A 113,251-nucleotide genomic window follows, 5' to 3' on the forward strand; every position below is an offset into this window, starting at 1 on the left:
AACATTTCATATCTCCTAAACTAGAAACCCTCGTAAGGTACATTTTCCGGAACGTCACAAGAGTGCATTACGATACAAGTGCGAAAAGTAGGAAATTCACAACGAGATAAATTGTAACACAACCAAAAGAAGTGTCTTAAATCGACACGAGTTGTGAATTACCTTTTCGCATGTGTATTGTACAACGTTTTAAAATATATTTAGCGCTTTAAATTTTTGACATAAGTACGTATTGCCCTTAATCTCGCCCTAGGGCGGTAAAGTAGCACCATGTGTAGAGTAAAAATATTTACAGTGCATAAATGGTGCTACTTTTCGCACTTGTATCGTAATGTACTATATTTGACAAAATGAGGAACCGAATGATTTAGTCTTGCAACACTAATTTAAGCTTTCGTTCATTCATTCGTCACTAAAGTCAAGTGTCAAAAATGTTGATGGACATGTTATTTTACTGTCAAGCAGTGTGAAACATAAATAAAGCGTATGAGTTTTTATAGAAATCATGACTTAATACTTAGGCCTAAACAGTTAATATGAAATAATTTATTTCAAAATATATCAACTACTTACGTATTCGTTTTAATGACATTATGGATGGATTAATTCACGCGGCATTGGAAGCAGAGGTATATCGCTGCTTTTCACTTCTATTTGCGTTGATATAACCACGAATGTAATTGTTTTTGTCACATTTAGCCGAGTTTATTATTAATAAACGTGTATATTTCAGGTAATATTGAATCGCGCGAAACATGTGAATACCCACTTATCGCCATTTGACAGTGGTGTCCCAGACCATAAAATGACTTGGACACATGATAAAATGCATCTAGCGGAGCCTGTCGATGAATCTAGGACGAAGTTCCAGCGGAATGTTGGTGGTGCGCCGTCTAAAGCTCTAGAGAAATTCGATTTGTTTAAGAAATTACATGAGTTGTACAGTGAGTTGAGTAGGGATGAAGTGCTGCATGGGAACTTTGTAAGTACTGTTTCATTGTATCTTATTGTCAAACATTATCTACTTTAGTTATGTTATAATTTTGCATTAAGACTTGATACTAATTATTGTATTAATAATAATACATTTTTGTTGTATAACCTACTTTATGATAATGGATACACTCTAGATGAAAACCTTTGTTGTTTCTATAAGAGTTCTAAATTGCTGTGGTGTGAATAGTAAATATAAATATATGCTATAAATACAATACATTACAAATACTCTTTATTGCACATCTCAATAAAAGAAAACAATACAAAAGAAAACAAAAATACAAGCAGAGGTAAACAACAGACCTACTCACCTATATTTTATTTGTCTTTCCATGAAAACCAATTGTTTCCATTACTATGTATAAACCATATTTCTTATAATATTTTTTATTTTTTACTAATTTCGATTTCTTTCTATTACAGCAAGGGTTGAAAACATCATCATACTTATTAGAAAAGTTACTAGCAAAATACAATCTTAATACTTTAATTGTAAACCTATATCCAGGGAACAAGGGATATTCCTTATCACTTAAAATCAATGGCAATACACAGCACAACCCTGGAGATCCTAATGTAAGTATCATCATTTTAAGTACTAGGGAATGCAAATTGGTTATGACCATAACCAAAATAATCAGTAATAACCAATTATTTTGACAAAATTTCATAACCAATTATTGGAAACTCAATTGGTAAAGGTTATTTTCACTTATTTATTTGTGACTTAAATTGTACGAATTGATCTTATAACAACTACAAAATCCTGCCTTTTTTGTCTGTGATGCCTGTGATTATAAATTTTGTCATTCATGTATTTTAATAACGAAAATAGATCATCCTTACTTTCCTTATTTATGAAATATTTTGATTGAATATTGTATGACATCCAAGGTCATATTTTCCCATTTACTGTATTCTCTCACATTCCCTAATACTGTACTTTTATTTTCGTATTATGTTTAATTATTGTTATTTAATTGGTGAAAATACTGACCATAAATATTCAACCTTAAATGTTCTAATTTTAATCACTGTCGGCAATAAGTTTTCATTGTATACTAAATAACTCTAATATTATTTCTAGACATCAACAAGCCAAGACGAGACATTAATAGAGACTCCTCGGTGGCCGTATGAGGAGGAGGATTTGCTAAGTTACATAGACAATGAAGAGTTACCTGTGTTGTTGCTGGATTTACTAGAAGCGGAGCATTCCTGTCTGTTCTACTCCGGCTGTATTATAGCACAAATAAGAGACTACAGACAGGCGTATCCAAGTTTCTTGTGTGATACTCACCATGTGCTTTTGAGACCGACCAATCAGGTTTGTTTTGCTTTTAATTTTAGAGTAGTTTTTTGTGTCTTACTGGAATTGGTTAGAGCAGCGGTCGGAAATCTTTTAGCAGCCAAGGGCCACATAGTGGTTAACGAAGTTGATGCGGGCCGCACTTTGGTAATATTTATGACTTTAACACGTTGTTTGTCAATATTAGATACAAAATAGCCAGGGAGGCTCGTGGGCGGCCTGTTGTTAAATTCGGTAATCCTCACCAACTTTTAATATGCAATTGGGTATGGTGCTAGGACACCAAAAGTGCCCTAGGGCGCAAAGCAACCACATGATATTATGTGATAATTAAGTTATGTAAAGATTCAACGATCGCCACATTAGACTCATTATATCACATCTTGAATTGAGATCTAAATGTCCATGAGTAGTTTATGGTTTCTGGCCTATTGTACTATAGGTATCTAAAGTTGGTCAAGCAGATCTGAGCAGTAGAAAAAGGCGGCAAATTTGAAAAATGTAGGCGCGAAGGGACATCGTCTCATAGAAAATTTGAATTTCGCGCCTTTTTCTACTGACAAGATTTGCTCGACCATCTATAAAAATGTATAAATTGGACAGAGTATAATAACGGACGCGTCGTGCATCGGCGGGCGCTGCGGGTGGGCGGGCGAGGAGCGCGGCGCGCTGGAGGCGGTGGAGGCGGCGCTCGTGCACGCGGCCGCGCCGCCGCTGTGCCTCGACCCGCGCCCCGCCGTGGGGCTGCTGGCCGCGCGCCTGCACGCCGCGCCCCGGCTCTTCAACACCCCCCGCATACGGCGCCAGGCCAGGCGGTTCTCGCAGGTTAGATCACCGACCGAACTCTCACCGGCCGCGCCGCCGCTGTGCCTCGACCCGCGCCCCGCCGTGGGGCTGCTGGCCGCGCGCCTGCACGCCGCGCCCCGGCTCTTCAACACCCCCCGCATACGGCGCCAGGCCAGGCGGTTCTCGCAGGTTAGATCACCGACCGAACTCTCACCGGCCGCGCCGCCGCTGTGCCTCGACCCGCGCCCCGCCGTGGGGCTGCTGGCCGCGCGCCTGCACGCCGCGCCCCGGCTCTTCAACACCCCCCGCATACGGCGCCAGGCCAGGCGGTTCTCGCAGGTTAGATCACCGACCGAACTCTCACCGGCCGCGCCGCCGCTGTGCCTCGACCCGCGCCCCGCCGTGGGGCTGCTGGCCGCGCGCCTGCACGCCGCGCCCCGGCTCTTCAACACCCCCCGCATACGGCGCCAGGCCAGGCGGTTCTCGCAGGTTAGATCACCGACCGAACTCTCACCGGCCGCGCCGCCGCTGTGCCTCGACCCGCGCCCCGCCGTGGGGCTGCTGGCCGCGCGCCTGCACGCCGCGCCCCGGCTCTTCAACACCCCCCGCATACGGCGCCAGGCCAGGCGGTTCTCGCAGGTTAGATCACCGACCGAACTCTCACCGGCCGCGCCGCCGCTGTGCCTCGACCCGCGCCCCGCCGTGGGGCTGCTGGCCGCGCGCCTGCACGCCGCGCCCCGGCTCTTCAACACCCCCCGCATACGGCGCCAGGCCAGGCGGTTCTCGCAGGTTAGATCACCGACCGAACTCTCACCGGCCGCGCCGCCGCTGTGCCTCGACCCGCGCCCCGCCGTGGGGCTGCTGGCCGCGCGCCTGCACGCCGCGCCCCGGCTCTTCAACACCCCCCGCATACGGCGCCAGGCCAGGCGGTTCTCGCAGGTTAGATCACCGACCGAACTCTCACCGGCCGCGCCGCCGCTGTGCCTCGACCCGCGCCCCGCCGTGGGGCTGCTGGCCGCGCGCCTGCACGCCGCGCCCCGGCTCTTCAACACCCCCCGCATACGGCGCCAGGCCAGGCGGTTCTCGCAGGTTAGATCACCGACCGAACTCTCACCGGCCGCGCCGCCGCTGTGCCTCGACCCGCGCCCCGCCGTGGGGCTGCTGGCCGCGCGCCTGCACGCCGCGCCCCGGCTCTTCAACACCCCCCGCATACGGCGCCAGGCCAGGCGGTTCTCGCAGGTTAGATCACCGACCGAACTCTCACCGGCCGCGCCGCCGCTGTGCCTCGACCCGCGCCCCGCCGTGGGGCTGCTGGCCGCGCGCCTGCACGCCGCGCCCCGGCTCTTCAACACCCCCCGCATACGGCGCCAGGCCAGGCGGTTCTCGCAGGTTAGATCACCGACCGAACTCTCACCGGCCGCGCCGCCGCTGTGCCTCGACCCGCGCCCCGCCGTGGGGCTGCTGGCCGCGCGCCTGCACGCCGCGCCCCGGCTCTTCAACACCCCCCGCATACGGCGCCAGGCCAGGCGGTTCTCGCAGGTTAGATCACCGACCGAACTCTCACCGGCCGCGCCGCCGCTGTGCCTCGACCCGCGCCCCGCCGTGGGGCTGCTGGCCGCGCGCCTGCACGCCGCGCCCCGGCTCTTCAACACCCCCCGCATACGGCGCCAGGCCAGGCGGTTCTCGCAGGTTAGATCACCGACCGAACTCTCACCGGCCGCGCCGCCGCTGTGCCTCGACCCGCGCCCCGCCGTGGGGCTGCTGGCCGCGCGCCTGCACGCCGCGCCCCGGCTCTTCAACACCCCCCGCATACGGCGCCAGGCCAGGCGGTTCTCGCAGGTTAGATCACCGACCGAACTCTCACCGGCCGCGCCGCCGCTGTGCCTCGACCCGCGCCCCGCCGTGGGGCTGCTGGCCGCGCGCCTGCACGCCGCGCCCCGGCTCTTCAACACCCCCCGCATACGGCGCCAGGCCAGGCGGTTCTCGCAGGTTAGATCACCGACCGAACTCTCACCGGCCGCGCCGCCGCTGTGCCTCGACCCGCGCCCCGCCGTGGGGCTGCTGGCCGCGCGCCTGCACGCCGCGCCCCGGCTCTTCAACACCCCCCGCATACGGCGCCAGGCCAGGCGGTTCTCGCAGGTTAGATCACCGACCGAACTCTCACCGGCCGCGCCGCCGCTGTGCCTCGACCCGCGCCCCGCCGTGGGGCTGCTGGCCGCGCGCCTGCACGCCGCGCCCCGGCTCTTCAACACCCCCCGCATACGGCGCCAGGCCAGGCGGTTCTCGCAGGTTAGATCACCGACCGAACTCTCACCGGCCGCGCCGCCGCTGTGCCTCGACCCGCGCCCCGCCGTGGGGCTGCTGGCCGCGCGCCTGCACGCCGCGCCCCGGCTCTTCAACACCCCCCGCATACGGCGCCAGGCCAGGCGGTTCTCGCAGGTTAGATCACCGACCGAACTCTCACCGGCCGCGCCGCCGCTGTGCCTCGACCCGCGCCCCGCCGTGGGGCTGCTGGCCGCGCGCCTGCACGCCGCGCCCCGGCTCTTCAACACCCCCCGCATACGGCGCCAGGCCAGGCGGTTCTCGCAGGTTAGATCACCGACCGAACTCTCACCGGCCGCGCCGCCGCTGTGCCTCGACCCGCGCCCCGCCGTGGGGCTGCTGGCCGCGCGCCTGCACGCCGCGCCCCGGCTCTTCAACACCCCCCGCATACGGCGCCAGGCCAGGCGGTTCTCGCAGGTTAGATCACCGACCGAACTCTCACCGGCCGCGCCGCCGCTGTGCCTCGACCCGCGCCCCGCCGTGGGGCTGCTGGCCGCGCGCCTGCACGCCGCGCCCCGGCTCTTCAACACCCCCCGCATACGGCGCCAGGCCAGGCGGTTCTCGCAGGTTAGATCACCGACCGAACTCTCACCGGCCGCGCCGCCGCTGTGCCTCGACCCGCGCCCCGCCGTGGGGCTGCTGGCCGCGCGCCTGCACGCCGCGCCCCGGCTCTTCAACACCCCCCGCATACGGCGCCAGGCCAGGCGGTTCTCGCAGGTTAGATCACCGACCGAACTCTCACCGGCCGCGCCGCCGCTGTGCCTCGACCCGCGCCCCGCCGTCGGGCTGCTGGCCGCGCGCCTGCACGCCGCGCCCCGGCTCTTCAACACCCCCCGCATACGGCGCCAGGCCAGGCGGTTCTCGCAGGTTAGATCACCGACCGAACTCTCACCGGCCGCGCCGCCGCTGTGCCTCGACCCGCGCCCCGCCGTGGGGCTGCTGGCCGCGCGCCTGCACGCCGCGCCCCGGCTCTTCAACACCCCCCGCATACGGCGCCAGGCCAGGCGGTTCTCGCAGGTTAGATCACCGACCGAACTCTCACCGGCCGCGCCGCCGCTGTGCCTCGACCCGCGCCCCGCCGTGGGGCTGCTGGCCGCGCGCCTGCACGCCGCGCCCCGGCTCTTCAACACCCCCCGCATACGGCGCCAGGCCAGGCGGTTCTCGCAGGTTAGATCACCGACCGAACTCTCACCGGCCGCGCCGCCGCTGTGCCTCGACCCGCGCCCCGCCGTGGGGCTGCTGGCCGCGCGCCTGCACGCCGCGCCCCGGCTCTTCAACACCCCCCGCATACGGCGCCAGGCCAGGCGGTTCTCGCAGGTTAGATCACCGACCGAACTCTCACCGGCCGCGCCGCCGCTGTGCCTCGACCCGCGCCCCGCCGTGGGGCTGCTGGCCGCGCGCCTGCACGCCGCGCCCCGGCTCTTCAACACCCCCCGCATACGGCGCCAGGCCAGGCGGTTCTCGCAGGTTAGATCACCGACCGAACTCTCACCGGCCGCGCCGCCGCTGTGCCTCGACCCGCGCCCCGCCGTGGGGCTGCTGGCCGCGCGCCTGCACGCCGCGCCCCGGCTCTTCAACACCCCCCGCATACGGCGCCAGGCCAGGCGGTTCTCGCAGGTTAGATCACCGACCGAACTCTCACCGGCCGCGCCGCCGCTGTGCCTCGACCCGCGCCCCGCCGTGGGGCTGCTGGCCGCGCGCCTGCACGCCGCGCCCCGGCTCTTCAACACCCCCCGCATACGGCGCCAGGCCAGGCGGTTCTCGCAGGTTAGATCACCGACCGAACTCTCACCGGCCGCGCCGCCGCTGTGCCTCGACCCGCGCCCCGCCGTGGGGCTGCTGGCCGCGCGCCTGCACGCCGCGCCCCGGCTCTTCAACACCCCCCGCATACGGCGCCAGGCCAGGCGGTTCTCGCAGGTTAGATCACCGACCGAACTCTCACCGGCCGCGCCGCCGCTGTGCCTCGACCCGCGCCCCGCCGTGGGGCTGCTGGCCGCGCGCCTGCACGCCGCGCCCCGGCTCTTCAACACCCCCCGCATACGGCGCCAGGCCAGGCGGTTCTCGCAGGTTAGATCACCGACCGAACTCTCACCGGCCGCGCCGCCGCTGTGCCTCGACCCGCGCCCCGCCGTGGGGCTGCTGGCCGCGCGCCTGCACGCCGCGCCCCGGCTCTTCAACACCCCCCGCATACGGCGCCAGGCCAGGCGGTTCTCGCAGGTTAGATCACCGACCGAACTCTCACCGGCCGCGCCGCCGCTGTGCCTCGACCCGCGCCCCGCCGTGGGGCTGCTGGCCGCGCGCCTGCACGCCGCGCCCCGGCTCTTCAACACCCCCCGCATACGGCGCCAGGCCAGGCGGTTCTCGCAGGTTAGATCACCGACCGAACTCTCACCGGCCGCGCCGCCGCTGTGCCTCGACCCGCGCCCCGCCGTGGGGCTGCTGGCCGCGCGCCTGCACGCCGCGCCCCGGCTCTTCAACACCCCCCGCATACGGCGCCAGGCCAGGCGGTTCTCGCAGGTTAGATCACCGACCGAACTCTCGACGGCCCCGCCACCGCTGCGTCTAGACCCGCGCCCCGTCGTCGGCCTACTAGCGGTTCTCACAGGTTAGATGAACAAAGCGACCCCTTACACGATCGGAACTACCCATCAGTTAAAAAACTGTTTTAGTTTTACTGTTCGAAAACATGTTGATCTTTATTAAATTGCACAAGGGGACTTAATCGCGTATTTAAGTTTTAATATTTACCTCCGACGTTCCGACGTCACGGGGACAACGCCGTCCTCGAAACGTCGGAGGTAAATCTTAAAACAAATACGCGTTTAAGTCCCGTTGTGCAATTTAATAACGTTTGATAATCGTGAAAGTTTAAATCAATGTTGTTGTTTATTTTACATTACGTAATTCGTTTTTTACTTGTCCCTGCCTGGTTTTGAAAGTTTTCAGAGTTACAAAATGTTTGTTCCAGTTGTTTGAGGAAAATTTATTTTAGTAGCCATTTGATACTTGTACCGTCTGTTGTTTAACCCAGTGACCTTATATTGAAACAGTGTTAGACATAACATTTCATAGATTATCAAGTTGTTTTTAATTAAATGTTCTGCTGAACAGGCACTTTGAGCTAATAAAAATCCGAGTTGTTTAATAGGGATCGAAATGTTATCAAAAAAATCAATAACATTATTATTACTGAATATTATATAAAATGAATTACAAACTTTTGCAATATATTTCTATGGTTTTAATTTACTAAAAAAGAACGTAGTTTGATAACTAAATATTATTTTATTCGAAAACAAAGAAAAACGAACGAAAATGTTGTTTCTGTATTGTTCTCCAGAGTAATCAACGAATTAGGTTATATTACTAAACGTGTGGGAGTAAGAATCGTAATTAAGTCTCGCAAAGTAAAATATCTAATAAAGTAAATGTGTAGAAGATCGGCATATAATATCTATTGCTGGGAAGACCGTCATAGGGCAAGCCCTCTCATATATATTTGTATACGTACGTCGCTTCGCTCAGACACTGTTTGCAAGGAACAACTTCATTCCTTCTGCTCTAACGACCTTTTGTAGCATTGTACTATAATTCGTTTTTTTTAGCATTAGGAAAAATCTTGATGTGTCTTTTAATTGAAAAACACGTTTTATAAATGAGTTTCTGCAGATATGTAACAATTATGAATCTAATACGATAATTTATATTCTTCTGCTTTCATAAGTAATAGTTACTGATTTTTCAAAAGCGTTTTTCAATTAAAAGACATGTCAAGATCGCTCATCTTCGTTGTACTTCTTTCTAATGCTAAAAAAAACGAACTTTAACACATACTCTACTTACAAAGCGAGTTTAAAGCGACGAAAAAGCTCCACGGCCACGGTCGGGACGGTCTACCCCACATTCATCTTAGTATTTATTTATAATATATTCCACAGGTGGCTGTAAATAGGAAAAGGAAACTGGACCAATTCACCCATTACCATGGTTTGGAGCTGCTAGAGCTGATCCACAGGCAGAGAGCGAAGAACAGCCGACAGTCCGTTCCCCACACACGGTTGACTTCCAAATTCCCTAAGAAACCACCAGAGGTAAGCAATGGGTAATGAAACGGTATGAAACGGACTAGCAAGCGCAGCGTAGGCCGTCCACCCACAAGATGGACGGACGACCTTGTTAAGGCCGCTGGAAGACGCTGGATGCGGGTCGCTTCGAACCGGTACGAATGGAGGTCCAAGGGGGAGGCCTATGTTCATCATCGGACGTCTTATGGCTGAGAGAATGATGATGAATTTTGAAAGAGTTAATTTGCAAGAACTAATGGCGTTATTCATAAACACGTTACTTTCCTGAATTAGCTTTGAATCGATAGTCTTTATATGTAATTTTGACTTAGGTATGTATTTGTAAGAAAGGGATACAAAATAATTAGTAAGTTCCAATATAATAGGTTTTTTTTTTATTGAGGTCTTATTAATATTATTTGACTTACCGTCGAAAAATGATAATTACCTAACAACAGTCAAAATCATGTATGAAACTGCGCGATTCAAAATTTTTACTACACGAAACAGAGCCGTCTAGCAATAGTAAATTTACAAAGCTCTTTAGAGCATTACAAATGTACATTAAATCTCGTGGTATGTAGTTAATATCCATTATTCGACAGTTCAACGCTTGCAGTTTGAAATTTCCAGTAGCCATATAATTCCTATTGCCGCACGTGTCTGGAAAAAGGTGAAATATAAGCACCTATCTGTGTTGTCTGGAAAAAGGTGATGGCTCCTCTACACGATGGGCCAGCGCCGGCCACTCCAAGGGACGCAGCCATGCGGTAGAATAAGATAGCAATATCACTTGCTCTCTTTAACGCATAAATGTGTCCCTTGGAGTGGCCGGCGCTGGCCTATCGTGTAGAGGAGCCATGAAATACGAGTATATAGTATGAATAATGTCAGGTGATTTTTTCGGGCTCGGACCCTAATCTGTTAAAGAAAATATATTGTTGCCTTTATGCAGTGGTTACAATGCTTACTGCTAATAGCCCCGACGTAAGTAACGGGAACAAACCCATTTAAAAAGCAAATTTACCATTCTAATTATATGGTTCAAATTCTTGAATCAACCCATTCGGAGATAACACGTTTTTGTTATCTCAAAAAACAAGACCACCCTATTTGTTCTCTGAACAAGCTGTCATATGAATTTGAACCTTAATACTATCACGATAGTTGCTTTTTAAACGACATGGTTGCTTTGGCACGAGCTGTAGACCGCTCTTAAAAGAAACAAAGGCCTTTGTTTAACGGATTAGCACCCGAACTCGAAAAAATCATCTGAGATAATTCATACTATCCTCGTGCCGCCCAATGTACATTAGGATGTACAATCAGTTTCGATGGAATGTCAACCATAATAAAAAACAAATTAGGCAGCATTTCATTTGTCTCGTAAAATTTTTGAACAAATGAAATTCAACCCAATTGAAAACACAAAAAGATTCTAATTTCCTTGGCTATAATTTTGTATGGTGGGCGGCACGAGGCTATAACCACCTGTTTATGTGGGCAGGTATTCAAGCCTATAGAGCCCCCTCGGATGGAGCCTGTGCCCTTGGCGCCGCCGTCGTCGCCCACCGCGCCGCTGCGGCTGGCGCGCGCGTACGAGCGGCCGCGCGCCACGCCCGACTGCCAGCCGCAGCTCGTGGAGGAGTACGTGCTGGAGACCGAGAAGACCTCCCCCCACGCCGGCGCCGGCTTCTTCCACATCAAGCTGTCCATCCTGCAGCGGCCCTCCGACCAGGAGTTCCTCGGGGAGCTGTATGTGGACAGGGACCACGTCGAGGGAGAGAGGAATGGGGCGGCGTGCCGGTTCACGTTAGGTATTACGCTCGCTTCATATTTGTTATCTCAGACTTAGGGCCAGTTACACCAACCACATTTATTACAATTAACGATCAACGTCAAGCAGCAGAGAACTATGAAACTTTCCATGGACATGGCGGAAAATTTGAACCCATTCACACTTATTAAAATATTGTAATTAAAAGTAGGCAAGCTCAAGAACCGGGCCATCTTAAGCGCCACCTTACAGCCAAATTACGTCTGCAGGTTCAAGACTACAAGCCAACAAGTACATCCAGCAGTTCACCGAGATCTTCACGGAGGAGGGCCGCAAGTCCGTGCGGATAAAGCACATAGTGCCCGGGCAGCTGCCGAGGGTGTCGTTCACTGGCGGCATGAGGGAGATGGTAAGAAACAACCCACTAAATTAACTATAGAATCCTATATAACACTGACGTCTCAGCAAAATGTCAACGGAGATATACGTAAACCAGCCATTTTCAAAGTGTGTTCCGCGGAACCCTAGGGTTCCGCAAAGCCTCTGTTGGGGTTCCGCGAAAATACTTGAAATAATAAGAAAAAAACCAGCACTTCTATAGGTATATCCACAGTGACGAACGAAAATTTTTAATTTTGGGGTTCCATCAAATATTTTGCTTTCCAAAAGGGTACCGTCACCAAAAAAGTTTGAGAACCGCTGACGTAAACAATACTAAACTACCCGAAATTAGTTTATAAATGTTCGCGGTAAACAAAGAACTTAAATCTACCCGTTTATGTTGAGTGTTTATTGTTTATGCACGACACACAACCCTTACAATATCAGTGGACAGGTCCAAAGATTTTTCTTCTTCGTGGTCGTGACCTCATGTCTGAGGACGTGACTCCTATGGGTTATGCTTCATACCACTGCTCTCCAGGCCTCTCAATCTTCGGCCATTTGCATCGTTGCCTGGAGCGAAGTCTGGGTAATATTTTGGACCACATCTGACCATCTACTGGGTGCACGCCCTCTACTCCTTAATGCGCCTTTCTAGCGTGTCCGTCCGTCCGTAGCGGGTCTAAAGATAGATCCCCCGGTTTCAACATTTGAATCACTGGTCTCCAACTTGACGATAATTTGTACCCTTTTAAGGTAAAATAATAATTATTTTGATAGATGAAACGTATTGTGGTGTCTTTCAAGATTGAAATAGGGATTGCCTGACTCGGCTCTTGCCAGTTAACCTCGCCAGTTCAGTTCGCCAATTCCCCTCTTTCCGTGCCTCCTGTAATGTACTACATATTTGGTGTTATCTTTCACCAGGGCCAGCAATTATTGCAGCAGCGCTCGGCGGCGGCCAGCAATGCTACTGTACACACGCACGCTACTACGGGACCTGTTGGGTAAGTTACTTTAAAAAAAATAAACCGTATTATTTGGATACTACGTCATATTGTAATTAAGGCGAGGCCACACCGGCTGCGTGTTGGAGCCGCGCACGCACACGTCACGCAAGCGGAGTGCCGTCTCTCATATCATCATCATCATCATCATTGGCCACAGCATCTTTGCAGATGATAGTTGCAGCGAGTAAAGAAGGTATTTTGAGGAGGTAGTCTACAGCCTATTACATCGACTGCGATGACTGTATAGAGTTAGACCAATGGCCGATCGGCACTTCTTGCTGCATCGATCACAGACGTGGCTTGACTTCTGGGGTGGTCCAGCAGCTCTCATAATGAACTGTATATTACATAGGTCACTAAATTTATAAGTTTTGCTATAGACAAATATGAAATACAGAGGAGGCCTATCAAATATACTTTTAAAAACTACCATAGACAATGATTGGCCGGAAAACATTTACTTTCTTTTTAAATCTAGTATCTACATATACTGTACTTTAATAACATGGTATTAAGGTCAGTCTCCGCTTGCAGGACGCCGGCGATATCGGCGACTCCTAATACTCATACGAATGCGCGGCAGCTTCCCATATTGGTAAGTTTTGGTGAAAATATCGATTCAATAACACACTATGAAATCATAGATATAGAAAAGGACACCTTAAAAATCAATCGTTTTTTTGTTTACTTATTTATTGCCTCAGGCGGTTGGTAAAGAACTTGTGCGGTGATTTTATAACAGAAGACTGACTTTTGGGACTAAAACTATCTTAAATTATATTCACTTGACAATGACATTAATCAAAACATGTTCAACCAGACCGTAGCTTACCATAATACTTACCTTCTTAGTGAAGAAACCACCTCAGTTACACGGTAGACTTATAGCTAAGCTAGTACAAGCTATAATATCGCAACCTACTTATCACTGTCTTTTACTACTTTCCTAACGATTGTTCACGGGTACAGCAAGCCCAGCTGCAACAAGTCGCGACCGCGAACAACGTGGCAGCGGTCGGCAGTGCGGGCACAGTAGGTGTGGGCAGCGTGGGCGTGGGCACAGTGGGCGTGGGCAGCGTGGGCGTGGGAACCGTCGGCGTGGGCAATGTAGGCGTGGCGGCGGCCGTGGCCGATCCCGCGCTGAAGCAGTTACCGTCACCCAGCACTCCGAGACTATCGCCGCAAGTGCAAAATGCGGTATGAATCTTTGCCTAATATTTTTCAAATAGCTTACCTAGCTTGAGTACGGTAACAGCTGTTATCTCCCTATATATAAGAAGCTATATCGAAAATTAATTTTAAAAATCGCACCAAAGAGCAACAAGTTTATAATTTTTTTTGTCTATTAAATAAGACTGCTCATCTATGATTTACAGACACAGGAGATTGCACATAAGAGGCAGCGCACCAAACATTACTAAATTCCTAATTTATGTTCATATATTTCAGAGCCACGACATTCATTCGACGCAGGCGTCTACGAATCAGTTGCTCGCGCAGCAGCTCACCAACCCGCCGCAGCCGCTCAACCCGCAGAAGATGCAGTCGGCCATCATACACATACAGCACCCGCTCATGTCCACCAGTGGCACCTCACAGGTATTTAACTCGCTAGGGTCGCCATGTAAAGATGCGATTATGCGATACAATGTGCGTGCAGCCGCAGCCGACCCGTCGCAGCAGCTTAACTTATGCAGCACGCGCTCATGTCCACCACTGGCACCTCGCAGGTATTTAACTCGCAATGGCAGGGTCGCCATGTAAAGATGGGATTATGCGATACAATGTGATGGTGCTCATCAAACCGACGCAGCCGCTTAACTCTTACAACAAGCATAGGGTCGCCATGTAAAGATGAAATTATGTGATATAACGTGTAGTCAAATGTAGGCTGCGGTGGGTTGATAGTTCTCACATAAATCACCCGCTCATGACCACCATTGGCACCTCGCAGATATTTAACTCGCTATGGCGGGGCCGCCATGTAAAGATGGGATTATGTGATACAAAGTGTTATGAAGAAGTGCCGTTTATTACTTGCTTTGAAGCGCCATAATGTGTCATATCTATAGCACCGTAAATAAACAAACCGTTAAATAGACAGGGAATTTCGATTGTAGTATTATTTTAACAAAAGGATAATTTAATTGGCAACCGACCTAACGTAATACACATCAATTGACGTCTTATACTGTACTACACCCATTGTGTACCCATGACATTTATATCCCCACCATGATATTTATAGTATGTACGAGCCAAGTCCGCATTCATCCTAAGGGTCGTGAAGTTGGAATCTCGACACAATGTGAATTTAAATTCTTTTGTGCTGAGCGTTCCGACTGAACATCTAGCGACCTTCACCAAGGAGGAGTTTTGGCCGAAGGGTGTCAAGTTCCGGCGGTTCCGCGGCCGGCTCCCTGACACTGCGAACTGCGTCGCAACCATAATTGTGTTTTTAGTTTTAAGACATATTTTGTAATAATATGTATGCTAGTTTTAAGGTATTTATCTATGGGCCAATAGTTGCCTGAAAATAAATGTTTTCATTCATTTATTTATGTAATGGCAGGTGCAGAACATACAGTACTCGACCGCGTCGAGTGCGCAACAGAAGCCCACCATAGCCAAGCCGCGGACGACCAACCCGGCCATCAGCGCGCTCGTCACCAGTCTCATGAACTCCGCACAACAGTTCCAACAAGGTATGCTAGCTACGGCTCCATGGATGGATCTTATTGAAACAATGACAGATACCAGCTTTACGGATTTCACTCGGAATACCTCTAACTACCAGATAGAAAGCAGATATGACTCCGCGATTTCGTCGCTTTGCAACAGGTAGCTACAAGTACATCCGTCTCACACCAATTTTGGTGGCTAGCCATAAGCCGCGCGTGGCGCTGTCGCCTAGCGGTCATATCTGTCCTAATCTTAACGGACGCGTTTTGTTAGAGAGTGAATCTTCTGTACCTAGTACTATTATTTATCCTGTGATATGACCGAGACCGGTACTGTTAGTCATAAGACGTCTTGGAAACTGTCACTTGGAAAAGTAGCAAACATTATTCTGTTAATTGTATTCCAGCCGCGAGCCAGAAGTCAGCCGTCAGCACAGCAAGTACCAGTGCGAACAAGACGATACTGAACCTGCTGAACAGCGCGCCGGCCGCCATGACGCACGTGTCGTCCACCGCCGACAGCGTCGAGCACAAGCTGCTGGGGCGGACCGTGTCCATCGCCGGGGCCAGGCTCATCACTGCCACCACGGCGAGCCACACCATGCCCACCTACACGCAGCAGGTAGGTCTGCAGCCACCACAGACAGTACCGGCGTCAACAAGACGATACTGAACCTGCTGAACAGCGCGCCGGCCGCCATGACGCACGTGTCGTCCACCGCCGACAGCGTCGAGCACAAGCTGCTGGGGCGGACCGTGTCCATCGCCGGGGCCAGGCTCATCACTGCCACCACGGCGAGCCACACCATGCCCACCTACACGCAGCAGGTAGGTCTGCAGCCACCACAGACAGTACCGGCGTCAACAAGACGATACTGAACCTGCTGAACAGCGCGCCGGCCGCCATGACGCACGTGTCGTCCACCGCCGACAGCGTCGAGCACAAGCTGCTGGGGCGGACCGTGTCCATCGCCGGGGCCAGGCTCATCACTGCCACCACGGCGAGCCACACCATGCCCACCTACACGCAGCAGGTAGGTCTGCAGCCACCACAGACAGTACCGGCGTCAACAAGACGATACTGAACCTGCTGAACAGCGCGCCGGCCGCCATGACGCACGTGTCGTCCACCGCCGACAGCGTCGAGCACAAGCTGCTGGGGCGGACCGTGTCCATCGCCGGGGCCAGGCTCATCACTGCCACCACGGCGAGCCACACCATGCCCACCTACACGCAGCAGGTAGGTCTACAGCCACCACAGACAGCGGCGTCAACAAGACGACACTGAACCTGCTGAACAGCGCGTCGGCCGCCATGACGCACGTGTCGTCCACCGCCGACAGCGTCGAGCACAAGCTGCTGGGGCGGACCGTGTCCATCGCCGGGGCCAGGCTCATCACTGCCACCACGGCGAGCCACACCATGCCCACCTACACGCAGCAGGTAGGTCTGCAGCCACCACAGACAGTACCGGCGTCAACAAGACGATACTGAACCTGCTGAACAGCGCGCCGGCCGCCATGACGCACGTGTCGTCCACCGCCGACAGCGTCGAGCACAAGCTGCTGGGGCGGACCGTGTCCATCGCCGGGGCCAGGCTCATCACTGCCACCACGGCGAGCCACACCATGCCCACCTACACGCAGCAGGTAGGTCTACAGCCACCACAGACAGCGGCGTCAACAAGACGATACTGAACCTGCTGAACAGCGCGTCGGCCGCCATGACGCACGTGTCGTCCACCGCCGACAGCGTCGAGCACAAGCTGCTGGGGCGGACCGTGTCCATCGCCGGGGCCAGGCTCATCAGTGCCACCATGGCGAGCCACACCATGCCCACCTACACGCAGCAGGTAGGTCTGCAGCCACCACAGACTGCGGCGTCAACAAGACGATACTGAACCTGACCTGCTGAACAACGCGCCTGGTGTGTACCCACGCAGCAGCTAGATACGATACCCGGCGGTAAATATTGCATAACGGTCTTTGGAAAGAGACTAACTGCTTCGTAGAGCGTTGTCACACACTATAGTTCGTTTTTTTTAGCATTAGAAAGAACTTGCAAGAAGGTAAGCGATCTTACATGTCTTTTAATTGAAAAACGTTTTTTAAAAATCAAAAACTATTACTTATGAAAGCAGAAGAATATAAATGATCGTATTAGATTCATAATTGTTACATATTTGCCGTAACTTATTTTAAAAATGTGTTTTTCAATTAAAAGACACATCAAAATTGTTTACCTTATTTCTAATGCAAAAGAAAAAAATATTATCGGCGCAACGTAAGAACGAATTTTTGACAGTTAAGAAGAAGCCCTTTTATGTGACGTTGTCAATTAAAAGGTACCACATTGTTCGCTGGCGATAAGGTTGATTTCAAATTGAAATAGCGCCTAATTGACTACCGGCAATAAGTACCCTTTTGGTTGAAAAACACAACGAGTATGAGACCTATTGTTTACATGTAAGGTCTTCTACGTTGGTCATAACATTTCACTAGACATTGTCTCAAAGCCTAATAGAATCTTTGACGACCAGTCTGGCCTAGTGGGTAGTGACCCTGTCTATGAAGCCGATGGTCCCGGGTTCGAATCCCGGTAAGGGCATTTATTTGTGTGATGAACATAATATTTGTTCCTGAGTCATGGCTGTTTTCTATGTATATTTTAAGTATGTATTTATCTATATACGTATCTATATCGTCGTCTAGTACCCATAGTACAAGCTTTGCTTAGTTTGGGGTTAGGTCGATTTGTGTAAGATTGTCCCCAAAATATTTATTTATTTATTAAAAAAAAATCTTGTCATTAACAGGTGCTGGGAGGCTACACATGCGAATCGAACGAAACAACGAATGTCTCGAGCAGCGAGAGCGCGCTCCTGGAGCGACTTATGGGGCCCGAACCCGCGCAGTCCGCGCAGCCGCAACCGCAGCCCGTGTGCCATGTGCAGGTCAGTACCATATGACACAACGACAACCGTGAAAGCGGCTCACGGGCCTTTTTTCGAAAAACTGCTTGTGAATTTTTGGGTTATTTCTAAGTACTTAGAATTATAAGAACTATTAGTTTTTTAAATCGATCGATTTAAAAAACTGATAGTTTTGTAACGCATGTTCACATCATTTCGTATGAACCGTCACAAAACTGACTCCCACGTCACATTTGTATGAAAAACCGGGAACCCTTTTTATTTTAATCGATAGCCTTCTTGATTTGAGTTGAAATTACTCAAAAGTTGTTAGCTTTTGGAAAAAAAAGTAGGTAAATGGTTTCTTTTAAACCCTTCATAAAATGAACCTTAAAACATCCCGATAAAGTTTAGTATTACGTGTCGTATAAAGTATAAAACAGTCGGAGCGGTCAAAAGTAAGTCGAATGCCATCAAACGTTTCAGGAATTAAAACCAAAAATATTACTTTGCTAATCCGCGAAAAGATAACGTGCTAGTCAATCAGTGCTAACCCGGTATACTTACTTGTGTATTTTTTTTTTACATGCAATTAATGTTCCCACCCTCCCACCGCATGAATAAATACACAAATAAATATAACAAACCACCACCAAAAGAACAATACTAATGTTGACGGTCTGACGCCCGGCAACGGAATTACCTGTCTGTAATGGTCGGCCATGTATATACCTTGACTACTCCCCCGACTGCGCAAGGGTGAATGAGATGGAAGAATTCGTTATAACGGCGATGACGCAACATTCAATTGTTCATTAAGAATCACCCCCCTATTGTTGTTATTCACTATTTGAAAACGTTTCAGGGTCTAAGCCTAGCGTCGCTGCAGGGTCTGCAGGGCATCCAGGGGCTGCAGAACGTGCAGGTGCAGATCCCGGGGCTGGCGGCGCCCATCTCGCTCTCGCTCAACGTGTCGGGCGCGCCCTCCGGCCTGCTCGTGTCCGTGCCGCCCACCACCTCCGTCGTGCTCAACCAGCCCTCCGTGCTGTCGCTGCCCCTAGGTGAGCCCACACCGGTGGGGAGACACTCCTGAACTCCTCGAACCCTCCTTCGGTCGAACTCGGCTCCATTCGGCTCCATTTTGACGACCGGTCTGGCCTAGTGGGTAGTGACCCTGCCTATGAAGCCGATGGTCCCGGGTTCGAATCCTGGTAAGGGCATTTATTTGTATGATGATACAGATATTTGTTCCTGAGTCATGGTTGTTTTCTATGTATTTAAGTATTTATATATTATATATATCGTTGTCTGGGTAGGTACCCACAACACAAGCCTTCTTGGGCTTACTGTGGGACTTGGTCAATCTGTGTAAGAATGTCCTATAATATTTATTTATTTATTTATTTATTCGGGTCAGCATTGCTCCAATTGCATTAGGGTTGGCACCACTTGACTTCCTTGTGCGTGCACGACCACAGATAAGATAATTATTTGAATTTTGACGACCCTAAATAGCTGAAAGGGATAGTGCTATATATTAGAAAGGGATAGCACGATTCGACCCTGAATCGCTGTCAAACTTCGGGTTTGTAGGAAGTGTCCTTTCTGTACGGTAGTACTATTATTTCTTCTGTGCTCACACTGCCTCACACCTTTGTACTCGGTGGTACATTGATTGGGGGCCACGGAACTCGGAACGCACGCTATACGTTATATTTGTTTTTCTTTCTCATGCTCTGAAAGAGGGTCATTATTGTCTTATTGTTTTTGTGATAAGCAATCGAAATTTGAGTATAAATGGATTTGTTATATAATTTCCAAAATTGTTAATTGAAAGTACACTCAAAAATACTATAAAAAACACTTGATACAGAAATTGAAGGTAAAGTGTTTAACTCGGGTGAAAGGCATCATTTCATCCCTCGGTTAACGATCTGCTATACACACGTAGGACGTAGAGCGTGCCTCCCGAGACTGTGAGTGTCGTATGCGAGCTCACTCCTATGTCAACCTGTCAGGCATGGCTCACTCCGCGATTTCGTCGCATTGCTACAGGTAGCTAATTTCAGGACGCCAATTTTGGGGTTTGCCATAAGCCTCGCGTGGCGCTGTCGCCACCTAGCGGCCATATCTGTGCTGATCGTGACAGACTTGTTTTGTTAGAGAGTGAGTCTTCTGTAGCTAGTAGTATTATTGATTGTGTGCCTATGTCCCCCCCCCGCAGCCCAGCTGGTGGGCGGCGGCGTGAAGGGCGGCGTGCAGGTGGTGCGCGCCGCGCGCCCCGCCCGCCCCGCGCCGCGCGCCGCGCCGCCGCACCTGCCCACCGTCCGGGCCGGTAAGCAAACATACACCTTCTTACTCGGCGCATTCGGTTCATTTTCAGTGTAAATTCAGAATTCGATTGGCAAATTGTCTGATGCGGTCGATACTATAGTTGTTCGATTGGTAGCTGGCCCCGAACGGCTAATCCTTTGTCTATTGTTAATTAAAACCGCACGTGCGCTACCTGCAAAAAAAGGGACGTATTACGAGGGTCGCACTGAAAGATTCGGGAATGGGACACTTAGAAATAACATAATAGAAAGAAGCATATAATTTATAAAAATGTAACTCTTTATAAAACTTTTAAGGTATATTCCATTTGGTTGTCATTTGTATTTAAGAATTACTGGCAATTTGAAAATTGTATGTCGAACATTATTTGAATTTTTGACCAAGTGATTTTTCGGATCATATTTTTAAACGGTTTTCAATATGCCCTCAGCGAACAAATAAAAGTTACAAATGGCTTCTGTTATTTTTTTATGAACTAGAGTTCATCGTACGCTCGTTTGCAGTTAAAATTAAATATGAAAGTCACTTTCATTTTATCCCATGGGTGATCTTAAAGAAGCATGTCATTCCAAAGCGACGTCAAAAATTAAAATCGCATTTGTGCTGTTAATTAAAAAGACTGCCAAAAAAGTTGCATATCGGCAGATTTCGACATTCCTAAATATTCATATAACAGCAGTAAAAAAATCTTTTATATACATATATGTATATGTAAAAAAACTTCAATTCCGTTGGCTACTCCACGAATTTCATACAAAACCACTAAGGCCCAAAATCACCATACAAAAAGGACTTTGGGATTATGAGCCGTGTGCATTACAGAATGATTACTTTCAAAAGAAAATTTATATGCGTGGTCAGTTTGAGTTTAAGTATGCATTAAAATAAAGATTGACTGTCTAGATGCGACAGTTTTCTCTATTCCCGACATTTTCAGTGCAACCCTCGTATTCTAATTTGCATAAGAGCGCGGGCTAGTACTAAAAACTAGTGTAATATTTTTTCTGATAACGCGCCTTTGTTACGCATCTCGATGACACAGATTGGTTCTGTAGCGTTCAATTCGCCGGCAGTCAGTAACCGTAGAGGACAAATGTGGGGGAATGGTAAATTATTTTTACATTTGTTCATTTTGAATCTTTTTGCAATTTCCATAGAAGTTATTACTTTTGGTAATAAGTTAAGTAATTTACTTTCAGTTAAAGTTACCAAACCATTTTTACAATGCATTTTACTTAAGAATAGACAAATAATCAGCCATTCGGGGCCAGCTACAAATCGACAATACCTACCCGGAACGTATTGGCCGGATGCAGAGTCCTTGTAAAAAAACAAAAACAATCGCAGCGCTTAATTGGCTAAAAGTGGCACTCTGGGAATATTGCCTTATTTGGATTGTGTTAGTTTTGTTTTGTTGTACTTCACTCGAGTACAAGATCAACTGATCTAGCGCGGGTAATAAAACTAGTTGCGCTCGGATTTTAAACTAGACCGAGTCCAGTCGCGCGAGTGCACACAGCAGCAAAAAAAAATGCCTAATTTTTTGGTGTAAAAAGAGGTTGGGGACATGAAATTTACAAAAAGCAGGTGTTCACGTGTAATAATTTAGTTACATATCATGAAATGAAATATCAAAAAATCGCAGAAAGATTTGTACGGTAAGATTTCGCTTGGGCCCGTCCCTTCCGGCTTGTCGGAAGCCGGTGTTGCTCGAAGCTTTTTCCCGACCATTGCAACAAACTACGTATCTCAAAATTCCAGGTACGGCTCAGTTCATCACACAAGCACAAGCCCAGGCGCTGACGGCTCAACAGGTGCGGAGAAAATCCAACCCCGACAGCTCCTAGTAGCACACTCACTGCCCGTGCCCGTCTAGTTCAATAATGTACATACATAATATTAGATAATTTATTGTATAACGAGGAGCCGTGCAATTGTGATCCCGGTTACCACGGGATATTGGCCTGACTTGTACTTGATTCGTGTTATTCAGATCAGAAAAAAGTAAGTTTTTGAATTCTATTTCTAATCCAAACTTCCGTCAGACACAGACATATTAAATATACATATTAAAACGGGTCAACGTATTTTTAATCGAAAATCGAACGACATATTTCCGACATGTTATTTAATATGTCTATTTCTAATGTAAACTTTACAATTAAGTTATGTGAAAATGAATTCATCAAATTTTATGCGATGGTTGAATGATAGTTTGAATGGAATGTGCATGAATACTCTTTATTTTTAGCAGCGAAATTACATGTTTTCTTTATTGAGAACTATCAAAACATAAAAATTTTACTGTTGTAAGTAAACTGTTGACGTTCAATTATCTGAATCAATAGTAAAACCATTATTTTTATTTTTATCTCATTGTTTAGTCATCATTTATTACGAAAAAGTTTCCATTAGACCTTTTTTTTTTCATTTTTATTTTTATTTTCATATATATTTTTATTCCAATGAATTTAGTTCAGTTATTAATCATGTATGTCGCACATTTTATTTTGTTTCTTTATATTGTGAATTTAGCAATCATGTATGTTTTAAAACAAGTCACAAAGTTACTTTATGAAATATGTATCGGAACGGAATTTCAATTTTAAATGACATCAGTAAATAAATGAATGATCATGACATATATTGTGACTAAATTTAAGTGTTATACTTGATAATGAAATAAAATGTTAATGAATCCCATTTTAAAATATTGTAAGTAAGTGAAGAATTTATTTGTTGTTGGTCTTGTTGACGGTCTATGTAAATATGTTTTGTTAAGTTGGTTTAGAACGCGTTCGTCTTCAAAATGGCTTTGGGTCGCAAAATAACCGTAGTTAAGATTACTAAATGCTTTACTAAATCATTTACGTCAGTCAAATTAGCACCTTAGGCCTCGTAATGTAGCGTCTTTCGAGCGTCGGCGTCTACAACTCTATGGCCGCTGCTCGACGCAACGTCGACGCAACTGCGCAGTGACGTCATTTTCCAAAGCGCTGACCAGACGTCGACAGACGCCGACGCTCGAAAGACGCTAGATGTTGGGGGGCCCTTAGGACGACGGAAACAGAGTTCACATTAAACAGGCTGCTCGCATGGATTACCTGAATTCGATTCTAACCATTTGCTGTATAATGTATGTTTTGCTTAATCAGTATTAATATAACCCATTTTGTTTCGAAATAACGATAAATTTGTAAGACTTGTATTGATTTGATACTTTTTTGAATGGGATGTAGTGTATGTGAGTAGTAACTTCCGTTAGCATCACATGTTCGTAGAGTGGTACGGGTATAATCAGTAAGAGTTGTGCTTCGTCGTGACTAAGGAATAATCTCTCGGCGACTACTTGATCTTTGTAGCTAAACTACGCTTATGATCGATTTTATTACTAAGAAAAAGCAATAAATAAATTCCTATTATCTTACGGGATCAATGAACTGTCCTCTGAACTGTTGTGTTGGCTTGCTGCGACAATGCAATTTTAATAATATTTATAAGAAGTCTCAAGTACCACAGTGTTCAAACGCCAACGTTCACTGCAGTGAATTCCTAACGCATAATATTGTACGAGTGTTCGAGAGATGAAACTCTGTTTTGTATATTATGTGTTCCGTACTCCACATCGGATATCTTCATTGAGAGAGTAACGCGATCGTTGACCAATGATGCCGCTAGCGTCTATGTAGTCGCTCCGCCCCACGCCGTGACGTAGTTCCGCTTCCACTTCCTGCGAACCGTTGCTCGCTTCCCGCCACTCGCCACCGCCATGTCATTGTTTCGTCGACCGTCTTGACGATGGTCCGCAAATATTTTTTGCGTATATTTTTGCAGCATGGTGCTTTAACATTTCCGATCCAAAGCTCGGTCGATTAAATAGTGAGATATGGCAGAGATCGCCACTATTAGTCTTTTGGCGGTCTCGCGATCGAAGTCATCGAACGGTGCTTTTCGATTCTACCCACTTTTTTCTTGCTAAATTAATTTTCACATTCCATGCTGCTAAAATCGTTACCGTTAACTCGCATTTTCGAGATCGAAGTAGGAAGTGCGTCAGTGGTTTTTGTTAACAAGTGGTAACAAGTCGCTCCGCATCGGAGAGGGAACGTGCGGTCATCGTGCCTGCGGCGGCGGCGGCGGCGCCCGGGCGGCGCGGCGGCGGACGGCCTGCGCGCGCTGCTTTCGGGCGCCGCGCTTCGCTGATAAGGAGGTTTGGATTGTCTCGAACCATCCGGTGAGCCAGTTTAAGATATTCTAATTTTATTGGCGTTCAGAAGTTACTTCGTCACTAAAGGAGGGTTCTCAGGCAGTAGCCTGGGAGTACCTCGTGTTGTTAGTTGCGGCGCGCCCGGGGCGCCCCGTCCCCCGGCGTGGGGGCGCGGGCCCGGCGCCCGCCCCCGCCCGCGCGCGCCGCGTCTTCTGCTGTCGTCCAAGGTGACTCCGAGACACCGCGACGCTGCGGGCCACGGTGGACGCCTCCAGTCCGCAGGACTCGGAGAGACGTCACACGCCCGCTCCTGTTGCTGCAGTCGCGGTGCGGACGCCTCCAGTCCGCGGGACTCCGAGAGACGTCACACGCCCGCTCCTGTTGCTGCAGTCGCGGTGCGGACGCCTCCAGTCCGCGGGACTCCGAGAGACGTCACACGCCCGCTCCTGTTGCTGCAGTCGCGGTGCGGACGCCTCCAGTCCGCGGGACTCCGAGAGACGTCACACGCCCGCTCCTGTTGCTGCAGTCGCGGTGCGGACGCCTCCAGTCCGCGGGACTCCGAGAGACGTCACACGCCCGCTCCTGTTGCTGCAGTCGCGGTGCGGACGCCTCCAGTCCGCGGGACTCCGAGAGACGTCACACGCCCGCTCCTGTTGCTGCAGTCGCGGTGCGGACGCCTCCAGTCCGCGGGACTCCGAGAGGCGTCACACGCCCGCTCCTGCTGCTGCAGTCGCTGTGCGGACGCCTCCAGTCCGTGGGACTCCGAGAGACGTCACACGCCCGCTCCTGTTGCTGCAGTCACGGTGCGTACGCCTCCAGTCCGCGGGACTCCGCGAGACGTTACACGCCCGCTCCTATTGCTGCAGTTGCGGTGCGGACGCTTCCAGTCCAGCGGGACTCCGAGAGATCCGCGTGGCTCTGCGCGTCACACGCCCGCTCCTGCAGCTGCGGGCGCATCGCGGGTGGATCGCGCCAAGGTGAAGGCGGACCGCTTCTGCGTCCCGACTGCTCGAGCGGAAGGAAGGTAAGTTACGTGTAAGCAGTGGAAAGGCTACGAGTACAGCGACGATCGCCGCGTTGGTTGCCGGCCGTCATGACGTCGCTGGTGACCTACGCGCCGGTGGTGGCCACCACGATGGCACCGCCGAGGGCAACAGCGTCGCCGTGATGATGCGTGCAACTACGAGCCTAGCCATCGGCGCCTCCCGTGCCGGTAACGTCCGTCACGCGCACCGGCGCCTGTCGAGCTGGCCGCCACGACGGCGCCTCTCGCACCTGAGCCTGGCGACGGTGGCCGCCATGATGGCGCCGCCCGCTCGATGACACCGCCTGCCCCCCGAGCTGGCCGCCACGATGGCGCCTCTCGCATTACGCATCGACGCGGCGGCGGCGGCTGCCACAATGGCGCTGCCCGCCACGATGATGCCGCCCGCCACGATGGCACCACCACCTGCGCACTGGCGCCTCTCGAGCTGGCCGCCACGATGGCGCCTCTCGCCTCACAGCAGTGCCTCCCAGACCAGCCAGCCAGACGGCGACCGCCTCATGCACCGGTGCCTCCCGAGCTGGCCGCCACGATGGCGCCTCTCGCCGCACGCACCGGCGCCTCCCGAGCCGGTGGCGGCGGCCGCCACGATGGAGCCGCCCGCCTCACGCGACAACGCCTCTAGAGCGGGCCGCCACTATGGGTCCTCGCCTCACGCACCAGCGCTTCCCGAACCAGTGGCGGCCGCCATGAGCCGCCCGGCCTCAGGCACCGGTGCCCCACCCCCCCCCCCCCGAGCCGGCCGCCACGATGGCGCCCCTAGCTTCACGCACCGGCGCCTCCCGAGCGGCGGCGGTTGCCACAATCACGCCGATGCTGTCCACCGATGCTGCAACTACGACGATGTCGTCCCTTGCTCGCTGGGCGCCACAGTATCAGTTTTGTCCTGTCCACATGGTTCCATTGAGGTACGCAGGCGCCTATAGCTATGGTGCAGGTATAGGTATGGTATGGTACAGCACGAACAGACCGCTAAGCTCTTGGTTTCGGTTAAAGAATCCTCCGGCGACGGCAGACGAGGTCGTAAAGAGCCCCGTCCTAGCGCGGCTCGACTGCCCGGAGTTGAAAGCGGTAAGATATGTCGATACTCAGAGGAAAATACGTCGTGTTCCCGGGCTTCATAAAGGTGCTGATCGACTTCGCTGTGTCGCTTCGAAGCTCCTACGACTTCTCGAGGCCATGGAGTGGTCCAACCGGAGAACAGCTAGCGACAAGGCCCTGTGCGACCGCTCGAAACCGAGGTGAAAGGCATCGAAAAGGTCTGCAGATTTCACATAATTATCTCTACTTGCTCGCGCTCTCCAGCTTAAGTTCCGTCTTACAAAGACGAACTCGTGCGAAAAGCCATAATAAACAAAATGGGACAAATAAACCCGCTGCGCCTGAACAAGCTTGAGTTTCCGGTGCTAAGAGAAAGGGGCCAGGAGGACTCCAGCAGTTTCCATCTGTCTGTATTCGACTTTATCGAAACAGTTTTGTTACGCAAAGCGCCAAAATCGATTTTAGACTTGATTTCATCAGTTCGATTTCCTTAAAAGCATGCTACTAACTCGATGCCCTATACTAACTCGATATAGGGTGTCTCTTCGGATAAAGCGAATTAGACCATCACGCTCCTAGACATCACGTGGGACACGCGGCACAACACACCGATTGAAAGTTTTCTTTTTCGCGACATACAGGCCTGCCTTGCTGCAGAGTTTCTCGCAGAAATGAGACTCAATGCCTTCTGTTCAGTCTCAAATTCGCAAACTTTAGTTCATGGAGGAAGGTGAAGCCTTCGCAGTCCCCAGCAACACGGAGCTGCCGAAAGCCTCGCACCACTTTCTTCCTCATCTTATGCAAGCAGTCCGTTACAATCTCCAATATTGGTAGACAATGTACGAGGTAAGGCCCTTTCAGCGAAGAGTAACCGTTAACGGGCCGCATCTGCAGCGCTGACGACAGAAGTGTAAACATACAACCGCACCGGTACAGTATACATAAAACGACGGCGACACTACATCCCTTCCGTTACTACGGCTGTCGCAAAAAACTGCTGATGCCAGCAGATCGTCTACAGGTCGCGCTGGTTGCTTGCTACTTGCCAGGTCGGTACAACCCCCGAGGGCAACGGTTTATCAAGAAGTCACTGCGCGCCCGAGTGGCAGCTGCGCCCAGCAGCCGCCGAGACTGTCTTCACCTGACAGGCGCCTTGTTGGCCGGCCTCCGCTTTCGAGAGCCCTCGCACTGTGCCACGGTATTTCTTAACAGACTCATTGAACTGCTACCACGACCTTTGACAGCTGCCTGTGAGACTTGGCATGGATGTCTCCACCTCCCAGCCTAGTCTGTGTACTGCGACGGCGTGATAAGGAGTCTTAAAGCAGCTGTGGTAAGCTTGCAATTTACTGGCGGTCCTAGTGAACACAACGTCAGACCGCCCTCCCTTACGAGTCAACGACCTTAAGAATGAGGCGTAGCTCCTGTCAGATAGGACGCTCCAACACCGAGCTGGCGGGATCAGGAGTGACGTCCGCTACTGGCGTGACTGGCGCATGCATATAACATGCCAAGGTCTAACGCTACGTAGCGAACGAAACGTAACTGTCACTGTCTCACTAATATGGAAGAACCGGATATTCCCGATTCCGGTACTGTGTTTGTATAGAAAACAGTAACGGGAGCCCCTAGATCGTCCCCTTGTCTAGGCTGCATGTACGGCCACAATGTAGAAACGGTATTTATGGTGCATCAAAAATAAGATCAACTGCCAGGTACCTCTATCCAGTGAAGTAGCGAGCTATCTCAGACGTCTATTTCTATTATCCATGTTAGCTTTCAGAACGATACTCGTTCATAAGCCTCTCACAAGTGCTGTGTATGAACCACTATCGGACACTATGCCTTCTTCCAACGCCATTAATAGCGAGACCAGCGCCTCCCAAAGCACCAGCTTGGGACGCGAGACATCTACTTGCCCTAATTTAAATAGCCCTACAACGTTAGGTACGTTAGAAGAAGTACGATAGAATAGCTGCCGCACTTTTGCTGTTAGCATCAGGCCGCAGGGTCAATGACCTTACTCTACTACACTGTAGCCCGGGCAATTATATAGATAACTTTAACGCTATTATTTTGTGTCCGAAATTCGGCTCTAAACCAGATAACGTGTCTTACCGACTGGACTCTTAGAAGCTCCGGAATAAAGTATAGACCCAGTATAAGTAGGTAGTCGGGGTACGTCACCTTGCGAGAATTACACAAAATGTTAGGGGACACTTCGCTTATTTCTTTCAGCCACAGTCTCATCCAAGCCGGCCTCGCCTACGATTGCTTTTGATCCACGATGTACTTAATAACTAAATTGGCTGGAAAGCTATTCACTTAGCGATATTTTCGCTTATGTTAATTGGGAACATGACTCGCCGAGATTCTGCGGATCGGATGCGATTTCGAATGAGAATTCTCTTAAACCAGTTTAAGTCAGATTCGAACCTGAGATTACAATTTCAATTCTCAATTTCCTGTAATTCACATTATAACGAGTCACTGTGATTTCATGGGTTGCAATATGGTGTATACATATTTATTCGTTCTCTGAGTTCTATGACAGTAGGTGTAGCCCTATCGCTTGCGCGCCCGCTAACTCGCCACCAGGAGATAATAAACAGGTCTCAATGAAGATATCCGATGTGGAGTACGGAACACATAATATAAAAATTTTACCTTCCAATAAAATTATTATTATGTTTCCTATCCACATCGGATATCTGAGTAATGCCTTCCTGGCAGGCTACTAGGCTACTTTTATGCCGACGGTACTTCTCCTCAACAATGACATGGCGGTGGCGAGTGGCGGGAAGCGAGCAACGGTTCGCAGGAAGTGGAAGCGGAACTACGTCACGGCGTGGGGCGGAGCGACTACATAGACGCTAGCGGCATCATTGGTCAACGATCGCGTTACTCTCTCAATGAAGATATCCGATGTGGATAGGAAACATAATAATAATTTTATTGGAAGGTAAAATTTTTATATTTTAAACATGATTTGTTTGTTGAAAATTAACTGCCATACAATCTGGGAAAAACTATACGTTATAAGTTGATCTTCAATGCTGCTGTGCGTAAATAGTGATTACACAAAATCATAAACTACTCAACTACTCAATTCTATCTTGTAGTTCTCGTCGTGCGTGCGTCTGTCTGTGCTTTGGTATGCCACATTAATTTTACTCAATTATTAATTGTTTTCATAATGTAAAACAGTTATATTCTAGTCGAATATCATATCTTGACACTTCCTAACCAGGATTACACGCACAAGTAATCAATTAATTTAATTGTGTTATCCAAATGAATTCTTAGCGACGAAATGTGTGAACGGATCATTATATCTAAAATAGTATATTATATTTACTAAATATGGATGCCTTAATGTGTTCGTGAAGGCATTCTGTGACATGCCTTTTATATGTTCTTAGTGTCGCCGGGCTTATGTTAGATCGTATGAAAGCTACTTTGCAGCTGTTGCCGCAAACTATGACCTTAATACGTAGGCACAGAGTTTGCATTGCTACCGGAAAATCAAAATACTTTTCTAATGATTAGAACCCGAACTAATTAAGATTTTAAAGTTTTATTCCGAATCGCTATTTTACTTAAGCAAACGAAGGAGAACGCATGAATTAATACGATTTTAAGACTTTAGATAAAACCATTCGATGTATTTCGTCAATTATTGAGTATAAAGTTTACAAAACACCATTTCACAGTGTTATTGAAGCAATAATTAGTACTTACATGTTTAAGTGTTAAGTCCAACGATACATTGGTTGTGATAACTCGTTATTCATTTTGACTCCAGCCCAGAGCCCTCAACATGCTGAACCAGTCGATTGCTGTTACAATCCATTAATGTAAATACTAGCTTAGAGTACATTTGTATAGATAAATGAGATACGCCTCGCCTTGTGGCATCTTCGTTTAATTAAAACCACAATATTACTTTGCTAATCCGCGAAAAGATAATGTGCTAATCAATCAGTGCTAACCCGTTATAGATACTTGCGTATTTTTAGTGTTCCGTACAAAACTTTGTTCACGGAACACTTATGGGATCACTTCGGTCTTGTTTTACATACAATTGAAGGGATGTTTACAAAAACAACATAACTGACTACACTGGTTGACACCTGAAACGATTAACAATGTTCTTAAAATAGTGTCAACCGCTCTAAGCAGTTATGTTGTTTTTGTAAACATCCCTTCAATTAAAGTTCCCACCCTCCCACCGCAAAAATAAATACTCAAATAAATTGTATAACAAACTACCACCAAAAGAACAATACTCGACACGTGTTTCGCCTCTCTGTATTCTGCTGCCGGGCGTCAGACTGTCAACATCTCCTGAGGATGCCTCCTAGAGAGGCTATAAGAGGCGAAACACGTGCCGAGTATTGTTCTTTAAGTGGTGGTTTGTTATATTTATTTGCGTACCTATTTATTTTTGTGGTGGGAGGGTGGGAACATTCATTGTGAGTAAGTATAACAGGTTTGCACTGATTGACTAGCACGTTATCTTTTCGCGGATTAACAAAGTAATATTTTGGTTTTAATTAATATGGATTTCCGCAAAGTAACGCCTGATAATATTCGCATCTTCGTTTTCTATCGGGCGAGATTTATGTAGGTCGGAGAATCTACAAATACATTATGACTCATTGGCACAGACCGGACACGCCATAGTACGGAAATCGTTTGGTGTCCTCTCATTTGTCCGCCGGGCACAGATGGGAATAGGTGTTTTTATATAAATCATTCCTATTTGCTCCTTCTCATGTATTGCGGCGGTCACGTGGGGCGGGGACGAATGAGGATATATCAATGATTTGAGTCTCTAACGTTGGTCTAGGCTATCCATTCGGTGCGGAGTATAGCATGTCCGTTATGTATAGTATACTACATATTACTCCCTTACCTGTGTCAGTAATTAAATTCGCTCTATAGAAAACGAATCATAAAATCCATTAATCGGTCAGGCAATACATCTCTTTAGAAATACTAGAGGTTGACGGAACGAATGTTGAAAATATAATGTTATTCTGAAGTGTATTTTTCGGTAGCAGTGCGTGCTCCGTGATATAAGTAGGTACTTTTGTATGTAGGAGTATGAATTGTTGATCTCATTTGTTCTCGGACATGTAGCTCAATTTGTACATACAATGTTATTTAGTAACATAAAGTGAGAACTTTATCCGAAACAATATGTAAATGTATATTTTAAGAGATAATAAAACTGTATATATTTTTTAACGAAGATTTTTATACATAATCCAATTTTATTTAGGCTGCGTGAGTGAACAGTGTCAGCTGTGTATGTAATTTACCATTAACGTACCTACTCTATTGTAAATATTATTTTTAATGTAATGTGATATGCATTCTGACCTTAATTGTATACTAGCGGTGTATCATAAAATGTATATGGTTATGTTGACATGGATTTGTGTATCAAAATGATATTGTAAAAATTAACTTAAGTACCTACGTTGTTCAGAGATTAACGTTCCGAACATAAATAACTTTTACATAATTATCTGTTTTCTTATTATTTTTAAGCAAAGAGTTTTAAGAAGAGGTGTAAAGCCTAAGAAAAAATTGTGGCCCGAGATTGACAGCTGAACTAGATGTCGCTATGGTTTGTGGTAAACCACGTAAATTTTTGACATCTAGAGTTACTGCATAATGTATGGGGCCGTAGAGCGGCACATCGCCATTTAGCAGCTATACTCGTACTTGGTCAAGCAGATCTTGTCAGTAGAAAAAGGTGGCAAATTTGAAAAATGTAGGCGCGAAGGGATATCGTTCCATAGAAAATTTGAATTTCGCGCCTTTTTTAACTGTCAAGATTTGCTTGACCAGCTATATCAAATTCGGGACACAAATTTATCTTACACATATACCTTTTATACTGCAAATAACTCTGTTTTGAAGTAAACCAAGGCCTATTAAATTATGTCGACTGAAATACAGAACCCGCCCTAAGTAACATAACTTTCCCTTGCACTGACGACGAGATCAATAAACGTAGCAGACTGATACTGAAATACAACGCATGCTATATAAGTAAAATTTTAAATGTCTGACCACTAATATAAGATCATTGTCAAGAGGGCGCTGTTATTCTATATGAAGGGTGACAGTTCAGTATAGTATGAAAAAAATAGTTTCAGTGAAATTCCGCAACATGCATGGCGCGTGATCATATATTTCTGGTCAGGCTTTACTTACCACATGAGTCCGCCCGTTCAGCAACAGAGCTAACGTAATGCGACGAAATGTAAATCATTTGGATATTCCTGACAAAATACCAATAACCACCTACGTAATTTAGCCGGGTCCATTATTTGCCCTGGTGAAACTTTTGTAGAACAATACGTCACGCATCTTTTTAACCCTTTAACCGCCAGAGTCTGATATATGTCTTATATAAGACATTACATATCCAGCTCATTTCGCCAAAGTCTGATAAATAAGACAAAGATCTGATGATTTGGTTTTTACAGCACATTTATAACTCCCGTAACTATGCCAACCTTACTCCGCGTGGTACAATTAACAATTGCTTACTGTCGGTGGCGGCACGAGCACGCACGATCAATAATTGCTGGCGGTTAAAATAGGCATAAATGAAAAGTGCGACTATGTCAAGGACAAACAATAATAGCGCTTTTTCTGCTACTCATACTGAATGACCATCTCGTTCGGTTATCTTCCCTTCTCACCTCTATAGTATTGTTCCTTTGAAGAAGCTATCTATCGCCGACTGTTGTTTCATTATTTACCCGGCTAATATTGCTACAACTACATCACGGGCTCCATCAGCAGAAATTAACTTGATTAAGTAGTAGGTTTTTATTTAGGTACGCATTGAATTAAAACTTCAATTGATTTTGGTTAAAAAAGTATGCCTTTTATTCTTTCAAATAGTTTTCATCTAAATTTTATAAGAACATTGGACACAATCGAAGCTTTTTACCGATAAATAAGTATAAATAATTTCATATTCACATAAATTGTCTTATTTATACATACATTACATTTATAATATCAGTCCTCTCAAAAGGTCCATTCTCTCCCTGCAAATTAAAATTTACTATTTACACAGCGATAGGGATTCGCGTCTACCATACGTACATACATACATCAACAATTAACAATTAATAGAGACTATTTACAAAATATATTTATCGACATTCACTCGCGCAGTCATCCATCCTCACTCGCTCCCCGGTCGCATTCACACGATTTGGCATATGGATGGCGGCACGTCACTAGCATAGGTCCTCCCGGAGCCACCACGGCGCGGCGCACTCGCGCTTCCGGCGGCGGCGCTCGGCGCGGTCGGCGCGCTTCTTGACGAAGCGCACGTTGTAGGGGTCCTCGGCCAGCTCGGGGTAGCGCGCCACGTCGTGCACGTACTCGCCGTCGTAGCCGGCCGCCGAGCCCGCCTTCTGGATCTCGTCCAGCTCGGCCGCCGACCAGTCCAGCGAGCCGCCCAGCCCGCCGCGCAGCGCCTCGCGCTCGCGGTGCCACGCCTTGCGCACCGCCGCCGCGCGCGCGTGGTGCAGCAGCCGCGTGCGCTCGCGCTCGGCGCTCGTGCCGTACCGCAGGTTCACCACGCTCGTCTTGCCGTGGATCTTCACGTCCGCGTACGAGCGCCCGCCCTCGGTCACGTCGTGGAACGTCACGTTCAGCTTGCCCTGCATGCGCTTCAGCTGCTGCTTGTCGTCGGCGGCGCGCCACGTCTCCTCCTTCACGAAGTAGAATACGTCCTGCTGATCTCCGTGCACGACCAGCGAGAACGGCAGCAGGTGAGATCGGTTGAACACCGACGTGTACACGTCGCGGTATATGGCGTTCGCGGACGGCACGGCGGTGACCACGGCGCGGCCGCGCGAGTTCCGCGACACGAGGATGCCGCGGCCGAACGGCGGCTCCGAGTCGGATCCGATCCTCTTCGGGGCCAGGTCGAGCGCGTCCGTCTTGAGCTCGGACATGGCGGGGATCGAGAGACTCCTGAAGTCCGCTATCCTCTTGTTGGACATGTGCGAGAGGAAGCCGGACTCGATGGTGACGCTGGGCAGCAGCGCCATGGCGGCGGGCAGGCCGGGCGCGGCGGGCGCGGGCGCGGCGCCCCACACGGGCCCGCGCGGCGCGGCGGGCAGCACCGAGCCGCCCGGCAGCTCGTCGGGGTACAGTTGCGGCGCCAGGCTCTTTGTGTCGTATCCGAGTAAATTCAGCCATGCCAGGTGATCTGAAGTTAACAGAAAAGATAAATGTGAAAAACATTATTCAGTCAATTAAAATTTAATATAAGTTCAACTAAAGATTTGTTGAGTAGGTAATATAAGTAGATAGCGCCGTACGGCTCAGTACATTATGCGGTGTTTCTGGTTGTTTCATGTTTGACAAGTCAGTAACTACGAAACATATGGCACCGTATAGCGCCATCTAGTTAAGCTGTCAAACTAGAGACGCAATTTTTCCTTAAACTAAGCTTTTTCTACAGTCAATAACTCTTTGAATCAAGCGAAATATTTATTTAAGACTCGATTAATACGTAAATGTTTATTGAGCACCCAACGCCCAAATAATCTTGAAAGTGTCTGGTTGTGTAACTTACCCGTTGGCTTCTTATTTTGTGGTCTGACATTGATCGGATCATTCCCGTTGAATCTATAGAGGTGTAGTTGCGTAGGGTTATGAACTCTCTCTATGAGATCCTCCCAAATTGGTGACATCCATTGTCCAATCAGCGGGTCATAGACTTTGCCATTAGCCATGTGAACCAACGACGTGACTTGATCGAGCAGCCCACCGCAGAAATCCACAGGTAGATACAAGTAGGGATTAGAATCGTAGACTATGTGGCCGTATGGAGACCTCATGATTTCTCGGATGCCTTCTCCGTATTGATTAAAAACCATGACGGGTGTGCCGCATTGGTCAGTTGCAATGTAATACTTATGTCGCGCGACCTACAAAACAAAACACAATATAGGTAAGCTCATAATTTCGACTGTTGCACACCTAACACAAATTTTGACGAAGGTTAATATTTACCTGTGTGTAAATAAGATGTCCTCGGTCGTCATAAACCAATGTCATAAACCGGTTTTCACGCGGAGAATAGATATGACTGACTTCGTGAGGTTTATCTTTGTTTGTGTAGAAGAATTGAGTTACGTTTCCGAAATTATCTTTTCGAGTTGAAAGTCTGAAAAAGACAAATAAGCCTTTAGTAAATGAACTAATATAGGAATATTTACAATCATTAAGGTAAGATATCTCAAAAGTCTCCAACATACCTATCAAGATGGTCATAGTAGTATCGGACATCAAATCTGCCTCGCTTTGTTGCCCTAATGAGTAATCCTTTCGAGTTGTACTGGAACCGTTCTTCTCTAGCGTTCTGGGACACTAGACCTCGACTGTCATATCTGTATTGCCCTTCACCGAACTTGATAATTCGGTCCATGTCATTATATTCCATAGGAATAGTGTTCCCTCTATAAGTTAATGAAAGCATATTCCCATTGTCATCGTATCGGAATCCCCACGGTTCTTGAGCTTCAACTCCAGTGAGCTGGCCATCGCAGTCCCAAGTGTAATTCTTGACATTAGTGTACGTATTGACTCCCACATTTCTGGTGTGGGTTCGCGTCTGTGAAATCCTTCCGTGTTTGTCATATGCGAACTCCATTCTGAATACTTCCATCCTGTGGATGTTAACAGTAACTTCCTTTTCGAGGAATTGGTTGTTTAAGACTCGAGTAAACATCGCTATTCCATCGTAGACCGAAGTCTCATTCCATTTTTGCTTAGAGACAGTAAACTGTCCTAAAACTTCCGGAGCTCCGGTTTTAGGGTTGTAGACTATATGGTGAGGAATGAGTGTCTGACCACCGATACGGCCTTGAACAGCAGTTGTTCTGTAGTTGTTGTCATATTCGTAGATTATTTTCGCATTACTAAGGCCGGTTTTAGCGCCGTAATCCAGCCTCTCCTCCATTAGCAGCCCTCCAGCGTAAGTAGACTCCCAGCGGTAGTCGACATCACGGTCCACGTGCAGGATCTCTGACGGCAGCCCGCTGCTTTCAGAATAATGTATCTGCGTTTGACCGTCGCCGTGAACAACTTCCGATACTTTATTGGTGGTGAAGTAACGGTAAACCACTCTAGCGCCATCGCCGGGGTACACCGTCTGGAGAAGCTCTCCAGTATGAGAATAATGTTGCAAATATTTCTTTGTAGAACCAGGAGGAGCATATGTCATTCTTAAGAATCCAATTGAAGGTTGAACGCTGAATGAGTGGTTGGTTCCGGATGGCAAGATGACGTGAGTTAAACCACCGTCATCATCATAAAGGTACTTAAAGCTTCTTTGGCTAGCTAATGTTATCTTGGATACGAGGTTCCCATCATTGTAATAGATGTTCTTAGTGCCGTCTTGAGGACTGGTTATTTCGGATAGCATACCATGCGAATCGTAGTTATACGTTTCTTCGCTGACACCCCACTTCCAACCGTTGATCCTGAAGAATCTGTCGTATGAAATGTTGAGCGGTACTCCAGCGCCATGAGGTATAAATGACAACGGTAATCCTCCTGCATCGTATGCTATTGTGAACAAGGGATTTCTGTCAGCGTTAAAGAAGGTCTCGCGGCTCTTAAATTGATCAAATTCAATAATCAAGACTCTTGAGTCATTAACCCATATTTCTCTATTAAGAGTTTGCTGGGGATTCCTAACGTCGCCTACTAGTGTATACAGAGAGTACATGTTGTTGATGAGATTGTCACCGAATGTTGTAGTTTGATGAGACCACATATGGAGCATTTCGGCCTCGATGGGCAATGCTGCTTCTAGTAGCGGATGTTTAGCAGCCGCGATGCTCTCAAACTTGCCTGTCCACGGTGTTTCAAGGAGCAAAGTGTTGTTAGAATAGATACGTCCCTCTGTCACTTGTTTGCCGTTATTAATTGTGATCTGTTTAAATGACTGGCCATGTAGTACGTATTCGCATTTCTTAGCTACTCCAACAGGTATGCTGCTAGATGGATTGGATACGGTAACCGCTAAGCCATAATTTTTGGCAAGGCCCGAAGTTATGTGGACCGGTTCTCCAGAGGGCATTATTATTTTGGTGACTCGTCCGAGTTCATCGTAGTTATAGATGACGGTATCTCCAGCCTGGAACAAACAAAATAACATAAGAAAACAAGTATTGTTTAAACAGCGTGGCTAATACACATGACAATATTACTTTTATTCAATACACACCCTCGAACGGCTGTTTAGCAATCCTGTGTTAGCATCGTAATCTAATTCAATTTCAGTTGTACCCTTCTCTGTTATCTTCGTTAGGTAACCAATACCCGAGACTTTCAACTCAAGTTTGTGATCTTGAGTGTTTTCAATGGAACTGACCACATTACTATAATCTCTAAGTAGCTGTATTTTATTGCCCGACGCGTCAGTAACTGCAGATAGTTTTCCAAAGCTGGTGTTCTTCGAATATAAGAAAGAATATCTTGTCTTTCCTGAAGTTAAATCTTTCGTAGTAATGTGTTGTCCGTAGCGATTGAACACATAGATTTCCGATGTTGGTGGATTAGGGATTCTGAATTCTCCGTTCTCGTCATGTGTTGGCAGGTAATGTTTCAATGCCAAAATATGCAGGGATCCTGTTAAGAAGATAAAGTATGAGTATTAAGTTTAAAATTAGTGCACCAATATGAAACTATTTGTGATTTATAGAGGTATATTATAATATGTACCTTGATCGACAACGTTGAGCACACCGTCCGGGGTAACGGCAAGAGCAGAAATTGTTTGGAACTTAGCATTGGAGGATAACAAGGTTTCTGTACTGGTCGGAGGTTCATCTCCAGCCGCGACGCTCAGGCGGCACGGGCAACCTGCGCCTTCGTCACGAGCATTCGCCGGCACAGCGGTCACAGGCATTGACGAGTTGCACTCACAACTCAATTCTTTCAAGTTTTCTTGTACTTTTCCAGCGAAATGCATAATTTTTCCAGAAGGATCGATAGATTTAATCGCATTCATTTTCTTGGAATCGGACTCTGCGACATACAACATTCCACTTGGTGCGAATGCTAATGCTTGAATCGTTCCCAGACTGGAGTCTTCTCTGAATTCAGTGTCAGTTTTATTTGTCGCTTTGCTAGTCGGTTTTCCATCACTGCTCAATCGGCAATGTGAAGGCTGACCTGCTACAACCTTAATTTTCATATCGACAGTCAGTTTGAGTATAATTCTGTCATCGATGAAGTAAAGAGAACCGTCTAAAGGTGAGAGAGCTACTCCAGTAGGCCATTGAAGCTGCGCTTCATAAGGAGCAATGGCGCCCCGACAGGGAACTGGTGACCAGTGGTTGTGATGCCCATGATGGCCTACTAACGTATGAATGATTCCATTTGGATCTACGGCTCTTATATTTGTTCCATCTGCGATATACATCGTTCTATCTGCAGCAATGGCAAGGCCCTTGGGATGAGACAGTTTAGCCTTATCAGCTGGTCCTTCATCGCCGCAGTTTGACTCGTCGCCGGGTACGCAACGATCTCCGTTGCCTACGACTGGTTCAGAATTTAAAGATGGATCACGCACTTTCTCTAAAGCGATTACTTTCCTCACTTGATGTCTTTCCGAGTCTGATATGTAAAGATTTCCATCTGCTGGTGATATACACATGTAGTATTGATATGCAACTTGTGTGGTCCTAAAAAGAAAAAAAGGTAGTGAGATTATCATTATCATATTTGCTCCACAACAGATTTTTAATTCCAATTTTGGTTTGTTATTAGTTACTTACTCTAGTCGAAGAACAGTAGTTACGACACCTTCCGTAGTAATTCGGCGCACAAGATTGAAATCTCCAACGTAAAGAGATCCATCAGGTCCAGAAGTTAATGCGGTTGGTGTCAGGAGACGAGCATCGGCTGCCTTGCCATTGCAGTGATCAGGACAATTTAATGGACGCTGGAGGCCAGTTCCCATTACAACCTGAAAAGGTAACATAATTAAGAATACAATTTAACCGCAGTTAAATAAAAATCGATAGCACTTATGTCTTATGTGATAATAAATCATTAAAAGTTAGTCATTACAAACCTGCACGGTCCTAGGATATTGTTTTAAATGAAGCAGCGCTCCATCGCCTTTCTGTAGGATTCCTTCATGGAAATTGTAGTGATGATGAATGTCCAAGCCCCACCCTCCAATGTCAGATATGTCCACATCAAAGCCAGCCAGGGTAGCAGTTTGTGTCTCCCATACGATCGACGAACATGACGAGTACTCGTATCCAATTGAGATCTTAGCTTGAGCTTGGCCATACACCTATAAGTAAAAACTTCCATGAGCCGCTGTTTAATTTAACACCTATATATATTGTGAGTTTCAATAGAAATTAGACTTATTACCTTCTGTTTGTAAACGTTTCTTTTGTTCCATGCGAACACATGTGTCAAATCAGGATCAGCTTCATACGTATGTGTGTGCAGGGATCCTTCGATTTCAACCCTCACATGCACTCGGGCCAGCGCAGCGGGCACGACCTTTCGAGTGAGTTGGACGTGCACACAGGAAAGATAACCAGTGGATTGGGACGACCGGTATGTCAGTTTCACTGCAGAACCGGGGATCCCGATGGTTTCGCTTACAATCTGTAAAAAAATAATTTGGGTGTTAACGATTTTTTTATTAGATACGTTTGTTGTTTATAACTCTGTCAGTCGATTTCCAGGTTTAGATCGGTGTAGGTATTCGTACGTACAATTAAAAAAAATGTTTATGTGACACCGCGTTCGTAATTATTAAGTGGCTAATTAGTGGGTTAATACCTGAGCCTCAGGATAGATGACGGTGGGCGTGGTAGCGGAGGAGGCAGCGGGCGCGGCCAGCGGCGGTACGGCCACGACCTCGGGCCGGAGCCGCTCGTGGTCGTGCGCCGTGCACGGCGGGGCCTGCACCTCCCACCACTGTGGGGACGGCGTCCAGTCCAGGTGCGGCGGTGCTCTGGAGTTCATGAACGAAATTCAGACATGCCATGTTGCCAAAGTTACTTCCTACTCTGACAGATGAAGTTGCCTTTAACTTAGCCGCCTCTGTTATAAGCAATCGCTATTTTTTAAACCTTATAGATCGAGATTTTAAATGACTGCTTGTGAGTTGACAACCATCGTTTTGTTTATTTGATAATCATTGTGATATCACTAGCCTCTGTGTCTGCATAGAGAGTTTAAGTGGACATGTCGTCAATTTTGTGATATCACAAAATAAGGTCTATCAAAAAATCTAATATTTTTACTTCCTAAAGTCGGCATAGTAACAGATGCTAGTAATTGGTTTTTGAATTATAGTATTAGGTAGATAATTCCTTTCGCAATATCGTCTTTAAAAACAAATTAGCTCAAGATAATTACGCCGTTGTACCAAAATAGAAGTTTGATAAACTTCTAGAATATAAAATGATTCGCAATCCGAATAGCAGAATTTTGGGTAAGTAATTGCGCCTTTCAGCGCTGTCGCTACATTTGACAGGTGGCTTGGGAAGTTTAATATTGAGCTAAAACTAGTTAAAATTAAATTCCTTGTTCAATTCAGTACTGTTATTCCATTAGGTTTTGAGGAAGAGTGAGACTCTTGGGGCTCGATTCGGATTTTGAAATAGACATCTATTAGATATCTTTTAGACATCACCAAGATACGATAACGATATGTGTAAGATCTAACCTGTCAAATTTGACATTTGTGCGATTCTGGAGATACTCTTGAACGATTTCCACAGGATATGACTTAGAGATCCAATTCACATCTACAGTCCGTTTTTTTTAGGATTAGAAAGAACTTTGCAGAAGTAAGCTTGTGGTTCCAAATCCGGCACTTTTAGCGGTAATAATTTGAAGTAAATTATATGTATTGACCATGCTACATTAGATAATTCAATAATTATTAACAATTAAAGAGCCTGATAAAAACTGCACGCTTACTTCTGTGGAGTTCTTTCTAATGCTAAAAAAAACGAACTATAATAGATATCTTACTCTATCCAACGGAAAAGTGACATTGGTTGCCCGAATTGCGCTGCAAAAGAGAACTAGTTGATATCTAAACTATAACGTATCTAGAATGGATCTAGTACGTGTCGTCTCTTGTGAATATCTTGAAGTTCGAATACGGCAGTTGAGATCTAAAACGGGATACTTACATTAAACATGCGCAAACATTAAACAATTCAACATGCGCAAAGGATCGGTTTGCATCGTTTTACCAGAAAAACGTACAGGGGGCCGATTTTAGAATTTCGACCGCTCGATTTCGTGTAGGTATTTCGTTCAATAATATCTCCAGTACCCGGCATTTAAATTCTACTAATAGAATTGAAAACGAGTCAATAACACGGTCAATAAGACTCAATTCTATTATATTATTAACTTATTATGTACCTACTATTAAAGGTTAGGATTAGTAGTGGGTACCTACTTTCTTTCTGCGTTTCAAGGAAACCGTAGAGTAAAATTATATCCATGTTAAACAATTACCTCGGTGTCGGCACTTTGACGCTGTCATCGCTGAGTTCCATCTGGACAGGCGGCAGTACTACGATCTGGTTCCAGGGCACGAAGACAGTCTTCCGCAGAGGCTTGAACGGAGAGCGCTGAAACTGCAGGGTCACGGCTCCTCCACCGTTCACCAATACGTCGAACCTGAAGGAAGGCTAGATATACTAAGAGCAGTCGAATGCGAAAAATTATAAAAACAGGCCAGGGGGCCGATTTTTGAATTTAGATCACTCGATTTCGTGTATTTCGTTCAATACTATCTCCACTACTAGGCATTTAAATTATACTAATAGGATTGAAAATGAGTGGTCAATATACATATACCACTCGATTCCAAATTTATATCGCTCGTATATCAAAAATTAGCATTTCGCCGTTTTTCACCGATATTTGAGTGACAAAATCGAGCGATCGAAATTCAAAAATCGCCCCCAGGCATTTTGACAGAGCGAAAGCGAAGGTTTTCGTTTTAGCTTGGATAAAAACGCGTGGGTGTGTCGAGCTGTTCATCTTTATTATTCCTTGGATGTTCATACATTTTTCCTTGGATTGCCAAACCACTCGATTTAGAAGAAACCCATCTTCAATTACAATGTCACCCAGAATCAGAATAGGGAACCCTGAATCGAGCGATCGAAATTCAAAAATCGCCCCCAGGCATTTTGACAGAGCGAAAGCGAAGGTTTTCGTTTTAGCTTGGATAAAAACGCGTGGGTGTGTCGAGCTGTTCATCTTTATTATTCCTTGGATGTTCATACATTTTTCCTTGGATTGCCAAACCACTCGATTTAGAAGAAACCCATCTTCAATTACAATGTCACCCAGAAATAGAATATACCCTGACTCCCAAATCTTATTAAAAATCTGACAAAATAAAACACTATTTAGAGTAAGGGAGAGAGACGAGACCACAGTACAGATTTATAAACATCATCATCATCATATCAGCCCTTTATTGCCTACTACTGAGCATAAGCCTCTCTTCTAGTAGGTACGCCACTTGTCCCGGTCCTGAGCTAATCTCATCCAGAAGTGAAAATAAACAAGTTTATGTAACTATAGTTTCATAAACTTGATTATTTATAAATTTTACAGCTATTAAAATATTATTTATTATTAGTGACTTAATTACGGTTCGCTGAACTCTAAACGGAGTATGTTTATTTTCGAACTTTGATTACTCTCATAAAATAGTTGCCTTAAATATTGTTATTTAATTAAGTACGTGTGTATTAATTTAACCAACCAATGAAGTCAGTGTAGGGTATAACTGAATTAGCTTTAGCTCCCGCCGAATTAAAAAGTTATCAAGGGTATTACATAATGTGGGGTTACTGAAAACATACAGATAATATAATTATGTCTACAACGCTTACGACAAAGTCGCAAAATACTGCAAACAAAATGTAGATGTTTATGTACAGTTAAGTAATTAGGTCTCTAATAAATAAATAGCCAAGTCTGGATAAGGGGTTCCGATTAACTTTTGGCTATTTGAGTTTATATAGCCGAAGGATATTTCCGTACCTTCACATTCACACAATTCCTCAAAATCGCGGCGCAATACACAATTATTTATGTTTAATTTACGAGTAGGTATGTACAGTCAGCATAATTTAGAAAGTGACGGCCAAAGATTTCGGGATCGTGGAGCAAGCGAACAAGACGTCACACAGAATTCAAAGATGAGCCTAATAATCTCCATTCGGTCGTGATTTTAAATTCGCCACTCGTTGCGAATATCCTATTTTTCGTACTTGTATCGTAAATAACTATTGTGCCTGTGACAGCAGTTAGCCAAAGTCCCATTGGACAATGAAGAGGTACGCTGGGTTGTGGAGATTAAAGCTCTGTTTGATTTATTACGCTCTGCCACGATAAAGTATTTCTCGTCTCCAATTTTCTCGTATTAGATTTTTGTGTGAAGTGGCATCATTAAGATTTGTGGAGAACACTTCCTCGGTCGTAATAAAAACTCCACAGATTGTGATCGCACAATTTACGAGTCTCGTAGATTATCGCAGCGCGCTAAGAGAGTAAACATTAATGAGTTTAAAAAGAACACAAAATCCGAGGGATTCGAGACATTTGAGAGCTTTCAAGTAGTAATGGAAAGAAGTCTCGCACGGAGCCGGGTCACGACCGCTCGTAAATTATAATCTCGGAACATCTCAATGACTGGCATGTCTCTGCTGTCGTATTTAACTACACCGATGTGAGACAACTTAATGTTCGATCGTGCTTGAGTTTTCATAAAGTTATCCGTAATCATGTTTGCCGTTTGATTTACTTGTAAGGGCCGATACAGATGGACTGCACCCCGATTGCAATTTGTATGAGAACTGCATGTCGACTGCACGCCGACGTTGCAGTTGCCATACAAGTTGCAGTCGGGTTGCAGTCCGTCTGTACCGGCCCTTACGTAATCGTGTGTTCGTGTTCGTAATTTCAAAATAAACATTAACAGACTATGGTAATCTGGATTATCCGTGTCATTACTTTGTATTCTCGTTCGTATGAGTCTTGTTTCGTTCCGGCGTCGGCCATTCGATTGTACACTAGGCTGTATGGATGCGCGAGTAATTTATAACGACCGTGGATGAAAAATTAATGATTGTGGCACGGACATTACTACAAACATTCTTATTGATTGTGCTTAAATCTTGTATATTTTGATATTTGTCACGCAATTCATTTATTCCGCGTTTAAGAACCGAACAAAATGGAGATCTTAGATCACGTCACGTTCTATTACTTGTTTATTTATACAAAGACGGCTTCAGCTTTTGTTGATATTTCTTGAACGTGATTGAAGTAAATTGAGTTTTGGCATGACTTATGTCATGCCAAAACTTAGGATTGTAGAATTATAGATACACTAAGAGCTTTGCGCAAATGTTACGACAGTTTATATTGAATGTCCTTTGATGCACATAATATTTACTCATTACGTACTGAACCTATTTACCTGCCTCAAATACAACATTTTAAAATATTTTAAAATAATATAGCTTAAGAATTCATGCATCGATTAACAAATATCGCTTGGAAGTAGCTTAATTAGATCCGTCATTAATAGCAATATTAAAAACTCAGTAAGTATGTTCAAAGTAATTAAAGTTTGAAACCATGTTTACCTTAGATTAGAAGTACACTTTTTTAAATAATTTTATTTGCCTAATATAAGATTTTGCCAACTTCTTCAAATCAAAAGGTAATAAGTCATAGTCAGAAAAAGAGCTGTCAATACAGGGTGTTTGGTACGTCGTTTGCCAAATTAAAACGGCAGATAGGTTGAGTCATTTGCTATCTTCTCAGGCGGCATGAGAAGAGTAGCAAATGACTCAAGCTATCTGCCGTTTTAATTTGGCAAACGATGTACCAAAGACCGTGTATACCTCTCATCATCATCAATCAGCACCAATCGCTGTTGTTAAAGTGTTCCAGAATATACTCACCATCCTCCCTGCCTGGTGAGGGTGAAGCCGAAGCGCGCCTCGCGGTCCACCGAGACCCTGACGCCGATGATGCCCAGCCCCTGCGGCGACACCACCTGCCCGCGCATCACGGACACGCGACTGCACAGACCACCTCATGTCAAACCGAGCCACGTGCCAAGCGCAATGCACGTGCCCCAACTAGAGAACTCACCGAGATGCGTCTCCATTATAAAACTATATGAAATATCACTGACGTATTTATGGAAATTTGTAATCTGGATGCATGGAGCACATCTGGAGGTTACTATAGTTAAGCTCCCGGGCAATACCTATCACGCGAATAATTGAAATGTAAATTTTAGGTTAAAATAGTTTGAAAGCTGATTCAAATATTAATTGAACACCTAATCAAGCAGGTTTAATAGCCTATTATTAAAGCCGCACGATAAAAGCTTTAACGTAAAGTAAATTATAGTTTAAATAGGCTCGTGTTTAACGTTTTAAGTAAATTAGATTACATTTAGATGTAAGTTGAATTTTAGAATCTAATTTTGTTCATAATGATTGTGGCTGTAGGTAGGTAATTAAATTTAGGATATTAATTTATAATATTGAAAGTTTTGTAAGTGCATGTTAATCGATCACTAGATTGCTAGAGGGAAGGTATCGCCCAGTAGATCCTTGGTCAATTTAAACCAAAGTTCACGTGCATTGCGCTTTACTGGAAAAATATTTAAATATAAATGCTGTAGGTAAAGTAAAATTTTACAAAACCAATAAATTTAAAATAAAATAAGAAGTCTTCAGCATGGCACATTCTCTTATCAGGATCAGCTAAAGATCTAGGTACAATTTCTGTTTACTAATCGCCAATTGCAAAGTAAATAACTTAAATTAAAAAAAAAATAACCTATTAAGTAGATGCAAAGATGTGCTGTAAACGGAAATCCACCTAGAAGGGTGTGTAATGTAACAACTGCCACATATACCATATTAGTAATAAAATCTTGGCATGTAAACTGTAATTTGTATGTTTATTTAACCATCATCATTGAAACTGGTGCAAGGAAATTTTCATGAAACGCGAAACTAGCGAGGCTTTCCAATTTGAATTAATAAATTAATTGTACGTAGCAAGCATTTAACTAATAAATATTTACTAGGCTACCTAACAAATGAATACTACTAAAATATTTTTATGTGAATTGAGCTTTAAAATTAACTTAACCAAGCTTAAATTGAAGAAAAATAGAAGAGTTATAATATAAGAAGTTACCACATCCCGCTGTCTTCTAAATGCTGCCTTCAATAAAATGACACGCCTACAATTTAAGGTATCTAAATTAAAACCTGTAAATGTAAAATACGAGTACAGAGAACAAAACACCACAAATGTATTTTAAACCTAAAAGTTATATTACTTATATGAGACCTTAAAAGTGTTTTGCGGTTGTACATTTTCATAATGAATGTTACCTATACGTGTTATGTTGTATCTGAAATGTACAATGTACACCTATTTATTTATAAATGTACCTACTATGGACATGAATCACATGAATGTTTATCATCTTATTCGCAATAAGCCATTCCGGTTGTTTTATATACGAGAAGAACAAAACATTTTCATGTGTAATTAAATTATTTGTAATCTTATATGTTTTAAAAACCTTTAAAAATATACGTCGTTAATAGGCGGGGTAGGTAGATGAAGTAGGCTAATTAGCGATTATTTTCAAGTGCTGTAGGTAAAAAGTAAAAATAACTTTTTTAAAATCCCTTTGGTAGGGAGGTACATACTTGATATTTAAGTGGATTGCCTACAAAAACGTTTTACTCTGAAAATTGCAAATAAATATTTGAAACATATACATATAAACATATATATATTATATATGCCTAATTAGGCTTTTAGTCCATATCTTTTGTCACTAAATAAGAAAAACAAATTGGTTAAGTGGGATTCAAACACCGAACGATTAAAAAATAGCAATAACTAAAAATTGTGAAATCAAAATTATTATTACATACTCTTTTATTAGTAAGGATAATTTTTTTGTTCAAGTAGGTACGAACGATAAAAACGGTCATTTTCATAACCGAACATTACAGAAAAAAAATTACTAGGCGTTATAATTTTGATTTTATTCATATTTTTGGACAAACAGGGTGAAGATAGCGACATATTTTTGCGAATTTCACAGCGGGTATTTTCGAAAATATTAAGTCGATTCAAAAACTTATCCACCTCAAAAACATTTTAAAAAAACGATAAAATGATGTGCCACATGATGGTTTGCTAAGGTTTTTTTTAACTTTAGTTGATAATGTTGATATTGCTACATTAGTTTCTAAGTAAAACGCTTGTCAATTATATCATAAGGGTAATTATATTATTTTGTTTTTGTATTTTTAGCCGGGATCCCTGAAAAAATTGTTCTTTACTTAGCTAAGAAGTTTGATTAATGATGTGAACTCAAAATTGATTTTAATTTAAGCTTTTTTTAAGCTTTTAATTATCTTAATTTTCACAGCATAGTTTTTAGTAATAATAAACATACTTTTAAATATACATATTTACTTAAGCTGCTGCGCGCCGAATTATTGATTAATGTAGGAATGAGCATAGAAAAATATTCATTCAATTAAAAAAAATAAAACATTTATGCTATGTTTTCAGCCCGTTGCGCAGGCTTCCTCATGTATCTCAGGTACCTTTAGATCAGTTTCGAGCTTCGTCAAAAACAACGACAAAAAAACCACAACAGGCTTTGTCAATCTTAATTAGGTACTTGCTAATTAAAAACCTGGACGACCGTAGCTGGCTCAAACGTTATCATGGCAGCGTTGCCACGATGAATTTTACTGTAGTACCTACTTATCAATGATTATAAATACCTACCTACGTGCAACAACGGTATTATTTATGTCGTTTTGATTATGATATGAAGCTTAACAATTGTAAAACACACTTGCTCCAACTTTTACAGTGGTATAAAAAATATTTGGACGCAGTTACAAAAAGTTCTGTACTGAGAGAGTTCATGAAGTTGTTTCGCGTGTAACCCTATAGGTACAATATGAAAAACAGTTGCTTGTGTGTAGATCTGTAGGTACATAAAAATAATAATAAAATGTAACAACAGGTAAATTAAGCGCACAATACTGAAGCATACTCGTAAAACGTTTGTGTCGCAAAGAGAGCACAGCAACACTGAAAGTAAACCTTTTGAACATTTTGAAGTCGAGCGATGATTAGATTCATCTAAAATATGCTTGATTGTCTTTACTTTCTGATAATATTTAACATACCTTACAATACTGTAACATTTCAGGATGTCATTAATAAACCGTCAAATAAAAATATAATTTAGAACCTACACAGTATACCAATCCAAGTGCAGTTTAATTATCACTTAAATCAAATTTACGTAGTATACCTATAAATTAACGTAAAAAAATACACATTAAATCTTAAATTAATAGAATTTAAGAAGTTCACCGCTTGGCCACGCCAAATGCACAAGATTCAAATGTTAGTAACAATGCACTTCTTAAGTTCTACAAGGTACTTATTATAGTAATGCCGTCGACAGTTCGGAATTTTCGTTGCACCAATTTCATCAAGTGTTAATTACATCGATGACCGGTTGATGGAAGCAATGGTTGTAATTTACAATGTCAACGAGTGCGATCTCGCCGTGAAGTAGTTCGGAGTACATTCAAATAAGTTGTGTTAGGGTTAGTCACAGGGGTGAGGATCTAAACACATAAAGAGCTTGGGCGAAGGGTAGGGGGTTGGTTAACAGATGAAAGACGCAGACAAAGGGTAAGGAACACATAAAAGGGTAAGTTTATTTGAAGCTCAATTTGCGTGTTCGCCTGGAATTTTGCTCAGTTGACAATATACAATTCGCGTCTCGATCGTATATTTTACAATACCTACACCTAACGAATTGTGTTTTGAACGTTTTGCGTGAAAGCGTAAATGATTTTCCTAAGTTTCATACAGTATAACAAAAGTATACCATAGTATATAAATATGTGAACTATATTATATAAGCACAGAAGACGAGACAAATAAATATTACAAAGAAATACGATTGTGGCTGCGGCAAATCATATTGGGAAAACGAGATACCGCGGGCGCGGACGCTCGCGTGATTTACGGAGGAGTTGTCGCAGCCACACGGAACATTCAAGACAAACATACAGATGTTACATACACATAGAGAATGAAACGAATACAGACAAAGGATTGAACGAAAACTGAAAAAGCGTCAGCGGCACCGTTCGCGTGCCGGGCGGCAGGCGGCGGGCACCGGCATCACACACATATGCAGGAGTTGCAACAAAAGGGAAGAGGTCAACAGATATTGAACACTGAGGGGCGAGGGCGGGCTGACTGACACTTACCATGGTGTAAAGGAATTCCAGAACTCGCTAGGAGTGGCGGACACACGGCGGCACAGGGACACAGAAAGACAGGACAGATTACTACACAGATACCTACATCCCTCAGTGCAACCCCACCCCGGCTCGCAATCGCACCGGCCGATTGCCCGTCTACATTGGTTACCTTGCGTTTAACACTTGCTTTATTAATCGAATTATTTAGGTGCGCACTGTCTCACAGAGACGAAGCCCGTTTGCATTAGAACAACACCACCACTATCAATATTCAAATTGAGGCATAATTTGGAATAACAAACTAGTATAATAACACAGCTGCAGGTTGCACCAAGATAATGTTGCGGAGTAAACAGACATGCTGGATGGTGAATGCACGAAGATACTTCGTGAAGTTTACTCGGGTCTTAGAAACAAATGCCAGAACGCAATATAACCACTCTAGACTCTTGATTCAACTCAAACAAAATAGTCAAGCGGCTTGTGTTTTAATGCAAACAAACTTACAGGCGCTTTGCATATAAAGCGAGGTGGGTTGACTACGATTTTATTCAGTTTGCGATGTCTCGTTTTACTATCAAGATCAGATTAGATCTTTGTTCGATAGTTTCTATTTGTACTTTGTTTTGTCAAGGCAACTAAAACTTTTTGAAAACTTCTCATAAGTAACTCAGATCATGAAAGACGTTCACATAAATAAAATGTCAAAATAATAAAAATGAAGCGATTCATATACTTAATTTACCAATGCTAAGTTTTTTTACGTCGCGTCGAGCAGATTCATATTATTACAGCTATTCCAGTAAAGTTCGGCACTAATGTCTGTCATGATTCGAGTGTTGTGAAAGAGCTTGTTTAACTGGAATATATATGAAAACTGTTCGAAAACCTTTGAACGCTAAATTAGTTTAACTAAATATTTTCTTCTCGTTATTATCAGACGCTTTTTTGTTCAGACAAACAGGTTGGGTTAGACACACACAAGGGATAAACATTAGACAATACACAACACATCGGATCTGGTGTGAAAAATAATAAATACAAAAACTGATAATACGATGAAATCATGGTCAGTGATGAAACTTAACCATGCTAGGATCGCAAATGATAAATCAATATTATACACCGAGAAAACAGGAAAATCAAAAACACTTCCACCAGATGATAAAATAAATTTAAAATCACAAAAGTATCATTATCGGTTAAATTAAAATAACCACACCAAATCCTCGGAGAGGTTAAGGAAGATGACTGGGATCACAAATGGTTTGGGTGCTGGATCCTAATTACGCTATGTAAATATGAATTTTGTTCTTCTCCTCTCATATTTATATTACCTATCCGTCGATGGTCACGGATCTAAAATCATTGTAAAGTGCAAATATATTAATCATGAACGGTGCAAGATATCGATAGGCCAATCCTATGTCGACTTGCAAAAGATACCGTTGCATCCAAGCGATCAAAATGGCCATCGCTTTAAGTACTCTACTGGTACGATATCTTTTACGTGCATGAAGTGATTTGGTGTTTGTTTAAAAAGTTTTTCATTAGGCTTAATTAGTGCACTCACCTTTCCGAGTACTCGTCCATGTGTGCGTAGCTCTGGACGGAGTTTTCCTCGATGAGGAATTTAACACGCTGATAGAAGGACGCGGTGACGGAGGGCGGCTGTTTCCTCAGTAGAACCTCGACGGGATCGTTGGAGGCGAGGCACATGATGTGGTCGGCGCACTCGGGCCGCGTGCAGCACTCAGAGTCCGAGCAGTCGGTCATGCCATCTTCAAAACCATTTGCCATTTATAAGGTTTTATTTTGCTATTATGTTCACTTTGTAAGCGTTTAAGAGGTCATGACCCCCGCTCCGGGTCGTTCCTTATGCAAAGGATGTCCATCGCGGTTCAAAGTGGCAACGCGGCGAGCGTGATGGGCTCCTTTGCATCTGGCGGGACTCGGAACGAATTTTGTGAATAGTTTTTGTTTTATTAGTTGTTAGTTTAGGTTAAGAAACGGATGATTTTTGGATTTGTATTGTTTTGTATTGTAGATTGTAAGATTTGCATTGTATTGTATTGTAAACTTTGACATCGTTTAATACTGTAGTAATGGTAATGATTAAATATTTGCTTTGTAAATGTGGTTTACGGACAATAAAAAAATACTTAAGTGTATTGTGTAAAACTAACTTTTTAAATAAAAATTACAAACTAAACGTGTACATTGCTCTCTGAATGCAATTCCTACCTTCGTCGTTATCTTCGTTATCGGTGCAAGACAATTCGAGTGCGATGGAACAGTCGGTGCCGGCCCATCCGTCGGCGCAGGAGCATCGGTAGACGCCGTCCTCCAGGAGGCACTGGCCGTGCCGCGAGCACGCGTTGGGGCAGCCGGCTGATCAGAATGTCCACGTGAATAAGTTGGTATACATACATCCGTTGAATTATACAGCAATAGGTTTTGTATAAATACAGAATCAATGAGCTTAAAAACAATGTGCACATTTGAATATTTTATAGAGCGAGGAAATCTTGCATTTTTTACAATTTGAGTCCTGTAATTTTTAAGGTCCTAAGGTCCAAAAGAAATTGTGAAGGCAACGACGCCAATGACTGTTTCAAATAAATTGTTTTAACCTAAAAATAACCTACGAAGGGTAAACTGAATCTTATTTTATCCAACGTATATTGATTAAACTATTTTTAGATGTCTTTCCCATCACAGAACAATGGTGTTCCAGACCTTTGGGAGGCGTGCGCGGAGCCGAAGCCAACACGTAGAGGCCCTTTTGACACTTTAATGAAATGTAAGGGGTACACACACAGAGAAACTATTTTTATTATTAACGCATTTACTGCTAGTGCAAGCTACGCGTTATGTTGACTATGGCTAATAAGGCTAATAAACTGAAATAGATGTCATATGAAAAAAGCCTCCAGTATAATTTAATAATTTAACCCATATTTTAACCGGGAGCTAAAGTGGGATCGAATCAGCCGCTTCTATATTTTGGCGCAGACGCCATAACCACTTGGATGCTTGATTAATTTATCTGAATATTGCAAAAAATCTGTTGTATTTATGTACTAAGTATCCAGTTAATCTTCCGCTGTCTTTGACTACTTCTCTCAATTAAAGACTCATCGCCAAGCTGAACTCACGTAACGTGCAATGTCGTCCGTTCCAGCCCTGCGTGCAGACACAGGTCCCGTTCTTGCACTGGCCGTGGTCGTGGCAGCGCTGGTCGCACGGCCGCTGGTCGCAGCGCGAGCCCGTCCAGCCGTCGTCTTTCTCAATTAAAGACTTATCAAGCTCAACTCACGCAACGTGCAATGTCGTCCGTTCCAGCCCTGCGTGCAGACGCAGGTGCCGTTCTTGCACTGGCCGTGGTCGTGGCAGCGCTGGTCGCACGGCCGCTGGTCGCAGCGCGAGCCCGTCCAGCCGTCGTCGCACCGGCACACGCCCTCGGCGCACACGCCGTGCGGCCCACAGTCCAATGAGCATACCACTGCAAATATGTTACCGTGTTAACAGATTGAAATTACAACAGTTATATACGGTGTCCCCAACCCGCATTGAGCTAGCGTGGGGACTATAGCCCAAGTTCCGTACCTCAAAAGGAAAAAACGGAGCCCTTAAGGCCCATTTACATGGTGCGATTTTCTCGCCTCGAACGCACGATTATCGTAGCACGAGAAAAAATATAGTATCATGTAAACTAAACATACGATATCGTACTAGAAGGAGCGATAATCGCCTCGCCTTTGCTGATTGAATGTCTCCGTGTAAACAAAATTTTAATGCGAGAATCGCATTTCGAGATTTTCAAGTTCATATTTGGTGGTGTCCCAATTTTATGCGTTTTTTGGGACATTTAAAATGTTTTATTAGCCAAAACGCACAACAATATTTTTCTTTTGTACTCTGAGGGGTGAATTATGTAGGTCATACTGATTTTCTTTTACTATGGAGTGTGGAGCCAACTCCGAAATCGCGAGAAACAAATGTGCTTGTTCCATAGAAAACATTGACGTAGGTATTATGACTCTTCGAAATTTATGACAACCTACCTACCTACCATGGAGTAGGTAAAAGTTGTTTTGTATGACCTACATATGTATTCACCCCTCAGAGTGTATAGTCAGATATCAGATATCACAGAAACAACGTGTAGGTATACTTATATGTTGTCGTTTCCCGTTTCCCGGCAACTTATTTTTTCTTAAAAGCAACGTCACGTTACTTCAGCCAAGAGCCAATATTAAAATACTCGTAAATGCAACTTAAAATATATTAAAATTAAAAATAATGAGAGAAACAAGAAATATTTACTAGGAATATTGACAATATAGTGAAAAGATTAGTAACTAATCACGTAAGTTGACAGGTAAAACCCGTACGAAAATCGGTTCGCACCGATTCGTGCGATACTCGCACGTACGTGAAAAAATGTCATACGAGAACCAGTTTAGACGAGTCGAGAAATCGTATGCAAATATCTCCCTAGAACGCAGCTCCCCGTGTAAACTATTTCGCCTGGCGATAATCGCCATTCGAGTATCGCATGACATAATCGTAGGCGAGTTTTTATTTCTCGCATGAGTGTAAACATTTTTATTCGATAATCGCCTGACGATTATTGCATACGATAATGTCATACGATTTCTCGCCCCAAAACGTGCGAGAAACTCGCACCATGTAAATGGGCCTTTATACTTACCTTACCTTAACTCGTGCGTCTGTCTGTCCGTCTGTCACAGCCTATTTTCTCCGAAACTACTGGATCAATTAAGTTGAAATTTGGTACACATATGTATGTTTGTGACCCAAAGACGGACATGTAACGTAAATAAATAAATTTTAAACATGGAGGCCGCTTTTGGGGGGAAATGAGATAATTAAAAAATAAAGTTTTTCTATCTATATCGTGTTACATATCAAATAAAAGAACTCAATGTGAGAATTTCAAATATATATTTTTTTATAATTTTAGAATAAACAGTTTAGATGTAATTCAAGAAAATAGGCAATAAATGACCATTCCCCCCCTTTATCTCCGAAACTACTGGGTCTAAAATTTTGAAAAAAATACATAAAATAGGTCTTTACCTATAGATGACAGAAAAATCTATTAGAAACATGTAGTCAAGCGTGAGTCGGACTAATTACTTAGTTTTTGATCCGACCCCTACGGGTTTTTATAAGGCAATCCACTCGCGTTGCACATATAAAAAATACATTGTTAAAAATTGAGTAATGTACGGAACCCTTGGAACGCGAGTCCGACTCGCACTTGTTTTGCTTTTAGTTACCTACATGTATAGACGTGCTCTCAATAGATAATTATATATTTTACAAAATTTTATAAGTACTTATTTAGCGGCTTATAAAATACACCTTAGTTACAAATCTAATTCACATATGACTTAAACATAGTTTCCGAGTAAAATGGCTGTAACATTACGAACAGACGGACATGACGGGTTATGGAACCCTAAAAATGCTTAATACTTTTTTTAGATAGGTAGATATCAAGAGTAACAAGCCTTCATCCTTACTTAGTTCTGCCTAAGACGCCCACACACAAACGATCCATTATCCATTACCCAACTTATTCGCAATATTTCTTTCAGATTTATTTATATCCCCAGGTGTTATTGTAGGTACGTTTATAGATAAAATAGGTCTGGAACCAAAGACTTTCAATCTTGAATTTAGAAGAATTTAACATTTTCCAACCGTCAGTGAGATTATTCTAGTCCAAGATAGGTATAGGTATCTATATTATACATTAGATCAAGATATATGTAAATATAAGCCGAGACATATACCTATCTGGTTCTTGGTTCAAAACCTTGTTTTGTTCAGCTTGTTGTGTATTACTTACCGTACGAGCACCTACGTATGATTTATGCGTATTAAATAAAGTAACAAATAATGGATTAAGATGTTTTTAGGCCAACGATAAACTTTGTACGTTATGTAGGTGGGCATAATTTAATATCTGTTTAATCATAAGCTGGTATATACTTAAATAAAGTGTACAATCAATTGTACTGTAGCCTATGATAGTATTGATACTATCCTTCCAAGTTATCTAACTAGCAGTTTAAAAAATATCTCTTGAAAATAATTTCTTCACTTCAATTATAAGATCGGATATCAATCTCTAAACCACTTCACCATAGTCTTCGCAAAGCACGCGGTACAAAGCGTGATAAGAGAGAGGTACCTAACTGCTATTGATGACCCCTCAGATAACCCCGCATCGAAAAGTATTACCTTCATAACGAAATCAACAACACTAGGTAAACTTGTTATTGTAAGCACCTCGAGCAGCCGTAAGCAGAGCATAAATCACGCGTATTTTTGATTCAAAAGCTATGCTTTCGAATTGTTCGAATCAATTAAATCCTCGAAAATAAATCAATGAAATATAATTTGATATATTAACGAAAAGAAAAACTTCCTGATGATCCTCAACTGACTCTATTGGATTGGATATTCTGATTGATTAGGGATTAGGGAAACTAATCTTCAAGGGAACGTTAGAAGCCCCAATTTTTCGGTTGGCCTGTTCAAGCAAGTCTCTCCAGTCCGATCTGTTTGAGGCCTTCCTTCTCCAACTTTTTGAGTTGTTAAAGTTGAAAAAAATAATGTAAATACCTTTACCTTTAGCGCAATCGTCCCCAGTGTAGAGCGGGTCGCAGACGCACTTGCCAGCGTCGAGGTCGTAGACGCCGCGCTGCGAGCACGCCGGCAGGCAGCGCTGCACGCGCGCGTCGCGCTCGCTGCACGCCGCGCCGCGCCAGCCCGCGCGGCACACGCAGCGCCCGCGCACGCACGACCCGTGCCCACCGCACGTCGGGTCCAAGCAGTCCTCTGTCCAAAAAAATTACAATATAGTCTCACAAACTAATTTTGTCAGAATAAAACAAAATTATACGCATCCCTGTGACACAGTATATTAACCCTGTGAACGTCGCGCACACGCCAATATCATGGACACAAGCGAGCCAATATAAACCTTAGGTACCTACTCGAAAGGCAATGACAGCGTACACTAATAAGCGATGTACGTGTTGTAAGGAATTTCCCGTTTTGAGGAATTATTTCCCAGCAAGCATGAAATTGTTTTAATACCTTAATTTGGTCCTAAATATGTACATACATTTGGATATTAAAAATGGCAGCCATTTTTTACAAAGTTTGACTACGAATTCATATAAATATTAGGTAGGTAACTCAGATATCAATTTTCATTTTGATTACAGCACGTCGGACGTACCGTTTAAGTAGGTACCTACATACAAGCAAAAAACTGAATAGAGCAAAAATGTATGCACACCTCCTGGGATAGCGCAAACTTGGATTACACGAATACAGTGACCAAATGAAGGCATTTAAACGATTACTAGATTGCTGGGAATTAATTCTTCAAAGAAATCGAATTCGATTGGCTAATAAGAAAAACAAACATCAACAATGTTTTGTACAATTAAAACAAACAGCGTCTTTGCTGTTTGCTCTTGCAAACAGCAAAGGGAAATATTTTATCTCTTTTGAGTTTTCTTTGGGTAGTAGAAGCAAAAGAAAACAAATGACTATAAAAAAGATTGCACGTCGAAAGTCCTTATTTAGGTACCTATCAGCTCTTTTGCCCACCTCATCATCATTCATCATGTTTGCATAATTATGATTGTAGATCACTGTGATTACGGAAAGTGTATGCCAATTTTGGAAAAAAACGTTAAAGTGAAAACTTTTTACTATAATATTCCTTTTACCTTAAGAAGATTTAAATTATTAACAGCAAATCTGTAAACCTTACAATCCTTTGTGCTAACATTGCTATCACAGTACATATGTTACTGGTTTTCGAAAACTCAAAGTTACCTAATTAAAAATCTAACTATAAAATGAAAATCATGCAGATTCAACAAGGGCTGTGCGTTCCGGGTTCATGTATGCAACCCACTTAATTATGCTTAGTGGTTAATTATTTCAACAGGCACGTATGATGCTTGTGCTAATTTCTAATTCAGGGTTGAATTGTTTCCCTCGGTAACTACATATTTTCTTCATCCACTCTTTTGTATTGTTTTAGTTTTCTGGTTGCCAGAACGCGTCAGGAAAAAAAAAAGTGACACTAAGTATGTCTTCTACGTATTTTGTATTACGTTCTCGTTCGTCTTGTTGTTGTTATGAAAATAGTTAGAACATGTATTCATAAGATAAAAGATAAAGAATCGGTAGGCAAGCGGGGGCGTGGGAGGCAAGAGAGCTGACATTTCGCTTCTTCGTACCTACCATGTTTCTATTCCCTAAATGAATACTTAGAAACAAATTTAACTAATACCTGGAATTAAGTGGAACCTAGGTTTATTTTATTATGTAAGTGCCTTTCTCCTTATTTGCTGCGCCCAACAAGGTATACATACATACATACATATATAGTAGTATACCCTATAATGGACGTGGAACCAGTAATGGGACAAAAAAACATAATTCCTCTAAAATAAGTATCTAAAAGTAGTTTATAAACACTGGCTGTATATTATCATAAATAAGAGTACTAGAGCTGTTTCCGTTTGAAGTTTCATTAAATTTGGTTGTTTTTTAAGAAATTGGCGTCAACCCAAAAGTTGTCGTGTCACTGAAAAAAAATACCACTACGAATTCTTAACAACGTCGCTAAGAAAGGTGAGTTGATTTATTAAATTTTAATTAATTAATACTTGATGAAAACTAGAATGTGTTTTGTTAATTGCATTTACCATGAGATAAGGTATACAACACACTATGTTGTGACTCCACAGATGTAAAAAAAATAGTGGTATTTGACCCAATCCCATTATAGGAGCTGTAAAACTGCGTGTCTCCTATGATGGGACAATTGACAGAATGATGCTTGCCATGCCATAATTTCATGTTTAAACAATATAGAAGTAAAATGTAGTTACAAAATATGTCAATCAGGAGGTGTTCTCGGACTTCGGATAAATTAATATCGTTTTTCCAAACTTTTATTTAACTTGCCCTGTTAGTTAGTGTGGGTCCAATCTTGGTAGCTGAATTCGGGCCACTTTTCGATTTCCGATTCAGTTGAAATTTTGTGTAAGTACGTAATTAAGTATGCAAATCGGATGATAATGCAATATTATGATAACATGGACCTGATCTGATGATGGAGACAGGAGGTGGCCATGGGAACTTTATCGCAGTAAACCCTAACTGAGAATTGTCTCGATGGATCTAATACAATAATAATTGGCTGTGGAAAGAAAAATACATTCAGCGATAAAAGCTAATACCAAAAATTTAATTTTTTGCTGTAACTTATTCCCCATTTCAATATTTTATACTGATAGAGCAATGTCCATTATAGGGGGCCCATTACTGGATCCACGTCCATTACCGGGGGCCCATTACTGGAGCTTTGGTGTCCATGACTGGAGAAAAAAAGCATAGTTTTAATTTGTTAAATATGTGGAAACTAATTACAGTATCTTTGGTACAACACGCCTAAAACATGAAAGACAGATAGGACTTTCATCTTTTAACACGCTAAGCGGTAGTCCATTTACATGTATAAGGGAAATATCATAAATACTCCAAATTTCCTCTTAAATGTCCCATGACTGGTGCTGTTACTATAATGGCTCATTTACAATCGCATCCCTATTTCCAAACATTTGAATTTAAAGGTTATTGTGCAGTATTTACACACTTAGGGCCAGTTGCACCAACCACATTTGACAGACCGGCGCTTTACTATGAACTTTCCATACATAACGAACTCTACAACGATACGAACAGTTTGGTGCAACCGACCCTTAGTATGGCGCTTTGAATGTATAAGTTATTGCGTCGTTGTCTCCCTGCCACCGTTTTCTCCTGGATTGAAATATTATTTCCTTTTATTTCTTTGACACAAACTGACCTTCGTCACACTTAGGTCCTTTCCATCCAGCCTTGCAACGACAGTGGCCCGCGATGCACTGGCCCTTGCCGGAACAGTCGGCGGGCTCGCAGTCGTGCGCCGGGACGTCGCACTCGGCGCCCTTCCAGCCCTCGGCGCAGTGGCACACTCCTCCTGCGTACGCGCCGTGCCCGGAACACAGTACGGGACATACACCTGATATGAGAGAAAGAATTGAACTTCAAAGTACTTAGATAATAACTGGGCGATCGAACTTAAACTGAAGCGCTTGTAAATGGAGGCCTAAGAGGCTCTCCAAAACATCTAAGGCAAATTAAACCGTAAAGTTAACTTAATAATTAAGTATTTATTTTTAATTCTAAAGGCTCCACGGAATTATGGGACAGCGTAATTGTAGGTACTTAAGTAAAATATGTATAGAAGAGAACTTACTCTTAGAGCAGTCGTGTCCCTCGTATCCGTCCATACATTCGCATTTTCCTAAATAGCAGGAACCGTGGCCAGAACAGTCATCGGGGCAAGAATTCGTAACTCCTTCGGCTTCGGAGACGATCATCTCGACTTTATGTGGCTGCAATTCATCATTGTACATCGAAATAAACCATCTTCCTGTGTCGAGATACTGTAGTATACTGACATTTACTCGCATATCGGTCGATCTCTTGCTTATCGTATGGTTCCATCTCTGAAATGGGCTAATCGTGCTCAGCAATGTTTCAAAGCCGTCGTGTTCGCGTATGTCGTGTCTATGCGGACTCCGTCTCCGCCTTAGCCTATGGTCGACCCTGCCACCTCGAATGAATTCTACGAAGTCGTATTGTGTAACGCTAGGGGCGACATTCCTTCTTCCGTATACGGCAAAATTGGCTCCCCAGGGTACGGTGAAATTAAGGCTAACGTAGGCGGGCTGTTTGTTGCGGAATTCAGAACTCCAGAACTGGTATGCAGGTATCGTTGCACTGTGTAATTCGTCGAATTCTCTAACTTCTAGAGCTGGTGACCAGGGCGGCAGGGCAGCTTGCTGTGCTTGCTGTGGTATCACCGCCGACTCTAGCGCCGCCTCCGCCGTCGTCGACCAGCCGCCCAGCGACGATGTTGATATAGATTCTACAAACAATATTTTATTTACATACGTTAAATTGTGCTGACGCATTTAAAAAACTTGTATCCAAAATTAATTAAATTATTATAATACGAAGTATAATCAATTTGAAAGTATTTACATACCGTCCGACGGCGAAGATGTTGATAAAGCGTCCCTAATTCCTTGTGCGTGTGTAACTGCTTTTACGTCTTGAACCATCACCATGCAATTTGAATTGTCTATATTATAATTATTTTTAATTGACGATAACGCTGAAACAAACAAAAATATATTTATTAGTAACGAGTTTCGAAAGGCCAAACAATAAATATTTAAAGGCCAGTTGGTTAAGTTTTTTCAGTTAAGCTACGACCGTGTTAAGCCAGTAGAATCTCTCGTTTAATCTGGTCTTCCAATTAAATTTCCAATAAGTTTGAGTCTTATCAGTGGCGGGCCATCGATAATGCCCAGTAGCCGAAGTGTAATTCCACTTTGTAGTTTGTTCACACGGTTGTCGCAATAGATTACAAAATGCGACACAATGTGAGGTGTCGCTCCGAGCGGTGATGTCGGTAGGTGTGTGAGGGGTGGGGGTAAATGACGTGAAGTCGCGTCAAGTTTTAATTAAGCGAAGCACGGCCGAGGCGCATTTTGTGGCAGTGTGACGAAGCAATTGGTTCCGCTGCCGCAGGCCGGGCTCGGCAGCCCGCCGAGCACGTAGGTGGTTCGGCGACACCCAACCATTTCTTGCTCGAGGGAATGTCGTTATCTATTCATTGTATTTCAGTCGCTGGCTATCGAATCGATCATAGAAAGTCACGCAACGCAGTCTAATTGGATAATTCTTCACGGCACTAAGTACAGCACGGGCTGGAATAACAGTAGCGAGTTCCTTTGATGACACGATTTAGTTTTTGTTAGAAACAAGCGAACCATAAAGTAGCTTCAATGCTCAAAAACATTTACCGCTCCTTATTTTAGAAAGATTCCTCAGAGCACGTCAGCTTGTAAAATCAGCAGTAGAAATATTTGTTTTAAGTCTTTCGAGCACAGCAATATTAAGTTTGCAAAGAGAGCGATGTTGGGGTGCAAAATAAACGACGTTGTTGGTATTGTAATGCAAAGAGAATTTATTGTGTACATTTATTAGTTTTGTAAGACGCGCAAGCGGCCGGGATTTGTGCCTCGACGGGGATGCGATGTTTATTTGTTTCGGAGCGTGCGCAGGATGTGCGCCTAATAGATGAGCATACGCGCGGCCATGTGTCACTCCATACTGCCATCACTAATTACATTTACGGAATCACTTTCTAATTTGTTGAAAGAATTACTGTCGAGTCGAGCCGTCGAAGTACTATTTATCTGATGGTATGTATATACATACCTACTCGGGCAATACCAATGTTCATTAATTTTATAACGAGAGCTTAAAAAATAATTAAGCAGAATTCTAACGGAACATGATTGTAGCTCTTACTGTCAGCGATAGATAAAAAAACCGGCTAAGTGCGGGCCGGACTCGTGCACGAAGGGTTCCGTACCATTACGCAAAAACTGCAAAAAAATACGTTTGTTGTATTATATGGGTCGTTGGACAGAAACCGGTGGAGGCAGCTCATCGGCTCCAGATGCAACCCTGATACTGACCACGATCCTCAGACACGAGGGCCCGAATCGTCCCGTTTTTATCCTTTGGGTACGGAACCCTAAGAAGATCCTTTGGTTACAGTAATTGAGCGACTTTTAAGCATCTGAGAAACACCCTATCACCGTCAGAATGGAGTTAACGGTGTAAAGTAACTTGGCATTTTTTGTCGAAGGGGCGCCCGCAGTGTTTTTCATAATTCCTGCGGATAACCCCAGGCGGTGTCGGAGCAATTAAGTTATCGTCTCCCCCGACACCGACAGGCGGCGATCTGTCCCCAAGATTCTCTTCCAGATAAGCGTCACAACGCGTCGATGCCATTTGGCCGCTCGCGCCGCGCTCCGAATTGAACAATTTACATTAACCACGTCGCCGATAGTTTAATGACAATAACCTTTATCAGATCAGCAATTTAAGGATAAGTAGGTGATTTATATTCAGTATCTATTAAATGGTTGAAGTGGATTTGTAAGTTTTTCCAATCGGACGGCGGTAAATGGCACAGACATTTTTAACACTACATTTATTGTCACTGCAGCTTTTGAAGGCAATGATAATGTTGTCTGAGTACTAAACGTTCTATGAACGCGAATTAATATTAATAATAGTATTATTTTTAAATATGTCAAAATAAGAGATCAATCGCGTCAGTTTGCGTTCAAAAGAACATATCTCTTGTTGCTAAGCTGTTAGAGAATGACCCTACTCCTGACGCTAGTCTGATCTGCTACTTTCAATGCTGACTGTACCTAATGAAAAAATATTGCAACCTCTTATTATTAAATACGGCGATATAGCATTCAAAATGTGAACGTTAGTAGATAAAATGTGCTCAAACGACGCAATTTCCGCCCACCAAAATAAAATATGGCAATGTGGTAAGTCGCGACTTTTCCCGATGATCCCTCGTAAAATCTATAAATTATCGCCATTGAATAGCGGCGAGTAGGAAATGGAGGGTACTGTTGTTGACGACTGCTCGTACCGATGCGCGGACGATTGTGTGCAGATGGACGATGTTTGCTATCTCTACTATTTTTCGAGTTAATACAATTTATTGTAATACGATTCAGCATAGATTGCATCGTGCAGTGGGGGAGCGAAACTCGTTTGATGGAGTCCCGGGGGACAGACGCGCCGTCGCACTGACTCGGTATTAGTCACATGATAAATCTCCGCGTGCGCGTCGGCCTATCTCCTTCCATTATTTACGATATCTCATATCACCGTCCTTGTCCATAGCACTAGTACTACAATCATTCGTGGGAGGGTCGAGGCCTCTTTGCCCTATTTTATAAGAAGCGCGGACAAGTACAAATGCATTTATGTATGGAGTGAAATTTAATTCAATGAATGATTGAAAAACGAACTACGTACGGCTTAGCGATTTAAGCTTTAATTTGCCAGAAATTGCACCTCAAAGATTAACGAAATAGAATAGAAAAATACATGTCTAGGGAATCCCGTGTGTGTGAAATCACAGCAATAGGTTATCAACTCGCCCTCGGCACCTAAAATTCGATTTGCAAAGCTTTGTAGCTTCCTCTGGGAAATTAGTTATATAATATAATGCGTATAATTCCTTATATTTAATATAACTTACATTAAATATAAGGAATGCATATTTGCATATATTTAGGTCGGTATAAAATAAGAGGGATGCATTAAGTAGTTATAAGTCATTTAGCGGTTAATTGAAGTCACAAGGTAATATTTCTGCAAGAGCAGCATTCTACGATGTTATTTGACTGCTAACTACGTGTAAATATGTTTACAGTTCATTTTCTGAGTAGCAAAACTTGTCGGGGTCAGTGATATTACCCTAATTCTGAATACCACTTTGGGTTAGTAACTAAAAAACAATCTAAGTAAATACATCTAAATATCATCTAAAACACAGCTTGCACACATATTAGTGATTTCGAAATAATAATATTTGATACAATTTGTTCCACTTCAAAAACAGTTTCGTTAATGTTCAGTGCTAAGCTAAACGCTGGGCTTTAATAAAACATTTGGGGTCCTCACAATTTCAATTACATTAAAAAGTTGACGTTGCTATTTGGCCCATTCATCTACTGCACCATGCACGTAATGAAGGGTGCAACAGATGGTCCACATTTTTTCATTACAATAGTACTACCGGCAACAGAACAGGAGATTTATGTCGGATTAAACTACAGAACGGCTTTTTATTCGGTACATATCCGGAACGCCAGGAGGCGTGTTCGACAAATATTATATTGTGTTTCTGAAACCCCATGATTAAAGGACTGGAGAGAGACTTAATGAGATGGGAATTTATAATCGACATTAATGATTTATTGCTCGGAAAATTATAATTTATTTACGTAGTATTTCAACTCAAGTGTTGGTCCAAGAATATGTGATATTATGTAACTATGCTAAGTCAAAAGTGATAAGTACAGAGGTGAGAGTATTTAATAGTTTAACCGACAGAGAAAAATCTCCCCGAGGTTGAGCGGCATCGGCATCAGTATTCGACAAACGCTCTTATCTACCGTCAGCATTAATTTAATGGCTATCTAAATAAAGTGAGATCCGATACGATAAGCTTCATTGACTTAAACTCCCTACATTGAATCGGTTGATTACATTACTTTAAAAAGCGTTGAAATTTAAGTGATTTATTTTATTAGACGTTTAGTACAAATCTAATCTTGAACTTTCTACCGAACGTCATTATTGTCTACTCGACACCGAAATTGATGGGCATTCGTTATAATTTGATGAAGTAATTGCCAAAGTAGTGACTTGAAGATAGTTTAAATTGCCGAATTTTAAATTGGAAAACTTGATAGAGGCGCACGTAGCGTGTTGAAAGCACATTATTCAGTGTTTGTAGAAACTGTTTAGTGTGGCCGTGGGTTAACTTAAATTAAAGCGGTAGTGAAGCACGGCAAAGGAGGTTCACAAACGGCTTTATAATCGTTTTACCTACCGGAACATGTAAGAAACTACGAGGTGGAACTAAGACGGCGAGAGCTCTGCAAAATTTACCGCGAGTTAAATGGCAAACGGCTTCAGGGAGAGGACGGTTTCGACGAAACACCTTTCTAAGTAATATATGATGATAGCGCACAGTTATGCAGAAGTTTTCAGGTAAATTGGCAGTAAAAGGAGCAGGTACCTAGGTGCGCCTGTGCAGTGCGAGGGAAAATGATAGTCCTTGCCGAGTCTGACGTGTCTACAAGATTTTATCGTAGAGTACCTACGTTACACCTGACATAGGTATCCGTTAATTTTATAGTTACCGCCGCTGTCGTGCCGATAGCACGAATGCTGTTAGACATTTTCATGAAACTACTCTAGTATATTAGGTGTATGCACAAAGCGGTTATTGTTGAAGCAAATGCAATTGTGGGTCATTAAGAGTGGTCGTGTACGAAGTGTGTCCGAAGGCAGGGCCTGGAGGAGCATACTAAGTATTACGGCTAATCAACACGTTAGTTATGGGAAGGCAGAACACGGCTCTCGCGTGACCGCTGCGAGTTGTAAAGAAACGGCCCAACTTACTTACTAATCTTACTGCTATATATTTTCGTCGTTTTAATTTCTGTTTGCTTTATTTTACTAAAAATAATGAGTAGCGATTGTCAAAATTTATATTTTATTTTGACATGCATGCAATTACTAAATTAACATTTGAATGCCAGGCTGGATTACCTACCTACGGATGTGTTGATGTTCACGTGAAAAAAATTAACTTATTGGCATCTTTTCACAACTTGCAAATTTATAAGTAATCTGGATCTCTTCCCTTAATCTTATAGGACACAATCAATATAGTTAGTAAGGCATAATGACCACGCTATAATGTAATGGTTTTGTATTATTTTCCTATGTTACCGTTTCGGGTTTTTCTAGTTGACAGCGTAGGCTAGGCAGTAGGCAGGGTAAATGCACGGGTCAAATGTAGGGCAGCCCCAGCACTCTGGCCGAGCAGTGCCCCGTGTCGCCACTGATACTATTTTTGGGACTCCTCGCATGTCTGCGGTTTGCCGCTTCAACTTTACGACAGTTACGAGCTCTTAGTTTATAAAATGCACGCTTATAAAATGACCAGTAGCGCTTATGGTTCGACAATGGTTTATTCTTAGACGCTTAAGTAAAAGTAAGTAAAAACAGGGAAAATACCATAACTGGGTACCTAATTCTTTGTTTAATTTATTTAGTCGTTGGCTGTACGCTATCCTGTGTAAGCTTCTGTCACTAGGTCGCTGCCGTGATCGCAATAGCTGTTCGTTATCTGTTGTCACTGTGAAAATGTAAGCCCGTGAATCAGGTGCAGTGTTTATGGAGATCCGTGACATTCCGCAGTTAGTCGCGAATGTTTCGCTGCAGAACATAGCTCAGGCATTATCTACACAATGTTTCCAGAATGTGCTCACTATTGTGATAGAACAGCAATTTGCTATTTGAATGAAAGTGGTTGTTCATATATGGGGTTGCTTGTTACTTATATTCGTAGCAGGACCTACTGGTATTTACTATCAAGTTGCCATCATGTGGACAAGAAAAGAGAAGATTATTATACTTGCAAAATTCGTAAAGATTTAGGTAGGCGAATATAAATTATGATTGGTCGTTCTTTGTATAGGCCGGAAAGGCGATTGCCTGATATGCTCGTCGTGAAATAACATAGGACGTAGAAGTGTAAGATAATTTATAACAGCGCTAACACGGGCGCGCGGGCTCGAGGCACGCAGCCCGCGTTGCCTTAGGTTAGGCGCATCATTTATATTGTTCTGATGTTTGTTTAATTTTTTACTATACCCTCTGTAGATGCCGGTTGCGTTGCGAGATTAAACAAAGAATGATGAAAGACTAATGGCCGATGTCGGTTTTCGTTGCAACATCGATGTTTAATCAACACATTTGAATGCTCGAAGTGGATGTTTAAATTTATCACCTTTTGTAAGTGAATTTTGATGTGACGACGGAAAATATTTTTGAACATGATGAATCTATGTAAATTATCTACGAATAAAGTGCTTTATGGTTGGCGTTGCAGCTTTTACTGTTGTGGTGGGCGTTTACATGGTTGAAAGGGGGAAAATAATTATCGGTTGGAAACAAAAGCTGTAGCAGCCCGGGGGAGGGATTATTACAATTCAGTGATTGTTGCTACTGTTTCGTATTAAAGTGTAGCCGGGGGCCGTGCGCGGCGTGTCGATAGTTCCGACGAATAGGACGAAATAAGAAGAGCGCCTTAATTGGAGAGAACCCATCGCCGGCAGCGCAGCGATGCAGGGGCTTTGCGATTTTTAACAAACTCGACTAGCACGGAAACCTCAGTTATGAATTGTCTATAGGTATTTTATATAATGACACAATTATCGTTATTATCGTAAGGATTACCTATTTTTAAGTGTAGATATTTACATAAATGAGTACTTATACACAATTGTGTAGGCACTACCTAGTGTTGGTATATGTATGCGTTGTCTGATAGATAGATTGATTTTATTTGGTAATTATACACTGTCTGTTTTGATTTTAGCTTGCTTTTTCTTCGCGACCTCTTGGATATCGTGCTTAATTCTGTCAAAATAGGCAAAGCAGCCGATGGATATTGCCACTCGTTATTAACAACACACGACATAATATGTAGGTATTTATGTAGTTATTACCTTTTCAACATAGTAGATAAAACATATAGGTAACAACCAAATAACTTACGTAGGTCTATGATCGTAATGGATCGCTTCCATTTAATTTAGCGAAATGTTTTATAAAACTGAAATGGGTAAGGTATTAAATATCAATTTATCGAATTCAATTCATACACCGATTGCTTTTAGTTTAATAATACCTATATGAGCCCACGTTTGTCATACGCGGCCGGCAAATGGAATCAAATCCTAATGGATTGAGTAAGAATAAAGTTATGAATATTTTAAATCGGCATTCCGTTCGAGTTAATAAAAATAATGCCTTAACGATGCATCGATGCGCCCCGCTGGCATTATATAAATAAAGACCTGTTGGCGCAGTTGATTGTTTGTAACTGTCAGCCAGGGGTCACCGGGTGTCATTAAAGAAAAATCTTAGTCTCGTGTTTTTAGGGTTCCTAGCCTAACATTATGGGAGAATTTCAAAGGCAATTAATTACTATCTGACATCAAATAAGTAATAAACGAGGGATTGAATGCAACTGTTTATATTTCACTTAGGTAGTGTATGTTATTCGGTAACTACCTAAGACAGCAATGTTAAAGCAACATGAAAATATACTTTAATTGCACCTTGCTATATTGTTATTATTGTTAACTATTTATCACCGCCAAACACCGATTAAAATAATAGATAGGTTTAAAATGTACGTACAAAATTATATGAAAGATTTATTCTATCGACAATCAGAAGCCCGTTCGCGATTCATGCATGTGCATTCAACGCTGCAGGCGATACACGGCCTGATTGTAATAAGCTACCTACGCAGCTTCCTAGCAACGCTGCCATTAGTCCAATTGATGTACACTGTATTGATCGAAATGATAATAGGAATACGGATTGAAATTGCACGTGGAAATACGATACATTATAAGCATTATTCGCACGAGATGTAGGTATGTAATTAGATTGTTAAGCTAACCGGGACTTGTTATACGAGACTCTGATCCGTCGGTAAACTCTGATCTGCAATATTACGAAGATAAGACATGCATAGAACTTTACAAATGAAACTTAATTCCAGCAGTTGTAAGTTGCTGAACTTGAGAATGAAATAAACTTCTTACTTAATGGATGAAGCATGCAAACTGAAATGATTTCAGGAAACTTATGATAATATAGAGTTGTTTTACACGGATCAACTACAAGTTTTTTGTTCTAACGTTAGTTAGTTAGTTGACACAAAAGATATAATTTTCTCCTTAAATTATTGCCATCAGACTTCAGAAGTGCTATATAGAGTATTCGTATACATACGTACAACTTTTTAATTAATCCGTCTTTTAGGTGTCTTCGTTAACAATTTACCATCACAGCTAAACTATAAGAATAGAGGGGTATGACCTGGTTCAATGACGCCTCTGATAAGACTCACGGATGTAACATTTACAGCAAGGTCAGATCAATAAGATTGGAGCGGTGTCCTAAATTTTTTGCAAAGAACGTCTCACCAATCGAATTAAAATCAGTTAATTTAATATGTTGGTTGGAAAGGCACATTCAGGTTAACACGTATGTAGTGCCTACATACTTAAATCTGCCAAATCCTACTCCGGAACATGCGACACAACTGAAAACCGCCGTGTCGCCGAAATATTTTTTAGCTTGTAAGATTTTTACTATTGTATGTATGTTACTTTGTAAGGTTTATCTAGGTAGGTATACTCGTATCTATGGGCCTTGTTGCCTGATAATAAATTATATTTAATTTAATTTAATTTTAAATAGAAATAGGTAAAACTTACCTATAAAATAGGCGAGCATTGCCGCTAGGATGACACAGAGGCATATCATGGCAATAGCGAGACACTTCCACGTGCAGCGATGCTGGCACCGTTTGTCTATGTGGAAGCGCGAAGGGGAGTAGACCGGCACGGGGCTGGGCTGGCTGGCGCGCAGCGGGAACACCGGCATCACCAGCGGCTGGTTGGCCAGCTGGCAGTGCCCGCCGCCGAGCGTGCCGCCGCCCAAGTTACCCGACATGGCCGAACCGCCCAATCTGTTGACAAACAACCAAGTATGTTAAAATAATTGTAAGAAACAGACATATACACACGTTTAAAAATAGGGCTTATAAGTGATCGGCGCCGAACAGTGACCAGTTGTTCTGGGACCAGTTGTTCTGTGACCAGTTATACTGTGAAATGTATTCCGTATGTTGTAACTTACAAATAAATGAATCATGAGACCTAATGGATGGGTGTGCAATCGTATTTCAAGCCTATATTATTATTTTTGTTGGTCAATATTTAAAGTTTGTCTTGGTATGTAGCCTTTATTGAACATAGGCAAAGGGAACTTCAATAATTATAAAACAATTTCACGTACCCGCCGCCAACTGGTGCGGCGAATCTCTGCCACACCATATGGTAGTTTTTTAATGCGGTCCCTTCTAGACAATCAAAACGTATCATTATCAGGAATCCCGACAAAAAAGATCATCGAGGCGTTTAAAATTTCCGCCCGCGGCCCATTAATCAATTATCCGAAAGTTCTCTGTCATGGTTAAAAACAGCCGAAGGTGGGGGACCATATGGTGTAGTGGCCTGTCCAACGTCTGCCAACTGACGCTGTCTATAATACTCATCACATAAAAAATATTGCTGAAACAAAAAAAGGAACAAAAATAATTGGACAAAGTTTAGCGAGAATGAAGCGTGACTTCGAAAGGGTTTGTGCCGAGGAGGCTCTTGACTGTAATTTTCTTGTGAATAGCGGCCGAGAAACGGTCGGAGCAAGGACGAAATCATTAAAACGTGTACAGAAATCGCGATGCCGGGGTACGCAGTCTCCGCCTTTGGTATTTAAAACATCCATCGCAGTTTCAATTAGATGATAAAAGGAAATCGAATGATGCAATATACATAAAATATTGGTGCTACAAAAAAGCTCCAATCGAGCTTCGTGCCTACTCGTATTCAGTAGCAACTACGTAGTGATTGTCGATCATCATTATGTCCGCACTATTTTATAACTGTACATAAAATTGATTTTTTAAGCCCATCACCATTATGATTTCATTGTTTATAACATTCATTCAGTGCTATTATTGACTGACCCGAGGAGGTACATCATTTCCGCGCATTACCAAAATCAGAAAAGTAATCTTTTGTTTTTGTTTAAAGGAAATTATGTGGCGAAGGAATGATATGTTGCACAATGACCACAACGCGTTATAATATTTATATGCTTAGTTCAGTTTTGGAACGGAAACGAGCAGCTTATTTTACTAACACAAAAGAGCTCTCGTATTAAAGCGGACTCTGTGTGACGGAGAGAGATGGCTGAGACAATTAACGAAGCCGACGACAGTGTTATTGTAGGACAATACTGCGATATTTCAAGCATCGCGGCCGGTGGACGGGTGTTCGGCGAGATTTCAAGCATCGCGGCCGGTGGACGGGTGTTCGGCGATATTTCAAGCATCGCGGCCGGTGGACGGGTGTTCGGCGATATTTCAAGCATCGCGGCCGGTGGACGGGTGTTCGGCGATATTTCAAGCATCGCGGCCGGTGGACGGGTGTTCGGCGATATTTCAAGCATCGCGGCCGGTGGACGGGTGTTCGGCGAGATTTCAAGCATCGCGGCCGGTGGACGGGTGTTCGGCGATATTTCAAGCATCGCGGCCGGTGGACGGGTGTTCGGCGATATTTCAAGCATCGCGGCCGGTGGACGGGTGTTCGGCGATATTTCAAGCATCGCGGCCGGTGGACGGGTGTTCGGCGATATTTCAAGCATCGCGGCCGGTGGACGGGTGTTCGGCGATATTTCAAGCATCGCGGCCGGTGGACGGGTGTTCGGCGATATTTCAAGCATCGCGGCCGGTGGACGGGTGTTCGGCGAGATTTTGACAGCCGCTCGTCGTGAGCTCTTAATGAAGCGGTAAATAATGAGGAGAGGTGTTGCGCTACGCGAGAGCCGTGTCTAATTAACGCGAGAGAGCCCGAGACCAGTTTACACACACGAACCGACACACTGGCTTCAAAATTATTATTACAAACGGCATGTCAACATGTTGAGCGGACAACGGTAATGTAATTGGGCATTGTAATCAGCCGTGGGTACGCAGGCAAACGTCGGGATCGGAATGGCATGGCGCGCCAGGTAGCTGGGAGTCGTTAGACGTCGTCGCGCGGTTTTTATTGCAGGCGCGCGTGTAGCGGTCAGTTCTAGTCTCCGGACGGGACGAGCTATGCCGACCTCTAACTCGGAAACCAGATGAAACAAAAAGAAACGCAGGCACGGGCCGTGAGAACGCGTCTCCTTCGGCGCGGCCGCTCCGTGCCGACCATTTATCTTGCACAGTCGTGCGGGAATGGACCGGACAGCGATGTGCTTTTATTGCATCGCGCCCCTAAATATAGGCCTGTGGAGGCAAGTCGAGCTCTTAGCCCTAAAATAATGGACCTGATGAACTGGTTTACTAGAGTCGAAGGCATAACGCAGTAATGATTAGCATTTGTTTTTCAATCGTTTTACAAATAGAAACGCATACCGAGCTACAACGTTAACACGAATAAGTGAGAATGACACAAACATTTAAAAGTTTATAATTTCATTCAAGTGGGTTGGATTTTGCTATTGTAAGACAGAGTTGAACGACATAATGTACCTATATTAAGATCCCATTTTTAGGGTTCCGTAGCCAAAATGGCAAAAACGGAAGCCTTATACTTTCGTCATGTCCACCTGTTCGTCTGTCTGTTTGTCTGTCCATTCGTTTGTCCGTAGGTATATCATATCCATTTTACTGGGAAATTATTACATACATACATTTTAATTAAATTTGTAACTTAGGTAGGTATATCGTGAACCGCTACTTAGTTTAGAAGATAAAATTTATAACGTGCGACTCCAATGCGGATTATAATCACGTCCGACATCTATGACATGTACGTGCAACTAAAGTCCAAAACACATGTACAGTGATAAGACTGTATATATATGTAGGTTACTAAAAGTAGAGAAGAAAACAGTAGTTTATAACTTAATCTTCTTCTTCTTCTTCTTAACTTATATAACTTAATATTAAAAAAAAATAGTCACTCTATGTCTAGATTGAAACATGGGACAGGGAACTTAAAATGAACAAAAACATTTTTCAAGTGAATCAACGCCATTCGATAACATCTAGGCATGGAATCTTCCAGTGCGTGGTCCGACACGCATTTGGCCGGCTTTTATATTTTACACTTCGAAACAATTGTCATTAAATTAAAAGAGTTACATTGCAGAAATGGACCTTCTAACGAACTGAAAAGAAATGTATCAATCAATTTTGGATATTTTCAACAAATAAATTATGAATATTTTAAGCATTTGGCTGCCACATAAAGGGACGTCGAAAAACACTCCCACATTCTATTGAATTCGCTATCATTGAAAAGGACTTTGAAAATACCACGTAACACTACTTTTTCTCTTTTATAGTGGCACCAATAGGCTACTAAGAGCATTCAAAGTTATTATCAGTTTGCCCCCTCGGTCGATCTCCGTAACTGTTGAACAAAAAATTGGTGTGAAATACATTAATAAAATTATTATGACAAAATGTAGCTTTGTTTGGGGGTGAGTTTTTCTGACAGTTTTTTGATTAGTCTTGCTATACAAACACAACGTTTGAATAGCGCTTTCAATTACGCCATCACGTACGGTTAGTTATTAAAAAGAAGACGCAAGGTGTAGTTACGTGCACTTGTGCAGTCCAAACAAAGTTCACGGTTGGCTCGTTTGAATAACTTTTTTATTCAGGTACAGGTGTAGCGTGACTGGTCGTCGGGGACAGCTTGCAAGGTATTTGCGTGAACGCACATTTGAGCAAATGAATTATACCCAAATAAATGCAGTTATACTGATAAAAGGATGCTTGACTTATTACGTATTTGGTCAGACCACATTCTCATCTTACACACAGGAACAAATGGCTCAAGCTATAGAAATAGCACATTGCGAACAGCCACATCTACCTACCTACCAAGGTTAAAGTCCTTTGCTATAAAGGCCAGCTGAGGTATTTAAAATCTTGAACCATAAGTTTTAACTTTTTAAACCATAAAGTATGTAATCATACGCTAAGACATTAATATTACCGAGCTTTAATAGGTGCAAATAAATTTAGCCGATCAAAGAAGGTTCAGTATATTGAATAGGTATCGAGGAATGAAAAAAGTCTCGTGAACCTACGGCACCGCCTCGATCCATTCGAATTTCTTTTTATTGAAGGCTCTAAAACGCCCCTTAGCCACGTTGTATGCGAGGGTCGGCCGAGAAGCGGTTCAGAGATATTATCGGCTTTAATAATATTTTGTTATAATGCTATCGCTTAAGTTTATATTCGGATATCTTCCAATTAATTGCTCCGTGGGCTGAATGGAGAACAAAGAGATAACATGAAATTACCGACTGTAAGTAACATCCAGCGAGTCTTCCAAACATACAATGATGATTGTTTCGCATGATTCATGTATTGAACACAAATTAAAAACGCTAATGGTATATCTCTGGTAATGAATAAGGCGGCATTCGAAGGGATTGTATTTAAATGTTGAGAAGAATATCTGAAAGGTTTCATTCTGTGACGAAATTAAAGTGGAGATCAATAGAAATGGCATGTAATGTAAACACACCAATTTACCTTCATTACATTGTAATCTCGCACTTTTTAAGAACAACCACGATCTTATCAATAGTTTATTTAATACTCGTATAAATACTTAACAGTGAGGAACTTAACAGTTAGTGAGGTCAGGTGAGATAAGAGTAACATAGTTTATTTTACATGGGGCAAGATAAAAAATGTTGCCTCTTGTCTCGGGGTTTCTCTTACCCCATATAACCTTAATATCATTTATAGTTGAAATATATGTTAATTATGAATATTTCAATGAAAACAACTATCGTGAAAAAAAATCTGTTATAAGTATTTGTTTACATTATTAGCTATTTATTTCTCAATAGAAATGTTATGACTTCAATCAGTCGACTTTACTTAGGTATAAAGCGCAGGTAATTTGGTGGGATCTATCGATTTACAAGTTGTAGTGTAAATCCAAGGCTATGAAGGGTCCTCCCTGATCGCAAGTCATGGGTGTAAATTCAAGAAAGCCCCCAATTTAAAGCGGAATGTATAACAATGGCGTTCTCCCTGCTATGCCAATTTCCTCCCCCGAACGGCCGGTTCAGTATAAAGCAACGGAATAAAATTATCATCTAAATGACAATGCCATCCATCCCTAAAGAAATTTTTGAAGAATGTGAGTATAAAGTATGCAATTTGAAGTGAACCAAGAATTTAAGAGAAGGTACATATGATTAATATAGGTTAGGTATATATATTATGGGGCGTAATGCATGTGTCTCCATTAAACGAGACACGAGTTGGTTAGACACGCCTGAATCCCTCCGGTTAATAAGCGGCGTTCGAGGCCGACCAACCTCGACGGATTTAATTAAAAAATATTTGTTAAAATGGGCTTTTAAAAAGGCATCTTTTTCTTATTTTTGACGAGAGCTAAGTTGTTAATCTATTGCTTTATTAATTACTAGTTATATGTACCTATAATTTGATGACAGGCGATTAATATGGATATGATAAGCTTCTTTTTGTATCTAACTATAATAGGATAAAAATCGTTTATTGCAATAAAATGTCAAATAATTATACAAGTATGTGCTTAAAGGTTTTTGTTTAAATTTTTAACAAGTTACACAATGAGAAGCTAGTATGTAACTTGTAAGAAATATTTTTATTTAAAGATATAAACATCCCAGCTTCAATTTACAAAGTAGAATAACAAAGGAATTTAATTTAAGCGCCACGGCTGGCGGGACCGTTAAGGTCGGAGGTTAGCGCGTCGGCATCCGATTCCTAAGCCGCGTGTTCCAAACAACTCATAAGACGAAACGTTTCTTTTATAGTGTGCGAAATCACAACATACTCGATGTCGAAGATAAAATTTGATAAACTGCGGTATAAATTAAAAGATTAAAATGATGAAGTGTATAACTGTATACATATCAAGTTTTTAAATATCATAGCTATAGGTGAGAAAGTTTTTACCGTGTATTTTCGAGGTGTCATTGTGTTTAAACTGTCTAAAAAGTGCCAAAATAATATTTAATGAAGGTTCATTATAGGTACTTACATTATGTCTAAAAATGCATTAATTTTTTCAAGTAAATACAGCAAGTACAGGTATAGTGGTATACATCCCGCCCGTCATTTCATCATTCACTTGCATTCGTTTCATATCATCTCTCACACAGTCCATCCACCTTTTCCTCGGTTTTCCTTTCCTCGTACTTCCCTCCACATTCATTCGTAATACCTTTCTCGTCACATGACTTTCATCCCTCCGCATCACATGCCCGTACCACCATTATGCAATATTATAAGATAATATAGATATAGGTTTACAGACAACGTTTGAGACGCTACACTAGACTTACTTTTAATTGATTCGGCTTTAAAATAATAAACAAAGAAATGCATATAATAACTATAAGTCCCGACATGCCGGGACAGTAGCACGAGCGCAAATGATACAGCGATTTAAATACTCCTGGATTCGTTGAACTCTCCACTCATATTAATAACTCTTAACGCAATGGTTGTTTTACGCTCCGCGGTTAGGTAATGCTGATTCATGAATGGGCGAGTAGCTGCCTATTGCAAGCTCACTATATTTAGCAAACCTATTTTCTTAGAAATATATCAAACGACGGAAGCTCGAACGTTTGAATTTCACAAGCAGAGCTGCATCTAATTAAGCGGAGTGTTATTGAGGATTTTATGTATGATTAATTTTTGCAGTATACTGTTCGTGTAATTTGAAAGGATGCCAACAGCGTACAGTAGACGCAACTCATTTAATTAAGCATCCTTGCTTAAGCTAAGAATGCAGCTCGGTAATGTAGATTGGTTAGTTAGTGGAAGCACCGTGAACTAGGGAGCAACTAATCGCATGCATTGCCTTGAATGCGCTCGGCCCGCAAATGTGTCGGGAGCAGGTTTATCGCGAGAAATGAATGGAAGTGATAGCGGTAAGCGGCCAATTACTGCCCGCAGACTGCGAGGATTCGAGCGTAAATAATCTGATCGTGAGCATAAACATAACTTCGATAACGCGACTGCAATGGCGCAGCGAGCTTCTTTGTGAAATCTGTCAAATAATGCAGTCCGATATCTAAAAGCGGCTCAGGCACACAACGTGCTAAAAATGTAAAACGGTATTTATAGGTACATAGATAATTATGTTTTATTTAATACCTTCATTATTTTAAAGACTCTTCATTTTAGTATTCACTAAATGAAAATACTGTCACACCCAAAGTCAGATAATTAAAACCTTTAAGTTATTTGACCTTAACAAAATCAATTTATAATTTAAAAATAACGTTTCATTAATGTCACTGAGTCTCAGTTTTGCTTGAGTAAGCAGTATTTCAATTAAACTTTATGCAAATACTTGTAGCTAAAATAATACGTTTTAAATTGGGCAACGATTTTTGAATTTCGACGGCTCGATTTCGTGTATTTCGTTCAATAATATCTCCACTACTAAACATTTAAATTCTACTAATAGAATTGAAAATAAGGGGTCAATAATACCTCTAGGTTTCCAATTTCTTTCCGTCGTATTTAAAAAATTTGCATTTCGCCGTTTTCCATCAATTTTCGAGTGACGAAATCGAGCGATCGAAGGCACTAAAAAGAGTTTTCCAGTTCTTAACTTTTCGTGTACTTTGTCATTGAATTTTTTTTTTCAAATATATGCCTTTACGTATAATCATATTTTTTGTTTTATATTGCCTCAGGAATGCGTGGTTTAGTAAGTATTATTGAAGCTACAATAACCGTAGATAAGAAAGTTCCTCAAGCACCACCTACTGCCATTAGTTAGTTTACTGCGGTGATAGTAATAAACAATTTTCCATTAGCAAGCCGGCAACGGTTCCCGCTCATTTCCAATTTCCATACCCGACGCCTAACGGAGAGTGTGCGATAGCCTTTTATTACCGGAGTTTGTCTCTGAGGATATAATTATGTAAATAACGGCAATAAATAGTCTGAGCTGAGCGATAGATGAACCCTAGCGTTTAAAGTATTAAGAGTAGATAAAGAAGTTTTTCATAAAAAAAGATAATATACATTGACTGCAGTAGAACACACATTTTTGTTTGACCAAGAACCTGATCAGGAAATTGTGTCATACTCATACATATGTACTAGTAGATTTCTGTAGGTATTGGGTAGTTAATTATTTACACCTTTCGAAATTCATATTATGCAAAAGGCTTGATTGTTGTTTAGACTATACTTTCGTAAGTTACATATTAAAATATACATGAGTTCTATTTTGCTATGAATACTTACATATAGCTTTTAATAAAGTTTAAGCTAAATATTTTGTATCGCTAATAAACAGTCAATGAATTAGTGAGCCGATAATAGATATACCTAAGTATATTTGCTATGATAATATTTAAGTAAGGTAGTATTTCTGTAGTACAGTATTGCTTTTAGTAATATATGTACATTACACTTAAACGCAAAGGTAACGGGTTACTTCCCCTGATTCTATACGCAGTGATTGCTATCGATTGTATAATCTAAACAGAGCCTATCGCCCAGCATTGCCTTGTGCTAGCTTAGATAACGTTAAGGAAATATTCTCTTAATTTTATGTATTTATTCATTGATTTGCGTTCACGTCAAATCCAATAAATGAAATGAAAGGTACCTACTTATTCTATTCACGATTATTCACTATTCACATATTTATGTTTTACGCCGTTGCTGTAAGGAATATTGAAATTCATTCAAAATGGTAAACTTGCTAATAAAGGCTGTTACCGGAGAATTTCTACTAAATAACTAGAATGGGAAACTCTTAAATGGCACCGTAGTTGAGAATTTGCCAAGTCTTAGTTACAGCAAAGAGAATTGAGTAGGTGTAGAGGTTGTCATAGGAAATTGTGTATTCACAGTAAAAATTCGCGCCAGGTCTAAAATAATTTCAATATAAAATAACTTCTTAGCAGGGAAATCTGTAGCCGAAGGACATTTGTTTTTATCCGCAAACATGACCTGATTCCGCGCTCTAAACTAAACGCTTGCCATTGTTCGATGGAACGGAAAAACAGTTTTGCAGGAGCGCGTCCCTCCGCGGCCGCTCGTATTTCACCCGAGTTCAATATTATTTCGACAGTCGGGGCACAAAGAGTAGGAAGGCCCGCCGCGGGCGTATCGCTCCGCAATATTGTCCTCCCGCTCGATGCCTCGGGTTACACTGTAAATATTTTTCGGCGGTTGCCTGATTGAAAAATTTTATCGCATTCCACCCCCACTTCTTTCGATAATGGATTGTGCTCGCTTTTAGGCGCACATCTGATATGGGTGACAGAAGGTATGCCGGCTCTCCGAGTCTACAAATACTGGACTTATTACAGAAATTCGAGCGAGGCGGTGTTGTGGTTTCGGACACACTAATCGATTGACGTTATTACATGAGTAATATTTTACGAGTGTAAAAGTTGGCAGTCGATTGAGCAGATCTATATTGTTGTACATTGTTGTATATATTTTGTGCAATAAAGTTTAAATAAATAAATAAATCTAAGTACCTACAGCCATCTTTAAAAGTTAATGCCGACTAAAAGTCTGCAATTTTGTATTGTGCATGAAACATTGCTTGTTTTATAATTTGCATGAATATGTTCTCTCAACGCATTGGAAAAGTGTGCGCTGAATGCGGCACGAGTGTTCTCATACGCCTTTTCATAAGCAAGTTTGGAACATGGCCGCTCGGACCGGCTCGCGCCGTCCGCGTCCCGGGCCGGAAAACTTTTGATGTATTATGGTATTATTTTATAGTCGGATGGCATGGAAGAGCATTGGAAATATTTCATCATGAATATTAAACGAGAATTTCAAAACACTTCCTTGACTAACGAGTTGTTCTTTGAAGTCATTATTAAACAAAAGTTAAAAGTTACACACAGACCGAGAGTTAAGATGAGTTAAGAAAAGATTTCGTTTGTTCCTGGAATAAAGTTGAGTGAGAGTGTCTTACACTGTATTAAAAAAATGTTTCATTTGGCACATTGTTCGTTCTTCAGTGTTGCGAGTGACTAGCTAGATTTATTTAAAGTCTGCAACGGTTTTGATAGCACGCGCAGTGATAGTGTTATTTTAAACGTCAAACTTCTATGAAATTATGACGTTTAAATAACACTAGCACTGCGTATGCTAACAAAATTGTTCTAGACTTATCCTACTCCAAATCTGTATTATTTTATGATGAAGGTTATATTTTCCCTTGTGCATAAAAGGAACGGTAAAACAACTTTTTAACTATTGCTGCGTATTAAAAAAAACAAAATTAAAATCCATTTTATTAACAATGCATTACATTATTAACACGTTAATTAACAGCCTAACAACATTGTCATCGATTTCCATGTTAATAGCTATTCACTTACACTTCATTAGCGTGAGAAAGTATCACATTAGGTACTTTGTGTAATTATTGACTAATTTTGTACGTTGTGGTTTTGGACGGTGATGCATCACACGGGTCGGTGTCGCGAGCCCGTCGTGGTCAACACCCGCCACTACAATATGGTTCTAATTATGTTTGTCCTGGGCGCCGGACCCGTCTCTCAGTTGGGTACGCCAATATTTAGACAGCGGAAGATACAAATGAGGATCCATTACTGGATTTCGTCGATCTGGGACTAATGAAAGACAAATAACTCGGAGCTCTAAGCATCAATAAGGGCGGCTGTATTAATCTGATCAACGCGAAACTGACCGATTAATCACGCAGTAACGAGCCGAGAAATAGCAATCGTGTTTATTTCTAAATCCACCTACAGTTCAGTTTGAGAGAAGGGAAGACTAGAGTAAATCGATACTCATTTAAATTGAAAAGTCTAAGGAAGCAACTAATAATAATAAATAAAAGTACCTAGACTTGGCTCACGAGATAACCGCCATGTGGGATGTTGATTCGACGATCATTGTCCCGATAGTCGTTTCAGTGAACGGTTTAATAGCAAAGAGTCTCGACCAACATCTTGAGAGACTCTCGCTAGGTGGTTGGATCAAGGGACAGATGCAGAAGGCGGTGATCTTGGACACGGCGCGGATAGTCCGCCGGTTCCTCTCTCTCTGCAGCCCTGACCACCGGTAGCTTGGGCCTTGCCCCGCTGCTGGCGGCACCCTAGGTTAGGTTTTTTATAATGTGTTTATATGTATTTTTTATTGTTTTGTAAGTGTTTTTATATTTTACTTTTATATACATATTATAAAAACCTAGCCTAAGAAAAATGATGAATAAAGATTAATAAATAAAACAATGATACGGTACAAAGTCATAAAACTTTATAGTCCATATATAATTATAGTGACATTCAAAAGAAAAGCTTAGAGGAATTATAATAAAAACGCAGTAAAAGTAAAAGCTACTGCGAGCGGTAAGAACGCTATAAATATTAAGTGGTTGACAAAATGGCGTGCAGTGCCAACGAAAAGGGAGAGCTGATTGAACTTTTCACATTATACAATGTACAAACTGGTTCAATTTTCAACCTAAAGTGTAATGTGAGACTTTGAAACTGTAGTGTAACAACCACATGTCCACAGGGGGCGCGAATGCCACGAGTCATCCGTTGCACTACATTAAACCCCCAAATTTGTGAGACCCCTATTCGAACCAAAGCGAACCCGTTCAAATCTTTCTTTAATCCGCATTATTACGCTTTACATATATGAAAGGACATCGACGGATTCTGGGTAATAATTTATCAATTATATACGGTCGGTCGTTTTCAATTCAGGAATTGCACCATTTGAGCAGCCCGTAATTTATGTGCACACTACATTTGTATGTTTTACAATGAGCTGCTGTAAAAACAATGGAAATATTGATCGGTATACAGATTTCCATTTTATACGTAAACATTAGCAGTCCTGTTGGCTAACCAAGAGAGAGAGAGAGGGAATAAAGAAGCTCAGCGGTGTTACCCTCGCACTGATTGCCCGCCTGGCCATCCCCTCGAAATAATGAGGGCGGGTAATGGGTCATACACTTTCTAGCACCGGCCGATTGAATTGCAAAGCAGGTCATACATGGTCATTGAATATTTACACGTCTAATGACTATAACGTCGGCCTCAACGTATCGTCTGGCATTTAGCTACTGTGAGAAGTCAAACAGGTTGATGTGGGGAGGTTTTTACTTGCGCAACAAATGCAACAATGTTATTGTTATATGGGCATGGAACTCAAATTCACTTTTTGTTCAAGTTCAGTTCTGGTCTCTTAGTTTAAAGGTAAATTCTTGATCGGCTCAATTATGACGCCCACCCAATTTATATAATTAATGAACATTTTATGAACACAATGGTGTAGGTTTGTTTCAATTAAGTTTGACAGCTATTTATAATTAAACGGACATTCCCACAAAGAAAAGATATAGATAACATCAAAATAACAAGCTTACTAACGCGTTGGTAAAGTACATTTTACTACAGATGTTTTTTGTCAATGCCACAAGATGAAAATGCAACAAAATGATAATTTTTGACCTTTCTTTAATAATCGTCTGTTTATATGGGGCAATTAAAATTGCAAGTAGCAATATCTATACAAGTAGGTACAAACTTGCATTTGAATTCGACTACTACCAACAAAAAGTGAAATGTCGAATTGAGTCGGGAAGTATGCCAAGAAATTATTTTGTCTTCCACTTCATACACAAGCTATTATCACACCTACCTAATCGTAATTTAAGAACATCACCAAAACGACATTAACGGTATACGGTCCATTTTAAATTGAGAAATTAACTTGTTTTCCCAACGATCTTCATTCCGAATCGCCCACGCTAACTAGTATCGTATTAAATTTTATAGGAGCAAGCAAACCAACAGCGACTTGGTAAATGAACCACCAATATCTTACAGACGTTCAGTTAAAAGTGTTTCGGGATCTCACGGGTAGTAATGTTTGATGTATGTACGTCGGGTCGTTAACCTTACTGAATCAGAAGGGATTAATGTGTGTCGGGTGTTATTGGTTCCTCTAATTACGTTCACGGTTCGGCTAGAGTTATGGTAATGTTCGGCAGCCTTCGTAGATAGCGGCCGCCGTCGTGACACTGATACTTACGACTCAGAATTTAGGGTCTGTAGGGCGAGCCATTCGTTAGTCACGCCCGATGACGTGTACCTTGGACAAGACCAAAACTGTTATTAGAAAGATTTCGTCGAGACCTTTTTTTCGGTACTTGTCTTAAAAGGTTTTTTATGCTCAAGTTATGAAAGCCGTTAATGTGTTGCTCGGTTTTTGATGTTTATTCAAGAAAAGCGGGGTTAGGTTAAATAGGGCAAGCTTATGAAGTGGCTCCTTTCATTCGAGGCAGTAAATTTTACCAAAAGACATTCCTTTTGTAACATGTGTGTCTTCTTTAAACTGCACATTGCGGCAAAATGCATGAATTTCCGGGCATAAAACAAAGGCACTCGTCACGCGAAGCATGCAGTACCATGGACTTCTAAAGGGTAGAAAAGGGCGTTTCGTGGTAAAAAGTAAGTTAAGGCGTTCTTTGTTTGTGTATGGCGCGGGTTAAGTGTTTAGATAAGTGCAACGGAGAGCGGTGAGCGCGTTTGTTATCTCGGAATATGAGAGTCGGGACAAATGGAGCCACCCTGTGTGGTCCGCTATTTGGCCAGCTCTCGCCTCGCCCGTCTGGACACCCTAGTTGAGGCCACGCGATCTCAGGAAAACTTCACTTTAGTATTCAAGTACTTATTTAACTGATGTACGGGCACTTTCTGACCGCCAGTATAACATTTCTATTTAAAATGTAGGTAGTTCCAATCATGTCCTAAAATGTTTTTGTGAGTATGTTAGTCATGCTCATGCTGGTTTGTAAAATGAGGTCAGTGTAGTCATGATTTAACCTACCAACGCTTTCATGAATAGAAACTTGTAAGTACTTGGAGTTGGCAACAACTGTTATAAATCAAGCTGGCTTTCTTGTTCCGTACGGAAGGTGTGCATGTAACCAAAACGATATTTTTGTAGTTTTAACAACGAGAATGTAGTTAAGTTTACGTCCACTTTGTCCACAAAATAGGCTGCGTTTCTGAGCACCGTTAAATTTTGTCGTGTATAACGTCGTTGCCTATTTAACAACGCTTTTTATTGTTGGGGAATGAGGCAGGCTGTCCTTCTGAATTATAAAATATTCAAATAAGGAGGGAATAAATCCACGCGAGGAAACGTCGGCATTACATATTACTGCGGGAATGCCAGCCGCCCATTCATTACAGTTATTTATAGGAGGCAGTGTCAAAGCGAGGTTTGTATTTATTTTGATGGTAGTTTGTTTATTTTTAAACGGGTTAAGCTAAAATATCCTAATCCGATAAGCGTCCGGCGAGCCGTCGAACGCTGCCCTGAATAGTCAAAAGAGCGTACAAGCATTACGAGTTCGAACGGCAACGAGTCTTTTCAATGGTCGTAGCAGAGCGACCCCGCTCCAAAATAGTCCATACCGACGCTCATTTGCTCAATACACACGATGTCACTGTCACTGGACCAGTTTTTAGCCTGTCACGAGCAATGATGAAAGACTATTTTCTAAAATAAGATTTTCATCAAGATTTGACTTTTGAATAGGTACACTCTCATAGATCTATAACTAAAATAGGAATATCATTCAGAACAGATAATTCTTTCCATCCCAATAACGTAAAATTACTCGGCTCCGAACTTCCGAGTATAATTTCGTCACTACATGTTTGGTAATCATAATAGACAAACTCAATCAATATTGTGCGGAGACAATAGACATCTCTTATTCAAAACGGAAACTATTACCGCCTTGCCATTGTATTCAGAGGCCTCACCTCAAAGAGAATATTATTCAAACGAAAAGTAGTTTGTTTACAAACGTTAGAAGATTATATTAGGGATAGTCGGTGACAGGAGATTAGGTTTGTGTATGTGTGCGTGCAGGTCGAGAGCTCGGGAACGACCTCAGTCGGACTGCGACGAATGGTCGTATGTGTGTGAGAGTTAGAACTACACATACGACTTTATCAACACGGCCATATCGCCTGTCGATACAAGTCAGCGTGAAAGATTTATGCCCAACTTTGTGACAGTGGAATCACTGTGGACGTTCCTGGGATTATCCTTTGTCCCAAATACAATATCATACATTGTTAATAAGCTTTGTTGTGGGTCGATTGATGGATATCCTAAATAAAGCTCAGTTCTTCGATCATTGTATCTGATGTTTATATTCCGAATCCTAAAATGTTTGGCTGTTATCTATACCTCCTAATTTCTGCTAATATCCATATTATAATAAGTACTAGTACCTATTATAAATGCGAAAGTAGCTATGTCTGGATGTCTGTCTGTTACCTCTTCACACTAAAACTGTTGAACCGATTTGGAATCGAGATGGTTTTAGACCCGGGGAAGGACATATTTAGGACACTTTTTATCTATCATCATAATCATCCCACACAAGCGAAGTCGCGGGCAGACACTACTATAATATAATATAGGTAAGTCACTTATTCAGCTGACGAGTGATTTTCTTAAGTGAACTGAATCGTTTGACATATTTGGCGTGCATATATTACTCGTAGTGGTTGCCACAGAGTAAACGATATCCAGGATCATGGCTCAACTAAGCTCTTGTGCAATATGTATGGAGCATCCATCAAAGTGACTTTGACGTCACTAGTTAATTGCCCCGTTTGATCTCACTCATCGAACTCGAGTGCAGTAGAGTTATCTTTAATGAAACAATTGTATTGGGATTGTACAGTGAAGTTAAAGGAAGATAATTGAACTTCCTGCAGCGGGCAAAGATCTGATTGGTTCAAAGAGCGATGCTCCGCGCCCCACATCTCCTGCGCGCACGCGGCCATGCGATATCTACTCGATGGGGTGTTTCCTCTAATTATACGACCTATTAATAAAATGCCTCGGGCCGCACAACAATCGATCACTATCCTCAATAATAATGACTTTGTTAAACTCTAAAGACGGTCCAAAGTTTTACGACGAAGGGTTGAATTTGGATTAGAAAATAATTAAACTTTAAGATTGAAATTTTCCAGACTTAAAGCAATTTAAAAAAAAAAAGGTTATCAAATAGGTAGACGGTCATGTAAACAAATGGCTTAGCCATTTAGTATCCAATTATATTCGTTTGTGCCCTTTATTTTAGATTAATCGAACATTTATCTGAATAATTAATAAATATTTTAAATACGTTTTTTTATACAAGTATTATGTAAAATGCATAGTATGGTTTCGACTCACTCGTTACTGTGGTCACATATATTTTTACAGTAATTGTCTAAGTCAAATCTTTAAGATAAGGTATAAATAATTTTAGTCCATATCTAGTTCTAATCCATATCTAGTTAGCAGAAGTGCATCGCGGCGCGGGGGGAAGGCGAGGCGCACCGCTCCCAGCAATCTCCGTAATAACAGGAGAGGGTTGCTATTGCCAATATTCTCCAAGCTGGCAACTTATCTCCTAGCAAATATCACTTCTGTTTGTGCCAGCTAACTAAATACCGGCGTGTGCGAGCCTCCGGCGTACAACATGGCTCCCACCGCGACTGAGGAGTAACTGACGTGATATTTAAACAAGTTATAACGTTTGAATTCCTTGAAAACCGTACGAAATGATGGGAACTCAAAAAAATAATTTTAATGGTATAGGTAATTACCCAAATTTAAAATTGTGGTTAAATATTAGCCTATATAGACGCAGCAATCTAATAAAGTTAAGTAATAAAGATAAGTAATGGATATCAAATTTTGCAGATTGCTATTTTCGAGTTTTATAGATCTGCCAGCATGACTTATAAAGGAATCAATATAATTATGTAGGTTTCTACGTTAAATTGTTCATTAATGACACATTGGTACGATAGTTCGCAATAAAAAAATGTATAATGTTTTCAGTTTAATTTTTTTGAATGCTATAATTATTTTAAAATGAGCTAGTCTCATCTCCGTCTATTTGAGACTGCTTTGATTTGGGTCGTTATCACACTGATGAAGTTTTAGTCGATGTTGATACAAAGCAGACCCGTATGAAGGGAACGGAGCGGTTTGCGTTCGGAGCGATCGACTAAACGCTATTAACTAAGTTGCAGGTTTGTGTTGGACTTTGATGGGTGTGTGTTTGCACTGCCCGGGCTGTATGGAAATCATTTTCTTACTTAGCCAAACTTGCTGGCTCCACACGCGATCAAATATTTACCGCTGGAACTCTTGCGCGGCGCGGAACGTGTCTCTGCAGACATATCACGCATTTACTCCTCATTTTAATATTTACAGTCATTAAGTTTTTCATATTTATTTTATATTCATTAGCTACTTATAACGGTACTTTCCTATGCTATGTTAATTTTGCTACGTAGAATACATTATTACATGTCAATCCACCTATTAGTTTAACATTAGTTATTCTATGGTTCTACTAAACCCATGAATATTTAATTCAAGTTATTTAAGACTTTTAATTAATTACGTCGCTAGCTTAATTTACATAAAGTTAATTATAATTACGTGCTTTGTTCTGAATATTTTAGCGCAAAAGTATAATAAGCAGCTCTCAGTTGTTTTGCGAGAGCGTAATCTGTATAGCATTAAAACAGAGAGGTCTTTTCACTGTGGAGCATGACCGCTGGATTAAACAACAAACAAAACAATACCTGTCTGAGAGGCTCACGATTGAGATTGAAAAGTTGTGGCGGGAGTATGGACAAAGGGACTGCAAGATTACAACTTGAACAAGTTCATAATTATTTTGTATCCTTTGATGTCGGCTGCCGTTTTTGTTCTGCGCATTAATACAGTTCCGGTTTTGGTTGACCTATCGAAAGCTTAACAACGTCGGCAGTATCTGTTTCTAATTATGAAGATACGTTGCTATAGATGTTCAAAAGGGTAAGCTAAACTTTTGGACAGTACTCCGTACCTGGTGGAGTGTGGGTGAAGTGAACGCGGAGCGCGAGGGGCGCCCGGCGATGCTATCTGCCCGCCATTGTTGCGTGCACTTAACCGTCATATAGCTTTGCCTTGCTTCGTTGTATTCTAGCCTTGTTAACACATTGTAAAGAAAATTACATTCCGTATCTGCTTACCACAACCGTGGCGTTAAAAAGTATTTCCGTTATCGATTATCGTTCTACCATGTCGAAAAGCTTACGTTAATATTTGTTGTGCGTTTGATGAATACGATTATCAAATAATTATAGTGTTCTCGTGCGTTAACGGCAAGGTCTTCGATACGCTACGGTGTTTATCCTCTATAAGATCAGATGCGGTACGGTAACATCATTAACTGTTTATGTATTTACTCGAAAAAGTAAAAATCAGGCCATAGAATCCTTACGAAAAATGTTGTATAAAAATATGTTATTTCGGTTATACTCTACTAAGGTCATATCTTCAAATAATCTCAATATGACCGTCGTAAAAGACAATCGTCAATATCAATGAGAAAAAAATGTTATTTTTTGGCTTAATGTAACGATATGAACATTATGTTAACATGTTGCAATATTAATAGTTGGGATTCACCCTTGGATCTGTCGAAATTAAGCAGGATAGCAATTGGGGTGTCGCAGATGGCAGTAACTGCGCTCGAAGCTGCGCTGGAACGTATGGAATATACGTGGAAGAATAATGATATATGAAGGAATACATGTAGACAAAATTAGTGACGCACGATGAACCTTGCTTTAACCTGATACGATCCTGTTCACCGTAATTTCTAATTTTAGGCAACCACATATTGTATTGCATATTGAATTCCTTATCCTTAGAATGAAATTTATTCGAAACGAGATTGCTTACTGCGAGAACTTCGATCGAAACCCCCAAAGGATACCCCGAATAAGAGCCGTTGAATTAGTTTTGTGTGGTACCGTACTTTAATAATGTTCTGTGGTCTTCAGAGGTTTCTGGGAGTTCTTGCCATGTTTACGTTGTAGTGCGATATAATATGAAATAGATGTTTTCTGGCTTCAGGCTCTTTATTATTACTTTGAAGAGGGAACGAGCCGGGGGGCGGCGCTGCTGGGGCGGGCAAGGTAAACAAGTGCCGTCAACTGATTCTAGTATAGCTGATGGTCTATTATATTGAATATTTTCCCCATAACATTTAATGACTTCCGTTTTATTGCAGTACTTTTTTATTGTTTATGTTAAAAGTTCTAAGATTCCTTTACAAAAAGTATCTTTATTCTAATTAGACTATCGCAATAGTCAATATCTAATTCTAATTGGAACCATTTCTTTGTGGTAGTTTGCATTCTATTGTTTGCTGTAAAACATGTTATATATCATTATTTGTAGCCTTACGTGTCCCACTGCTGTGGGCTAAGGCTTCCTCCCAATTTCTCCACAGATCTATTTCCAATGTTGTGTCTGGCCAATCCTTCAAAAAGGAGTCTAAATGGTTCATCCCGCCATCGCCGGCGGGATATGCCAAATCCCCGATTTGAGTTTTCGGGTAGCGATTTTGCCCCACAACTCATTCGGCATGTAACTTGTAACAACTTCATAATATATTTAATTTCATTAACGAGTCTACCGCGATTAAATTTCATTATTTTACCTTTAATCCGACGTTTCGAAGTAAAGTGTTATATGTACCTAAACAAAGAATGCTGAAATTGAAAATTTTACTGAAGACGGCTGTCGCCTATTCAAGTAGTGTTATAGTTGGATATACTTTGGTAATAGAGTAACTTGAAAAGCCAACATGCGTAGGTAGAAGCTGGGATCAGAAGACGTTGGTTAATCATGGAACATGGAGCTTACCTGTTAGTTGTTAGTCGACGTCTCATGACAGGTTACGGTACGCAACAACACCACAGGATTCCAATACGTTAATGGCTAACGAAATGAATCATAAGAAGGGAAGGAGTCAGTTAAAAAACAAAACTCACTGAATAATCAGTCCCTAGTTTTAGAATGTAGTAACTCTGAGGAGCGATATGTTACAAGCACATCTAATTTATTTGTTACATTCTTCGGGCTACTTGCGCTATCCATAGCCGCTAACTCGGGGCTAACCGGTTAAACCCGGAGTTACCAGTACAATTTAACCCTGCAACTGGCCCTTAGTGAGTTTTGGTTGTTAACCATACCTTAATAGCTTCTGTAATGTGGATTTTGAAATGATGGCAAAAATTTAAGTAACCTTCAATGGCAAAAGTTTACCGGATTTGACCACTCGTATTAGTACAGAGGTCTTGCTTTGCGTAGCTGAGAGATGAGAGAATCAAGCTGCAGCTGGAGAAATCACCTGTACCGCCTTTAATTAGGCACCTTTAAAAAAAATTACAGAAGAAGATGGTATAAACATTATGATAAGAAAGTTTGTAGAGTTCTTCGAGCGTTTTCAATAGCTGCTGGCCGATTTCCTTGGAAAAATACATGCAATCATCAAATACCGGAATATGTTACCGATGTTGCACAACGCAGTTTGTAGGGCAAGGGTCCGTGGCGGTGACTTACCTAGGGTCTACGAAGGGCTCTGCGTAGATGTTGCGCACGGGCTGCCGGCGCGGCAGCGGCGGCGGCACCGGGCTGAAGCCCTCCATCATATCCTCCCTCTCGCTGTACTTCAGCGATTTCATCGTCATCTTGACGTTTGGAATGCGTCTTTTCACTTCACAATCCCATCATTTCCATCTCACTTGTAATACGTCCGCTTTTATCACTTACATCGCTGTTAACACTGATGTCAAATCGTTCGTCGACATCGGAAAACTAAATCACTTAACGTCGAAACATTTTCATTAGCACTTTATTTATTTGTTGTTTCCTGGCAGATCCTAGAACACCGGGTTTGTTGTTTAGTTTATCGGACTAGTTAAGGGCGAGAGGCGGTCGAGGCGACCTCGTTCGCCGGGCGCATACGGCTGACTGCCGCCCGCGACCCTTGTCTCGGCTCACACTCAAGCTTTTGTCGTTTTTTGCGCCCGCGTCGAGGTGCCATAGAAAAAGCTCGCCATGTTAATAGACTATAGAAAAAAAGTGCCATACGAAAGACGAGGGATCACGGTGCAACGGACCTGACGTAACTGAATAAAACTAGATCCGATCCGCCCATGTTCAACATGATGCGGTTAAATTTTTCATTTTAATTTCGGAGATTTGTCCATTGTGTTGAGTGTGAATAAAAGCAGCTTTTTCTATCGCAGACAAGGGTGCCCTTTGAGTGTGGCCGCGTTGCAAAAAATAGATACTACCTATTATAAAATTTATACTTAACGTATTATAAATTATAACAAAGTACAATAGAAATTTGATCCACGCTATTCTGTCTCTAAAAAGCTTCTCAACAGTTGCAGATTAGTTTTTACTGCGTTCTTTATAAATTCTTCATTTTATGTTGCGCGATCATTTAAATACATATAACTAGGTATATACCCAAAGCAATCTGCTCAGTGGTAAAATTCACGTGGATTTGTGTGAAACAATGACAATCCAATTTAATATTACCATTTTAAACAATTGCACAACACAACCCAACACAAGTCGATTGAGAGGTTGGATTAAGGAAAGGAAATGTACCATTCGAATCGATAGCCCCTATTATCGGCCGGGCCGAGCCAGGGCTCGCTCGACTGAATTACAGTCAATAATAAAATGGCAGCGACCGCGAGGGCGAGCTCGTCTGAATAATTAATACTCAATGAATTTATCTATTTACGCGAAGATCTCCGTGATGCAACCCGCGATTCTACGAGACTAATAACTTCCGGTCTGTAGGTAATTCTGAGTGGCAAATAGGGCGGTAGATTATTTTCAGCACGCTTTTATTTTTATGTTTTGCGTAGGAGAAGTATTGTATGGGCCCGATTTTGAAATCTATTAGATATCTTTTAGACATCACCAAGATACGATCTTCAAATTTGACATTTGCGCGATTCTGGAGATACTCTTGAACGATTTCCACAGGATATGACTTAGAGGTCCAATTCACATCTAATAGATATATTACTCTCTCTAACGTAACAGTGACATTGGTTGTCCGAATTGCGCTGCAAAAGAGAACTAGTTGATATCTAAACTATAACGTATCTAAGAATGGATCTAGTACGTGTCGTCTCTTGTGAATATCTTGAAGTTCGAATACGGCAGTATGTCTACTAGAATGATGGATGATACTACTATCGCTTCCCTTTCACAAAAATTTTATGTAAAAATAAGTGTGCCGTTTCTGAAATTCCAGCTAAGTAGATACTTTAGCCGTAATAGCGCTTTGTACCTTTTCTGTGTTTTCGTAACAAAGGCCGGAGCATCTCAAATGACGTCACACAATATGTGCTCGTGGTTCTAAATGCCGTGCCTGCAGCGTCAGTGCAGCGTCCCCTACGGCGGGCGGCTGGTTGATCTCAGCGCTTTGCATGTCAAACAATTGCCCTCGCACCGCACCGCACCGCACTCTATAGTCTATACCCGCGACGACCGAGGCGTGCACCCTTTAGCGTATTTGTTCTCTAAATTTGTTTGTTTTACAAACTCTTTAACCCCAGCTCAAACTTTATTTATAACCCTCTTAAATGCATTACGCATGATTTATATAATGTTTATTAATTTAGTCGCACCATTTCCCGTGTGAGTTTGGCTCGTGACCATCAAATTCACACAAAAACTGATTCTTGAAAAGTATTGCGGATATAGAAAGGGCCGCGGTAAAATTATGTAAAAACCTGTCCTATGGGCCTGAATTATCCCACAAGGATAGAAATAAGAATATAAAAGAGGCTTAGAGTTTTCCTTGAGGCTTATTGAAGAAGCTACGAAAGCGAGATTTACATACATACATACATACGAGTACATGTAGGCAAACATGCCTGCTGCCGAAGAGTCTCCGAGTACTGTATAATAAATTGATTTAAGCGCTCCTGACAGCTTTAAGTGTGTTTTGACAAACATTGGGGAATTTAAAGCCCCGGTGACAAAACTTTGTTTCGGGCCTTTCCGCTCCGGCGGATGCCTATTGAAGGGCATAAATTCGTTGCTGAACTGAATTTACTACCAAATTTAGTTTTTCAGCATTATTCAAGGATTCAAGGACGTAGGTAACAAGATAAATTGACTTCCGATTTCGGAATTTACGTAATAAAATAAGTTAAGCTGGCGAAACTGCCAGATTCGAAATATATCCCAGGTAATAATATCAACTAGCATTTCTAATATTTTACAAGCTTGGTACGTTTGTATATTTAATATAACGAGCACTTGCTAGGTCTTTAGGAATCGTAAATTTCGCTATAAATTGCTAAGTGGGCGATTTACATCGGAAACTATAAAAGGAGAAGACATTAATCATTCTAATAAAATTGAATGGAACTGTAAAATATCTTCGTAGGTACGTATTGCAAATTCCCGCGAGTGTAGTACTATTGCAAACGGGGAAGGATCAGCGGCGCTTTAGCCGCGTCGAAGAATGCATTCAGAACATGAATTCACTTTAAATATACCTATTATACATGGTGTCGTATAGGCTACAAAACGATTTCATAATTTTGCACATTCATTGGGCATCTCGGAGAAAGCCTGATACAAGTTATTTTCTGATTTCAATTGATCCGTTTGATTTATTGTAGAGTATACGTGATCAATAATAAACTTTTGCAGTTGCGGGGCTTATGCAATAGCTACCGGTGCATATAAGGCAAGTAGGAAGCTCGCGCATCGCAACCGATCGTTTTCCCATGGCGCACCGGCTGAGTGATGTATTCCTGAGAGGATTGATGTATGGTGAGGCTAGTTCTTGTACTTGAACTTGTATTAGTTACGCCCGACTCGGAGTAAATAACATACTGCATTGCTGTTCAATAGCGCGTAGTTCGTCTATGTATGTGTATTGCATATTGCAATGTATTGAGACCAGTAGCGGTAGCGGCAACGGCTATACAATGGATTGATTATTCGTCAGATTAGCTCTATTAAAGCTGCATCTTAGTTATGTCAAGACAATGTACACATTGAATTATAACATTGGTAATTAACGCGGCGCTCCTTTTAATGTGAAGAGAATTGTGATCCAGTATAAGAAAGTAGGTAGGTACCTATATAGTTGTAGGTCACTACATACGAGTACGTCTCTATGTGGCTAATTCCGTCAAAGGGACTATTCCGTCCACTAGCGTTTTTCTCGAACAGCAAACAACAAGTTCAACAAGCAAACAATTTCGTCGACAATGCAGCGATTGTTTTTAGTTTCAGCAATCAAAAGGTAGAGTCGAATTTACGACCTTTTGGAATACGGTTCAATCACTCTGCCAACGTGAGATATCATCTGAGCTACCGTACCTTACCAGAAGCGTGCGAATTTTTCTATTCTTTTCTTTGTAGATACGCCTCAGGGAGGGGCATAGCGACATCTACCTTAACGGCACCGGAGTCTAAAGTTAAGTATTATTAAGAATTCACCAGTAACGATGTGCTAACCCATACTAAGCAGATACGTCTACGTCTACAAGCGATTCTACTATATACTAATTTTTAAACTAAAGTACTTAAACATGAAAAATTCTCCGTTTCGGGCAAGACTTGAACTTTTAGAACATAATTTAAAAAAAAATACATTAAGTAGCTTGATACAAAAATAGTTTATACACGTTCTAGAATACTTACAATAGTTAAATACCGCCGGGGCGCTAGTTCGTTGGAACCATATTCAATGTTCGTCTCTACCCAGATATATTTCGACATCCGTCAACCGGCTGTGCCACAAAAACTAAACTATTTTAATTGGCGTAAGTTGGAGAATCTACGAACAAAAAAATGTGTGAATGAATCAGTTCACATCACAGTTTGACATCTGTGAGTGCTACATGGTTAATTTATATTTAAACTTTCTGCGAGTTGCTCATAAACTCTTAATGTAAGTAGGTATAGCGACAGTCGGCGGGTTTGTTATTTCTAATGACTAATATCACGCTTGGAGAGCAAGCTTTAATTACAGCTTCCCAGTTTTAAGGTCGAGAACAAACACGCACGAGATATGAAGAAATTTGGTTTAATTATCGCTATCTTGGCTCATATATGTACTTATTCGTTTATCTCTTGTGTTAGCAAGCCTAGGCAGTGCGCGGTGTGATGGTGTGTCGGCACGTGAGCATGTGTGCATGTGGAGCACGTCTCATAAGATAAAAGACGATATTGATTCCGTGACGAGCCGAGCCGGGCTGTGGGAAACGATTCCTGTCCGTTTAATAGATGCCCCGAGGAAAAGACTGCTTCAACGCTCTTTGTTCAACCATCAGTATTCTTGCCCTAGCGGTAAAACGATTAATGTTCGCAACTAATAAAGGTTCTTTTGACCGTGAAACTTTGATATTTAGTAACGAAATTTGCACTGAACATATTATTGAGTTTCCAAGTGTAATTAACGAGTTGCGGGTACCGAGCACTTTATTCCCAGTTTAGTGACGCGGACGGTAGGCTGCTGCGGCCGCAGGACTTGCCACATTCTCGTCGGGTAATTACGCACGCCACGTCTCGTTCCCAAGCTCAACTATAACATTTTATGCCTCATTTTGTTGTGTATGATTTGCTGTGCAGACAATTAATTATCGTGGGAGGAATGCGGCGGATTCAATCAATTCAGTGAACTGTCGATGGCTCTGTTTAACTGTCTGCTCGTAGATTGTTTAAAACTGTATTTATGTAGATCTGTTATAAGAGTGATAACAATGTTGGTGATTTGTGTCTTTGAAAACAAAATTGGAGTGAAAAGAGATCAAAGCGCGGATAAGCGGTGATTAGATCTGACAGACGCGGCCGGAGTTGTTTTGAGAGCCGCGAGTCTACTTCGAGTCGTTCAAAACAAATGCTGTCTTCGCGAAACACCCGGAGATAAAAGCGCCGGCTAGTTGCTTTTTTATTTTCTACTTTTTCTCGACGCGCTGCCTTTCTGAGAGTTTTTAACGGTTAATTTGTCATTAGCCCTGCATCTGTCAGCGACGAGCGTTTCGTGGCCCGTACGTAAAATTAATTGCAGTGTCGTTTTCTAAGGAAAAATCCAATTTTGCGAATTATTATGTACTTTTATTTTTCTCTTCTTGTAATATTTGTGTATAAAAACTGTAGGCTTATTAACTGTAATTATATATGTCTACTGTAGGTAGAGATAGCTACGAGTTAAGCATGCGAAAGGAAAAATCTTGAAATTTGAGTTTACTTTAAAGTTTCATGGCAGATATCTAAGTTCTGATAGGAATGACTAGGTAGGTAGTTAAATTATTGACTCCGAGGAGCGTAAATAAAAGCGACAAAAGAAAATCAATGTTTAAGCGGCCGGTAATGGCACCGCGGCGTCATTAATGATTATAATGGGCAGGGAATTGTTTCTAGTGCGTAATGGCGGGAAGGTAGGGCGGGCCCGGAAATTGTCCTCTTGTCGGCCCGCAGCCGCATTAGCCCAGGACATTAGGCCACGCGGCGCCCGACACGGCACGACTATGTGTGCGTGGCGTATCATTTGTGACGCGACACGTGACACGGAGGTGAAGCCTCCGAGACGGGATCTAATGTAAAACGGACAATGAGTCAACAAAATTATGATGGATTCCACGCGTGTGAACTAAGCGGGCTGTGTCGTTGGGGCTCGGCGAGCCATTAGTGCGATCGACGAATTTTGAAGCAATTTAGTTTGAGCACATAATTGCGAGAACAAGTCGAACCTAATTGATGGCCGGGGTCCGAGTTCAAGTTGCCGTTAGCGACTTTATCGCGCGGACAGGTTCTCGCTGTAATAGGTACTAGTCGTCGTGGGACTCGAGTCAATATGGCAGGTTGATTTTATTGCATTGCTAATCGTGTTTTATTTATCTCGGCGAAGATAATGTTGTTATGCGCCTTCATTATCCTGTACATATTCATGCAGAAACAGCCATGTGATATTATGGTATGACACACACGCTGTCTGTTTTGAGCAAAACAATTAGAATCCATCAGAAATGGCAAAAACTGGCTTTATTACCAGTATAGTTCGCCAATTATAAATGTAGGTACATATTTATTAATTAAAAACCTATTCCCAGGCATGGGCACTTTCAGATAATTGTATGGATATTATTTGTATTGAATTAATTAAGTATATGTGAATATTTGAGTAGGATCATAATATTGAACTAGATAAGTACAGCAAATGCTCGTAGGTACTTAATTCACCTGTAAATATTTGTAGCGCACTAAAAAATCATCAGTCGCGCTCTCTTTCCATACAAGTACACCCTAACTGTCAGATATCTGTTGCTTAAGGAATGCAAATCGATTATTTATTAATAACCGCGGTTTCGGTTAAAAACCGATTATTTCCATACAAAAAATAACCGATTTGCATTCCCTACTGTTGCTACAATTGAAAATGCCTCATGGTGCCATAATTAAGTTGTTTAAAGTTATTTACCATTCATAAACTGTTCAATTTTGGAGGTAGGTATGCAAAGATCGACCCGTTTTTGCGAAACCCGTTGTTATACTACTGAGGGTGCCTGTACATCTTTTTCAATTTATGATCTGCTATATACCTACCTACTACCTATAATAGCGCCGTCAGAAGATATCGGGTATATAATGTCACCAATTAAAACTGCAATTAAACTCACCCATGGATGTAAATTCCATATTCAATTAATAAAATCGTCCGGTCGAAATGCTATAAATTTAAATAATAATTTATAGGTATTTCATTCTAAAATAAATTAACAACATCGCCTCCAATCAACACTCGATTGCCTTGTAATTGGTCCCATAAAGATAACTCACCATTCACAAGATAATAATGAATCGGTGATGACATGAATATGGAATCAAATGCATCCAACTCACGGTCGCAGCCATTAAATAATGATAGCAAAAGTTTGTTCCGTCAACAACTCACGCGCGTGATATATGACGGGCCCGTAACTCACAGTTTACACTCCCCATGTAATTTGACTACAGTGAAAGCACATTTTAAGGAAACAATAAACACCAAAAACAATAAAGAACAAATTAAAGTCAGACACAGAAGCGGTGGGTCGGTATATTGCGTCGTTTAGAAAAATATTGCTGGGTATCACGCCACCGAGGGCCGGGGTCGAAGCTACCTGCCAGTGCATGTGGTATCGTGTGGCGTTCGGGCCGTCAAGTCTTCAGATCGCGAGGCGCGTTAGATTTATGAGGGCGGAGGTCAGATTTGCGGGTCTGTGACGGTATCGGTCAGTGACCGCTGAGCGCACGGAGCGCACCTCGCCGCTGGAGGCGTCGTGAGGAATGACCGCGCGAGTACGAGGCGGCACGGAACACGCGCGGACCGGGCGCCCTCCGCAGGCGGTTTGATGCCCTCCGCGCGACGCCGATGCGCGCGCAATCTACGCGACAGGATAATGCCGCCCTAACCCATGTCGAGCTATCGAGTTACGAGTATCCACCATCCACATTCACCGTCAAGCTTAACTCTATCAGCTTCCCCGAAAGACGTACGAAAGCTTCTTTAGTATTTACTTGAAATTAAATTAAACCGCCGTTTTATTCTAGAAACTTTAACAAATTTTTACAACGTTTTTCAAAGCGATATATTTAGTTACTTGGTAATGCAAGATCATCTTACCTGTGTTGTTAATTAATAATAACTTTAATTTAGAGATTGTAGATAAATCTTAATCGACAAATGACATCCCTAAACGGATTATGATTGGAGCATGCGTGGTAGCAGGGTTGAGGGTAGCAGCGGGCGGCGGGCGGGCGGGGTAGGGTCGTGTCACCCGCGGCGGCGCGACGCTACGCCGACGTGATCTTGACACGACGTATGCACGTTGCGGGACGCTGCCACGCCGCTCCACTGACGGCTCAAGGGTGCAAGTGGAATTACAGCTGATCTCATTAAAACTACACTACTACGACAACGTCGCTGCATACTAAACTGTATGCAACGAACGAAAGATCGGGGGAAAATAATAGGGAAAACGATTGGCTTTACTCTATTGCTTTGTAATTTTTTAAATGTTAAACGCTGTTCTTAAGTTTCAGTCAGATTCGGTTCAAGAAAGGTAAATTTTACTTACCTTAAACTAGCCAACCTTGCCCGCTTTTTGCAGATTTCCTAAAACATAAATCTATGAACGTTTTTTCTTGCCTACTGCATCCAATGTGATACTAGATATAATTGTATTAGCATAAAGGATTAATAAATCATCATTTATCCCACCTTTTTTGGCGATTTCGATGAAGGGATATCTCGAAGTTATCTCGAGTTTTAGCCAACATAGCCCACATCGATTTCGTATGGAAATACAACTCGTTGCATGTTGCATAGACAGTGAAACAAGGATGACCTCAAGAATCTCAAGATAAAGGGTAACAGTACCGTTCCCTTTAAACATGCTAGGGTTAACTATGTAAACTTCTGTACAAAATGGTTGAGAAATGTTACCTACCTATATGTATTTACTCTTTTTCATACATGTAGCATTTCAAAAGATTTTGTCACTCAACACACTCAAGAAGGCTCAGACAACGGTATTTATAATATTTATAAATATACTTAAATCCTATATCGAAAACAGCCATGACTCAGGAACAATTAAATATCTGTTCTGATCACACAAATAAATAACCTTACCGGGATTCGAACCCATTAGTTGAATAGGTACACCAACATTGAATAACAAGTTAGTCATTTAAGCATAAGCAATTACTATTCTAACCAGTTTCCAGGCGCAATGTAATATAATCTAAAGAGTTTAGTAGGTATTGTAGAAACTGTAACTAGAACTAGAATATGACTTCGTACTTTTAATCTCGAAAGCGATGAAGAACTCAGAGAACTCTCCAGCTCGCTACAAGGGCGAGGTACCTTTGCAGAACGGTTCCATGGGATATCTACATGTTCAGTTAGCGAAGCTATTAGCTGAGCATCCCCCATACATATTTATATGTATTAATTTGTGTTAACCTGTATTAATTAACCAGTAATGTTCCTATACGTTTTTCTAATAAATAACACTAGCTAATTTGAGAGTGCACGCCGTTGTATGGGAACCTTACACTTAGTAACTATGAGCTGAAACTTGGCACAGTTGATCCTTAGCTGGTCTTGAGCAGATTCAGAGCTGGCTCCCCATCGAGATTCATCGCTCCTTTAGTGGGGGGGGGGGGGGGGAAGTTGATTAACGAGAAAACGTAGATTTAGCGAGAGTAATTGCAAAAATCCCAAGGGAGGAATGGATTTTTTAAATTAACTATGTCACTAAGTCATATGAACCAAGAAGGTCATATTCTTTAATATTCTTTATTCAGGTAAACACTAAGTACAAGTTTACAGCTCCAGCCAAGGCACTTATACTGTTAATAACTAGACATTGACATATGTTGTCAGTATTATAAAAAAAATATCATATCTACTTCGTATGTAAGTTAAACTATTATTTAAATTCAGAACCACATTTTTTTTGTTCTGATTTGATAACGCTAAAAGACAAAATCAATATTTGAAAGAATCAATATTTATCAAAGGATAGGATAGCTTCAACGTCAACAATCGATTTGATATTTCAAATATGTATGTAATCTGAAAATCTCTCCGCCAGCGTCCCCATATCGTTCCGTAGTTCGAAAGCTTAGCGCCTTACAGCAAAACGAACAAACGGACAACCCAGACGTGTGAATACCATACCAAACTCTTGGCGCGTGACTCTCGTTCACGCGCGATCGACTTCTAGCTATGCTGTCCTATCTCCCGACAATCTTTGAGCATTGTGATCTTCCAACATTCAAATTCCTCGTTACATCAGGTGTTCAACGTGATGACGTGGAGTAAAAAACTTTACCGATGTTTGTTAAACCAGCTTCAGAGTATTAAGTAATTTGTATTGGAAAAAAAGTTGATCGCTTGGCTCGTGATTAAAAGCGTAATTGGAGATTCGAAAGCGTCGCTCGACTAATATTAAAGTAATCATATTGTGGCGTAGTTGGTACGGCTTCGCCGCCGCGCCCTCGCGAGTCGCGGCAAAGGGTTTTGTTTTCTTTATAAACAAGCGCGAAGGTGCTGCTAACGACCCCACGAACAAATACAAAATTCGATCTACTATTACGCATACAAATGGCTCCCTACCGCACCGAGGCGTGAACGCATTGTCTTCGTTTCAATCCGATTGCAGCGAGCCCTCCAACAACCAACTACACTCCAACTGTGTCAATGTCTATTAATTTATTCTAACCTCATCTCCTGGTTTTGACAGGCAAGATCGCATAATGCTGTTAGTTAAGCCCCGTAATCGTTTTGTCTGACATTTGGTGGTACGACATTCTAAAAGAAAATTTATTGAACTATTGAAGCCCTGTAAGCATGCAGACTTAAAAGGTAACCTTAAGATGAAAGCATTCATTAAAGTGAAATTTCGTGGAAGAAATAATAAAAACAGCGCTCAAATAAGCCCCCCCATACTACGTGATCGATGTCTGTGAACGATTATTTACTTACAATTGGCATTTAACCAAGACGGTACTCTATTAAAAACTTCGTTCCAACTGTGCAGATATCCCAGTAAACAAATGGAATTCAATTAAAATTGATCCGACACTCGCTTCCATCAGGTAACCAATTTTGTGCAACGGCACCAACCAAACATGGAATAAAAAAGACGTCTGAGCAAAGAGTGGAGGAGGGACGTAAATCGAAGCATTTCTATTGAGGGGCATGACATCGCATAAATGTCGGGCACGAATGTTGTTTGTCACCGCGCGGTCGCCGCGGTCCCGGCGATCGGCCGCGCCTCCGATCGCCAGATAATACCACAAAAGGGATAGCAGTACATTGTAAAACTGAAATTGGTAATTAGTAATCCTTTCAATGGCATTCTTATGAAGGTCAACGTAAAATTAATTGATACGAGTTAGTAAAATGTGTTCCTCACATCTTCATACATTAATTATTTTATTAAATCGGTATAGGTATTGTTAAATAAAATATATAGGTAATGCACAGAAGTTGTGCTTGTCATGCTTGTGCATATATGTACTTATTTAAAATGAACACCATAAACAGTACTCAAACTACTAAGTTATTTCGTTTATTATAATATTTATTATAATACATAAATAAGTGATTAAAACAACGTAGCACAAAAATAATGAGTGATGGTAATGAAAACACTTCTAATGTAAGACAAATTCATCTAGATGGCTGCATTTTAACTGACAAGGAAGGGTACCCAACTGTCCGACTCCGATTTGATTTATTTTGATATATACGTTATAGACTAGTCTAAAATAACGGACACGTATGTTTTTTTAGCTGCCCAAACTCAACCTGTTAGGAGAAAATGGCCTTCAAAGTACTGAAAATTTACCAAACCTAATTTATATGAAAAACTTTTTTCAAAAAAATTGATAATTAATTACTGATTTCGTTATATGTTGGAGAACATGAATAAAGAATGGGGACGTGTTTTGTCATTTCACCACAAACTCATATTTTATATTAAAAAAAAATATATGTAGTAAATAAATATAATAAATATATTTTTATATAAAAAAAAATGAGTTTGCGGTGAAATGGCAAAACACGTCCCCATTCTTTATTCATGTTCTCCAACATATAACGAAATCAGTAATTAATTAACAATTTTTTTTTTCAAATCTCTTCTCAGAAATTAGAAGGTTTGGTCAATTTTCAGTACTTTGAAGGCCATTTTCTCCTAACAGGTTGAGTTTGGGCAGCTAAAAAAATACGTGTCCGTTATTTTAGACTACTCTATAACATATATCAAAATAAATCAAATGTGTTGACACCCTCGCGCCGTCCCACCTTCCAGGCACCAGCAGAGATGCTGGTCATGCCGCGTCCATGGCAGAAGACCTCAAACGCCGCAAATATGCCACCCTTGGCAGTAGTTATATTTTTGAGGCGTTTGGGGTCGAAACGCTGGGGCCGTGAGGGCCAAGCGCGCGCCGTATATACAGGGCCTTAGCGGAGCGCCTTATAGATGCCGCAGGAGACCAGAGGGCTGGCCAGTATTTTGCTCAACGCATAAGTATTGCCATACAACGTGGCAATGCGGCCAGCCTTCTGGGCACACTGCCCATCGGCAGTGACTTGGGGGACGTTTTTTATTTATAGGCTTTTTATTTTAAGTTTATTTAGTTTAGAGATAGTTTGTATTATTATTTGTAAGCTAATTTAATGTTTTATATTTACTTAATAGTGATAAATAAATATTATTTTAAAGTCAAAAAAAAAAACAATCACAACAAACATTAAATACATAATTACAAACACATTGCATAATTGTTATACATAGCACCAAATGAAATAAAATCAGTTTCAATTCTCTACTAAAAAAATAAATCAAATCGGAGTCGGACAGTTGGGTACCCTTCCTTGTGAGTATGTAAGGAGAGATATGTACTAAATATAAGTAGGTATGTCGCTAAGTGAAATAACAAATAACTTGCAAGACTTTCCTACGCGTATTTGAGCACTAGACCGAACAATAATTGCCCATATGGACCAATTAAAATAAATGTAAGTACTCGTATCCTGTGTATCATGATGCCTAGTTCTGAAAGCAAGTGCAGAAAAATATTGATTGAAAAATAATACCTAAACCGTTTTTTTAATGATATAGGAGACAAACGATTAGACGTATCGCCTGATGGTAAGCAATAAACGTCGCCCATGGCCACCAGAGGGATTACAAGTGCGTTGCTGGCTCTTAAGATGGGAGTACGCTCTTTTTTGAAAAAGCTCACTTTTTCTCTTGGATTAGGTAAATTTAGTTTTTTGATTCCATATTGCATTGTTATTCGTTTGATACTAACGGCTGCTTAATATGTACTTAATTTAATACAGACTCTGAAATCTTTATCTGTAATACATTATTATTGTTGTGATTGTTTTATTATATTTTTTGTTGAATGATAGTATTTGCATGCAATTAAGTATGTTTTATTGCAAATAATATAAAGTGATTGATAGATTGATTGATTGATTGATTGATTGATTCAACCAATGAGTAATTGTTTTCCACTGAAATGCATGATATGTGTTTCCTTGTAGGTATCTGATTGATTCTATGACTCTCAAAAAAACTAACAATGTAAAGCCGATAAGTGATCTTAACTATTCAGTAGCTTTGTCGGGAATTGTTTGAATATAAAAATAATCCGATCTCAAATAGATAATATCAAAATAAAGCTTTGTGAGCACAAAGAATTCGACAAATTGTTTCGCTTTTGTAATTTGATATTTTGCTGATGCTTTTTGTTAAATAAATTGTGAATAGACATACGTGTAAGAAGAAACGTCCCTAAAAACGTATGTAAAATTTGGATGCAGAAGAAAGATGACTCCAACTTTTACCTATTGAAATAAGTAAGTGAAAATATTTTGCTTCTGTGACGCAAGAGCGTTCTTGATATTTTTTTCTTCTTATACAATTCATGAAAACGTGCGATGCTAACAAGGTTTGCGTTATAAAGTATATGAGGAGAAGTAGATAATGAGTAACAGTTCGTAACGCAGACACCTTATCTTCAATTTTATCTCATTTAACATATAAGTGGACACATATAAGTAGTGACCCGTGGCAATGCAACTGTCTGTCATTCTGATATGATCAGTCGCAAAAAAGGAGTTGAAGTAGCAAAATTTTTTCACCCTATCTATTTTTACTTCTTTAAGTTGTGTGGTACCTATTCAAAAAATAATTTCTTAACGTAGCTCTGCAATATGAAAATGTATTTCAAATATCAACGGTTTAAGCTCAGGGTTTAAGCTATGCTTTGTAGTTTGTGATAAATAGATACGATACGATGGCTAATGTAATTCGATTGTCATGTCACGAACTGGCATGCAAAAGCCGAACAACTTTAGTGGCCCTTCCTTTTTCCTGTGCATCGTAAATACGTTATAAATAATTAACAGACGCATGATTGATGCACACTTGAACAGCGTCCTTTCAGGATTAATAAAGGAAAATAAAGTTGGCGAGTTGAGGGAAATTAATATTTAGTAATGAAAGTTTAACAAGGCTCGCATTACGCGGCGCCGTGGGCCAGGCAGCGAAATGAGCGTTGGCGTACGATTTATGAGCCAGCTGACTATTGTGTCGACTCTGATTACTCTTCATGGAGACTCGGTCCTAGCACGATGCGCCCTACATGCTCCGTTTGCGTACACAAACGGGTTGTATGGACGTAAAACTTTTATGCCCCCGCCGCGTTTTACAGCGGGCCTTTTATTATTTAGTGAAAGGAGCGACGGTGATGTCATAAATCTCTGCTCCTGCTGAACTTTCGCCTCTTATCTCGGCAAAGAAATTATGGAACTTTCTGGCTTCCACTAGACAAAGTGTTTGGCTTTTCGGGATCGCAGGTCACTAAAAGCTTTTAAGTTTACACAAATTAATGAGGGATTCCAAGAATGATTGAAACCGCGAACGTCGTGATCATTAGAAAATTTCATTAGATGGGAGTTCTTGTCAGCTCATTAAATTGTATACTGGCGCGTCTATGAGAATGACAAGTTAATTACAGAATCAGATATTTATTTGGATGCCATAAACCATTTGTTTCTATAAGGCAAATAGTTTAGATTAATTTATCAGTATCACTCGCCACAATAAGGGTTATTTAGCAGAATTTTTAAGCAATAATTTTCTTAAGATTTTGGTAGAAACGTCAACAAAATAATATTATTATGCTATATTATACAGTGTTTTCTTAAATCAACGTCAAATGAATCAGTTTCAGCAAGATGAGTTTTTGATTTAAATTATATTTTATTAAAATATCCCTTGCTTACGCAAACATTGGAAACAGATTATACTTAATTGCATAAAAAGTACTAAGTAATAATCGATGTAATGCATTAATCTTGTGTTAACTAGGTTCTGTGTGGGCCCGCGACAGGCCCGAGCGTAATTAAATTACGTTTAACGTCCGGACCGACTCTAAATCATTATCAGACATGAAATTGAACTCTCCGACAGCGCGACATGGTTACGAAGGACTTGGTTGGTTTATGTTGATTCCTGACCGTTAGTCACAACTTTATAATCATAAGATAACAATATGTTTATGTACAATTGTAGATATGGATGTCACTCCGATATTTGATGATGGACAACATGTATTGTGTATATTTTGTATGGACGTATGTCATTGATTTGTCTATGGTTAATAATGTAATGATATTTCTTGACTCTAATGAACTCAGCTATAGGAACGAATTAAGACCCCTTAAATTTTACTAAAGTATCAAAAGGGCCTCTACGTGTTGGCTTTGGCTAATGTCCGCAATAGAATACATTGATTTAAAAAAGCTGCAATAACTATTTAAAATAAAACCGAGTCATGACGCCATATTATGGTAAAATAAGAAATGAGAATGAAAACTTTGTATACCAAATTTGTACCCTTATTTATGCAAATAAATATTTTGATTTGATTTTTGATTTGATTTGACTTAAAACAGCTTTTAGCATATGAGGAAATAAAGTAAATTTTTAGAATATTAAAGTAGAATTGAAATGAAAAGCTCTCTGCGAGTATTGCATACTGTTCGATTTATTTTGATAATTCGGACGAAGTTAACGATGAAAACTTTTTAGAGATGCATTTGTGGAGTCACGTTTACGAGAACGTTATTTTATTCCCTGGATCACGCGGGTGCTGAATTAACATTAAAATGAGAATCATAGAATAATTGGAGGCCCATGAAGCCGACCCGAAGCGGCGATACCCCGGAGCACGCTGTCGGGCATAATTAACCAGATAACATAAAATTAACGAAGTCAACTCGTAAATATATTCACTTTATTATAGTCTATAAATGTCACTAATTAATTAATTGTGTAATGATTAAGTGCCATCTTGTGTGATGTAGGCCGAGTCTGCCTATCAATGGGCAGTTTATGCAGCGTTTATAAGGCGTAACTCGGTTGTCGGCGCGTCTGGCGCTTAACTGCTGAATTTTTATGCTTCTATTTAACCAATTACCTAGTAGTTTTTCTAATTAAAAGCTATCTATTATTTAACGGTCATACGATTACGTTAATTTTTAATTTATGGAGTATTTAAGAAGTATGGGTCATGAAATAAACATTACGTAAAAAATATAAAAAAAACGTATTTATTACATTTTGAGAGATTGTGAGACCATAACTTTCAATACCTATCGGCAAATGTTGTTCACGGCGACGGCAACACAACGTTGTTACAAGCAAATTGTTCAAGAGCAGCAGCTGTACTGATAACATTGTAAGTACATAGGTTAGGTAGTAGCTGTAGTCTGTCTTTATGCAGCCGTGGTTCTATAATTATTTAGCAGTTGGGATCTGCAGCGGCGTTAGTAAATCTCAGCTGGCTGTGACGGCACTTAATGCAGACTACCTAGGCTCCCAGAGATAAGCCAACAAGCCTCTTTAACTAAACAAGAGGCGGCCGAACAATAAAGGCGAGGTAAGCGTCGTGAAATATGGCAGAGACGAGGTGCGATAAGTCAGCGGGCTGGCTGGGCCGCTTCTTTTCCCTTAATTAGCCATTCAATTCCCGTAATCTTGTTTACTCGTCAGGGCCCGCACGGCACTGGCCAGGTGCGATAATGGCCGAGCTATTTGCATGCCCCGCCATACTGTTTTCCCATGTTTGGCTGGCAGGCTCGGTGCTCTGTCGTTGCGAGTAGCGACCCCCCGCTATTTTGACCGGGCTTATTGGATCCGCTTGCGATTACTTTGTATTGATCCCGCCGTCCATTATCTACATTCGTTTATTTTGGTATCAAAGTAATGATACTGGCTGATCCGCAAATCCAATGGAGTACTATGTTCGGGTTACTGATAGTTTCGCGTTGCGATGCCGAGTGCCGGTGTTTTATGGACGCCGGTCATGTTTACAGTGATTTAAAAGCCTTAGCAGAGCATATTAGACATTAAATAAACGTTTCTTTGTAAAAGGTACTTTGTTTTACTTATTTAATTCAATCATTTATTTCTAAGAGTATGATAATGATATGATTTTGGTTAGTAAAATATACTTGTAAGTTTATTGATATTACGAGGGCTGGCCCGAAAATTTAAATATTATTAATACTATGTGTAGTATTTATATATTTTATTGTACATAAAAATAAAAACACGAGAAACACAGTTACAGAGTGAATTCAATACAGCAAAGGGGAACTTATCCCTGTATGGGATGTGCTATGCTAATGCTAATTATGAGCATGAAAAATATGTCAAGTAATGGGAATATTAGTTTGTAATGATGTATATAAGGGGTCTTTCAGCACCTCAATCAGTACTGAAAGATCCTTCACAATGGTATAAATAATATTCAAATCGTATGCGTAGAGCCAGAACAGCTAACAGGTTTTAGAAGTTTTAGACCAATCCTCGTATTAGGCAATACACACTGCAGAGTTGCACACCTCGCCGTCGGCAGATGGTGAACCGAACTCCGAACTAGACTCCTTTTTAGATAAAGATAAGATAAAAAGATAAAAAATAGTTTATTCAAGTAGGCATATTACAATGCGCTTATGAACGTCAAATAAACCTTTACCGGCTCCAACCGTACACCTCTGCCCCGAGAAGATTTAAATCCCCCCTCAATTGGAGGAGGGTATCCCAATATGGGACCGGCAACAAACTCGGCGGGACACATCTTTTCAAAACATTATTACATCTTATAGGGTTCCATAATTCAAACCCTTATAGGATCACTTTGTTGTCCGTCCGTCTGTCTGTCAAGAGTATATACCCTTTACCTCGAGAACGCGTGGAGGTACCGAGTTGAAATTAAAACTATATACTCAGGTCTACAGACCCTTGAAGTTGTGAAAAAATGAAACTTTTCTAAGTTAACGTAAAACAAGATACGGCCGTTTATGCGACAAATATATATAGTCCTCCACATCGATTTCGATGACGGCGACCTCAGCAATCAAGGGATTTTCCTCTTATGAGCTCTTATGTGGCTGGCCAGGCCAAACTTGTTTTTAAAAACTCTGTCACATTCACGGCAGTAGAGTTGACCGGCTGTGTTGTACGTATACACGTAGGAGGGCTTAGGCCTTTCCTTGCGTAATTGGCGTTTTACGTCTAGTGTCGCGACAAAGTCAGCCCTATCGAGGAGCTAATCGTAATCTTGAACAGTAAATGCGACAAATAACGTAAATTTCGACACTAGCAATGGAATCAAAATTTATAAGGTGCTTAACGTTGACTAGAACCATGAAATTTGGCAAGTAGGTAATATCGTCTTACACTACAAATACAGGGAAAACCCTGAAAAGTGTCAATTTCTAAAAAACAATATATATTAAAAAAATGTTTAATTTGTACGGCTGGTTTTTAAATAATGGACGTGGACGGCGACTCAGGACCGGGAGGTTTGAAAAAGATTACTTCCCAACAATAAAATAATCCAGAACGGAAATATAGGCTTTGTAGCAAGATATACCTACTTCTATAGCGTATTGATAAGCTTAGCTTCCTGTCTACGAAGCTGGCAGGCCTGAATTTTAATTCTTGGATGTTTGCGATTTTTTATTATTAAGTATTAGGTACCTCTACCTATTATGTACATGTATTCAAACCATTACCTTCCATACTCAATAAAACCTTACGAGAACTTCAGAATTGTGCTTAAATTATGTGAGTATGTATATCTATGAATAATCGTCATTTCTAATTTTAGAAACAGTAAATCCAAAACATATAAAAATAATCAAGCAAATCATTTCAATGAAAACTACATATTCTTAACTCAAAAACCGAAGACAAGACGCACGTTTTTGTGACGTCGCAACTAATCGCACAAAAAATGTGTCTTTAGTACAATGAGTTCCGTGAAAATACTTTTTTGTTGTATCGTTTGAAGCTTTTGGAACCCTATAATGGATTATAGGTACATACGTGGCCCAACACGCACTTAGCCGGGTCTCCGCGTTTGGGGTAAAGTTTTTTAATCAACATAGGAAATTGTACGTTATTCACATTATTTTAAGTACGTGAAAATTACATTCAGGGGTGACAAGGAGTTGTTTGTGAAATCAAAGTTTCTGAAACGACATTTAACGACTGTTCGCTTGTAATTAAATTACAACGATGTATTACACCATTTAGGTGAATCATTAGAAAAGTTTGACGTAAACTTTCTGTAAGTAATTGTGTGATTTTATCCTTATTTTTTTAATTGGCGAATCGTTTTATGATTCTTTTCCAAGTGAAAGTTTATTAATCTTATTACCTACTTCAAAATGGAGAACCAGAAGCCAGAGCGAAGTTTTACTGTATAGTTTTTCTTTCCGATTGATTAATACGCTATCACAAATAAATTAACATGAGATTTAATTACGTTCATGGTTATAGAGATTAGAAAATTAGCGGGCGTGGAGTCGCTCTTGCTCAGGGCTATAACCGCGAAAATCGAAGTTCGCAAATTGCGGGCATTTTTCTCTGTCACTCTTATAACGCCTTCATTGGAGTAAAAGAGAAAGATCCCCGCAATTTGCGATTTTCCGTTTTCGCGGTAGCCCCTCAGGTGTAAGCGTGTGTCGCGAGCCGCGAGCAGCCGGCTAACATAGCGGCAAGTTTAATACAAAGTCAGCCCTATCGAGGAGCTAATCGTAATCTTGAACAGTAAATTGAAGGCGATCCGTGCAGCAAGCGAGGCGATGCCGGCACATCTTCTATAAATACGTTACTGAACACGCTTTATTACTCCGCCATCTTCATCCAATCCTATTAAGCGACTGTTCGCGAACAGCTTTCTTGTGAGGCGTTCAGTTTTAGAATGGCAATTTTTTAAATAGTATTACGGTTCGATAATGGCTTTAACACGACGCCCCTGGCTAACGTCTATATTACGTAGCGTGGATTTGGCGGGCCCGGCGATATGCTAAACTCTCTGGTCCGCTGACGCTGCGTCTGCCCCGGCTTTCGATGAGCTCCGATAATTTAACGACAACGCTTTCTAGCGATTTTCCTTCCTTTTGAGTAGTTCTGAAGGATATTGCGTCTCGATGCTGTGCTGCGAATACTTTCTTGGATATCATATAATCCAGACAGCTGTCGCCGAAACCGAGTGACAATTTAGATTTATGATATGCCCCGTGCTAGTTTACTCTTGCTATTTACTACGCTTGCGTTTTAATAACAGTCGTTCCATTTCTACTCGCACATTATCATAAGTTTAAATTTAGATTAATGTGACACTTCGTCCCGTTTCTCCGCCATTGGAAGAAAAGTTACAGCAATTCATTAGTTGTAAACTGACGCCGGCCTTTGTTATGGTATTTTAAATAGCAGTGACGAATGTCGGGACACCAGACAATTTAGTAACAGGAATAGGGTGGGTGTGATTTATAGAAAGGAATAAGTTGCGAAATCGGGGCAATTTAAATCCGCGGCGCACATTACGCTAATTACCTGCCTCCCTCTAATCTGTGCATATCAGCGGACCTATAATTAGGGGCGACAACATAATGTGTGGTACACAATGTGCCTGCACAAACCATATGTCTATTTAATGTGACCCCCGATCCAAGATGGCGGCCAACCCTCGCGTAGTGTCGATTAGACAAATGCCTCCGGTTTACACACGTCAACTAATTAACTTTGGCGTTTTAAAGAATCACTGCGTAGTATATCTGCATTCCAATGGTTTAGTAGGGATATCTACATACATACATACGTAGTGGCTCAATTCCACGTATAATAAATCTTGCACCTTACCATATATTATTCAGGTTTAACATTTTAGGGTCTAGAAGTTAAGCACTTTACATACGCCACTAGAGCACATTTAGGTAGGTAAGTATATTATGTTGGGTTAAAGATCAAATAACCTTTTTCTCCTGCTGACCTTTTAGGGTTTGGTCAATGTGAATAATGAAACTGGCGTTCCAGGATTAAGATGTTCTGTTTAGTCTCGATGGAAATCTGCAGAACGCTGGAGATAAATAAAATAAACAAATGTCTGCGTGTGGTAGTGGTTATACATAGTAACGCAGTAGTAGGAGCGAGATAAATATTGTAACTAATAAGGTTTACCTAGTGTTTGGAAATAGATATGAAAGGATTAATATACTCGTATGCCGCATATACAGCTGATACAAATTAAAATACTTACGTAAAGATTTGCAGTCAAAGTCATTGTAAAATTGTACACCTGAAAAATCATATTGTAAGTTTTTGAAATCCATCCATACTAACTTCAATGTTATTAGCCCATCATTATAACTTAATTTAATTGTTTAGATAAAGAGTTTTACAGACCGAAACCAAAGCATCTTTGGATGTAACCTCACGAGAAGCACTTGTGTCTATAAATACGAGTATACGCATTTCAAGTGGTTTTTTACAATGTTATCGGAACTTTATAAACCAGTAACAGGAAACCAAATGGCTTCAATTCTTATAACATACCTATTTAAAATTTGATTAAACCACAGCAACAATCTTTTAACGTATACGAAGCATGCATAGTTTACTACTTCTATA

The 113,251-nt window shown here is 42.0% G+C and overlaps 1 protein-coding gene across 4 annotated transcripts; it reads right to left on the reverse strand.

The window, feature by feature from the left end:
* Positions 1-33,755: 33,755 nt before the first annotated feature.
* LOC134666419 (teneurin-a) lies at positions 33,756-99,163 on the reverse strand. Of its 4 annotated transcripts, none has more exons than XM_063523555.1 (23): positions 98,852-99,163; positions 91,254-91,573; positions 70,420-70,673; positions 61,476-61,604; positions 60,681-61,355; positions 60,249-60,443; positions 56,978-57,187; positions 53,628-53,813; positions 52,553-52,699; positions 51,882-52,089; positions 50,315-50,341; positions 45,917-46,036; positions 42,438-42,602; positions 40,737-40,911; positions 40,317-40,559; positions 40,006-40,233; positions 39,707-39,897; positions 38,649-39,613; positions 38,152-38,555; positions 36,176-38,061; positions 35,931-36,084; positions 35,491-35,845; positions 33,756-35,121 (listed from the first exon to the last, which is right to left on the reverse strand). In XM_063523555.1, exons 2-23 carry the CDS (start codon positions 91,379-91,381, stop codon positions 34,139-34,141), a joined length of 8,028 nt encoding a protein of 2,675 aa, XP_063379625.1. In that variant the 5' UTR covers positions 91,382-91,573; positions 98,852-99,163; the 3' UTR covers positions 33,756-34,138. The 4 variants fall into 4 exon arrangements, with proteins under 4 accessions (XP_063379625.1, XP_063379624.1, XP_063379626.1 ...); XM_063523554.1 differs by having other exon boundaries at positions 98,830-99,163; XM_063523556.1 differs by lacking the exon at positions 50,315-50,341 and having other exon boundaries at positions 98,830-99,163.
* Positions 99,164-113,251: the final 14,088 nt, after the last annotated feature.

Source organism: Cydia fagiglandana, chromosome 8 (genome assembly GCF_963556715.1).
Source record: "Cydia fagiglandana chromosome 8, ilCydFagi1.1, whole genome shotgun sequence".
In the NCBI taxonomy this organism is placed as follows: Eukaryota; Metazoa; Arthropoda; class Insecta; order Lepidoptera; family Tortricidae; genus Cydia; species Cydia fagiglandana.

Bases quoted from the DNA above. Each gene is read 5' to 3' on its own strand.
- LOC134666419 (XM_063523555.1), bottom strand. From the start codon at position 91,381: ATGACGATGAAATCGCTGAAGTACAGCGAGAGGGAGGATATGATGGAG. The intron at 50,342-51,881 runs GTGAGTGCACTA...CGCCACTCCTAG, and splicing joins ATGGACGAGTACTCGGAAAG to CGAGTTCTGGAATTCCTTTA. The intron at 40,560-40,736 runs GTATTAACCCAC...ATTTTTTTACAG, and splicing joins TCATCTATCCTGAGGCTCAG to ATTGTAAGCGAAACCATCGG.